The sequence below is a fragment of the Podarcis muralis genome, chromosome 13, assembly GCF_964188315.1.
Source record: "Podarcis muralis chromosome 13, rPodMur119.hap1.1, whole genome shotgun sequence".
Taxonomy (NCBI): domain Eukaryota; kingdom Metazoa; phylum Chordata; class Lepidosauria; order Squamata; family Lacertidae; genus Podarcis; species Podarcis muralis.
The window spans coordinates 7,905,854-8,047,500 of NC_135667.1; the positions used below are offsets into that span (position 1 = coordinate 7,905,854).

A 141,647-nucleotide genomic window follows, 5' to 3' on the forward strand; every position below is an offset into this window, starting at 1 on the left:
AGCTCGCCTGGCCCAGTCGGGGCTGAAGTGGATGAGTCCAGTTGGTGGCACTGGCGCAAGGGCGATGCTGACACTGGTACCCAGCTGGGAGAGCACCATTTCCCTCCCAACACTGCCTTAATGATTCCCTCTCTCTGAGTAGCACACACTAGAGATTCCATCACTTATGCTCACTCTGCAACCAGTTATGGAAGCCCTTTACTCTGCACAGCTGTTCACTGGTACCAGTGATGCAAAGCAGTTTGTCAGCCTGTGTGTTGGGCAAAGAACTGCCTTCCCACCCCAGACAGTAGAAGGACTCACAATTTCTGGTTGGAGAATGATGCTGAGCGCAACACTTCTCTCATAATAGCCAGTTCCTCTTCTCTCCCTGTATGCGAATTTGAACCATACCTGAGTAATGAAACCTGAGACTCTGCTATGGGAATAAGCAAGTTTTCGATGGCTTTTGTGGAACTCTATGGGACAATGAATGTGTCCTCCATCAACCCTCATTGCCTGCCATAGTCATGGGATATATTGTGTAGGTTTATGGATGGACGCTTCATTGCTTTGCTTCACTGTGTCTCGTGCACAAAAATACACAGCGGTGTCTGCAGCTGTCGGGGAATTCAGCTGAAGATACACTTCATTTCTGGAGGTGTCCCTGGTGACAGAAATCCGACTACTGAATGCTGGGTTATAATAGGTGGTTCCTCCAGCTGCAGAGCTCCGAATACCACCAATAAACTCCAGGCCTTTCCCTGGAGGCTGTTGGTTCCAGACCCAGTAATAATCACTGACTTGGAACCCAGAGATAGTGCAGGTCAGTTTGAAGGACTCTCCTGGTTTCACCACTCCTGGGCCAGACTCAATTAGCTGTGGACTGGAAAGGATGCCTGCAAAACAGAAAGGGCAAATGTTAGACTTCTCATATGACCTCACTTTGGGTTGAATTCAATATTTTCTGTTTTTACACTAAGTATAAATGCTCACCAGGTGAGGCGCTTAGGAAAATGAGCAAAAGGGACAAAGATCTCATATTTCCCCCCTTAATCACTCAGTCCTTTGTTTATTAGAAACAGGGTGTATGAGTCTCAGTCACGTCATCAAGCACCTTTGAATGGCACTCTTTAAAAAGGAGGAGTGTGCTTGGCATATTTGCATAATGGGAAGTCCGTCCAATTCTGTTCTGCATTTAAGGATCAGAAGCTAAAAGGAGGAACACTTGACAAGGTTGCCAGATGAATAAACCATAAACCTATACAATTCATCTTGACAAGATTGCCAGATTAATAAACTATAAAGTAGTAGTTTTAGTAGTGATATTTATATCCATCCTTTCCCCCATATTGGGACTCAAAGCAGCTTCCACAAAACAAATAAAATACAAAAAGCTAAAAAACTCAAAGCAGCTTCCACAGAACAAAGCAAAGCAAATAAAATGCAAAAAGCTAAAAACTTATATAAAAGATAATACATAAAAAGTCATCAAACTCTGATAGAACTAAGGCAGCATAAAAACAACGTAGGCATTTAGAAAACCACACATTGAAGTTAAACAAAATTCTGAAACTCTCAGATCTCATAGTTGCTTCCTGTAAAACAGTCCCTTTAACTACTACGCATTGACACTTCTTGATGTAAAATGGTCGACAAAATTGTCAGCAAATTAATATGCCATTAGATTCAAAGGAACTTATTAACCTATCTGAAAGGAGTAGACTCTAAGGGTAAAGGAAAAAAAAATATATGGTTGAAGCAGCACATCTCCTGTATGATGTAGGATTCTTTGGAGTGGTGATACCTGAAACTGAGTTTGCTCTGATGAAAGGGAGAAGTGTCTTTATTTATCATTCTCTATAGTAGCAAACTCAGGTGGCGGTGAGCCCTGTCATCCTTAAGGAGAAATAGGGCAATCCAAAAATGAGGTATTGGCCTGTATGTACTTGGGAGATTCTTTAGATAAGCAGAAGTGTGGACGTTTGTAAAATAATAATAATAATAAAGAACCAAAACATGGAGCTGTGAGGCTTGCATCTAGTATGTATGTTAGTGTGCGAGTTAGAAATTTATTTCTCCCCAGGAGAGGGCTCCCAATTCCTGAAAGGAGAATGACTGACTGTAGCACTTCATCATATCCTCCAAGTGTCCCAGTTTTCCAGGGACGGTCCCAAATTTACAGGCGCCATCCTGGTTTCTGATTTGATCCCAGAGTCTTCCGCTTTCCCTTTCTTCCTCCCCTCCACATTTCGGAGAACAATTAAGTGTAGTGTGTGTGTGCAGGTGCAAAAACAGAGTCCTGTTTAGATGGAAAATAAAATCCCTGGACCAAATGAAGTTAATGGTGAAGCGGCCATGCAAAGCCCATTTTGAATGAAAAAGTCACCAAGTGTCAGGGAGAAGTTTCCTTTTTTTAATTTTTTAAATTCAAAATTAAAACAAAACATATTATCCAGAAACATATCATCTTTATTCCCCCCCATTTTCCACCCCCCCACAAAACCCCCCCACCCCCACCCCCCGACTTCCCTCAGTTCCATTCTTCAATTTCTCTGAGAATGCTGATTTCTGCATGTTACAAAGTTGTATAGATACTCAAACTATTTCGCTGATTATTATCAATAAAAAGTTTGTGAATGTTTATTCAAAGCAGTGAAGCGGCCATGCAAAGCCCATTTTGAATGAAAAAGTCACCAAGTGTCAGGGAGAGGTTTCCCGACGTAGAATAAGATGTCTCCATCTGAGAAATGTTGGAGGGTGTGACTTCATTGCAGATCTTCTCCTGTTTTTGCCCTTGCTCCTCTTGGATACCCCCGTACTGAGTCACAAGTGTGGACAGTCACCATTCCGTTGTTTGATAGCAACACTGAATTCACTCCCTCAAGAGGCAGTGATGGCTAACAGTTTGCATGGCTGGGCTATCATCTGGCCAGATGTCAGACAGCAATGTTCAAGGCCATGTTAAGGGGGAATGTACACATTTTGTCTGGGACGAAGCAGGATCTGTTTTTCTCAGGCAAAGTGTTACTCAAGAAGTATCAGAAGGAAACACTTCCTCCGTTTTGTACAGGCCTCTGCTTCAGTCTGTCCCACTGTGCCTGTTGCACAGTAATACACAGCTGTGTCTGCAGCTGTCACAGTGCTCAGTCTCAGAAAGTACTTGGTTTGGGAAGAATCCACAGAGATGGTGATTCGGTTTTGGAATGATGCAGCGTAGTACGATCTTGCAGTCCACCCTCCCATCCATTCGAGCCCTTTCCCAGGGCTCTGTCGTACCCAGTGCCACCAGTAGCTGCTTGTCACAGAGCGCCCAGTGACCGTACAGGTCAGCTCGAGGGTCTCTCCTGGTCTCACTGTTCCTGGTTCAGATTCCTTCAATGTGACTTGGGAGAAAACACCTGATGAGATTTGAGGGGAGGGAAAGAAAAGGAAAACCAGCGTTAGGCAGTAGGCCCAGCCAGAACTTTAAGGCTATTCCTTGCGCAGTTTTATCACTGCTCGTTTAATCCAGAACACATGGGTCATGAGAATTGCTATACCGTTAAGTATCATATCTAATATTCAGAATAGTTCATTTGATAAGATGTGGAAGGGTTGGAGAATGTTTTAGGAGATACTTACCTGGGAGCAGGGCCAAGAGGAAGAGGGGGACAAAGGGCAGCATCATTGTTATTTTATTTTATCCTGAGAGGAGAAAAGTAATAATAGGAATGAAAACCAATAATGCTGGAATGGAGACAGCTTTTCTCCTCAGCTGCAATGAAACTAAATTACCAAGAAGCCTGTTATTTGAATTTGGGAGGCAGTGAGAGAATTTGCATAATGTAAAAAAGGCCAAGCATAATAAAAGCAGGAGACCATTTGAAGCCAATAGGTGTCAGCATTACTTCTTGTGTTGAGCACATTGAGTGGATGTCTATGTAAGCATACAACATAAATATCATATCATATATCCTCCAACATTATTCTGATGAAAATTGGGGTGTGTGTCTTTTGGTATGGTGCTGCCGTGTGAGTTAGTTGGCTTGCACGACAGTGTGACACCACTGCAAGCACAAGTGCCGGCTCATCCTTCTCCCCAAGCTCAGCGGAGCTGGAGGGGGGAAACTGGACATTCTGGGACAATCAGGAGCCGAGATGGCTTCTATTATTCCGTGATGCCCCGGGACACTTGAAGGGTATGGAATATAGTACTATGTGGAAAAGGATGGAACTGTGCAAAATGACACAAGACATCCATTAAGGAGTGGAGGAAAGCACAGACCAGATTGTGCTGCAACATCCACGAAGCCATAGCAATGGAACTGTTTCTTGATGTCCTTTGATCGTGATGGGCTGTAGGCTATGTTGGCCTCTAGAAGGGGACAAGTGTGCAGATCCATTTTGCACCCCTTCCAATAAAGAGCTGCAGTCCTTATGTGGAAGTCATTACACGTAAGGCCAGAGAACTTGTAGCTTTGAGGCTCCTTGCCTCCAAGAACCTCTTTTGTGAGACTTTGCAGGTGGTTGTTACCGGTAGTTTGGCGATTTGAGAGATTGTCGTTTGATTTGGAAAGGATTGTCTCTGCTGCCAGCTGCTTGACAAAGAGAATATAGTTGAGGGCTGGTCTGAGAGGTTATAAAAGCGATTTATTTCATGTGGTTTAATAAGCATAGGTGACACTGTCATCATAATTGTGCCTAAGAAGTGAGAGGCAATTAATTTTAATAAAATTTAAAGTGGGAGCATAATAGTAAATAATAATAAATTGATGCAACAAAAAACAGCATAAAATACAGTATAAAATATGAATAACAATAAATTCAGAATTCAAATATCAGTTTAGGGGGGAAATCCATCCAGTAAACATTAGATGATCATCAGGGCTAGCTGGCTAAGTTAGTCCTATTTGGGCCAGTGAAGAGACCAGGGGAGAATTACCCAGAGCGGGTAATCTTCATAAAAAGGGGAGGGGGAGGGAAGGAAAGGGAATAAAAATCAGGCTAAGTTCAAATTGGAAGCCATGTGGAATAGCTCTATCTTACAGGCCCTGTGGAAAGAAGTTAAATCCTGCAGGGTGCTGGTCTCATGGGACAGAGCATTCCAACAGGTCGGAGCCATCACTGAGAAGGCCCTGGCCCTGCTGGAGGATAATCTGACTTCCTTAGGGCCCGGGACCTCTAAACCAAGGTCCTCTGCGGGGCATACCATGAGAGGCGGTGCTGTAAATACGAGGGCCCTAAGCCACAAAGGGCTTTTGTGACATTAAATTAGGAGAATGAGAAAAACCAATGTGGATCTCATGTCTGTCTGTCTGTCTGTCTGTCTGTTTGTCTGTCTGTGTCTCTTCTCTTTGTACAGAATGAAAGAGACACAGCCAGGCCATGGAGTAACTTCAGGTGATGCTGTTTAAATAGAAGGGGCCCGGCTGAGAAATTTGCATATGTGGCATTGAGTTAAGAAGCAGAGGGGATAAAAACGGGATGCTCTTGCAGAGAGGACTACAAGTGGCAGTGTTTGTATTTCACGGTCAAATAGCATCCTCAGACTAATGATCCATCTAGTTTTGTCCTGTTTGTACTGATGGCTTATCCACACTTACCTTTCCTCTGTGCTTCCCAAGGCAGGGCCTGTACTTTGAGTTGGCTTCATAGGACTGCATCCTAAGACATCAGTTAAGAAAGTTTAGGGACGGGAAGTCCTCCAACCTCTTCTCCCTTCTGCAATTATCCCAAATTATTTGGACCCTTGCCTGATATTGGGCAATTTCTCTCCGCAGCCTCTACCCCCGATCTCCCTTTTATTGTATCACCCACTGTCCGAACAACATGACCAGTCCAACGAAGTTGATGTTGAAGAATCATTGCTTCACACTGGTGGTCTTTGCTTCTTCTAGTACACTGGCATTATTACCTGGCCCTTGACACCTGAAACTTGTGCTTGTGATTACAGAGTCTGTTCAACTGCTTTTAATTCTGAATTTTAAACTGTTGTAACCTGACATGGGCCCTACTCGTTAAGCCTAGATAATAAATGCAACAGCAACAATGTTGTGAATGCCAGTGGCCGGCAATCTCAGCTGGGGAAGTAGCACTCTTGGACTGCTTGCAGGCTTCTCACAGACATTTGGTTACGCACTGTGAGAATTCTCAGCTAGGTGGACCTTTGGCCTGATCCAGGAAAGCTCCTTTATTTAAACTGGGTAATGAAACCTAGGGCAGTAAAATGCAAATAGGAAAGTTTTTGATGGCTTTCATGGGATTCTATCTGGCAACCAATCTTCCCTCAACCCACCCTCAATGCCTGCCCTGGTACTGGATATATTACTAAGTTTCTGCATGGATGTTCATTGGTTTGGTTCGCTGTGGTCTCTTGCACAAAAATACACTGCTGTGTCTGCTGCCGTTGGGGAATTCATCTGAAGATACACTTCATTTCTGGAGGTGTCCCTAGAGATGCTGATTCGGCTGCTGAAAGCTGAATTGCAGTAAGTTCTTCCTCCATCTCTTTCTCTCTGAATGTTTCCCAACCATTCCAGACCTTTCCCTAGAGGTTGTCGCATCCAGCCCCAGTACGAGAGACTGACTTCGACACCTGAGACCCTGCAGGTCAGTTTAAAGGACTCTCTTGTCTTCACCGCTCCTGGGCCAGGCAGGGTCAGCTGTGGGCTGGAGCAGATTCCTGCCGGGGGGGGGGGATGTCAGAAAATTAAATTTATAATCTGCGTTCTTTTTGATGCGGGTTAAGCATTTTTGCTTTTACAGCAGGAGTAAATTCCCACCAGGTGAGATGCTATGGGTGAGATGCTATAGCACCATTGGAGAATGCTATTTAAAGAGGAACAACCCTGAATTTAAAAAGCAGAAGGACTAAAGGAGACACGCTTGTCAAGGCTGCCAGAGGAATATTCCAAGCTGAAAATCCTCACCTGGTGAAACAGCCAAGAGACCAAGAATAAGCAGCACAATAGATTTCATCTCTCCTCCTCACTTGCTCCTCTGCCTCCTCTTTTCTGTACAAAACAAAAGAGACTGAGGGTAAAAAATCAGACAATGCTATTTAAACCAGAAAAGCTTCCTTTGGAGATTTGCATGAAGGCCATTGGGTTCTGCATTTAGGAAGTGAATAAGATAAAAGGAAGCACTCCTGCTGAAGCACGGAGAATTCAACATGAAGCTGCCCCATCCCAAGTCAGACCATTGATCCTTCCAGATGTCTACTCTGTATCCTGGGTGTCAGGCAGGAAACTTTCCCAGCCTGATTGAAAATGCCAGTGATTGAGCCTGGGACCTTTTGCGTGGAAATCACATGCTCTGCCACTGCGCTGTAGCTCTTATTGACCCTTCAGCGTTCTCTCTATTGTTGCTCATGCCAGGCTGGGCTCCATGTCACCAACACCAACGCAGCCACCATTTAGGAATGGCCCAGTTCAAATACAGGGGGAGAAGGCATCCTGTTCAAAGTCCAAGAGGGATAGCAGATACTTTTGTCCCAAATTCTTTTGTCTGACAGATAGGAGAGCAGCTGCCAGCCAGTGTAGACTATACTGAACTAGACGGACTATTGGCCTGATTCAATATAATGCTCAGTGAGATGAGATTTTGGGCTCAACCACCATTAATGGGGCAATGAGATCTAGGCTGTGCAATGCACCTAAGCAAGTTTTCAATAGCTTTCATGGGATTCTCTGAGCAATAGATCTTCCCTCCACCCACCCTCATTGCTTGACCTAATGCTGGTGTGTTACTGATTTTTTGCATGGATGATTCATTGACTTGCTTCACTGTGTCTCCTACACAATAATATACTGCTGTGTCTGCAGCTGTTAGGGAATTCATCTGAAGATAGACTTCATTTTTGTTGGTGTCCCTAGAGATGGTGGTTCGGCTGCTGAAAGCTGAATTGCAGTAGCTGGTTCCTCCACCAGAAGTGGGCCGAATGTTACCCATCCATTCCAGATCTTTCCCTAGAGTTTCTCGGATCCAGCCCCAGTAATAACCACTCACTTGGGCACCAGAGACGGAGCAGGTCAGTTTGAAGGACTTGTCTGGCTTCACAATTCCAGGGCCAGATTGGGTCAGCTGAGGACTGCAGGAGATACCTGCAAAGGAGGGCAAATATTAGAACTCTAATATGGATTCTTTCTGGGTTGGGTTCCAGATTCTTGTTTTTACAGCTAGGATAAATACTCACCAGGTGAGACACTTAGGACAATGAGGAAAATTAGCAAAGATTGCATGTTTTTGTTTTTCTTTATTCACTCCTCTGTTTTTTATACAGAATGTAAGTGACTCAGCCGGCCCATGTCTCACCATTGGAGAGGACTATTTAAACAGAGCCATGCTGCTTGGCAGATTTGCATAAAGAGAACTCAGTCTAGTCCAGTCCTGTATTTAAGAAGCAGAGAGGTTTAAAGAAGGTCACAGTTGCTAAGGCTGCAAATTTAATATTCTATTGACACGGACAAACAGTCTTCTCAAAAAAATAAGGTAACTGTCATAACATATTTTAGGATACTCGATACATAAGAAGTGTATAGTGATGTACTTGAAAGTATGTCTGTCCCCTTTTTAAAAGGAATCAAAGCAGGTAGCAGTGAGTTTTGAGAAATATAAAATATTGAAGACACAGAGAAAGGAAAATTACAGAGTAATGCATCCCATTGACAGAATAGCAAATTTCCAAATTCACATTGAATGCCCAAAGACAGGATATTCTGTCCTTGTTGCTGCCTTTTGCTCCATATGTGAGAGGGGACACATTGATGCGCAGTGACAGTTGTGCTCAGAAGCCTGGATTGTTTTCTGTCAAAAGTTCTTGTGTCTGCCCCAGATGATGGGGGGGGGGGGGAGCTCTCCGGGAGTCAGCAACAGCATAAATATCAGGGGTGTACATGTGTATGAAAGAGAGTAGTGGGTAAGGGTGTTGGGCTTAGCTGAGGAGGAGGAGGAGGCCTCGCTGTGGCGTTGAACGAGGGACACCTGGGATTTAAAACAGAAGCAGGGCTGACTTCAGTAGATTTGGGATGTCGCACTCAAAGTGGAACAGTTTGTGTGTATGCCGATTTTTGTGTCTCTATGTCTGCATGAATGCACATTGAGCATGAGTAATGAATGGATTCTGGGGTGGGGCTCTGTAGATGAAAGGGTGGTGCCACGCTAAGGAAAATGTTCAATAGCTTACACAGAATGTTATGAGACAAAATAAGTTGGCCTCTGAAGAAAAGAGGTACAGCCGAGTAGACTTGCCCCGGACCTCAGAGGGTAAAGGTAAAAAGTAAAGGAGCCCTGGACCGTTAAATCCAGTCAAAGGCGAGTATGGGGTTGAGAGCTCATCTCCCTTTCAAGCCGAGGGAGCTGGCGTTTCCAGGTCATGTGGCCAGCATGACTAAATTGCTTCTGATGCAATGGAACATCGTGAGGGAAGCCAGAGTGCACGGAAACACTGTTTCCCTTCCCACCGCAGCAGTGCCTGTTTATCTACTTGCACTGGTGTGCTTTCGAACTGCCAGGTTGTCAGGAACTGGGACAGAGAAATGAGAGCTCACCCCGTCACGGGGATTTGAACCGTCGACCTTCTGGCTCAGTAGTTTAGACCACAGCGCCACCCACATCCCTTCTTCAGAGGGGTCAGCCTCCAGGGACCAGCTGCTTTTTGGTTTGAGTATATAACTTTCCTCTAACAAGACTCCCTCCAGGGGCCTCAGACAAGTCCTGCCCAGGCCTGAAAAAAAGTACTGTTAACTCATTCTCCCTCCCTGCCATGGTGGTGGGTATTTTGCTTGTGTTTGTCAACAATAATCTTCCATCCAGACCATGCAGATTATTTATTTGGAGTTCTGGTCGAAACGGAGAGCTGGCTGTGTCACTGTAGACATTCAAGTCAGAGTGTGGTTTTTGCTGGGGTGCTCCACCGCTTTGCCAAACTGTGATGCTTTTGCACAAAAGTACGTTGCAGTGTCTGCAACTGTCAGGGAGCTCAGCTGGAGGTAGACTTTATTTCTGGAGGTGTCCCTGGAGATGCTGGCTCGGCTGCTGAAAGTTGGGTTGTAATAGGCATTTCCTCCATTTATTGAGTGCTGAATGAAACCCAACCATTCCATCCTTTTCCCTGGAGGCTGCCGGTTCCAACTCCAGTAGTAACCACTGACTTGGACACCAGAGACAGTGCAGGTCAGTTGGAGGGACTCTCCGGGCTTAAGCTCAACTGGGCCAGACTGAGTCAGCTGTGTACTGGATAAGACACCTGCAGAAAGGGGGCAGAAATGTAGAGTTAAATCTGGCGTGCACTTTTTAATTAGTTTAATTTCTTTTTTAAAAAAAGATCTGATGCATAAATCCTCACCTGGTGAAACAGCCAAGAGATCAAGAATAACCAACACAATAGATTTCATCTCTCCTCCTCACTTGCTCCTCTGCCTCCTCTTTTCTGTACAAAACAAAAGGGAATGAGGGTGAAAAATCAGACAATGCTATTTAAACCAGAAAAGCTTCCTCTGGAGATTTGCATGAAGGCCATTGCATGCTGCATTTAGGAAGTGAATATGATAAAAGGAAGCACTCCTGCAGGGGTTGCCAAACTGGAAGGTCAAGCACCGAGAATTCAACCTGAAGCTGCCCCATCCCAAGTCAGACCATTGATCTATCTAGATGTCTACTCTCTATACTGGGTGTCAGGAAGGAATCTCTCCCAGCCTGATTGAAGATGCCAGGGATTAAACCTGGGACCTTCTGCACGCAAATCACATGCTTGGCCATTGAGCTATAGCTCTTATTTACCCTTCAGGCTTCTCTCTATTGTTGCTAATGCCAGGCCAGGCTCAACGTCAGCAACACCAACAGTGACACAGTCACCACTTAGGAATGGCCAGTCTCAAATACAGGGGGGAAAGGAATCCTGGACAAAGTCCAAGAGGGATAGCGGATACTTTTGTCCCAAATTCTTTTGTCTGACAGATAGGAGAGCAGCTGCCAGCCAGTGTAGACTATGCTGAACTAGACAGACTATTGGCCTGATTCAATATAATGCTCAGTGAGATGAATGGCCAATGAGAATGCTAAGTGAGATGAGATTTTGGCCTCATCCACCATTAATGGGGCAATGAGATCTGGGGCTGTGTAATGCACATAAGCAAGTTTTCGATAGCTTCCGTGGGATTCCCTGAGCAATAGATCTTCCCTCCAAGAATGCTACAAAAATGCCACCCAGAGCTCTGGTCAAAACAGGGGTCTAGTGGTGTCTGTAGAGGCATTCATGGTGGAATGTGTTTTTGAATGGATGCTCCATTGCTTTGCTTAACTGTGGCGCCCTTCCACAATAGTACATTGCTGTGTCTGCAGATGTCAGGGAGCTCAGCTGGAGATACACTTCATTTCTGGATGTGTCCCTGGAGATGCTGGCTCGGCTGCTGAAAGCTGGACTGTAGTACGAAGTTCCTCCAGATGCAGTGCTCCGAATGTGACCCAACCATTCCATCCTTTTTCCTGGAGGCTGTCGGATCCAGCCCCAGTAATAACCACTGACTTGGACACCCGAGACAGAGCAAATCAGTTTGACTGTGTCTCCAGGCTTCACTTCTCCTGTACCAGATTGGGTCAGTTGTGTACTGGATAAGATACCTGCAGAAAAGGGACAGGAATTACAGAGTTCTGAAATAAATGCTCTTTTGGTTGAAATAAGCTTTCTGTATTTTACCACAGGGATAAATACCCACCAGGTGAGATGCTCAGAAGAATGAGCCAAAAGGATCTCATATTTTTAATCACTCACTCCTCTGTCTTTTGTACAGATTGTATGAGGCCCATTCAGGTCACAGAGTACCACAGGACACTGCTATTTAAACAGGAAGGGTATGTCTGACCAATTTCCATAAAGGGAGGCCAGTTCAGTCCTGTCCTCTATTTAAGAAGAAGGACAGGCTAAAATAGGGCTGCCATATTTCAAAAGGTGGAAATCTGGACACAAAACTTGTTGCGGGGTCCAGGGGTCCTTTACCTATAATATGTCGCAGTGTGTGCAGCTATCAAGGACTTCAGCTGCAAGGAGAATGAATTGGTGGGTGTATCTGCAGAGATGGTGATTTGTCCTTGTAGAAATGAGGCATAGTTTGTGTGCCATCTGGACCTAGTCCAGTTTACCGCTCCCTTTCATTCCAGCCCTTTTCAAAAATGTTTCTGGACCCAGTGCAAATAAGGACCCAAAACAGAAAATTCAGTGACCGTACAGGTGAGGCTGAGGGCCTCTCTTGGAGACACTGTCCCAGATCCGAACTGGACAAGTTGGATATCAGACAAGGAACCTAGGTGGGAAAAGAGGGAGGATCAGAAGTAAGGAAGGTCTCAGTAAGACCTAGATGATGTGTAACACAGACATTACACACTTACCATGAGTAAGAATCCAAATAAAGGCATTCATCATCTTGGACGGTATGAAAGAAATATCAAAACATTAGAATTGTGTGGAGTATTTATTTGCATAACGTAGATTCATGCCTCAAGCAGGCTTAAGACAGACGCCAGGATCAACACTCCATTTCCTTTTCCGCTCAGTAGAAATGACAAATTGTAACAAGCTTGTGTGTTGGAGGCAGAGGCAAGACAAGAGGGAAACAAATGGTCATTATAGACTCACTTTACAAAGGCTGCTTCCAAAATTACTGCTCATTTATCACCAGCATTATTGGCAGCAATAATGTTTGTATATTGCCAGCAACACGCATAATGCTTCAATGTGTAAAGAAAATGCTTGAGTTTAGATGCTTCAACATTTGTGCATTTGTGAGTACTTTAATTTTTTTTTTTAAAAAAAGATCTATCCCAAAGAAAAAGGGAATTGAATATGCATTTTTTTGACCACTGTCCAAATTTGGATTAAAATAGGCCAACAAGGTTTGGGGTCAGGGATGGAGGAAACAAAGTGATTCTCCACCCCTCATTTTGTTGTGCAGGAAAGAACTCAGGGGTGGGGTCTACAGAGAGCAAGGACTCACCCATACAGCTGCAAATAAAATGTTTTAAGGGTGTTTTAAGTGCAATATACAATGTGACGATGGTGATGGTGAGCCTTAAGGAAAATTCAATGTATTTTTTTAAAGCTTTTAAAAAAGCATTTTTTGAGCGGTTTTTATATGTGTCTAGATTCCACCCAAGACTCAAGTGATTTCCTTGTATCTGAGCTTTCTCACAGAACCCTTTGCAAATATATTCAGTGACTGGCATGCACATGATTCAGTACACTATGACAAGCACTGCCTTTTTGGTGATGGTTGTCCATACCCTCCAACTTTTCACAGATGAAAGCAAAAATCAATCCCATTGTGTATATGTTGTGTATACACATGTGAATTTTGACCTGCTCTCTGTCTTGCATGCATTTTTCCACCTGGCCTGGGTGGGCAGGGCCCTGACTGACTCCAGCTACAAAAGCTGAGGCTGCTGAACAGACTCTTGGGTTAGGTTTGGGGTTTTTCTGTTGTTGTGTGGGTGGACGTTGTTGCTGTCATTGATATTAATTTATTGTATCTTTATTTTTAGGGACGCGGGTGGCGCTGTGGGTAAAAGCCTCAGTGCCTAGGGCTTGCCGATCGAAAGGGCGGCGGTTCGAATCCCCGTGGCGGGGTGCGCTCCCGTTGCTCGGTCCCAGCGCCTGCCAACCTAGCAGTTCGAAAGCACCCCCGGGTGCAAGTAGATAAATAGCGACCGCTTACTGGCGGGAAGGTAAACGGCGTTTCCGTGTGCTGCGCTGGCTTGCCAGATGCAGCTTTGTCACGCTGGCCACGTGACCTGGAAGTGTCTCCGGACAGCGCTGGCCCCTGGCCTCTTATGTGAGATGGGCGCACAACCCTAGAGTCTGTCAAGACTGGCCCGTACGGGCAGGGGTACCTTTACCTTTACCTCTATCTTTATTTTTAAATCTTACTATGATTTAATGTGGGAATTGTTCAGTCTGGTTATATATGTTTTGATATGCTTTCTTTACTGTTTATAACTATTTTTTTTAAAAAGTTTTTGTTAATACTTTTCAAATTTATACATTTCATTAATTTTACAATCATTTTAACATTACAAAGTTTGATGTCCTTCCCCCTGCTTCTGTGGTTCCTTAAATTTATTTTTTAATTTTGTCCCATTCTTCCTTTGCTGGGACTTCTGCTTCTTTCCATTTGGGGGCGAGTAGCATTCTTGCAGACATAAATTTCTATACAATTTAGGTAGTTCTGTCCCTATAATTCCCAAAAGGAAAAAAGAAGAAGAAGAAAAGTTATTTTGGGAATAACTATTTTTGTTATATTATGCAGTACAGTGATCACAATAGTCTGCTGAATCAGATCTTATCAGATGCACGAAAAATTCAGAGAGATAGTTTTCTTAACCAAGCCTCGATTCAGTGGATATGATCAGATTTCCGTAAGGCACAGCCACAGAGCAAAAAGAAACGCCCTTGAACCCGGGGGAATTAGTTGGTACACAACACAATCAAAGTTCAAATGAAAGTGTGGGTGAGTTTCTAGGGAGAGGAAACAGAATGAAGCACAGGCTTCCTGCTGAGAGTTAAATTTGGATTCAATGGAAGAGAAAGAAAGGGAGAAAAACAGGTGGCCAACTGGGACTGCCATCACCCAAAGGGAGAATCAGAAACGCAACAGAAAGACAGATGGAAATTCATCACCCAGTTCAGCTTGAACTGAGACTTTTGCCCTAGTCAAAAGTGCAGATCTGTGGTTTTCCTATCTCGGCTTCCAAATGGGTTTCTGTATGGGTGATTAGCACTGTGGTTGTTACTCCATCCACTATGACTGAAGCCTTGACAAAAACATCCCATCCTATGAGCTTGTGGGAGTGTGGAACCGACACTCTGTTCCTGGTGATATGGATGGTCCAGTCGATACCTGACCACTAGTGACAAACGCACCCCCCCATCTTTCTGTTTGCATTGGCAGAAACCCCTCCCCCCCATCCTCTCTCTTTCTCTAAATATTGTTTGCACCTTGGCACCTGGGAAAGGGCCAAAGGTGTTCTTTTTCAGAGCCAGGCATTCTGGGAGAAGAACAGAAAAGTTCAAAATCAAATGATCAACAATTCATTTTGTTTGCCACATCATCCTGGTTTGTTCTCCTCCATCCCATATGACATTTCCCTTCTAACTGTAACCCAGTGGCCCCTTATCTCTAAGGCATTGTCTGCACTATACTTCTTTGGGGATCACTTGTAGCCGAGTAAGATTGTCTTCCATGAACATGATCTTAACTGTGAGTCCGTAAGTAACTGTGGAGGCTAATTCTGGATCCACACGTCCTTCCACAGTGGTGTCAAGATGCTGTCAGCGGTTCCCGGCTGGTTGCCCAGGAAAGTATAAAGACAGTCCTTTTTTATTTCAAACCTTACAGAGAGAGGCTATAGAACCCAGCCTCTTGGATAATGAGTGAATCTCCAACCCCAGCCCACCCCGCCCGTCTCTCCCACTTCCTCATTCGTCGTCATCATCACCTCCTCTGTGGGTGCCGCTAAGTGCCCTCTGTGTTCAAGCTCTCATGTACAGGGGTTCATTTTGCTCTCTACATTTTTCTTGACGCTTTCAAGTGGTGGAAATCATGTCCACCTAGAAGGTACCTAAGGCATTGTCTGCACTGTACATTCAAAGCTGGGTCATGCAATTTTAAACAGTCGCAGTTTGCCCCAAAGAATCCTGGGAACTGTAGTATATTAAAGATGCTGAGAGTAGTCAGGAGACAACATTTCCCTCACAGAGCTACAATTCCTAGAGTGGTTTGACATCCATCCCTTTCCCCATGGAATGCTGGCAATTGTAGCTCCGTGAGGGGAATGGGGATCTCCTAACACTCAGCATAGTAAAAAGCTAAGACGAAATGGGGAACTCAACATTCCAAATTGAGGAGATGTTATGGAACCATGGTACCTGAACCAGGAAGTGTTCTGAAGCTAATGACAGGCGATTTTATTGAACTAGATATGTCAAATGTATACCATCAGTGTCATCTGTCAGTATTAATTCAAATGTTGGACCTCAACTCCTGGTGGCTGAAAAGTACTGCATCTTTTACAATGTACTTTAACAGTGTCTAGATGTCTCAGAGAGATGAATGGACAGACAGACAGAACACCAGGAGAATGCAAATGAATGTGCGCTCTCATATATAGAGAGGAAAGGGTCTCTGTATCTTTTGCACTATTCACTCCAACAATCACTTTGTGCATCATTTCCTCCAGCTTCTCCTCTCTGACCATACAACCTTGGTGACATTGACCAGGTTCCCCGATTGAGTGGGAGGAAGCAAAAGCAACACAGATTTGAAGCCAACAGTTAATTTAAGATATACAGGGAGAAGGAAGGGAAACAGGTGGCTGCACCAAAAAGGGCAACCAGAACCCAACACAAAGACAGATGGAAGTTCATCAACCAATTCACTCTGAATTGAGACCTCTAAACTTTGGCCCAGCCCACTGTGCAAACCTGCAGATTTCCCATCTTGGTTTTCGTATGGGTGCGTAGCACTGTGGCTCCCACCCCATCCACAGTCACTGAAGCCTTGACAAAAACCTACCGTCCAATGATCTTGTGGGAAATACTAAGTGTAAGCATGGGGTGCGCACTCTGTTCCTGTTGATACCGTATGCCTTCCAATTGTCCCCATTTTCCAGGGACAATCCTGCCTGGAATTACGAAAGCCATCCTGGTTTCTGATTTGACCCCAGGGTGCTTGTCCCGAGTGGTGAGGACAGCAAAGGACCATCCTGTTGCCTCTCCATGGCTACTGCTGCCGGCCTTCTCCCTTGGGCAGCTTGTAGTGGTTTCTGGAGAGCAGACGAAGAGGGACAGGCAGAGGACAAGGCTGCCCTGGGCAGGAAGAAAGGGGAAGCAGAGCGGAGTGCAAGGAGCCTTTAAAAAAATGTTTTGTGCCTGCACGCAGGGGCGGAGGAAGGGGGGTGCAATGGGGGGCAGTCCACCTGGGGTGTCACCACTGAGGGGTATGACAAAATGTTGGGCGGCGCTCACCATGGGGCCTGCAGTGCGCCCGGGCCACGCATCTCTCCTGGGAGTGACACAGTGGCTTGGGCGCCCACAGGCTCTACACTTCCCCAAACAGTCCGCCTGCCGCCTCCCCCTCAGTTATAGGGCGGCTGAGTAGGAGGAGGCAGGCAGACTCCTCAGAGGTCCTGTGGAGCGTCCTGCCCTGGCTGGCCCCGCCCTCACGGCAGCTGGCTCCGCCTCTAGCCGCAGGGCACGCACGCACGCCGCCCCAGCCGCCCAATCAGCTTGCTCTGCCGCTGCACGCACATCTAATCTTGCCCCTTTCTAAAATCCATTGATTGGTGTGTGTTTTTCTTTTTGTAAATCTACCAAAGAATAAAATAAAATCAGGATTAAGGGGTTTTCTCAAGATGGTGGAGGGTGTGTGTGTGTGTCCCATTGAGGTAGTGGTGGCAGGATTCGCCCTTCTTCTGATAGGAAATGCTCTCTGGACCTGACCAGAGAAGAATGGCAGATTAAGTTGATGGACTATGCCGAAACGACCGGAAGGATCAGAAATCAGGGAGACCAAAATTTTAATAAGGAAAGGGGGAAATTTAGAACTTACCATAAAAACCATTGTAAACAGTTAAAATCGTTAGTAGGATTGGAATAACACTTGTAGAGTAATGGTGAATTTGGGATATAATAGAGATGTAAAAGATCTAATTAGAATCATAGAATCATAGAGTTAGAAGAGACCACAAGGGCCAACCCCCTGCCAAGCAGGAAACACCATCAGAGCACTCCTGACATATGGTTGTCAAGCCTCTGCTTAAAGACCTCCAAAGAAGGAGACTCCACCACACTCCTTGGCAGCAAATTCCACTGTCAAACAGCTCTTACTGTCAGGAAGTTCTTCCTAATGTTTAGGTGGAATCTTCTTTCTTGTAGTTTGGATCCATTGCTCCGTGTCCGCTTCTCTGGAGCAGCAGAAAACAACCTTTCTCCCTCCTCTATATGACATCCTTTTATATATTTGAACATGGCTATCATATCACCCCTTAACCTCCTCTTCTCCAGGCTAAACATGCCCAGCTCCCTTAGCCGTTCCTCATAAGGCATCGTTTCCAGGCCTTTGACCATTTTGGTTGCCCTCCTCTGGACACGTTCCAGTTTGTCAGTGTCCTTCTTGAACTGTGGTGCCCAGAACTGGTGCCCAGAACTGATTATAAAAGATGCAGGAGGAAATGATTAATAATAGGACCCACAAAGGGGAGAAGGGAAGTGGAGGATATTCTTTGGAATCTTGTTTTTATGTTGTATGTTGGATATGTGATTGTAAAATTCTAATTTGAAAAACCAAATAAATAAAATTATCAAAAGGGGGGAAGAGGGGGGGGAATGAAATTCTCTCTGGGGGGCAGGAGTGGAATGTGGGCTTGAGGAGGGTTAGTTGTGGGGGATTGAGAAATGTCCTTATTTTCATCTAAGGAATCTTGGAGGGTGTGACGTGGTTGGCTACAATCAGGGCTGGTACCAGACTTCAGGAGACACCTGGCGCTGTCCAGCTGATATCTGCCTGTTGTCACTGAACCTACCCTACCCTTTGCCTTGGCAGAACCCGCTTCCTCCTTTCCCATGATGCCACCCCATTCCACCTCCCCTCGCCCACACTCTTACTTTAAAAAAAATAAAATGCAAATTTAAAATTTCAATGTTACTGGATAGCTCAGTTGGTTAAACAGTGGTGCTGATAACGCCAAGGTTGCAGGTTCGATCCCCATATGGGGACAGCTGCATATCCCTGCATTGGACGTGGGTGGTGCTGTGGTCTAAACCACTGAGCCTCTTGGGCTTGCTGATCAGAAGGTCAAAAGTTCAAATCCCTGCAGCGGGGTGAGCGCCCGTTGCTCTGTCCCTGCTCCTGCCAACCTAGCAGTTCGAAAGCACACCAGTGGCAGTAGACAAATAGGTACCACTGTGGCGGGAAGGTAAATGGGGTTTCCATGTGCTCTGGCTTCTGTCACGGTGTCCCATTGCACCAGAAGCAGTTTAGTCATGCTGACCACATGACTTGGAAAGCTGTCTGTGGACAAACGCTGGCTCCCTTGGCCTGAAAGCGAAATGAGGGCCACAACCCCATAGACACCTTTGACTGGACTTAACTGTCCAGGGGTCCTTTACCTTTTACCTGTAGGGAGTTGGACAAGATGATCCTCAGGGTCCCTTCCAACTGTGCAATTCTATGATTCTGTGATATGAATAAAATAAACAAACACATTCCAAGAAAGGAAGGGAAGCCAAGGTTCACTTCTGTGCATATATCTCCATTTACGAGGCATCACCCAGGTCACTTTAGGCAGGATTGGGACAGTGATTTACCAGGGAGAAGCATGAGAAAGCAGAGGAGTCTCAGGTAAATGGGAAGAGTTGGTGCATATGTGACAAAAGCTCCATTAGAGCTGACTTCCGTGGTTGGCAGTCATGTGCATGGTGGCCTTGGGACAGGCTGACATGGATAGGAGCTTCTACAAGGACTTTGGCATAGCTTCCAAGCAGCTGTGGGAATCGGGCAAATGGACTCACAATCTACCTGGACCTTTGTGGAAATACAGCGCCATAAACTATGCTTTTGTTATGAAATGCTGCCACCTGCTGGCACATCACAAGAAGGGCAGTACTTTGTTCAGGCATGATAGAAATAAAATGCAGTCATTCACGGCACTGGATAATGGGTCAAGCCTCTTAGGGAAATCACAAACTCTTGTCTACAGTGAACTCAAAACCCTTTCAGGTTTTTACTGAATTGTGCAGACACTCTCTCTCTCTCTCAAATGAATCTAATCTCCAGGTATTGTCAGATATCATATATCCCTGTCACATCTCTTTCCCTGGCTCTCAAGGCTTTGTTTTGATTTTGTTTTTTGTTAATCACATTGTCCTAGTCTGTTCTCATCCATCCAACATTGCATTCCCTTTTAAAGGTGGCCCAGTGATACCTTATATCTTAGGCCCCATCTGCACTATATATTTAAAGCTATATCATGCCACTTTAAACAGCTGTAGCTTTCCCTAAATAATTCTGGGAAATTTTCTGTTTTACAATTTAAAATACTCATTTAAACAGCCTTAAATATCAATGACTTCCCTTCTTCTCTTTCCATAGTTCCTTGAGCTCAAAAGCGAAACACAGGGCTTTCAGTGGCTGACGGTGGTATTGGTATGGAGGAAAATCACTGTGTGTAGTTCCCACAATGATACAGACCCTTACAAAAACCTCCCTGCTCTAGATCTTTGCCAGTGATATCTACTGAGCGACTGAGAGCAAGAGGAAGGGATGGGTCAAGGCAGAGATGTCTTTATTCCGCTTAAGTCCAAGGCACACAGGCAGGTACTTAGGAAGCTGAATGGGTCCATTGGTGCATCTAGCTTAGTATTGTCTACCCTAACCACCAGCAGCTGGCTCTCCAGAATTTCAGATAGGAGTCCTTTCCGAGTTCTACCTAGAGATGCTGGGACTTGAACCCGGGATCTTCCTCATGCAGAACACAACTTGTTTGAGGATTGGGGTGTCAGTACATTTCATTCCCATTTGTTGTTTGGAGTCAATAAAGAAAACAAAATGCTGAAAATATGTTTATTTCTGTATCTATGTGCTTCTACCATTGGGGATATTTATAGTTAAAGTCATACCTCGGGTTACAGATGCTTCAGGTTGTGTTTTTTCAGGTTATGGTCCCCCAAACCCCGAAAGTACCGGAATGGGTTACTTCCGGGTTTCGGCAGTATTGCATGCGCAGAAGCGCTTAATCATGCTTTGCGCATGCGCTGAAGTGCCAAATCGCAACCCGCACGTGCACAGACACGGGTTGCGAATGCTACAGGTTGCGAACGTGCATCCCGCACAGATCACATTCACAACTTGAGCGTCCACTCTATAATGCACAGATCAGGGTTTCCCAAACTTGGATCTCCAGCTGTTTTTTGGACTACGACTCCCACCATCCCTAGCTAGCAGGACAAATGGTCAGGGATGATGGGAACTGTGGTCCAAAACCAGCTGGAGAACCAAGGCTGGGAAACATTGGCATAGATAAAAAGTACGCCTGAATTTAGGAGAATGGATAGGTAGGATGAAAGTCAGTTGGGAAAATGGCTACCTTGGAGGACAGCCTTGTGTCTGCTATATGGCTTGGACGATATTTCTCATCATCTTCAGGTGGCACAAACATGTAGTCCAAATAGCTGAAGGGCATCTGGTTGGAGAAGGTTGAGCTACCACTACAGGACCATTCCCAAGAATTCTAGCCAAGGCATCCCATATTAACAAAATTGAGGTTTATTAAAGCAACAAAAGCAACCAACATTATTCCTTACAGAAGAAGCTCCCCTACATCTCATTAAAACAAAACAAATCAAGAATGCTATGCAGCAGAATGATAAATTGGGAAACATTGGAGGGGTGCAGCTGCTGGTAATCAAAACTTATATGTTTTAAACCTTGGGAAAACACTTAAGTAAAAAACGAAACAAAACCCAAACTATTCACCAGGGTTTGGCAAGCCCTGAAATTCCCTGGACCTTCAAAAGGACCTTCTTGTAGGTTGTGGGTTGGGAGGGAATCCACAGAATGTCACAGTCCAACTGCAAATGAGGGTTGTGGAAGCAGATGTGGGGACATGTTGGTACCTGCCCCACACCTGATATGTGGGTTGGGGGAAATGGCATGCACACATGATTGGCCTGATTAGGCCCATGGGCTGGAGTCTCCACATACTTACACCAACCCTGGGCAACTTCTCTTCTGACCTCATACTCTTCTTTCCATTATGGTGTGCTCTGGAGGGCTTCAAAGATCATCTGCAAGATGCTTTTTGAAATACGAGGGCTGTAATGGGATCCTCTGTCTTTCTGCCAGAAATGAACCATGTTTCTGGAAGATGGCTTCTGGTCTGTGGGCCTCTTCATCAGTTTGAGCTACAGAATATGCGTACACCCACCTGCCTAGCGCACAGCACCTCCTTCCATAGGAGGCTCAGCATCTCTGAACACTTCAGCCCCTTTTAACATGTCCTCTTTCTCAGGGCAATTGGCAGTGGTGAGTGCTTGCCTCTTCTTTTCTCTCCAGGCAGCTTTCTTTATGCCATGGCTTTGCAACCAAATGTGCATCCCATACTTTAGGTGTAATATCCTCTCCAGGACTGAGCCAATAATAGACATCCTCTTTTCAGAATCCCTGTGGGAACTGGAAGAGGCACACCTTCCCTGGGATCTCAAGATAGCTCCAGACTTCAGGCAAGATCTATCTTTAGGCCTCTGTCCCACCTTCTGATCTCTACTGTCTTCTTCAACTTGCACATTGTCACTGTCCCAGTCTCCTGCTCTCTGCCACTCACATACATTGCTGAACTGGGACTCGCCTTCTATTTGTGGGTAGCATTGCTTGCAGGGGGTCTCTGGCTGTGTCTGAGAAGCATCCTTAGGGACCAAGACAGAGATCCTCCCAGACTCTATTTCTAAACCCTCACCTTCGGTTTCCAAGTGAATCCAATCTGAAGGAGGGTCTGGCAAGTCACTGTTTGCATCCAAAGAAGATGCACACGAGTCTCCAGAGGCCTCGGATTCTCCTGAAACTTCAGAGCTCTCACTTGAAGCACTTCTACTTTCTTCAGCAGACTGGATGTCTTCCCGGTCCTGCAGAACCCGAGAGCTATTATTGGTGTTGAGAGATGGAGCAGGTGCCATGCCTGAACATACCTCATGGGAGTATTTGCTGGCCCGTCTGCTCCTTGGTTCTTGAGTATATGCCACTGCAGATGTCTTTTGCTGCCCCCTTGCACTGGCTCTATGTCCCTGGGCCTGTAAGGGCAGCCCTTGGCTTTCCTCTTCGGGCACCCCCAAACTGACCCTCCTCCTGTGTAACTGGCTGCTGAGTCTCTCCTGACGTTCTTTGGATGCCTTCTTGACCAGTTCAGCCACCATGTCTTCATAGGCAGTGTGTGAGGAGATGACAAGGCAAGGAAGGATGAAGGACCCCAAGGCTCTCTGGGCAATGTGGGTCCTGAGCAAGTGATCTCTTGCTACTTCAGAAGGCTTAAGGAGATTGTCCCCTGAGACTTCCTGCTTGGGGCAATCAATATCCATTTTGCCTTCCACCGAAGGCAAATCCAAATATCCCTGAGTTCCATTATTTACCGCAGTCCCACATTGGAAGGTCGTTGCACCCCTTGGGACCACCCCCTGTTGCTGCTGACACTTTTGATCTGCACCCATTACACATGGAAATTTGGCGTCTATTTGAAGAACTGCAGTATGGCACACACAGGGCGAAGCAGTAGCATGTGAGATATCTAGAGGCTGAGGTTTCCTCAGACCTCCTGGATGCTGGTTGTTCTGTACCATCCCCTGGAGGCTGGATTCGAGCTGCCACGAAATACTGCATTTATCCCCAATAAATCTTTCAATGCAAGTACATGGAATTGGCTCTTTGCTTTTGTCTAGAGACCTGAGCCCCCGGGATTCAGGAACTTGGCTGGATCTAGGGCTTGCATTGTGATCGCTGAGCAGTGTGGCACCAGGGAACAGAACTTTCTGTTCATGCTTCTCTGGCTCAAGAGGAATCTCCGAGTCCTGTTCTGGTGCCGTCTTCTGCATATGTACATGCAGAGTGGATTTCAGTACCGCCTTGTGCCTCAATGCCCTTCCTTTAAGATAGGAAGGTCTGCCCAGGCACTTCCCAGGTTTCATCTCCTGGCTGCCTCCTTTGCCTCCCCCCTCTGGGATCACCATAGAGGGATGGGCTTTTGGAGAAATTAAAGGAAGGGGCTTCTTCGTGGCCCCACAAATACTGATTTTCCCACCACGCTCTACCTGGAGCCGCAGTTCCGTCCGGAAGACTGGTGTCTTCTTCCGCAGGCCTGATTTCATTTTGGCTTGGGATTGGTCTCCAAGTCCTCCTGTCAGTTTATAGCCCCTGTGGTATCTGGGCTGCAGATGAAGCAAGAATGCCTGTGGGAATTCTTGGATTCGTTTCAGAAAGCCCCACCTGAAGGTCACAGCTTGCCTTCTGGAGTGCGCTTCCCCATGTTGCTTAGTGTCTTGAGATGGCTTCCTACTACACCCAGCCTCTTCAGCCTCAGGAGCTATCACCGGAGACCTCTCACCAGCAACTCTAACGCCTTCTTCTCCCTGCAGACTCTCTGTAGCTGTGACTGGTGGGTGCTCACCAGGCACACCCTCTTCTGCTTGGGGACTTTCCCTTTCTGCAGTTCCTTCCTCTTTGGATGATGGGCACTCAGACAGAGTGCTCTTCTTTGCTGCAATCTCTGAGCTCTGGTCCCTTTCATCTGTGGCCTCTCGGCTTTCACCAGCAACTGCTTTCTTCTCTGGTGTTGGTGGGCTCCCAGGATCTATGCTTGTTTTCTCTCTATTTTGTGGATTTTCACCCATAAGGCCAATTTCATCATCTTCTTGGGAGCTTCCTGTAGTTGTGACCAAGGGAATCTCATAAATAATTTCCTCTTCTGCTTGTGGGGCCTCTCCATCCTCTGCAACATCAATTTGGATCTCAGGAGCGACATCCATTTCCTCTGATGCTTGTGAGCTCCTGGAAGTCACACTCTCACTCTCCAGATCCTGTGGGCTTTCTCCAGCAATGGTCACCTCCTCCCCTGTGACCTGTGAAACCTGACTAGCCTGTTGTTCAGCAACTCTTGCATCTTCAGTGGCTTCTAGACTCCCAATAGCAATGGCCACTTCTTCATCCTCTTTTGAGCTCTCTGGGCTAGTGGCTACTTGTGTGTTCTCATAAGTGAGGTTCTGTTCCTCTGTGTTACATGGACTTCTCTCACCAGATACAGTGTCTGCAGCTTGTGGTATCTCACTAGCAGCATCTTCTGTGGCTTCCAGTCCGATGAACCTTGCTTCTTCTGTGGCTTGTGAGCTTTCACTGGTAGATAGTTCTTCTTTAACTACGTGTGGGCTCTTTGTATTAAATACCAGTTCCTCAACTCTTTGTGGGGTCTCCCCCGTATAATTTGCTTCCTCTGTGCCCTGCAGAATCTCCAAATAAATATTATCTGCAGCCTCAGGTCCCAAAATGTTCAGGGCATCCGTGGCCTGTGGGCTGTTATTAACTTCCTTCATGACATCTAGTGGCTCATTTATCACAGAATCTTCTGCTGACATTTGTGGTCTCTCACCAGTGGTGTCCTTTGAAGAGTATAGGCTTATCTCAGTAGGAACTCCATTCTCAATTTCCTGTGGGATTCCATCAATGGTGCTCATTTTCTTGTCGCTCTGTGTTTTCTTGGTACTAACGTCAACTTGCTCTACAGCCTGTTGCTCTTCCGAATAGAGAACCTTTTCATCTTCCGCAAAGAGATTATCACCAGTGGCACTTCCTTCTTTTTCAGTGTCTGGATCCATACTAATGATTTCCTTGGTGACCTGTGGACAAACAGGAGGAAGGGACTTAGGAGGAGATGGGCAAAATGCTCTCATGGATTTCTGCACAACTCGTGATAAGCCCCAATCGTGAAAGATTTTCTTATGTTTGGTATAGGATTCTACTTGGTCCTGAGCCTCATCTTGAGAGGTTGCACAGTCAATCATTTGGTCATCTGCTGGTGCCATTGCCACCGAATGCTCCTTGTAGATGTTAATTTCTGGTTTCTCTTTAGCCTCACTTCCATCCAGGGAAACATTCATTGAGTCTATTCCTGTGAAACTTTCATCCATGTGTGGCCAGGCTGCAGAGTTTGCATATATCGTATTCAAGATTTCACTCTGTTGACTAGGTATATGCTCTGGATACTCGTGCCTGATGTTCAGCTCCCCCTTATCCACTGCTTCACCCTCCACCAAGGGCAGAAATGAGCTTCTGGACTTCACTTGGCTGTAAAGAGGGGCAAACTTCTGGAAAGGGTCATCAGGTGTGACCTTGAAGCTTCCCATGGGCTGGAGATCAGTTTCTGTGGACCTTCTCCTGAGGCTAGGGTGATCTGTAGAGGCAGCTGATGATTCAGAAAAAGCTGCTTCAGGGACTTCTCCTGCCTCCGTTTCCTGGTGTGGGCTGACCATTTGCTGTGCCCTGTAAGCCTTGGGTCCATGTGTGAAGATGTTCTCACCCACAAACGTCGCCTGCCTTGCCTCTGCCAGCTCTTCTCTGGCTACTGGGATGGGGGAGGAGAATCTGCCCAGAGAGTCACAGCTTTTATTTTGGTACTCTGTATTTTGTAGTTCCAAGGGACCTGTCCCAAATGCAGGGTTGAAAATCTTGATAGATTCCAGAATCCTCTTAGGCAGCTTCCATTGTCGCTGTAGCATCATCCTTTGAATGTGGAATTCCAGCTGACTGTAGGTGCTTTGGGGAAGGAACGATGGTTTCTGTAGCAGAATGTAGACATGGGCTTCAGCCCTTTGGAGACTGGGCAGTGGGGGAGCCTGTGACTTGAAGCCATGCAAGGATTTCTGAATAAGACTAGGCAAGCCCCATTCATGCTGTAGCTTCTTTTTTCTAATGTGGAGTTCTAAGGCTTGCCTTTCTTGCTCCAAGAGGAATGGTGTCTTTGCTTCTGAAAACATGAAGGTGGTTGCTGTTCTGGGAATGGAAGGCTGCAGTGGTGACATGTGCCTTGTTCCACCCAGACCCTTCATGCACGAGAGAGACAGCAAATGGTCATCTTGCATGGCCGACTCAACCTGGTCCATGCTTTCTGTCCAATCAGATGGCTGGATGTCGTTGTGTGGCTCCAGAAGCCCATGACTATGGAGGGTCTTGGGGAGAAACTGACTCAGTGAACTTGACATGCATTGCCAAGTATGTCTGGCCAAGGTTGGGGAAATGTCTGGACCTTTTTCATCCAAGTGGAGCATCTTATGCTCTGTAGTTTCAGACTGAAGTGTGGGGTACACCAAAGGCTGACTTGTCATTGTCCTCCTCCCTATCCTAGTTCCATCCTGTTTCCCTGCAACAGCCACAATCTCTGGGGAAAGCAGCCTGAGGGACTCAAGGACCCTTTGGGGTAAGCGCCATCGGTGAAGCGTAATTCTTTTCAGCAGATTCTGCTCTAGTTCTTGGATGATGGCATCACTGAAGAAGGAGAGCTCATCCAGAAGAACATTCACTTCCACGTGCTGCAATGTCCGGTGCTGCTGTGATTGGGGGACAACTGGGAAAACAGAATGGAGAGATCTCTGGACAAGGCTTGGCAACCCCCAAGCATGCTGCAACCTCTTTTTTCTCACGTGCCATTCCAGATCCTCCCGAGTCCTCTGCTCAATGAATGGGATCTCTGCTGAGGTGAAGTCAAATATGGTATCCTTTCTGGGCACGGTGGAAAAGGGCACCTGAATGGTGTCCTCCTTGTACAGATAGGATAAAGGTTTTCTGTAGAGTGTGGACAATCCTTGCCTGTGAGCCAAACCTTTGCTTGCAATGTTGAGTTTGATATGAACGGTGATGTCTTTCTCTGCGAATGGAACCTCATGGGATTGAGGCTGCTGGGCTTTCAAACCAAGTGGGGCAACTTTAGGAGGGTCATGTTCCTTGACTTGGTGGCCAGCTGACTGAGGCAAATGAATCACGGGGTCAACAAGCTCCAGTGAGATTTCAAGAGTCTCTTGGTCCACGGGTCTTTTCAGCACTTGATGCTGGTTGCACTGTGCCTTTGGCATCCCAGAGAAATTTGGTGCTTTTCCCAATGGAAGGTTCCCCAGAATCCTCTTCCCCTTGTGGGATGCAGACATCTCCTGACTGCCTTTGGGCTCCTTTGTTAGTGGAGTGGAGTGGTGGAGGGACTCCATGACTTGCTTGGGAACGCCCCGCCCCTGCTCTACGACCTTACCCTTGATGTGGCCCTCCAGGTGCCTCTGGGTCTCCAAGGTGGCAAAAGGCAAGGAGTTCCTAGGGGATACCCTCACTTCCCCTCCCGAGTACAATTTGGAGGAAGCATGGGGTGCTGTTGTTGGTGTAGGCAGGTGGAACTTTTGCAAAGACTCTTGTATCAGTTTGGGCTGGCCCCATGGGTGTTGAGCCCTCTTTCTGATGACATGGGATTCCAAACACTGCTCCTCATTGGCAGGAAGAAAAGGTGTCCTTGCGTGGACAAACTCAGTGGCGTGATGCGACCAAGATGGGGGAGCTAGCAACTCAGGAGAACTGGGTATTATATTGCTCAGGGGTTGAATGTACAGTGTAGGGGGGCCCCATAGGAACTGAATGCCTTTATACTTAACATTCATATCCACACAATCTGCCTTCCCCCGGAGACTTGGCCTTGGCCTGCTGAGTCGCTGAGGGTAACTGCTGTGCGATAGGGTCAGCTTGGGCAAGGGGGCTTTCTTCTCCTCTGGGACAATTATTCTCTGGGAATTCTCTATTAGCTTGTGTCTGGCCTTAAATGACTTCTTACCAGTTGTAGTCTGGGGGTTTGCTTCGGAAGGAGGGGGAGATTTGAGGGCTGTTTCCCTGGTTGTGGATTCCCAGTGTAGAACGTGCCAGTGAACCTTCCCTTCTCTCTCACCCTTGACGACGCCTCGGCCTTTTTTCCTGTGTGCAGATGATGCTATATTTGTGGTGAGGTGAGAGGCCCGCTTCATGTGCTTGAGGGCCTCTTGGACTTGCCTTGGCAGCCCACAACGCCGCATGCAAATCATCTTTTTCATGTGTTGCTCCAGTGTCCTGCTCTTTGCCACACTCATGAAAGGAAGAAGCCGAGGCCTCATCAACACAGTAGCCTCCTTCTTTGTGGGGCGCAGGAAAGTGGAATCCATACCAAGAGGCAAAAAAGCCTTGAATGACCTGAGGACGACTGATGGAAGACCCAGTTTGTGTTGAACTCTTTTCATGACCAAATGCTGCTCCAAGGTCCTTGGAGCCTTAGCCATAAAGGGAGTCTCTGCGGTAGCGAATTCAACCCTAGGAGACTTGATATTTGCTTGTGAGACCACAGGTAAGAAAGTGGGGAAATGTCTTGCTGCTTTAGGGTAGAATCTCATGCCCTGGTAGTTCTCCTTTTCACACGAAGAGGATGATTCATTTTTCCTCTGCCGCAAAGGAATGTGGTTCTTCTTGCTGAAATTGGATAACTCTGGCAGTTCAGTAGAGGGGCTGTGATCTGCCCAGCTATTGAAAGACAGCACAGAAGATGTGCTAGAAGAGGAGTAGAAGTGGTCCCTCATTTCCCAATTTCTGTCATCAGAGCTGTCATAACGTTCATTCATAGTGAACATGGAATGGTTGTTGAGATGGCTGGGACTCATGCCATACTTCCTGAAAATGGAAACAGCTTGCTGAACAGAATGGAGTGGCTTATCCTTCTGCCTCTTGCCTTTGGGAAGAACTTGCTCCTTCCTGGATGAAGGAGTTGTTTCTGGGCCCAATTCTGGATGGTGACAGTTTGGGGCAGGTTCACTGTTGCTCCATGGGGAAATGATGTCATCTCTTTGAAACCCAGGGTTTAATCCATGGACACGCATCACTTCCTCAGCCTCCATGGCTGCCCTGTCACATAAGGCACAGGCTATATTGTCACATAGCAATCTGCGGATGGAGGCACAGCGACTGCCTATATTTTGTGGTTCTCTCTCCTGGTGGTTGGTACCTGTAAGCCAAATGAAGGCACTGGTGAGCTTTTCTCCACCTCCAGGTTGGTATGGAGCCCATTGACTCTCATATTTTGTCAGGAACTGGCCAGATGAGGAGCCCGCCGGGGAAGACAGGGAAGATGAGGACTTAGAGCCCGGGTCCTGGTGGTGGGACAGTGGGGAAGGGTTGAGTTGGGTGGTGCTGGATGTCTTGCCTGCTGCCAAGCAATGAGTAATATAGAACCAGAAGAGTAGGACCTAGCTCCCACATTGCAGTCACCGTCTGTTGGTGAGGGCTCCAGAGTGAGAGTGTAGAGGGGAAAGGTGGGGCCAGAGCTAAGTTTCCTGCAACTTCTCAAGCTGAAGGAATTAAGCAGGGAAGAGTTCACTGTGTTACTTTTTGTGAATAAAAAGCCAGTTGCATCCCAAGCGTCCAGCCTCTTCTTGACCTGTGGGGGCCTGACACTTCCCTGTCAGACCTCATGACATATTTATATATTTATTAGATGTGTTAGAATACTTATATACCAATTTGTGGGCCTAAGAGGCACTGACTTTATTTCAGAACAGCAGTGAATCTGTGGCCTTCCAAATGTAGCTGGACTGCAGTGCCCATCAGCCCTAGCAAGCACGTCCAATGGGCAGGGATTATATGGGCATTGTAAGCCAACTTCTAGATTGCATTGCATTGACTAACTCAACTCAACTCTAAGTATTTTTATGAGATGCTCCTCTGCTAGTTCTCCTGTGTGTATTCTCTCTCCTCCTATAATTTTAAGTTTCAAATATGTTTTCTTTTGTTTTTTAAAAGATTTTGGATCTGGGTTTTAATATCTTGAACTTATCTTATTGAATGAACCCAACCAACCAACAAATGTGTGTATGTACACTTTCATGGATGCTCTGAAAGACCATGTGAATGATCAAATGTCAACATTGAGCTTGGCTCTTAAAAATAATAATAAATCACCGGGATGAGCTGATTCCTGTCTCAATGGCTTGCCTTCTTCTTTTCCAACAGCTGCTTGGAGATGGCTTCTGTGTTCCACATGTTCCTTCTAGGAAGAGAGGAGGCAGCGAAGTTATTCAAAGGGAAGAACAACCAATTGGAAATACCACCTTACTAAACAGGGTACTATGCCATCAGGCAGAATGAGGCATGTTCCAAGTTCCATCCCTGGTATCTCTAAATAGGACTGGGGAAAATCCCAGTCTGAATCCCTGGAGAGCTGCCACTGGTCTGCTTTGACAGTTCTAAACTGGATGGACCAACAGTCTGGATTTGTATAAGGCTACTTCCTGCATTCCTGTCTCCTGGTGGCCAAAGCATGCAATACTGTCAGGTCATTTTTGACTCCTCCCATCTCACTTAGAAGTTCATTCAATGTCGAAGTTTGTGTCAATGCAAGACTCAAATGGCCCGTTAAAATGCCATTTTCATTATGACCATGGCATCACATTGCTGCTTTCTGCCCATTGAAGGCCCCTAAAACATGGAACCCCATCCCCATGAATGCTCATTAAGTAGTTTCTGTCATTCTCTCAGCCTTGCCTTTTGACAGTTAAGATGTGTGTGATTTCTGTGAGATCATCTGTATTGTCATATAATTGTTTTATTTTGGATTTTGATGTTATTTGATTATATGGCTGTGACCTGCTCTGGGAAGCTTTGTGCTGAAGGAAAAGTAGGAAATCTCTTGAATAAATTTGTAAGTACATATTGCTGTTGTAAGCTGAGAAAACCAAATGTGGTGGGGGTGAGTCAACTTGTCTGTACTCTCACATTATTGTTTTATTTTGGATTTTGATGCTATATGGCTGTAACCTGCCTTGGGAAGGTTTCTGCTGAAGGATGGGTAGGAGATCTCTTAAATAAATGAGGAAGTAAATATTGCTGTTGGGAACTGAAAACCCCCCCAATGTGAGTCAACTTCAGACATGAACAAAGGTGTCACTGAAACTCACCATCGGTGTGCCGGTCTCAGAGCGGAACCGACTGCCCAGCTGTTGCTCCAAAAAGTGGGGATTCTCAGTGATCTCAGGTTCCACTGAAAAGGACAAGATGCTTCTCCATGCTTGGCCAACTCTCTTGCACCACACAAAGGAGCCACATAGGATCATTTGGAAGAGGCTGATGAACAGAGCCAGGACTAGAGTAGTGTACAAGTTGAAGTAGCAGTCCAAAGGGGAAAAGCGATTGATAAGGGAAATCAGTCCCATCTTTGTGAATGCAGTCTTTGCACCCAAGAGATGGTATGTATCCCCCAGGCAGTGGCAGTTAGCAGTGTTTTAAAGCAATGTTCCAAAGAACAACATAAAGAACCAACAAAAGAACCTTGGGAACACCCTGGGTTCTCTCCAGTCATGGATGCCGCTGCCGCCTGCTTGGACTTAATTGCATTCCATCAGAGCAGTGGGCAAACAGGTTCCAGCAGTCTTATGATCAGTGCAAATTTGCCAGTCAAAATGCACACGTGATGATTCCATGTTGCCTCCCCTGCTTTTGCTATGAACCTGAAATTAGCAATGAACCAGATCAAGCCAATACATTCAATTCTCGATGGAGCAGTCAAACTGAACACTGCATACGGCTTGGTGCTTGTGAGTTCAAATGGAATTCAGCCCACCACAGGATCCTCTGTATGCTTCCTATATTCACATTCCCAGTGGATGGAATCTGATAGTCTGGCACAGAATTTACCACCCTATTAATCTCAGCTTTCATTTTCAAAGTTGTAGCTTTTCTGGATAGCAATAGAAGCTTTAAAATAATGGATGGGTGGTGGTAACCCACTGATAGCCCAAACCTAGTCTCTCCTTCCATGCTCTCTCCTCAGTGTGGTGTAGTGGTTAGAGTGTCAGACCAGGATTGAAATTCCAACTCACCTATGAAGCTCACTGGGTGACCTTGAGTTAATACTTGCCTCTCAGCCTAATCTGCCTCATATGGTTGCTGTGGGGATTAAATGAGGAGGGAGAAAACCATTTATGCCACTTTGATGCCCATGGGGAAGAAGGTGGGATGAAAATGCCATAAATAAAATAATTAATTGATTAAATAAATAATAAATAAATAAAACCATTAGCCTCCAATAAACCTTGCATCAAAATGTTCATCTGGAGCCTTCCAAAGGGAAATAGGAGTGTGAAGATGGTTTCTTAGGGTTTCAGGAACCTGTGGTCCTCCAGATATTGTTGGACAACAGCTCCCATAATCTCTGGCCATTGAATATGGTGGTTGCTGGGGCTGCTAGGAATTTGTAATTACAGTGGTATCTCGGGTTACAAACACCTCAGGTTACAAACACTTTGGGTTACAGACTCCGCTAACCCGGAAGTAGTACCTTGGGTTAAGAACTTTACCTCAGGATGAGAACAGAAATTGCACGCCAGTGGCATGGTGGCAGCAGGAGGCCCCATTAGCTAAAGTGGTACCTCAGGTTACGAACGGTTACAGGTTAAGAACGGACCTCCGGAACGAATTAAGTTCATAACCAGAGGTACCACTGTATGACAGTTATTACCTGCGCTTGAAGCTTTCAGGTTAGTTTACAGAAACCAGTCAGCTTTGAATGTCCTGTATAGCTCTAGAGGTATTCCTAATTTACACACATATTTGTAGCCCTGTATCTGGTGCTGAGGGATGCGGGTGGCGCTGTGGGTTAAACCACAGAGCCTAGGACTTGCTGATCTGAAGGTCGGTGGTTCGAATCCCCGCAACGGAGTGAGCGCCCGTTGCTTGGTCCCTTCTCCTGCCAACCTAGCAGTTCGAACGCATGTCAAAGTGCAAGTAGATCAATAGGTACCACTCCGGGGAGAAGGTAAACGGCGTTTCCGTGCGCTGCTCTGGTTCACCAGAAGCGGCTTAGTCATGCTGGCCACATGACCCGGAAGCTGTACGCCGGCTCCCTCGGCCAATAAAGTGAGATGAGCGCCGCAACCCCAGAGTCGGTCACGACTGGACCTAATGGTCAGGGGTCCCTTTACCTTTTTTATCTGGTGCTGAACTTGTACTTCCTCAACCAATAAGTGAGCTGAAACACAGATGTCCTTTGAAATCCACCCTTTTCTGATTTTTGTGATGCTTTTCTTCAAACCCAAAAGTTTACACTTAAAGTTGGGGAAATGGCATACTAAGAAAACACAAAATTTACAGATTCAGCTCTCTCTACTGCAGAGCTGTTCATATTACATGACAAGATTCTAGAGCCCAGCAATGTCAGATTCCAGGCCCACATTCAGCCTGAGTCAGCTGTGTATAGACTTCCATGGGATTGGGATCTCTAAGAATCTATACTGGGACTGCTGCTTTTTCACTTATTCATAAATGTCCTGGAGTTAGCAGTGAACAGTGAGGTGGCCAGTTTTGTGTATCATGCCAAATTATTTAGGGTTATAAGCAAATCAAAAGGATCTCCCCCAACTGGATGGTGGTGAAAGGCACTAGCAGAGGCTAGTGTCTTTAAGAAATATGGTTTATGTTACACACATTCCATGGAGGGAGTGCAGAACATTATGCTTCAAAAGTGTCTCTCATTGCTCCTTTCAAGGTTGTGTTGAGAGTAGCAGTCAGTCATGGATTCTGGTCTCTCAGCGCAACCTCCTCCAACCAGAACTGCACGGAATTCTGCCTACTTCCTCCTTTTTGTTCCCAGAACACCTTTAGATTTCAAAAGGGCAAGTTTTCCTTTGACATCACGCACCCCCCACCATCTTGGCAACCTGCCAATTCTTCTGTCTCTTTCCACTGCTTGTGGCGGTGGGGGGGGGGGAGTGCTTTTGCATTGCTAATGACTCTTAATGACTCAGTACTTGGATCTCCATTGTTCCTTTATGTCTCTGCATTTAGCCAGGCCACTTTGCATAAACTAATCCAGGAATTTCTTGTCTGGCACAATTCTGCAGCTTGTATTTTCCCTTCATATCCTAAATACCATCTTAATACTACTTTTTATTAATTTCTACCATTCTCTAGCAGACTCTGGTACCCTAGATCTATGGCAGTATTATCTAAGGTAAGGTAAAGGTACCCCTGCCCATACGGGCCAGTCTTGACAGAATCTAGGGTTGTGCGCCCATCTCACTCTATAGGCCGGGGGCCAGCGCTGTCCGCAGACACTTCCGGGTCACATAGCCAGCGTGACAGCTGCATCTGGTGAGCCAGCGCAGCACACGGAACGCCGTTTACCTTCCCGCCAGTAAGCGGTCCCTATTTATCTACTTGCACCCGGGGGTGCTTTCGAACTGCTAGGTTGGCAGGCGCTGGGACCGAGCGACAGGAGCGCACCCCGCCGCGGGGATTTGAACCGCCGACCTTTCGATCGGCAAGTCCTAGGCGCTGAGGCTTTTACCCACAGCGCCACCCGCGTCCTGGCAGTATTATCTATCCTCAAACAAAATGGGCTACAATTTAAATTTCATGCAAAGGAACAGTACTAAGATCCCAAACACCAAGAGATCTTTAAGTTTAATAAGCTATACATGAATTGCACAAACTACACCTGATTGAAAAGTATGTTCCAGAGTGGCTTCAAGGACTTTTGGATCATCTGTCAATTTTACCACTATTCATGAACTCAAATGACTTCTTGTGCATTATTTCCATGGGTCACAGAACACTAGTTGAGCCAAACCAGCACATCGTGGTTATTTCTGTGTGTCCCCCACCCCCTGCTAAGAAAAAGCATAGATGAAACCTACCCCTGAGCACATTGTGATCTTAATAGGGATTTAAGACAAGAGATAACATTTTCTTTTTTAGCTTGAGGGCCTAGTGGGCAATCTTCTGGGGTCCACATGCCTGTGGTGGGTAGGACAATGGATACAACTCTTATATTTGTACAATAGGCTGCAATCATACAAGTCTCATAAAAGCCAGGGGTACCTCTCTCCATCCAGCCTACAAAGAGGTATCAGTACAGTTCAATGGCACATTCCAACCAGGCAATGAACAAATGAACAAAAACCAGCTAAGAAGGTGAAGTAGGACCAGGGATTTGTGTGGCCATTTGTGTGGCCTGTGAAGATTCCCAAGGGCCAGATCACCTCTCAATGGGTTTGTGCCACTAATAACTCTGCACCAGAGTACTAATAACTTCTTGTGAACCAATGAAGGTGAACACCAGGACCAGCAGGCACATGGGCCAGCCCCAGTAGAAGATGGGTGACCACCCAGCTTAGACTTGAATGGAGTGAATATGCAGTTGCTCCCCTAGAGCTGCCTACAGTAGTTACCTTACAGTAGAGTGGTCATCTAAGGCAGGATTGGGGAACCTTTTTCATCACAATGGCTACATTCCCTTCTGGGGGACTATTAGTATTTGTACTGTATTTGTTAGAAAATGTATTTTACAAAGAATAAATTGTACTGGGGAAAAGAAAACCAGACAAAAACACTTAAGGGGTGTGTGAAGCAGGGCCGGTGAGGGGCATGTGTGTGACCTGGTGAGGGTTGCAAGTGCCAGATAGAGGGTCTTAGCAGACTGCATTTGTCTCCATTCCCCACCCATCTTCTAAGGTGGCTATTATATTTAAGTGCTGCAAACCCCCCAACACAGTGCTGCTAACATAGAGATTTATTGACAAAAACGTATTACATTACAAAACAATTTAAGAATGCTTCATACACGGTAAAAAAAGGTAAGTGATAGGTTTGCTGAGCCTTCAGCATCTAGACAACCATCAGTGGAAGGTGGAGCCTTGTGCTCTTTTCCCATCACCACCATTTGATATTCATGGTGCTGCGTTTTAAAAAATCCTTGTCATCAAGGTATCCTACACACTCCACCAGAGCAGCTTATCATTTTCTCTTGGCCTCTTTGTCAAGGGGACTAGATCTTGCACGTTGCTGATGCTCAGTTTTCAATCCTTAGTGCACACCTTGCCACTCACTCAACTGCTGCTCCATCTTTGCTGCTTGTCCCGGTGCTTTCTGGACTTTTTAAATTTCTGCTTGACCTGCTGCTTGAACTCGGGTCCTTGCTGCTTGACCTGTTTCTTGACCGGCTGCTCAATCTCGGATTTCTACTGCTTGAACTTGGGTCCTTGCTTCTTCCCCGGCTTCTTGACCTGCTGCTTGAATTTCGGCCCTTGCTGCTTCCCCGGCTTCTTGACCAGCTGCTGAATCTTACATTTCTGCTACTTGCCCTGCTCCTTGTCCGGCTGCTTGATCTTGGTTCCCTACTGCTTGACCTGCTTCTCGATCCACTGCTTGATTTTTTATCCCTGCTGCTTGCTCTGAGCTTTGACATTATGCTCTGCTTCCAGCTCCTGAAACTTATTCTCCCTTTTCTGGGTTTAGATTCATGATCCCATCGGACTGATCCCCTTTCTTTTTTCTCAGGGAGCCTTGTTTCACCAGCACCCCCACTCTGCTTCCTCTTGTACAACACGCTTTGAGTCATCTTCCTTTCACTTTTCTTCCTAAATTTGGACTGGGCCAAATCCTTTCTCTCTCTCTGACTTTCTCCAGGGTGGTTTCCCATGCCGCTTGTTGCATGGCCAATGCCGGCGCCTCGTTTCTTTGACTTCCCTTCTGAAATGACCCCCGGCCTTTCAGTATTCTGCATCCAGATATTCATCCCATCCCTCAGATGCATTTTTCTCTCCAGGATTTTACCAAGTATAGACAGTTTCCCATCTGTTTTCACAGTGTGTTTTGAAGATATGCCACCTACAGAGTGAGGGTGGGAGCCTTTTTGCACCGGCTGCTTGTCCATCCCATGTTCTAACCTGGGGGCCTCTTCCCCTCTTGTTGTCTTAGCTACCTGTTTGCTTTCATGTTTGGTTGATAACTCTTTTTCTCCAATAGTTTCTTTATGGGATGCCTTTCCTCTCCCACCCAAAATTTCTTCACCATTTCTGTCTCTTACTTCTCCCTCTCCATCTCTTATTTCTCCTTCTCCATCTCTTACTTCTCCTTCTCCTTCTCTTACTTCTCCTTCTCCTTCTCTTACTTCTCCTTCTCCATCTCTTACTTCTCCTTCTCTTACTTCTCCTTCTCCATCTCTTACTTCTCCTTCTCTTTCACCTCCTCCATCTCTTACTTCTTCTGCTTCTCCTCTTTCTTCCTCCTCATCCTTCCTCCCAGCTCCTTGGTGTTCCCCACCTCCAGGATCTATTGTGGATGCTTCTCCACCAGCCTTTCCTTCTCCTTCCCTGTCATCCCCCAAGATCTCTGTCTGTTCAAAATCACGATTTTCCTCCCAGAAGGCCACTCTTTTGTGGGATACAGAGAGTGGCCTGGAGAGATCCAGAGCTTCAGTCATTTCATCTGCAACTGACTGAGGTGCACGGAGGTGTTCAAATTGTTCAGAAACTGCTTGCCTTGCCACATCAAACACCTTTGTTTTGCTTAGGCTGGCCCTTTCATCTGAGGTCTCTGAGGAAGGCACAACATCCTCTGGAGAAACTTGGGGTGCTCCTGCTGTCAGAGAATCTGCATATCTCAGGCTTCTGGGCTCTACCATGGGCATCTCCTCTGCATCTTCACTACTGACTCCTTCCTCCTTTCTCACACACGAGCTCTCCTTGCCTATTTCTTCGCCACCATCCCAGTCTCCGACTCTCTCCAGTTCACATTCTGTGCTGTACTCAGAAGATGAATAGGCACCACCTTCCTCCCTTTCTTTCCCCATATTATCACTTGTCTGTAGCAGGGAACCATCTGTGGGCTGCATTTGGAATTCAACTTCTGTGTTTGCAGAATCTTGATTTTGAGATAAAGGTGACACCTGCTGGTTGGATTGTTCTTGATCTTGGGAGTCTTCACTTGAGGTCTCCCTATTCTCAGAGACTTGGATACCTTGGTGCTCCATGGGGTCCTCACTTTTGGGGGTGGGTGGGGGAGGTTTCAGGTTACAGCAAGGGGATTCAGAGGACCACCCTTTTAGCTGTCCGGGTGCTTGGCCCCCTTTGTCACTGCTGGTGGCTGTATCTTCAATAATTTGGTTGGTTATTTGCTTCCTTTCCTCACTGTCACAGCTTTGTTTGTCCCATTCTGCCTGGTGCTGTTGATCTGCCTGGCTATAATGCACAGGGTCCACCACATGCTCATGGAAACATTGAGAGTCAAGGGTATGGGGTGGCGGTGTGGTGGGATCCAAGGCTTGCTGGGAGACAAGAGTGTTGTACTGTTGAGTGTCATCTGCCTTCAAAGGCCCAAAATATGCCTGGGAAAATTCATGTTCTGAGAGTGAAGCATCCTTCATACATTCACCTAAGGATGAACCAGAGACTTGGGATTCAATATTATGTGATATCTGAGAAGTGGCATCTGCCTCTGCCTCTTGTGAGAGGGAAGGATCTTTATTATCTCCTGAGGATGAAGAATGGATCTGGAGTTCGGTATTCAATGATGGCTGAGAAGAGGAGTCAGCCTTGCCTTCCTTTGAGAGGGAAGTATTCTTATCTCTGTCTCCTGAGGATGAATCAGAGTCCTGGCATTCAATATTAGCTGATGTCTGAACAGAAAAATCCACCTCGGCTTCCTTTGAAATGGAAGAATCTTTTCTACTTTCTCCTGGGAATGAAACAGAGTCCTGGGGCCCATTATTCTCTGATATCTGAGAAAAGGACCCTGCCTCTGTCTCCTTTCCATTTTCCTGGGAATTTTCTTGCTGCTCTTGCCTCCACCTTTGCTCTGCAACTAATTGTAATGATGAAGCTGAGCCTTTTGTGGATGTTGATGAATGACATGAGCAGGGACAGTTGAATATCTCACAAGACTCCTCTGCCTTGCCAGGAATTTGTGGATACTGTGCAGCATGATGTAGATTCAGTGTAACTATCTGCAGTGCACTCACTTGCGGTGCTTCTCTTTCACCCTCTGAGCTGCTGCTTGTCCCTTGGATTACTGTGAAATGCTGAACTTTTGTAAGAGGATAGAGAGATCCACTATCCTTTTCGGCATCTGGCCAGGAAACCATCCTATGCTGTATTTTCCAAAACAGCTCTGAGCTGTATGTGGGTTGATCTTCTGACCCTGAGCTGGCTTCCTTTTCTGCTCCTGTTTGAAAAGGAGTGTTTGGCACTTGGAGGGTCTGAGCACCAGAATAAGTCAAAGGCTCCTCCTTCTCCATTTCATCAGCTTCTGGGATAAAGTCCCTTGTTGACTTCTGAGCCAGGTTAGGGAGGTGCCACTGGTGCTCTATGTTGAGGTTCTTGGTGTGTTTTTCCAGGTGTTCTTTTGATCTTGAGTGTAAGAAATGTGAGTGCTGGGAAGAAACAGGAACCTCTGTTGTCGTAGGCCATTCCTTGGCACCAGCTCTCCATTCATCAATAAAGTTATTTTGTCTCCTTCCAGCAGTGCTCACTCCCACTGAAGTTTGGGGGCTCTCCTGTGGCTCCAAGGGGGGTGGAGCAAATGCACGCACCGATTTCTGAATAATGGCTGGCAAGCCCCACTGATGCTGGATCTTCTTGTGCTGGATGTGGACTTCCAGAACATCTTGAGCACCATCAGCGAGGAAAGGCAACTCTGCCACACAGTCTATAAAATGGGTAATAGATGAGGTTCTTGCCAGAAGTCTCTCCTCCTCATTCTCCCCCAGAAGTTGGGTGTGAGAGTCTTGATAAAATGTAGAGTTGTGGGGATGAGTTTGAGGCCTGATTTCCTCAAACTGATGTGACACAGGAGGTAGAAATGCTCTAAGCATATTTTGAGCATGTTTTGGAAGCCCCCATCTATGCTTTGCAGTCATGCTCCTAACATGAGCATCTAGACACTCTGTTGTGTCTGGACTGAGGAATGAGAGAGTCGGAGTAATAATGTATACTTCCCCTCTGTCCCATGAAACTCCGTTGGCTATATTCTCTCCTTCCATGTATGGTGGGTGCTTCTCTGATTCAATGAGAAATGGAGCAAAAGCATGCAGGGATTTCAACACAGAGGAAGGTAAGCCCCATGCATGATGGAGTTTCTTGTGCTGAATGTGTGATTCCAGAAGGTTCTGGGCCTCATCCGTGAGGAAAGGAAGAGTCACCTCAGGCAATAAGAAAGTAGTCGCTTGAGCCAATACAGGTGTAGCTGCTGCCTTTTGAACATAATTGAGCTTCCTCTCCAGTTTCTCTACTGCCATTTTTCTTACCTTGGCATCTTCTAGAAAGTCTTCCTTGTCATCTTCTGAATGGGAATCAGCTTCAGGCTCTTGGGAGAATTTGCGATGAAAAGGTGTTAGAGACCTTGCTTCACCCAACTCAGATTGGGAAAATGCTCTGGGATTCCGAAATGCCCTCAGTGATTGTGAAACCTGTTCTGGAAGGTGCCACCTATGGTGTGTAGTCATACGCCTCACATGGGCATCCAGGTTCTCCTGTAACTCTTGGCTGAGGAACGTGAGACTCCTTGAAATAATATTGGCTTCTTCTTTCTCCCATGGGTATCTCATGGTCATGCTTTGCCTGTGTTTCTCTGTCTCAAGATGAAATGGAGCAAAGGCATGCAAGGACTTCAGCACATTGGAGGGTAGGCCCCAAACATGGTGGAGTTTCTTGCGCAGGATGTGAAATTCAAGAAATTCCCAGGTCTCATTGGTTAAGAAACCAAGTTTCACTCCAGGCCACAAGAAAGCAGTTACATTCAAGTTCATAGTTGAGTCTGCTCCCTGTTTCAATTGGTTGAAGACCTCCATATTCCTTATTGTCCTTCTTTTGACCATGGAGTCTTTCATGTCTTCATTGTCACCTTCTGTTTCAGAGTAATCTCTAGCCACCTGGGAGGATTTGTAGTGAGAAGGAGAAAAATCCTGTGCATTCTCCAATTCCAATCCTAAAGCATGTCTGGGATGTAGAAATACTCCCAGTGATTGCTGAACCCGCATTGGAAGGCCCCATCTGTGCTTAGCCACCCTCCTCCTCTCATGAGCTTCCAGGCGATCTTTTGTGTCTGGACTTGGGAAGAAGGGATCCCAGACAATCTCTTTCACTTCTACCTTATCCCCTTGGCGTGCCTTAGTCATTCTCTTGCCTAAGCTTTCCACATGCGTCTGAGACCCATGGAGAAATGGGGCAAAGGCATGCATGGACTTCAGCACAGAGGAGGGTAGCCCCCATGTGTGCTGGAGTTTCTTCTGTCGGATATGGAATTCCAGAAGATCTTGCGCTTCATCTGTGAGGAAAGCAAGCTTTGCCCCAGGCCATAAGAAAGTAGTTTCTTCAAAGTTCACAGTTGTGGTTGCTCCCTGCTTTCCTTGTGGAAAGCCCCATCCTTTCTCTCCTGTTCTTCTGTTGCCCATTTCCTCCTCCACCAAGTCTTCCTTGTCCTCTTCTGAATGGGAATCAGCTTCAGGCTCTTGGGGAAATTTGCCATGAAAAGGTGTTAGAGACCTTGCTTCACCCAACTCACATTGGGGAAAGGGTCTGAGATGCCGAAATGCCCTCAGTGATTGTGAAACCTGTTCTGGAAGTTGCCACCTATGGTGTGTAGTCATACGCCTCACATGGGCATCCAGGTTCTCCTGTAAGTCTTGGCTGAGGAACGTGAGACTCCTTGAAATAATATGGGCTTCTTCTTTCTCCCATGGGTATCTCATGGTCATGCTTTGCTTGTGTTTCTCTGTCTCAAGGTGAAATGGAGCAAAGCCATGCAAGGACTTCAGCACATTGGAGGGTAGGCCCCAAGCATGGTGGAGTTTCTTGCGCAGGATGTGAAATTCAAGAAATTCCCAGGTCTCATTGGTTAAGAAACCAAGTTTGACTCCAGGCCACAGGAAAGCAGTTACATTCAAGTTCATAGATGAGTCTGCTCCCTGTTTCAATTGGTTGAAGACCTCTATTTTCTCTGTTGTCCTTCTCTTGACTTTGAATTCTTTCATTTCTTCATTGTCACCTTCTGTTTCAGAGGAATCTCTAGCCACCTGGGAGGATTTGTAGTGAGGAGAAAAATACTGTTCATTCTCCGATTCCAATCCTAAAGCATGTCTGGGATGTAGAAATACTCCCAGTGATTGCTGAACCCGCATTGGAAGGCCCCATCTGTGCTTAGCCACCCTCCTCCTCTCATGAGCTTCCAGGCGATCTTTGGTGTCTGGACTTGGGAAGAAGAGATCCCAAACAATCTCTTTCACTTCTACCTTATCCCATTGGTTTGCCTTAGTCATTCTCTTGCCTAAGCTTTCCACATGCGTCTGAGACCCATGGAGAAATGGGGCAAAGGCATGCATGGACTTCAACACAGAGGAGGGTAGGCCCCATGTGTGCTGGAGTTTCTTCTGTCGGATATGGAATTCCAGAAGATCTTGTGCTTCATCTGTGAGGAAGGCAAGCTTTGCCCCAGGCCATAAGAAAGTAGTTTCTTCAAAGTTCACAGCTGTGGTTGCTCCCTGCTTTCCTTGAGGGAAGCCCCATCCCTTCCCTGCTGTCCTTCTGTTGCCCATTTCCTCCTTCACCAAGTCCTCATTGTCATCTTCAGTCTGGGAATCAGCTGTAGGCACTTGGAAGAATTTGCCTAGGGAAGGCTGCACATTATCCTGACGAGATCCGAAAGGTTGTCTGGGAAGCAGAAATCCTCCCAGTGATTGCTGAACCCGCTTTGGAAGGCCCCATCTGTGCTGTACCACCCTCTTCCTCATGTGAGCTTCCAGGTGCTCTTTTGTGTTGGGACTCAGGAAGGAGAGACTTGGGATAACAACTTGTACCTCCATCCAATTGCATTGCGTTGCCGTTGTCATGTTCCTTCTTGTGTGTTGCATCTGCTTCTGTATCTCAAGGGGGTATGGGCCAAAGGCCTTCAATGACTTCAACACAGAGGATGGTAGGCCCCATGCATGCTGGATCTTCTTATGCTGGATGTGGAATTCCAACAGGTCCTGGGTGACCCTTGTGAGAAAATTTAGGTTCACCTCAAGGCTTGATAAAGCAGTTACTTTAAAGTTTGATTGTACAGTTACTCCCTCCTTCCCTTGGGGAAAAACCCATCCCTTTCCTGCTGCTCTTCTTCTGTTGTCCATTTCCTCCTCCACCAAGACTTCATTTTCATCTTCAGTCTGGGAATCAACAGTATGCTCTTGGAGAAATTTGCCATGAAAAGGTGTTAGAGACCTTGCTTCACCCAACTCAGATTGGGAAAATGCTCTGGGATTCCGAAATGCCCTCAGTGATTGTGAAACCTGTTCTGGAAGTTGCCACCTATGGTGTGTAGTCATACGCCTCACATGGGCATCCAGGTTCTCCTGTAACTCTTGGCTGAGGAACGTGAGACTCCTTGAAATAATAGGGGCTTCTTCTATCTCCCATGGGTATCTCATGGTCATGCTTTGCTTGTGTTTCTCTGTCTCAAGGTGAAATGGAGCAAAGGCATGCAGGGACTTCAGCACATTGGAGGGTAGGCCCCAAGTATGGTGGAGTTTTTTGCGCAGGATGTGAAATTCGAGAATTTCACAGGTCTCATTGTTTAAGAAACCAAGTTTCACTCCAGGCGATAAGAAAGCAGTTACATTCAAGTTCATAGTTGAGTCTGCTCCCTGTTTCAATTGGTTGAAGACCTCCATTTTCTCTGTTGTCCTTCTCTTGACTTTGAATTCTTTCATGTCTTCATTGTCACCTTCTGTTTCAGAGGAATCTCTAGCCACCTGGGAGGATTTGTAGTGAGGAGAAAAATACTGTGCATTCTCCAATTCCAATCCTAAAGCATGTCTGGGATGTAGAAATACTCCGAGTGATTGCTGAACCCTCATCGGAAGGCCCCATCTGTGCTTAACCACCCTCCTCCTCTCATGAGCTTCCAGGCGATCTATGGTGTCTGGACTTGGGAAGAAGAGATCCCAGACAATCTCTTTCACTTCTACCTTAACCCATTGGTTTGCCTTAGTCATTCTCTTGTCTAAGCTTTGCTCATGCGGGCAAAGCTTAGACAAGAGAAATGGGGCAAAGGCATGCATGGACTTCAACACAGAGGAGGGTAGGCCCCATGTGTGCTGGAGTTTCTTCTGTCGGATATGGAATTCCAGAAGATCTTGTGCTTCATCTGTGAGGAAGGCTAGCTTTGCCCCAGGCCATAAGAAAGTAGTTTCTTCAAAGTTCACAGCTGTGGTTGCTCCCTGCTTTCCTTGAGGGAAGCCCCATCCCTTCCCTGCTGTCCTTCTGTTGCCCATTTCCTCCTTCACCAAGTCTTCCTTGTCATCTTCAGTTTGGGAATCAGCTGTAGGGACTTGGAAGAATTTGCTGGGGTAAGGCCGCACATTGTCCTGCCCTGATCCGAAAGGTTGTCTGTGACGGAGAAGTCCTCCCAGTGATTGCTGAACCCGTTTTGGAAGGCCCCACCTGTGCTGTATCACCCTCTTCCTCATGTGAGCTTCCAGGTGCTCTTTTGTGTTGGGACTCAGGAAGGAGAGACTTGGGATAATTACTTGTACCTGCATCCCATTGCATTGGATTGCCGTCGTCATGTTCCTTCCTGTGTGTTGCATCTGTATCTCAAGGGGGTATGGGCCAAAGGCCTTCAATGACCTCAACACAGAGGATGGTAGGCCCCATGCATGCTGGATCTTCTTATGCTGGATGTGGAATTCCAACAGGTCCTGGGTGACCCTTGTGAGAAAATTTAGGTTCACCTCAAGGCTTAAGAAAGCAGTTACTTTAAAGTTTGATGGCACAGTTCCTGCCCTCTCTTGCTTTCCTTTTACCCTTCTCTTGGCTTCTTCTGATGAGTGTTCATTGTCATCGTCAGTCTGGGAACCATTAGTATGCCCTTGGGAAGATTTGTATTGACGAGATAACGGATCCAGTTCAGATTGAGGAAGTGATCTGGGCCGTTGAAATGCCCTCAGTGATTCCTGTACCCGCTTTGGTATTTCCCATCTGTGCTTTGTGGTTATATTCCTCACGTGAGCCTCTAGTCTCTCCTTCATATCCGAGCTGATGAAAGCAAGATTACTGATTATCGTTCTCACTTCTACCCAATCCCAGGGGTGAATATTTGTTATGTTTTCTCCCCGATGATTCTCTGGATCAGGGGGAAATAGGGCAAAGGCACATAAGGACTTCAGGACAGTGGAGGGAAGACCCCACATGTGCTGGATTTTCTTCTTTCCAATGTGGAATTCCAGAAGATTCCAAGCTTCCTCTGTGAGCAAAGGTGGCTTCATCTCAGATGATTCAAACGTAGTCAGTTCCACACCTGTGCCTGTGGTTGCCACTCCATGTCCTTGGTGGATAGTAGCTTTTGGATGACCCCTGGCTCCTGCTTTGGGTGTGAGTTGCTTCAAAGGCTCTCTTCCCTCAGAAAGAGTAGGGATTTCATCTTGCTCGTAGGACTTACGATGATCTTCTTTGAAATGGGACGCAAGTTGAGTGGGAGCAATTGCCCTCAGAGAATCCTGAATCAGTTTGGGAAGTCCCCACTGGTGCTCCATGGCCCAGCTCCTCACGTGGGCTTCTATGCCATTCTTGACATCTGGACTTACAACACGCAGGGCCTTTTGAGGGGGGATGGTCTCTAACACAGATTGTGGTACATGGGCAGTCGCTTTCTCTTGATATCCCAGTTTCTCAACAGTGACATGTGTTGATGCGCCTGCTTTTTTACTCCTCTGTAGCTCAGGTGGAAGAGGGACAAAGGCATGCAAAGATTTCTGCACTAGAGATGGCAGCCCCCACTCATGCTGGAGTCTTTTGCGCTGTATGTGAAGTTCCAAAAGATCGCAGGCTTCCTTTGTAAGAAATGTTGGCACTGGCTCCTGAAATACTTCCGTCAATTGGAATTTAGCCTCCATATTTTTTTTCTTGAGATGGTCTTCCAAAAGATTCATATTTGAAGCAGGGGTCACTGATTTCCCTGAAGAGGGTTTGTGTGCAGTGTCTGCAAACATCGGCTGTGGGGATCTAGTCATAAGCAACTCCCTTGCTTCATTCTGGAATATTGGGGGTTCCAGCTCCTGGACCCTAATCTTCACTTGGCTGATTTGGGATGAGGAACATCTTTCCTGGAACACTGTAGCCAAAGGTTCCAAGTGCATGCTGGGCAACTCCCCCAAGAAAGTGAAATGTTCCCTTGTTGAAGATGAGGTGACAACATTTGGAATATCTCTCAACTGCATCTCCCTGTGCTTCTTGGCCAAGTGGTGGTTCATCTTGTCCAAACTATGGGGCTTCAGCATAGAAAGAACTTGAGCTGACTGTGGGGAGGCAGGCATCAACCCAAATGTTTTTCTGTTGCTTACTTCTTGGTGTACAGTACTCAATCCTGGGTGCTTGTATGTTATCCAATAGCAAGGGCAGTAGAAGTAGCGGTCTTCCACTGCTGCCCTGGTTATGGCATCTTTCCCATTCAAGATTTCACTCTGTTGACTAGGTTGGTGCTCTGGAAACTCATGCCTGATGTTCAGCTCCCCCTTATCCACTGCTTCACCCTCCACCAAGGGCAGAAATGTGCTTCTGGGCTTCACTTGGCTATAAAGAGGGGCAAACTTCTGGAGGGAGTCTTCAAGTGTGATCTTGAAGCTTCCCATGGGTTGGAGATCAGATTCTGTGGACCTTCTCCTGAGGCTAGGGTGATCTGTAGAGGCAGCTGATGATTCAGAAAAAGCTCCCTCAGGGACTTCTCCTGCCTCCATATCCTGGTGTGGGCTGACCATTTGCTGTGCCCTGTAAGCCTTGGGTCCATGTGTGAAGATGTTCTCACCCACAAATGTTGCCTGCCTTGCCTCTACCAGCTCTTCTCTGGCTACTGGGATGGGAGAGGAGAATCTGCCCAGAGAGTCACAGCTTTTATTTTGGTACTCTGTAATTTGTGGTTCCAAGGGACCTGTCCCAAACGCAGGGCGGAAAAGCTTGATAGATTCCAAAACCCTCTTAGGCAACTTCCATTGTCTCTGTAGCTTCATCCTTTGAATGTGGAAATCCAACTGACTGTAGGTGCTTTGGGGAAGGAATGACGGTTTCTGTAGTAGAATGTAGACATGGGCTTTCGCCCTTTGGAGACTTGGCAGTGGGGGAGCCTGTGATTTGAAGCCATGCAAGGATTTCTGAATAAGACTAGGCAAGCCCCATTCATGTTGTAGCTTCTTTTTTCTAATGTGCAGTTCCAGATTCTCTCTGACCTGAGCATAGAGAAACTCTGTCCGCACTTCTAAGAACTCAACAGCAACTTCTCTAGCTCTAGGAAACGTGGGCAGCAGTTTGGGCTTCATTGCACTCATGGCCAAGGTTGGGGAAACGTCCGGCCATTTTTCATCCAAGTGGAATATCTTATTCTCTGTTGCTTCAGACTGAAGTGTGGGGTACATCAAAAGCTGACTTGGCATTGTCCTCCTCCCTATCCTAGTTCCATCCTGTTTCCCTGCAACAGTCACCATCTCTGGGGAAAGTAGCCTGAGGGACTCAAGGACCCTTGGGGGTAAGTGCCATCGGTGAAGCATGATTCTTTTCAGCAGATTCTGCTCTAGTTCTTGGATGATGGCATCGCTAAGGAAGGAGAGCTCAGCCAGAAGAACACTCACCTCCATGTGCTGCAATGTCCGGTGCTGATGCAATTGGGGGACAACGGGGAAAACAGAATGGAGAGATCTCTGGACAAGACTTGGCAACCCCCAATCATGCTGCAACCTCTTTTTTCTCACGTGCCATTCCAGATCCTCCCAAGTCCCCTGCTCAATGAATGGGATCTCTTGTATCAGTGTGGGCTCGTCCCATGGGTGCTGCACCTTCTTTTTAAGCACATGGGAATCCAAAGACTGCTCCTCATTAGCAGGAAGAAAACTTGTCCTTGCTTGGACAAATGCAGCAGTGTGCTGCGACCGAAGTAGCATCTCATGTCTGGCCTCAAAGGACTTCTTCTCAGTTATAGTCTGGGGGGTTGCTTTGGAAGGAGGGGGAGATTTGAGGGCTGTTTCTCTGGCTGTGGATTCCAAATGTAGAACATGCCTATGAAGTTTCCCTTCCCTCTCACCCTTGACGACTCCTCCTCGGCCTCCTTTCCTGTGTGCAGATGATGCTATATCTGTGGTGAGGGGATAATCTAGCTTCATATGCTTGAGGGCCTCTTGGACTTGCTTTGGCAACACCCGGCATTGCATGTGAATCATCTTTTTCATGTGTTTCTCTAGTGTCCTCCTCTTTGCCCCACTCATGAAAGGAAGAAGCCGAGGCCTCATCAACACAGTATGCTCCCTCTTTGGACGGTACGGGCAAGTGAAATCCATACCAAGAGGCAAAAAGGCCCTGAGTGACCTGAGGACGACTGATGGAAGACCCAATTTGTGTTGAATACTTTTCACAACCAAATGCCACTCCAAGGTCTTTCTCACAGTCTTAGCTACAAAGGGAGTGTCCTCAGTAGCAAATTCAACCCTAGGAGATTTGATATTTGCTTGGGAGATCACAGGTAAAGAACTGGGGAAATGCCTTGTTCCTTTATGGTGGAATCTCATGCCCTGGTGGTTCTTCCTCTCACTCAGAGAGGACCCTTCATTTTTCTTATGCCTCAAAGGCATGTGGCTCTTCTTGCTGAAATTTGATAGCTCGGACAGGTCAGAAGAGGGACTGTAATCTTCCCAACTATTGTAAGACAGCTCTGATGATGTGCTAGAAGAGAGGCAAAAGGGATCGCTCATTTCCCCACTGCTGTCCTCAGAGCTGTCATAACATTTATTTATACTAAACATGGAATGGCTGTCAGAACAGGTGGGACTTATGTCATTCTCCCTGGAGATGGGAACATCTTGCTGAGCATAATGGAGTGGTTTCTCCTTCTGCCTCTTGCCTTTGGGAATGTGTTGCTCCTTTCTGGATGAAGGGGTTATTTCTGGGCCCAATTCTGGATGGCCACAGTTTGTGGCAGGTTTACTGCTGCTCCATGGAAAAATTGTGTCATCTCTTTGAGCAGAAATGGCTGGTAGGCTGGAGCTCCCCACATAAGAGGCAATGGGAAGTGATGGCATTTGCAAAGCAGAAAGCCCAGGTTTTGATCCATAGACACGCAGCACTTCCTCAGCCTCCTTGGCTGCCCTGTCACATATGGCGCAGGTCACGTTGTCACATAGCAATCTGCGTATGGAGGAATGGCAACTGCCTCCATTTTGTGGGTCTGTCTCCTGGTGTTTGGTACCTGTAAGACAAATGAAGGCACTGGTGACCTTTCCTTCACCTCCAGGATGGTATGGAGCCAATTGGTATAGAGACAATTATATTTTGTCAGGAGCTGGCTGGATGAGGAGGAGTGGCAGGCACTGGAGGAGGAAGAGGAGTGTGGGGGGAGCATACCACCCACGTGTGCCACGCCCCTGCGGGCAGTATGTCCTGCCCCCAGGACATGGCCTGCCCTGCCCTGCCTGCTCTCCACCCCCCGGTGTCAGAGCATGAAGCTCCGCCACTGGTGGCAAGAGCCTCTTGCCCAGAAGCTCCCCAGGGAAGACAGAGAAGACGAGGACTTAGACCCTGGGTCCTGGTGGTGGGAGGTGCTAGAAGTAGGAGGGTGGAGTGATCAAGGGAGGGAGCGGGTCAGAGGAAGAAGGCCCTTCCATAATTTCTGCCCCAAAATGGAAGGAAGTACACAGACATGGCAAAACATGGAGTACACAGACATGGCAAAACTTACCAGAAGAACAAGAAACCAAGAAGAAAGACTTTTTAAAATGGAGTGGGGGGGGAATTATTGACTATCTGAAGACACATTGTAAACAAATCAAAACATTAGTAGGACTGATTTAAGCACGTGCAGTAAGAGAAAGCTAGGGAGAACATAAGGGGAAATTAGTAAATAGATATGAATTGGATATGCAGTAATAAAAATAAAAAGGAGGGGAAGGAAGTCAAAGGGAAAGTACATTGGATTTGTAAAGTGTTTGTTTTTGTTCCTGTTGAAAATATTTGTGAAATGTGAAGAGGAAATTTAAACTTAGAAATAAAGCACATTCCAAACCAAAATGAGAAAGAGGGGAGGCGAGAAGGGATGGAGGGTACACTGACCATTCCACAGCAGGACAATTCCAGTCTTGCTGGTTCTCCTCCTCTCACACCCCCTCTTGGAGTGTCCTACATGTTGTCAAGCAATGGGTCTGGCAGAAGCAGAGGAGGAGCTCACTGCCACATTGCAGTCCCCATCTGTTGGGAAGAGCTGTAGAGGGGAAAGGCAGATCCGAAGCTCAGTTTCCTGCAACTTCTCAAGCTGAAAGAGTTGAGCAGGGAAGACTTCACTTGCTACATTCTGTGAATAAAAAGCCAGTTGCATTCCAAGCGTCCTGTCTATTTTTGACCTGCAGGGGCCTGATACTTCCCTGTCAGCACTCATGGCACATTTATATATTTATTAGAAGTATTAGAAAACATATATACCAATTTGGAGACCCAAGAGGCACTGATTTTATTTCAGAGCAGCAGTGGTGAACCTGTGGCCTTCCAAATGTTGTTGGACTCCAGTGCCCATCAACCCTAGCAAGCATGTCCAATGGTCAGGGGTAATGGGCATTGAAAGCCAACTTCTAGATTGCATTTACTAACTCAACTCTAAGTACTTTTGTTAGGCGATCCTCTACAAGTTCTCCTGGGTGTATTTCAGTTTTAAATAAGGCTGTTGTTGTTTAAGATTTTTAATTTGGTTTGTATTATCTTGCAGTTGTCTTATTAAAGAAACCCAAGCAACAAATGACAAGGGTGTGTATGTACACTTTCATAGATGTTAAGAAAAGACCATGTGAATTATCAAATGTCAGCAGTAGTTTTTACGCTCTCTCTCTCTCTCTCTCTCTCTCTCTCTCTCTCTCTCTCTCTCATCACCAGGATGAGCTGGTTCCTGTCTCAATGGCTTACCTTCTTCTTTTCCAACAGCTGCTTGGAGATGACTTCTGTGTTCCACGTGTTCCTTCTAGGAAGAGAGGAGGCAGCAAAGTTATTCAAAAGGAAGAACAACCAGTTGGAAACACCTTACCAAACAGGGAACAGATCCATCAGGCAGATTGAGGCATGTTCCAAGTGTCATCAGGGTATCTCTAAGTAGGACCAGGAAAAATCCCTGTCTGAACCCCTGGAGAGCTGCCACTGGTCTGCTTCGACTATACTAAGCTGGATGGACCAACAGTCTGGATCTGTATAAGGCTACTTCCTCCTGGTGGCCAAAGCATGCAATACTCTCAGGTCATTTTTGACTCCTCCCATCTCACTTAGAAGTTCATTCAATATCAATGTTTAACAGAGACTGTTAAAATGCCATTTTCATTATGATCATGGCACCACACTTCTGCTTTCTTCCCTAAAGCATGAAAATCCATCCCCATGAATTATCATTTTCTCATTTTCTGCGCCATATCTGTGAGATCACCTGTATTGTCATATAATTGTTTTATTTTGGATTTTGCTAATATTTGATTTGAGGTAGTGGAGGACAGAGGTGCCTGGCGTGCTCTGGTCCATGGGGTCACGAAGAGTCGGACACGACTAAATGACTAAACAACAACAAATATTTGATTAGGCAGTGGAAGACAGGAGTGCCTGGCATGCTCTGGTCCATGGGGTCACGAAGAGTCGGACACGACTAAACGACTAAACAACAAATTATTTGATTACATGGCTGTAACCTGCCCTGACTTTGCACTGAAGGAAAGGTAGGAAATCTCTTAAATAAATTTGTAAGTACATATTGCTGTTGTAAGTTGAGAAAACCAAATGTGGTGGGGGGGGGGCTGAGTCAAATTCAGACATGAACAAAGGGGATACTGAAACTCACCATCGGTGTGCCAGTCTCAGCGGGGAACCAACTGCCCAGCTGTTCCTCCAGGGAGTGGGGATTCTCAGTGACTTCAGGTTCAACTGAAAAGGACAAGATGCTTCTCTATGCTTGGTCAAGTCTCTTGTACTATGCAAAGGTGCTACATTGGATCATTTGGAAGAGGCTGATGAATAGAGCCAGGGCTAGAGTAGTGTACAAGTTGAAGTAGCAGTCCAAAAGGGGAAAGTGATTGATGAGGGAAATCAGCTCCATCTTTGTGAAACTGACCTGAATGCAGTCTTTGCACCCAAGAGATGGTATGTATCCCCCAGGCAGTGGCAGTTAGCAGTGGTTTAGAGCAGCATTCCAAAGAATATCACAAAGAACTAACAAAAGAACCTTGGGAACACCCTGGGTTTTCTCCAGCCATGGATGCTGCTGCTGCCTCCTTCTTCACTGTCCTTCAGAACATGCTTTTTTTCTTTGTTATTCTGGAAGCCACAGTCATACACCTCCATACAAAAACACATGAGTCTATGGTTTTTTGGTTTTTTTAAGAACTAGATAGACACTACCAGAGAGATGAACAATGTTTGCATCTAAAGTTAGTTCTACTCAGAGTAGACCCACTGAAATCAATAAACCTAAGTTAGTCATATCCATTAATATCAACAGCTCTGCGTGGATTAGTATTGGACACAACCCAAAAACTTGTAATCTTAGCTTAACATTTATTTACTCAGGATAGGAAAGACTGTGTGTAGTGCAGTTGCATACTGTATATTGTAAAATGCTGTGGTAAATAAAGGTAAAGGAACCCCTGACTGTTAGGTCCAGTCTTGGACAACTCTGGGGTTGCAGCGTTCATCTCGTTTTACTGGCTGAGGGAGCTGGCATACAGCTTCTAGGTCATGTAGCCAGCCTGACTAAGCCGCTTCTGGCAAACCAGAGCAATGCACGGAAATGCCGTGCATGAAATTACACGGGTAATAATAATAATTCTATTTATCTAATATCTTCATTCTGGGATATGTGAGCAGTGTGACTCTCTTGCAGGATAATGTACTCAAACATTATGTGAATGGAGCAGACAAATTTGAGAAGCTGCCTTCAATGTGTGTGGAGTGGAATGACCAAGATGATCTGGAAACCAAGCCTTATGAGGAATGGTTGAGGGAGCTGAGTATGCTTAGCCTGGAAAAGAACAGACTAGGAGGATATATGATAGCTGTCTGCACTTATATAAAGGGCTCCCATATGGAAGATTATTTTATTATTATTTCTTGAATTTATATACCACCCTATACACAGAGGTCTCAGGGTGGTTCACAGAATAAAATCAAAACATAAAACTACAAAATACATAATCAAAATAAAACCAGCCCAACCCCCCCAAAACACCACATTTTAAATGGGCATAAAATGGGGCATGCTTGTTTTCTCCTGCTCTGGAGGGTAGGACTTGAACCAATGGTGTCAAGTTATAAGAAAGGAGATTACAATTAAACCTTAGGAAGAATTTTCTGACAGTAAGGGCAGTTTGACTGTGAAATGACTCCCTCGGAAGGTGGCAAACTCTCCTTCCTTGGAGGTTTTTAAGCAGAGGTTGGATGGCCATCTGTCTTGGATGCTTTAGCTGAGATTCCTGTATTGCAGAGGAATGGACTTCTAGTGGACTTCCAACTCTACAATTCTAGGATTCTAACATGACAGCTAAAGTGCAGTCAAATGTCTACTCAAACAAAAAGCTTCATTGTGTTCCAGAAGAGTTACCCCAAGAAATTGTGAAGGGAACTGCAACATAGTTCTTAACTTTATCTCCTCATTAGCTGTTCTTTGCTGTTCAGCTCAGGCCTCAGCAAAATAATGTAACATTTTGGGGAAAAAATACAACCCAACAAACCAGCGCTGGAGGCCAAGATGGAGAAGATCTCCACAGCCACCATATATTTCCCCTTAGTGCTCAGGTAGGTTGGAACAAACGACAACCAAACACTGCAAAACATCAACATGCTGAAGGTGATGAACTTGGCTTCATTAAAAGTGTCTGGCAGCTTCCTAGCCAGGAATGCCACAGTGAAGCTGATGATGGCTAGAAGTCCCATGTAGCCCAGGACAAGATAAAACATGGTGACAGAGCCTTCATTACATTTTGATATGATCTCTTGAGTCAGTGACTGCGTGTCCAAATCTGGAAAGGAAGGAGTGGTAGACAACCAAATGGCACAAATACCAACTTGAATGTGGGAGCAGGAAAACACAATGGCGTTGGTCAATCTTTTTCCTACCCACTTCCTCATGCTGGACCCTGGCCTGGTGGCCATGAAAGCAACAACCACTGTCATGGTTTTGGCCAACACACAAGAAACAGCCACTGAGAAAATGATGCCAAAAGTGGGTTGTCTGAGAAGGCAGGTCACTTTCCCAGGTTGGCCAAGGAAGAGCAAAGAAGAGAGGAAGCAGAGCAGAAGGGATATGAGGAGAGCATAGGTGAGGTCCCTATTGTTGGCTTTGACTATGGGGGTATCTCTGTGCTTAATAAAAGTTATTAGTGCCAAAGCTGTGATCAGGGAAAAAGAAACAGTAACTGACGTTAAACTGATCCCTAAAGGTTCTTCATAAGAAAGATAGCAGATTGTTTTGGGGATGCAGTGATCTTGGTTGTTGCTTGGATACTGATAATCTGGGCAGTTCACACAGTTAATCATGTCTGGAAAAAGAAGAAGAAGAAAGGCTCATTTCAATAGAAATTCACATCTGATGAAGAGTACATTTTGGCTTCTGAGTTTGTTACTATAGGTACCGTATTTATCACTGCTATTTTACTGTATTTTATTGTAGTGTTCTGATGTAATGGTTTCTTCTTTTTGCATGGTTGTTTTACTGATTCTGGGTTGTCAGCTACCCTATGTTCCAGAAGAGAGGAATGGTGGAATACAAAAATATTTAAGACATAAATAAAATAAACTTTATTTGTGGAAGCAAGATGGAAGCTGCTGCTCACATACATTATCATCTAACTGCTGCTTGTATATATAAGATTGCTATATTCCCGTTGAGCTCTTTTCATTTGGGGGCTTTTCTTTGATTTTTTAATAAAAAGAGCCCAACTTGCCATACGTCCGGGTCTTCCGATTAAGGTTGTGTGCAGTGTTGTCTGCTGAACACCTTCGTTATGTTTTGAAGGTTCCTGCAGAAGACTGCTTACATTATGAGTAGTGCCTTCCAGAAGCCTTTGGTCTACACTTCCCATCAGTCTGGCTAGAATAGCCAATGTTAGGAATGATTGGAGCCTAGCATTCCTGTGCTTATTACATATCTTGCCCGTGAATTAAGTTGTCTATTACCCCATGTCTCGTTTCTTCATTATTGCTGCAGGGGCAAATGATTATTTGCTGCTTGAACGAAAATTAAGTGAGGGGATAATTGCAATACATCACCTACCCTTCTGGTTTGAAATCTTCCCTTCTGGACATGGAACACAATCATAGCAGCAAAATTTATCCTTTTCCCTCTTTTTCTTCTGATAACCAGGGCGGCAAGAGTTACTACACACAGAAAGGGGTGGCACCTTTCAGTACACAGCATTGGAGTTTAGGGTAGAAGAAAGAAGAAATGTTTTGTTGCACATAAGCTGACGTACAAAATAAGTAAATAAGCAAACTGTTGACATGGAATAATGAACTTAAATGGAACATTACACATTCATGCATACACCCGCCCATCTCCTGCTAATGCTTTCCAGAATATATTGTTTTTGCCATCTATTGCTTGGCTGACATAGGGGCATAGGAAGTTGCTAAATACTGAGTCAAACCCTTGGTTCCTCCAGCTTTGTATTGTTCACAGTGACAGGCAACAGCTCTCCAAGATTTCAGACAGGGACATCTCCTGGCCCTACCTGGAATTGCAAGCAATTTAAACTGGGACCTGCATGCAAAGCAGATTCTCTATTACCAAACTATGGCTAGGGATGCAATAAGGCAGTCATTTCCATTCCTTTCTATCCTATCTCACAATCGGAACTATTTCCATTCCACTGCAGTTTGGTTTCCACAAAACACCATGTTATTTGTCACACTGTCCACTATTTAATGTAATTCACATAATTATTGACGCTAGTTACGAATTTAACATAAGTAAACACTTTTAATTCCACACCATTAATTTCAGTGCAAGGCACACACAATCTAAATGGAGTGGGGCAGAAGTAATCAATCACATATTGCTTCCGAGTAGAAAACAAAACAAAACAAATATTATAAAAGCCTGGATTATTTTCCATTTGGATGTAGGATAAATTAGTCCAGATTGGTTATTTCCACTTCTGTTTTAATTTTCATCAGTATTTTCTTACAACTCTAGCTGAGGGCCCTTCTCCAAAATGTGGGTACCAGAGAAGTTATTTTAATAACTTAATCCAGTGTCTCATTCCATAGGAAGAGGGGTGTCTATTGGTGTCTCGTTTTCTTTTGTAAAAAAAAACAAAAAAAACTGGTTCAAAATCCCCTATCAAAGTTTATTTTTATAGAGGATATTATTTTTTATTTCACTTGAACAGAATATTGCACATTTCCCACTGTTAGGCACTTTAAGGTTACAGCTCTCTTTGTTTTTCTTAATGCAATAGGTGGTATTGTCTTTATTATAGAGACAGATCATTCATCGTCAACTGATACAGAAGAGAGAATTCTTAGGTCTTAAATCAATATCCTAGCACCCATACTTGGTTAAATACACTGGGCCACACAATTAAATCATCATCAAGGATTAGTTCTTCTCCTTCAGGAGCTCTGGGCTCCACACTTCCGACTTTAACTCTCTGGAAGGAGTTGTTTGGGAAAGTGGCTATGCTCATGATGTCAAATCCACCTTCCATTTCTCTTTTGTCATTAAAGGACACTGTTTCTTGAGCTGAGTTGTTGAATGTTATGTCTTGAAGAATCAGGTGGAGCTAGTTGAAAGAGAAAAAGAAACAAGGGGAGAGCAAAATAATAGACACGTATCGCTGGAAATTCATGACATTGAATTCATGAGTTCATGAAAATTCCCAATGAATTGAATGGGTCTGGATAGGCGTGCCTAAACAAAATTGTTTTAAGCAGGTGCCATAGTTAGCAAAGTGATGGTACCTGCCAAATGTTATGTTATGTCCTGATAGGGTCTCACTTCTTTTACAACCGCAGTTTCCCAGTGAAAAGCAAGAGATGCCCTACATACAGTGCATTGAAGTAACCTAATCTTGAAGTAACCAATGCCTGAACAATTGTGGTGAAGCTCTCCTGGTCTAGGCACAGTCTTAGCTGATGCACCAGTTACAGCTGGTAAAAGGTGCTTCTACCCACTGAGGTATCTGGGTCTCCAGAGACAAAGCTGGATCCAGACACTCATCACCTCTGCCTGCATACCTGCTCATTCGGGGGGATTGTAAACCCATCAAGGGCAGGCAATCGACCAATTTCCCATAGAGGGTAGCCTAGGGCTGCCAGATGCCGGCACAGACATCACTTAAAAGGGCAGTGCGTTTGGAGAAGGGAAGAGAGCCATTCGCAGCCACGCCTACATTGGGGAAGTGCTGGGGCGTGGGCGGGGCAGTGTGGGGCTCTCCTCTTCTCTTATGCTCGCTCTGTGCATCATGTTTTTCATAGCAAATCATTCTAGAACTTCATTTTTCTTGGAGCTTTTGCCCACCACAAAAAAACTCAACAAGCGTAACAAAATAACCACCTTAACAACTTTTCTGTCTGGATTTTCAATTTTGGAAATATGGAAACTGGTAGCCACTCACCCACATTGCATCCTTCTTATGTTATTTTCCCATCCCACCACAGGGCTCTCATGACCTCTCCTTATCCATGTCATGGAGAAATAAAGTTCAGTGTCATCAGCATACTGATAGCATCTTGCCTCCAATCTCAATACCATTGAGGATAAAACAGTGCCCCATGCCAACCCCCAGCTTAAATGCCTGGGCCCCACAAAACACTCATGCAATTCTACTCTCTAGATAGGACCAGTAACCAAATGCCCCCAGTTCCCATTCCATGTAGCTGGCCCTGGTCAATGGTATCAAAAGCTGCAGAAAGCTCAAGCAACAGGAGCAAAGTCACATTCCCCTTGTCCCGTCTTCCATAAAGGTCACCCAACAGGATAACTCAGTTTGGCAAACACCTTCTCTTGTCATGCAGCAAGACCTAGCCTGAAAATGAAGCTATTTTTTTCAGTGAGGGATGCTCAAAAGTTACGGCTTCCCTTCTCCAAGCCCCAAGAAAAGGAGAAAATGTGAACCCACAAATTTCCATCAATGTCTTGGTGTGTCTAACATAATTTTACCATTAGGAAAAAGGCATATTGTATTAGCTTTTTCATGGCAAGTAAAAACACAATTATATAGTGTAGACATTACCTGCCATGGGTGGTTTGCAACTCTTTCAGCCTCCACAGCTGCTCTGAGTTTGGGTGTAGATGAGTCCATGGCATGCAGTGCATGTGCAGCAGCATAGACAGCATTATAGATGCTATAGCTGTGACCAGTCATGCACATTTCAAAAAGAGGCGCAGGAAGGCTCTCCAGTCTTGCCTCTCCAGTACATGGTTCATTGACCTCTTTTGGACAATGAAATGAGCAGTCAAAGACTTGCTCCCATATATCCTTGATAAAACCATCTCCTTCTGCCCAGCAAGGCTCTATAGTCTGAAGGAATGTCTTGAATGCTGGTGGTTCATGTGAATGAATTGTGAATGAAATAGCCCCTTGGAACACTTGCAGATCTGAGCCTCTTTGAAGGCTAGTTAATGCAAAATCTATCTGGGCTGTCAGAATCCACACCTTTTCGTGAGATGTGTCATTATTACGTTCAGGATTTCCCAGAAGAATAAAATAGCTCAGCCACATAATGGACAGTGTTTCTCCATAGAGAACAAATGTGTTGACTTTGTTAAATGTGAAAGGTTTATAAATACTCTGGACCTGGTTGTTAATTTCAAACATATCATTTAACCGGGCTTGTTGTGTAATCCTTTCTGTGAAAGCTGAACAGATTCCATGCTGGGAAAGCAATGGCTCCAGGGTCTGCAAGAAACGCTCTCCACTCTCATCGTTGACAGTGAAGAACCCAACCCATGTCCATCTGAAATGCTGAAGTAAGCGGACAATCCCAATGTACTGGCGGGCTTCGTTGGGGACCATATTGTAGAAGGAGTGGGACTGCATTGCATAACTCTCCTCTGGGGCAAATGAGCCATAAGTGAGCTGAAATAAAATGTAGCGATTTAAGAGATTTTTTTAGGAGGAATGCCTGAATGAATCTGCATATGAGGGCTTTCAGTCTGGGCAATGAGTATTTTTCCAGCTAAACCTGATATGAATTCAGAAAACCTGAATTTTAAAGACGTATTTTGTCTGAATTTTCTCAGCCTGTGAAAATGTAATATTTTTGAACTAGTCATTGGAAAGATATCTGGTAGAAATTATTGACTGTATATTACCCAGATATGTATTTTAATATGTAAATATATTTATAATAACTGATTTTATGCATACTTTGGTTTTTTATCAACTAACTTTTTAAATCATTAAATCTAATGTATATTTTATATAAACTGCATTGAGATATTTATGAGTAAGCATACAAACTGCATTAAATAAATATATGAATTTCATTACATAAATAAATATATTTTCCCATCCTGTTCTCTTCCTTGGGCTAAGTCCCATTTCACTTTTGAATATCAGGCAAATTAAGTGTAGCTTTCCTGCCTTTCTGAACAACAAAAACCACTTCCAGAATAGCATGAAGCGATTGCAATTTCCGTAAATCCCCATGCACAGAGCTTACCTGTGGAATCTTATAGCTATCCAAGATATCTGCCATGCGGTATGAGATATCAGAGCCAAGCCCCCCTATGATGGTCATGAGGTTTTTCTGTCTGCCACATTTGTAGTTGGGCACAAATTTCTGTGATTTGAAGAGCAGGTCCAGAGTGGTGCGGTAAGTTCTCTGAGCATCGTAGTAGCTGTCACTGATGTGGAACCCCAATGTAGCATTGGGCAAGATTCTGGGATTTTCATTAATTTCTTTCACAGCAAATGCCAAGGCGAGGACATGCTGGTAGAATTTTATTATCACACTGCGAACAGAGAGACCTGCTTATTTGGAAGCAGATGTTGCAAGCTTGGCTAACATTGGCTTTAAATAAGACAATCTATTTTTGAAACAAACTCCTACAAGCATCACGACTAGGGAAGGGCAAACTTACTTTATTTGCACTATCTGAAACAATATGCAAAGCAAAATGCTGCTAAAATTCACACCTCTCTGAATTTTGCAATGTAATATATAGGTAAAGGTAAAGGGACCCCGACCATTAGGTCCAGTCATGACCGACTCTGGGGTTGCGGCGCTCATCTCGCTTTATTGGCCGAGGGAGGCGGCATACAGCTTCCGGGTCATGTGGCCAGCATGACTAAGCCGCTTCTGGCAAACCAGAGCAGCGCACGGAAACGCCGTTTACCTTCCCCCCGGAGCGGTACCTGTTTATCTGCTTGCACTTTGACGTGCTTTCGAACTGCTAGGTAGGCAGGAGCAGGGACCGAACAACAGGAGCTCACCCCGTCATGGGGATTTGAACCACCGACCTTCTGATTGGCAAGTCCTAGGCTCTGTGGTGTAACATATTACATAATGTAATATGTAAAAACACGCATTTACTAGGATAAGATGTGCATAGAAATAAGGCTTATGCACAGTCCTCCCAGTCCATCCCATGGCTTCAGTCTGCCCCCACAATCAACCTGACCTCACCTGCCTTAGATCCAGTCCACCTGCCCTCTTAACAACTGTAGGCTTTCTGCAATGGTTTAGTTGATAATCAACTCATAAGGATGGATGAAGCTGTTAATTTTGGTTTCTCTCAGTTTCTCCTTCTTCTAGTTTTAACACATTTCTCCACATTTTCACATCTGTCTGCAATGGGTTGTTTTTTTTAAGCCATCAAGACAATTCATCAGCATTTTGATGCAAATTTATCCAAATGTACAAAATTTGCTATGCAATTTCCCTGAACGCACACATTTTACAAACCAATTTCCCCTAACACAATATATTTTTATGCCGTTTTCATTAGCATGTGTATTTTAATGCATATTTTGGCCTACTGTATGCATAATCAGAATTGCCTGAAACCCTGGAAAGCTACTGCTGGTCCTTGTAGACAATACTGAGGTAGATGGACCAGTGGTTTACTTAGACAGCTTCCTACGCAACTGTTAACTACTAGCTTCTTCTTCACACATGCACACAGCATGAGAAAGAGATGTGATGATGTGGACACTCCACACCAAAATTCTCTTTCCTTGCATTACAAATGCTGAGGTTTCAAAGCTCACATGACGCAGGAAGGAGGGGATCCTTACAGTGGGACATCAGATTTCAGCTCTTGTGAAGGGTGTACCTTGAAGGAAACTGGGGTGAAAACGTAAATGATCTGAGAGGAAATCCCACCGATGAGGAGGTCTCCTGATTGGTACCACTCATGGGGAACAGGGAGGGGATCAGTTGGACGGCACTTCATAGCATTTGCTTTGCACGCTAGAGGAGGTAGCAGAAGCAGCAGCACTAACCACACCATCTGATGGCAAACCAGAGCAGGTCCTTCTTTGCCCATCTACAATGCCATTGTTGGCATCAGAAAGTTTGAAAAAGCTATAGTCAGCCAAGATCCTTAATTAAATATATAAATATATCTAAGTGTATCAGCCTTATCTTTAAAATCAGTTAGGCTAGCAAAACATGCCTTGAATGTGCCAGTAAATGTCCATTGATTTCAAGCCAGAAATATACAAGGAAAGAGGGAGATTATCAAAGCCCAAACTGACCAAACCTCATGTGCCTCTCGCCCCCGGTCATAATGGCACACAGTGAGGTTGGTTATAAGTAAATAACTTTCACACTTGTTTCCTGGTTGCTTTTCTAGAAGCTTCTCCTTTGAACAGGGAGTGCATTTAAGATAATTTCAGGGGAAGATAATTACTTCTGTAGGGTTTCGTCTCAGAGGATCTCCCTCAGTACAAACAGTTTTTTCCAGATCTGATCACTGCTCCATGTGGGAGTTAGGGCAAAAACTACATGTGATGTTAACCATGTAGTTTGCTACTGGTGCAAGCCATCTTTCACTAATAGCCAGTGCACTGTTGACTGATGTACCATTAGGGTATGTGTGTTGGGATAAGGAGCTTTATCCCTTTGCCCCCAATTGGCCAAATAATCTATGTTAAAGACACTACATTTTAATGTACATAAAATGTGTGTTTGAATGCATTGTATTTAAAGTGCTTGTAATGAGAAGTTTACATTAGGCAGGAGCTTTTATTATAGTGAATACAGGAAAGCAGCTATGGTCAGCAGACAGCTGAAACCTGAGAAGTCAGATTCTCTGTGTTGTTGGAAGCCAGAAGAGAGATTGCCAGCCCAGCATCTTGCGAGGAGCTCCCAGCATATTGCAGTCTCTCTCTGGGATCAGAGGGAGGTTCCTGAACTTTATAAAAGTAATTAAAGGACTGAACCTTATTGCCTGCTGCTTGATTGCAAGGTGTTACTTTGTTCTTAGCAATGTTTGTATGTAGATAGTTTTAAGACTGTTCTGTAGTAAAGCACTGAAACTTATTCTTGGGATGGAAAGCTCATTTATAGCTAAACAAGGTCCAGATCAGGGATTCAGCTAAATACCTTTAACAACCTGTGATTGGCGGTTGTTTGTGGCTGGTGTGCAAATGATGGGTAACTTTGGTGAGTTGTAAGATTGGCAGTGGTGGTTAGTTGGGTGAGTGGTATTTGGCAACCCCCCCCCCAATAGCTCAACAACTCTGGGCAATCCCCCCATAAAAAAGCTGAATAACTCTGGGCAATCTCCCCACATTTCCTTAATTTTGAGTCCCCCAAAATAGGGGTCGTCTTATACACAAGGGGGCATTTCATACACGGAAAAATACGGTAAATATAAAAGTTCCCTCTGCCATCATTTCACCTATTCAAGCCAGTTTCTACCACACTAAGGTTTTTGATGGGTGATATATTGCTGTGGTAATGCAGGAAGCTTCTTACACAGTAATAGACAGCTGTGTCATCGGGTTTCATGTTATTCATCTGCAGTTCCAACTTGCATGAAGGGTTCCTTGAGACAGTGAAGCATCCTTTCACCATGGGGGCATAAAACTGCTTGCTCCCGTCAGTGTATATTAAGGCAATCCATTCCAGTCCCTTCCTGGGAGCCCGCCTCACCCAGTGCAGGGGAAGCTGTGGAAGGTGAACCCAGAGCCCTGGCAGGAAATGTTAAGGGTCTCTCTGGGACTTTTTACACTCCCTCCTGGACTCAAACCCTGGGTCTTCCATCAATACCTTAACCACTACTCCACACTTGCTACTCCACACTTGCTATTGCACCATATCAGGATGAAAAAATACCTTTGAAGATGACTGCAAGAATAACAAACTATAGCCACCATGTCCATTTCACTTCCCATAAGTTTTGACAGACTGTCTGGAAAGTGGTCCCAGGCAAGCAGGGCTGTGTAGTTGCGGTGAATACAGCAGATTTAAACAGGAAGTTGCCTATGTATTTTAAATGTCTGTGCATAAAAGCGGCTTACAAGCCCCCTTCAGAAATTCAGATATGGAGGAGAGGGAGACGTCTTTGTGTATTGGCCCAACCCCTGGTATTTTAACTGCCACTAAAGCTGTCTGAAGGAAGAGCTGTAGGAACTGTCCTCCTGGCCTGGGTGTTGTCACCTGCTCGGCCTCTAAGTCTGATCTAGGGGAAAAGATTGCTGCAGGGAGGCATTCCTCTTTATCAAGGGCAAGACAACCAGAACCATGTCTGAGGAGTTGCTCTTCTGCTAGACAGGCAGAATCTGCAAAGACAAAACTATCTAACAGTGTGTTAGCTTCAGGCTTGTAACTTGAAATTAGCTTCTCCCTCCCTCCTCCCTCCCAATTCTTTTCCCCTTGTATGGCTAACAGTAATTAAGCTATCTCTGTCCAGATAGGGGTGCAGCTGGGCCATCTGGAGATGACAGGAGCTGTAATCCAAAATATCTGAAAGGCACCAGGTTGGGAAAATCTGGTCTGGATTGTGCCTACTCAGAATAGACACAGTGATGTTAACAAGGGTGATTAACTTACTTCTATAAATTTCATTGGGCACAGTCGGCTGCAACCCATTTAAATGACCAAACTGGCATTTCTGATCTTCCCAGAGAGTACATCCTTACATTTCTGAATAACCTCCAAGGAAAACAAGATCAGCAGCAATTTCATCATGATATTGAAGAGATGGCCCAGATAGAAAGGGCATACCAGGAAGGTCATAGGTGGTTTCTGCGACGTGAGCGAAAACCACCTAACAGCTTCTTGATCGCTGCCAGCGGTCGCCAATCATACTCCCACTTGTTGCGACAAGGGCAGCTGTCTATTGGCTGCCACAGCGGCAAACAGGAGGGCTAATGGCAGCGATCAGGCAGCTGCGACGTGTGTGGTTGTCTGCTGCGTTCCGGTGGGTGAGAGATTTTTGGGATTCCCCGCCCCCAAACAATCAAGCGGCCAATGCTGAAAACTGCTCACCCGCTGGAATGAAGCGCAAGCCTGAGATTCTAAGCAGCAATTGTAAGCAACACAAGCGGCTGTGTGCTGCATTCTGGTGAGTGAGCAATTTCCGGCATTCCCCTCCACAACAATCAAGCGGCCAATCACCACTTACAATCTCGGGCTCGTGGCAAAAAACCATTCCAGCGTCCCCCCTCAGCACTACCAGTGTATAAGACGAGCCTAAATCTTGAACCTCATTTTTGGGTCAAAAAAGCTCGTCTTATACACGGGAAAATACGGTATCTCCTCCCACTGAGAATATCAGGGGCACTAAGTCCCATCAGGACTGTGGTGGGGGCACAGGGATGAGGTGCTGTCAGTTTTGATTCCATCACATTGCAGAACTACAGGTTTGTGCATTTAAAATAGATCAAAGTGTTCTGCTGCCCTAGTGCAACATATCCACTTTAAAATAAACCTGTACTGTTGGCTGTTAGGAAAGTGATAAGGAAATGAATTGAAAAGTGTGGGATCAACTAATTTTTAATGTGTAGTTATATAAGCACCATGCAAGCAAGCCAGGGCTGGGTACGGAATGATCTGTTAATTTTCCCAATCTTAAATTCAGTTATTTGCATTTCTGCAGTAATTTGTAAATATCTTTTTTTCTTAAAAACTCGTGAAAGTTCACCAGAATTTTAGTGCAAAATTCTCCTAATAAAAATTTCTGCTAATAAATTTGTGTGTACACATTTTGGTAAGTAATTTTGTGCGCATTATCTTCAGTGGCCTTTCCATTTTTATACACATTTCTGCAAACCTATGCGTTTTTCTGGACATTCGTTGGAGAACTGCATCAAAAGTAGGATAAATTTCTGAATTTTAGGGGATGTCTGTGTTTTAGTTCTCACATTGCTTTGGAAAGTGTGGATTTGCTATCTTTGCATTTAAATGGGAACTGAGTCAAATTTCTTATCCATCCCAAAACAGGATGAATTCTCATGATTTTATAACTTCCGCACAAACTAATCAGAGCGAATGCTCAGTGAAGACCAGATACAATCTAACCTCCATGGAAGCTTGGTTTGGGGTAAGTGAATCAGGAACAAAACTCAATAAGAATAAAATCTAGAGGGGCCTTTCAAACCTCCAGAGTCCTCCTCACCAGTGTCTTATTGCAACTTGCACTGGCAATTCCAAACTACACAGCAAACCTTGTATCTAGTGTGTGTCATAAAACTGGAACTGGGCAGTGCTGATAATCTTCTCATAATTTTCATAATTATGGAAATGTGTTTCAATAAATGATCGAACATAGCACTTCATCCTATCCCCCTGTCAAGCCAATGGCTTCACTTTAGGGTATTATTTTCCTGTTGGCGTTTGCTCGCCTTGGAAATCTGGGACCTGTCACCTACTTGTAGTCTCTTTGAGGAGCATAACAATCTTGTGGCCAGATTCAAGTAGAGACAAACATGTTTTCTATCTAAAAGGATTCTGGCACAGTGACTTTGCTAAGTTATCTCCCCCTGCAGCTATCCAAATTACTGTCATTTGTTCTCCTGCCCAAAACCCTAGTGGTGTTTCAGAAAATGACAACATTTAGTAAAAGCACTAGCTCTATAAGTAGATATAGAAAACAAGCAAGCCTCCTCAAAACAAAAAAAATTCCTTCCAGTAGCACCTTAAAGACCAACTAAGTTAGTTCTTGGTATGAGCTTTCATGTGCATGCACACTTCTTCAGATAGCAAGCCTCCTGTCACTGATGAGTGACAAGATGCAGGTAAGGTTCTGCCAGTTTGAGCTGCGATGTGTGGTGCCATTTTGTAGAGCAAACTTCAGAGTCTGTATTGGTTGTCTCTACTAGCCTGCTGAGGCAGGCACTCGAATTCTGCTGATGCTAAAGATAAGTGTGTTGTTTTCCTTTATTGGCAGAGTCAGGCACCACCCAAAGTAAGGCATTAATGTAAGGCTGGATGCTGGAGCAAGAGAATGCTAGAGAGGGTGTTTGCTGTAAAGATGGTGGGTCTACATGTGTTGTTGCTGCTGCTTCAGCCTCTCAAACAATGTAAAGCAGATACAAGAAAGTGCCACATGAATGATCCCCTCCCTGTTCCACATGAGTGGTACCAGCCCGGGAGCCTCATCATTGGTGGGATAACTTCTCACATCTCTTACCATTTCCATGAACTACTCTTCAATATACTTCCTAATCATGAGCTGTTCGAGGTTCCAAAGTAAGAATTCACCTCCCCCCTTAATCTGCTTCATCGGAGCTTGTTGCTCATACAAGTGATAGGATTTGATCTGATTTTGCTTTTACTTTTATATACCATCTTCCTATGGTACAAGCTGGGAAAAAACAAAATATAGAAGGAAAGTCGCACACCTCATAACAATCTGATCCAAAACAAATTAGTGATAGAAAAGATCACTTTAAAGTAAAGTTATATCAAATAAAGTAATATTCAACGATCCATACGGAATATGATAGTACATAATAAAACAAACTTTCCAAATATCAGTAAATAATAGTTTCATAGAAATCCACTCTCAATAAATACAATAAATCATTACAAAACCTGTTATCAATTTTTTTAAAAAAGAAATGCACAAAATACTGCAATAAAAAGATCAGCTTTGGGTACATGGTCATGTATGTATGTATTTCTTCTTTTTAGGCTCCTTAGAGAGAGAGAGGAAAAGCAATGTATTACAATGATGTGTGCTTCAAACAACGGCTTCTTCAGAACTATATCCAGTGCTATTTTTCCTAGTAAAAGAGGTGCCAGAACTCACATTGAACACCTACCTAAGAGGTGCTGGAACTGAGTTCTGGTTGAAAAAATGTCCCCAGGATTAAATTTCTGAAGGAAACTCCTGGACTGGAAAGCTTAGGACTCACTGTTGGTTCAAGGCAGGAAAACCTTTGTCAGTGTTATGATGCTTTACATATGTTATTTTGTCTGTAAAGGAAGAGTTTTACTATCTCAGGAACAGCAGTAACAGGGTACTTTCAGTAGCTATGCGGTATCATCATAATCACCATGACTGATGTCCCAGAGGCAAGCAATTTGGTTATAGACAGGATGGAGCAGAATTGTTCTAAAGAGTTTGGCTGCCTTAAGTGCTTCTTTGCTGAAAGAGCACTCAATCTCTCTCTGCAGTGTGGTGCTAAAATTCTACCAGCACATCCTGGCCTTGGTGTTTGCCGTAAATGAGATCAACGAGAATCCCAGCATCTTGCCCAATGTCACCCTTGGGTTCCACATCTATGACAGCTACTACGACACAAGGATGACTTATCGGACCACTATGGGTCTGCTCTTCAAATTCAGAAGATTTGTCCCCAGTTACAAATGCAACACCCAGAAAAACCTCATAGCTGTCATTGGGGGACTTGGTTCTGATGTCTCCTTCCATATGGCAGAACTCTTAAGCCTATACAAGTATCCACAGGTAGGATTTATCCATGGATGAAGGGGGGGTAGTCACTAAGTTCATTCTTCTCCTGGAATGCTGAGAGTAATTTTGAGGGTCAGAATAAGCAAAGGAATGGATGAGAGAAAATCAAAATCTTCCCTAATGCTTAAGTTCCCCTGAAGCTTAGTGGTGCCATTTCCCAAGTGTGTAGCAGCTGCAATATCCTTAAAAAAAAGAAAGAAAAAGAAAGAAATGGAAATGAACTGTGACTTCATTTTAAAATGAACTATGACTTCATTTTAAATGAGAGGTGCTAGTCTTCAGAACACCTCCTTTACCAGTTACTAAATGTCACATTTCCCAAGTCTACATTTCAGAGACCTTTAATACAATTTTGGCCTGCTCCCAAAATTGTGAAGGAGTTTTTCCACAGCTCTGATAAATATTCCTGTTTTGCACAGGGTGACAGGCTCAGATGCTCCTCTTAAAATATTTCTGTTTTTCCCTTCAGCTCACATACGGTTCATTCACCTCAGAGCAGAGTCATACAACACAGTTGCCTTCCTTTTACCACATGGTCCCAAGTGAAGCGAACCAGTACATTGGGATCATTAGCTTGCTGAAGCATTTTGGTTGGACCTGGATTGGGCTCTTTGCTGTGGACAATGACAGTGGAGAACATTTCACACAGGTCCTGGAGCCATTGCTTTTTCAGAATGGAATCTGTTCAGCCTTCACACAAATGATTCCAAAACAAAACAATGCACTGAATCTCAATGCAGTTAACATATTAGCCTCTCTTATTTATCTAGCTTTCTCAGAGAGCAAAGCCACTACCTTTGTCATCTATGGAGATTCTACGACCATTCTATGGGTGAATACATATGTGCTCATAGGAGTTCCTAGCTACAATGAAAGAACATCACTTGGAAAGGTGTGGGTTATGACAGCCCAGCTGGATTTTACATTAACAGGCCTTCAGAATGGATGGGATTTTCAATTGTTTGAAGGTGCCCTGTCCTTTACAATTCACTCTGACGAGATTCAAGGATTCAAGGAATTTCTTCAGATCGCAAAACCTGGCTGGAATCAAGAAGATGGCTTTCTCAAGGACTTCTGGGAGCAAGCATTTGACTGTTCATTTCCAGACCCCCAGAATCTGATAGAGGTTGATGGAACTTGTACTGGAGAGGAGAGGTTGGAGAATCTTCCTGCATCTATATTTGAAATGTATATGACTGGCCACAGCTACAGTATCTATAATGCCGTCTATGCTGTGGCACATGCTTTGCATGCCATAGGGTCCTCTAGATACAAACACAGTCCAATAATGAGTGGCAAAAGTCTTCAAGATCTCCAGCCCTGGAAGGTAGTGTATTCATAATGAAATAATCTCATTTACATAAAGAGAATATAAAAAATAATGCATCTTCCAACTTTATTCAATAATAATAATAATAATAATAATAATAATAATAATAATAATAATAATAATTACTATTATTCAAATTAAACTATAACAACCATGGCATACTGGTTCTCTTGCCTTAAATATAAACTACATTTTTAGGCAGATTTTTTGTAGGATGAAACTACATAAGCAATGTTGTCAACAAATTTTTAAAGTATATTTACTCCAATAGGTTTTGATCCCATTCCTAACCACCCTTGCTCTTTTTTCCACTAGCTGCACCCATTTCTTGAAGGCATTTTGTTTAATAACTCAGTTGGAGAAGCAATCTTTTTTCAAGATAACAGGGAGAGGAGAGGTGGATTTGACATAATGAACATGGTCACTTTCCCAAACAAATCCTTCCAGAGAGTCAAAGTTGGAAGGGTGGATGCCAAGTTTCAGGAAGGAAAAGAGTTCATCATTGATACAGACATGATTGTGTGGCACAGGAGTTTTAAACAGGTTTGGATTCTTGATAAGCTTCCCGTTTATGCCTTCTGCCATGTTGGTTGGAGATACAAAATGATTCTTGTCTCCCAAAGGATTGGTGTTCGTAACATAGATCAGATGGATAATGAATGTCAATATGTACTGGAACGTCCCTTAGGAAAATGTTGTCTAAATTTACAGCTTCTTCTGAGAAAGAATTCATCTTTGCTGTTGTTGTAGTTGGGAGGTTATCAATCTTTGGTAACCAAGCCACAGTTATACATTATGACCACAATTAGACCACTTTAATCAAAATGCCCCCCCCCCCTCAAATTCCTAAGAACTGAAGTTTGTTAAGGGTGCTGAGAGTTGTTAGGAGAACCTTATTACACTATTCTCAGAAGTGTGGTTCTAAACAATAGACTGCAAAAATAATGCATTATAGTGGTACCTCAGGTTAAAAACCTAATTCATTCTGGAGGTCCGTTCTTAACCTGAAACTGTTCTTAACCTGAGGTACCACTTTAGCTAACGGGACCTCCCACTGCTACTGCAACGCCGGAGCACAATTTCTGTTCTCATCCTAAAGTAAACTTCTTAACCCAAGGTACTATTTCTGGGTTAGTGGAGTCTGTAACCTGAAGTGTCTGTAACCCGAGGTACCACTGTATATGCTCAGGACTGTTTGGCACATTGTGGCATGCTTATATTGCATGTACCCTGTTCTGAATTCTTCCACGTTTATCATGTGCTTACGGAGTAAACAGAGAGATTGTCAATTTCTCCCATTCTACTAATCATTTATTCCCCTTTATGGGCAGGTGATGCCTGTCTCTGTGTGCAGTGACTCCTGCCGTCCTGGTTATCAGAAGAAAAAGAAGGAAGCAGTGAAGTTTTGCTGCTACAGTTGCGCCCTGTGTCCAGAAGGAAAGATTTCCACCCAGAAGGGTAGGTCTCAATGTCTTTGTCTTCTGGATGCTTTCAGTTAATATGTTTGGTTATGAGAGGGAATTAATCAAGTTTTGGTGGCACCATAGGTTCAGATTCTACACAGAGAGTAAGGGCAGCTTAGTCCATTTTGAGTAGGCCACAAACCTCAGTACTGTCCAAGTTACTCCCTCTTGTTAACCTATTTTACCCAATGAGGATTTGTTTATTTATTAATTTCACTTTCTTTCATTCTTCTTTTCATTTATTTTATGTTCTCAAAGAGGTTTCCATAAAAAAACCTATGAACAGAAACTCACAAAGACCAGATGAAAAGGCAGCTGCAATCAAATAAAACAAATGATAGCCTTCAACAGTGTGATGATGTACCTATCTGTGCCTCCAAGGGGAGAGAGCACCAAAACTGGGGTACCACCACTAACAAAGCCCTGTGCAAGGACCTCACACATACTACTCAGTTTGACCTCACACAGCCCTCCCCACTGATCTCAGGGCTCAGGCTGGTTGATACGGGGAAAATGGTTCCGAAAAGAAATTGCTTACTGTAGGGACAAGGCAGAAATGGTTCCAAGCACAGTGTTTGCATGCTGAAAGATGTCTCCCGCCCCTAGTTGCACAGGAGATATCTCTACATATACCTGCCACAGTCTCTTATGTCACCTGAAAATTGGAATTTCCATAGTAGTAACATACACAGTAACTGATTAGGTGTTATGCCAATGTCACACACTGTACAAAATCATAAAATAATATGACAAATAGTAGTGAAATTTTTGTATTATTTTATTTTGTTGACTAGTTCTTTATTTTAAAAATAAATACTGTGTTATAGTACAGGCGGAAAGGGCAGAACGGGAGCAGACTGTGGGGTGGAAGGGGGCAGGGCACGCTTATGTACACTCTGCCAACGTGTGCAGGGGTGGTGAATGGAAATGGTGCGAAATGGTTGCTGCATGTATTTAATGTAAACCATTTGGAATTTTTTTTAAAAAAAATAAGTGGACTACACATTTCATGTGCAAAATTAGCATTGTGATGATTGCTCTTTATTGTTACAGACATGGATGACTGTTCCAAATGCCCAGGTGATCAGTATGCAAGCAAGGACAGAGATCAGTGCATCCCCAAACTGACAGTCTTTATGTCTTATGAAGAACCCCTAGGGATCAGTTTAGCCTTGGTTGCTATTTCTTTTTCCTTCATCACAGTCGTGGTGTTAGGAACTTTTATTAAGCACAAAGACACTCCCATAGTCAAAGCCAACAACCGGGACATCACCTACACTCTCCTGGTCTCCCTTCTGCTCTGCTTCCTCTCATCTTTACTTTTTATAGGAAGACCTCAGAAGTTGACTTGTTACCTCCGACAAACTTCCTTTGGAATCATCTTCTCTGTAGCAGTTTCATGTGTATTGGCAAAAACCATCACTGTGGTTGTAGCTTTCATGGCCACCAAACCAGGGTCCAGCATGAGGAGGTGGGTGGGGAAAATATTGGCCAACTGCATTGTCCTTTTCTGCTCTTGGATTCAAGCAGGCATCTGTGTAGTGTGGCTAGCCACTTCTCCCCCATTCCCCAATTTGGACATGCAGTCAGTACCTACACAGATCATATTGGAATGTAATGAAGGGTCTGTCACCATGTTTTATCTTGTTCTGAGCTACATGGGGCTTCTGGCCATCATCAGCTTCACTGTGGCTTTCCTGGCAAGGAAGTTGCCAGACAGTTTCAATGAAACCAAGTTTATCACCTTCAGCATGTTGGTGTTTTGCAGTGTTTGGTTGTCATTTGTTCCAACCTACCTGAGCACCAAGGGGAAATATATGGTGGCTGTGGAAATCTTCTCCATCTTGGCCTCCACTGCTGGGTTATTGGGCTGCATCTTTGCCCCTATATGCTTCATCATTGTCCTGAGACCTGACTTGAACAACAGAAAGCAACTAATAAGGAAAAAGCTCAGCTTTTAATCAACTCCATCTGATATCATAGAATTAAAGAATATTACATTCCTGTTTTGTGTATATGTTATGTGAGCAGAGTTTGTGGCCTACTCAGGCTGGGACTCAGCTTTCAATATATGTCTATTAAATTATTTGTATTTATGTGTTACATTAACAAATAGAACCAGAATATGATATATTCACATGAATAAAAATGAAGAAATAAACCTTTAAAACTTTCATGGGATGTTATTTCATACAGCATAATTATTTACTCAAATAGGGAAGAAAGTACATTAAACTGAGATTTGACAAAAGAAGAAAGAATTGGAACAATCTGCAGCTAAGAAATATTAGAAATATGAGCAAGCCAGGGCTGAACTGGCTGAACCTTGCTGGTACCTTTCCAGGGAAAATCAGAGGCTCACTATGTCAGGTTCCTATTGGAAGACCGGACAAATGCTAGAACATTAGCAGTGGCAAAGTTTTTATTGGTGGTTGCAAGAACAAATGATCCCTATATTCTGAACAAAATGCTTGTTTAACCTGGAGGTAGGCTGTATGAATTGTGTATTGTGTACTGCTTTGTAATGATTTGCTGGGTCTCTGAACCGTAATAAAGATTGATGATGAATATTACTTGGCAAATTGAGATCCTTCAGATCTATGTTAACAATCCAACTGATACAAATGAAATTGAATTATGGTAAAGAAACAACTTTTGAATTTGCCAGGGATATTCAATGACTGGGGAAATGATCATCATATAAGCTGCGGAAGGAGAAAGAGATATTTTAGTTGCAAGAAGAAATGCTGTAATAAGAGATAAGTGTGCATAGTATGTTTATATTAGTAAAAATAATATGCAAAAATGCATTATATTACAGAATACTGCTTGCAAAAATGTGTTCATTAGTCAAAACTGCATATCAAAATTTATGTATTAGGAGAAATTTGCACTAAAATGCTGGTTAATTTTCATAAGGATTTTTCCTTTTTTAAAAATCTGCATATTGCTGGGGAAATGTGGTGAACTGATTTTAAGATTGTAAAAATGAGAAACAGAGACCAGCAAAATTAAAAGATCCATCCACCCATAATATAGGCCTTAATTTTAAGTATTTTAGGGACAAGAGGATCTAGGAAAGAGAATAACTGGAGAACAGGCAACTGAAAAGAGGCGGTTGGAGGATGGATGGTGGCTAACGGATTGAGGTTGAATCCTGACAAGACAGAAGTACTGTTCTTGGGGGACAAGGGGCGGGTGGGTGTGGGGGACTCTCTGGTCCTAAATGGGGCAACTGTGCCCCTGAAGGAGCAGATGCGCAGCCTGGGAGTAATTTTGGACTCACAGCTGTCCATGGAGGTGCAGGTTAATTCTGTGTCCAGGACAGCTGTCTATCAGCTCCATCTGGTAAACAGGCTGAGACTCTACCTGCCCACGGACTGTCTCACCAGAGTGGTGCACGCTCTAGTTATCTCCCATTTGGACTACTGCAATGCACTCTACGTGGTGCTACCTTTGAAGGTGACCCGGAAACTACAACTAATCCAGAATGTTGCAGCCAGACTGGTAGCAGTCGCCAAGACCACACAACACGAGTCTTGAAAGATCTACAAAGGCTCCCAGTACGTTTCCGAGCACCATTTAAAGCCCCAAATGGCCTCAGCCCAGTGTACCTGAAGGAGCGTCTCCACCCCCGTCGCTCTGCCCAGACAGTGAAATCCAGTGCCGAGGGCCTTCTGGCGGTTCCCTAACTGCGAGAAGCCAAGTTACAGGGAACCAGGCAGAGGGCCGTTTCGGTAGTAGTGCCCACCCTTTGGAATGCCCTCCCATCAGATGTCAAAGAGATAAACAACTATCTGACGTTTAGAAGACATCTGAAGGCAGCCCTGTTTAGGGAAGTTTTTAATGACTGATGTTTTATTGTATTTTTAATCTTTGTTGGAAGCCGCCCAGAGTGGCTGGGGAAACCCAGCCAGATGGGCGGGGTATTAATAATAATAATAATAATAATAATAATAATAATAATAATAATATAAGCAAAAACTACTAATGACTCATGCAAATGAGCCAGATCTGTCACCACTGAAGCAGAGCCAATTTTTCTTTTTTAAAGTTTATCATTTTCTTAATAAACATAGTAATAAAAAGGAAACTCCTTCTCACCCCCAACCCAAGCACAGTTGCAATCCCATTCAAATACAAATATATCTCCTTCAGATGATTTGTTTTATTTATTAAATTTGCACACCACTCTTCATCTGTAGATCTCAACATAAAATACAAAATAAAATACAAAATACATGACAAAAGTAAGAACAAAAACAGAAAAACAATAAACCCTTTACTCATCCCTTCCCATTTCCATCTGTTACTGAAAATTGCTGGTGGTCTATAGCCATGTTCAGTGTAGTTGCATAGGACATGAACTAAGCAATGTTGTCTAAAACTCGTCTGGTTTTTTTGTCTGTTGTTTCTTCAGTCTCAAACTTAATCAGTTTCCCCCCATTAACATCAAGTCCCACACCTTCATAAGTCATGTTTCAACCAAACTTCCTTGTTGACATTTGTTCCCTACAGGGACAGCTGTTAACCATCTGCTACTTAGTTCACCACAAGCAGCAGAGAAGAGTGGGAGCTGGGAGCAAAACCCCCTAAACAGGGTGGTTGTGTTGGGGAAAAACCTGATGAACTAATTATTCCCCACTGGAATTGACAAAATCACTATAATTTGTTCACATAACCCAAACGCCAAAGGCTTTCTAGAAAGCAATAGAAAACTATCAATGCAGAAGTCCGAAAGTGAACATAAATAAACCCATTTGCCATGGACAGCTGGGAGTATGGGCAAGAAGCTGACAGGGCTCTGTCAATTCCATTTCGGTCCTCATTTTCTATGTTATCTGCCAAACTTAAAATTGAGAGCACTGGCAACTTCCATTAATACTCATAGCATGCATTTGTTGACACTAAAAGCAAGACTGATACATTTCTCTTAAGAGGTGTATTGGCAAAGTCAAGCATCATACTGTTTATACTGTTTTAAGTCAGCCAGCTGGTATGAATGGGCAAGGTAGAGAGTGGGTCTAGAGATGAGCTTTGCTGCTAGGATGCTGCTGCTGATGTTCTTCTTTCTGCTATCTGTCAAGGTGTGCAAAGTCAATACTATGAAGTGCCCCATTAGTAATCCCCTCCCTGTTCCTCATGAGTGGTACCAGCCAGGGGACTTTCTCATTGGTGGGATGGCTTCTCAGATCACTTACCCTGCCAGTGAAGCTTCCTTCACAGAACATCCTTCTGGGAGGCTATTTGATGTTCCAGAGTAAGAAACCATTCCCTCTCCCCATGCATATTCTGAACTTTGCAAGAACAAAGACAAATAATTTTTTGTATGAGTGATGGCATGCTCAAAGAAAGTTCATGTAGGCTTATCCTACCCTATCACTTTCTGAGAACTGTGCGCATTATTAACCCCACAGTAAATATGGGGTTTATTCTCACATAATAAGAACTCCTTTTGTTTTAGAGTATAACATCAGGTTGGGGAGAAAGACGACATTTTCTTTAATTGGATCAAATGTATCTGGAGGTACACATCTGCAAATTCATTGTAGTGCATTCACAGGGATTTTTTTAATTTAAAAAATTATGTTAGCGCTAATTAAATTAATATAAGTCCCAATTTTTGTGGGCTAGCTGGAAAGCAAGTTGAAAATGGATGTACACTTAATTCGGCCGGATTCAGAATAGAGCTCCAACTATTTAAGGAGCAATCCTATGCACAAGAGGCTGGTGTAAAGCAAAATGATGTAAATTAAGCCTGCATAAAGTTATGTTATATCCAAACCCCATTCAGTGGCTGGGCTGCTGCTCTGTCTAAGCCTGACAGAAGGAAAACAAGACTTAAAAATAGTATTCTATGTCAGAAATGATATTAGGATCCAGCACAAGCCTCTCATTTTTCATCCAGCCTCTGGAATGCCCCCTTTTGGAGATTTATACTGGCTTCTACTCAGCTGGCTGAGCCAGAACCAGAGAGTTATTCAAATGTGTATTCAGCTGAGCTGGGACAAAGCTGGGAATCAGCTGGCTGACACTAACACCTACTGCATCCTAAATCGCTCATGCCTGCGGATCTTGCCATAGGATTGCTGGCTTAAGTTTCATGGGGCAGAATGCACCTTGATTTATACATGGAGTGGTGGCAAGAAATAACTGTGGGTATGTGGGTATATCTCATTTTACATGCTGCTATTCCAGTGCTTCATTAATTATCTTTGGGCTGAAGAGGAAGTATTTATTAGCACAGAAACACCGGTTAGAAATAACAGGATTTCCAGAAGGAAGCCAAATGAGTCCGTTGCAGCAAAAGCAATAAAGGAGTTTAACCCTACACAGAGTTGGCCCATTGAAAATAATGGGCATCACTTAGATAAATTTATTCAGTGGCTCTATTCTGCATTGAACTTAACACAAGGAGTTTTGTAGCACCCTTAAAGACTAACATGTTTATTATGACATAATAAACTTCATCAGATGTATGAAGTGTTATTTTGGTTGCAGGTACTGTGTATGTACACATGATGAGGGTAACATGAGGGCAGAAGGATATGAGAAACAGAAAAATACAGAGGCTGATGATAAGGTTACCAACAGTGAACTTGTTGATAAAACACAGGCTGGCATTAGAATATGTGTTTTCTATATTTTTCTCCAGTCCGCAAAATTCAGTCTGCAAGTGAAAGCACTCAACTATGTAATGAAATGGAATTGCACAGTTTCTTGTTGCAGTTCACCTTTGATATTCCAGAACAACTGCATGAATGTCAGTTACAGAACAACATTGGGGGCTAATGTCCTGTCCCTCAGTTTTGGAGGTTGTCATTTGTGATGTCAGAATGGTGTACGTTAATTCTTTTGTGCAGAGAAATAGTAGGACCGGTTAGAGACAGAAGTTACCGCTTCAACAATTTAATGCATTGTAGAACTCTTTCCTGAAATAATAATAAGAAATTGTTTCTATTTATAGAATGGTAACAAAATTTTACCAGCACATTCTTGCCTTGGCATTTGCTGTGAATGAGGTCAATAAAACCCCCGAGATCTTGCCCAATGTCACTTTCGGGTTCCACATCTATGATAGCTACTATGATGCGAGGATGACCTGTCATACTACTCTGGAACTTCTCTTCAAATCACATAGATTTGTCCCCAATTACAAATGTGGTTCCCAGAAAAACCTCATAGCCATCATTGGTGGACTTGGCTCTGATACCTCCTTCCATATAGCAGACATTATAGGATTATACAAGATTCCACAGGTAGGACTATTGCACTGGGAAGCAGACATGTTTCATTTCATCATTCTGTGAGGAATTTATTTCAAAATGAGAGAGAGGGAGAGAGAGAACTAATAGAAACCCTCCCATAAATTTCATAACACCTTGCCCAAATATCCCCCCAAATCCTACAAATTCCTTCATGTAGTTGTTTCTTTGTAAGAGTCTGCCGAATTGTTCCGTCCAATATCTGTCCTTTTTTTCTTTTTCTTTTTAGCTCACATACGGCTCATTTTCCCCTCAGGAGATTCATAGCACTCAGATCACTTCCTTCTACTGCATGGTCCCTAATGAAACCCACCAATATGTGGGGATCATCCAGTTACTTAAGTATTTTGGTTGGATGTGGGTTGGTCTCTTTGCTTTTGATAACACCAGTGGAGAGCATTTCTTGCAGACCCTGGAACTTATGCTTTCACAAAATGGAATCTGTTCGGCCTTCACGAAAAGAATCCCACAACAACCCTATTTGGATGACTTGGATGAAATTAACGATATAGCCTCAAGTATATATTTACCTTTCAGTGACAAAAAAGTCAGTGTGTTTATCATCTATGGAGAATCTTTGACAATTGCATGGCTGAGAACTGTAATCTTTTTAAGAGATCCTGGAAACAAAGAAAATAAATCTTTTAGAAAGGTGTGGATCATGACAACCCAATTGGATTTACTATCTCCAGGACATCAAAGGGGGTGGGATTTTGAACTGTTCCAAGGTGCCATTTCCTTTACAGTTCACTCAAATGATATTTTACAGTTCAGGGAATTTCTTGAGGTTGTAAAACCTTATTGGACTGATGGAGATGGCTTCCTTAAAGAATTCTGGGAGCAAGCATTTGACTGTATATACCCAAATCTGAGAGGGTCAGTGCCATTTGATGGAATGTGTACTGGGGAGGAGAAGGTTGAATATCTTATTAGACCTATTTTTGAAACACATATGGCAGGCCATAGCTACAGTATCTATAATGGTGTTTATGCGGTGGCTCATGCTTTGAATGCCATTTATTCATCTAGATCCAGCCAGAAAGCAATGTTGGGGAGTGCAGTTCACCTTCATCATATACAGCCTTGGCAGGTAGAGTTTCCACTACAAATATTCTTACTTCAATAAAAAGTTTCTGAGGCAAATGTGTACAGAGCAATGGATACGATTCTTATTATTGTGCAGTAGACAATGTTCCGGCCACGCAACTGTCAAAGGTGTTCTTGCATATGCAAACAATCTCTCTCCATTCTGACAAGCAAGAGGCATTATCCCAGTTCCAAGACATGTTCTGGCCAAGAAAAAGCACCTAAGGAAGGCTGATGATGGGATAAGGCAGAAGTTTTCATCCTGAACTGTCTTCATTCAGTGCTGTTTCCATTCTGCTGCAGTTTAGTTTCCAACAAATACTGTTATTTTTCTCATTCTCTGCTATTTGATGTAATTTAGAAAATCACTTATACAATTCACATTAGTTTAGAATTTAAGTAAAAGAATGGCACATTCCCCCCTCCCCCCACTATTCATGTCAGTGCAAAATAAATGGAATGTAATTTGGGGGGGAATATTATCCATTGTGTATCACTTGCTGAAAGCAAGAACATATACCAGTTAATATTAACTGAATTGATTTCCATTCCAGAAAGGGGATAAATAAGAGGACAATTTCCGCTTCTGTTTTCTTTTTGTTGTTGTTGGAATTCTGACATCTCTAATGAAGTCACAGTGCAGGGCCAATGAGGGATGATCATGAGAGTGTAGTCTTAGGAGAATGCTGAAGACCATAGAGAGGGCTGCATTTGGACTCTGCACCTGAGGTTCCTCATCCCTGAGCTAAATGATATTAGTAAAGCCACATGAAATATCCAATACAATTTCATCTTCCATTCCTTCCCTCTCTTTTTACTTTATTTATTTCTACTTCTCTTCCAAACAGCTCCATCCATTTCTTCAAGGAATTTCATTTAACAACTCAGCTGGAGAAACGGTGTCCTTTAATGACAAAAGGGAAGTGGGTGGCAGATTTGACATCATGAACCTGGTCACTTTTCCAAACATGTCATTCGAGAGATTGAAAATCGGAAGGGTGGGCCCCAGTGATTCCGAAGGGAAAGAATTCACTATAAATGAGAGTATGGTTGTGTGGCACAGAGGATTTAACCAGGTAACCACAGAGGTCCTTTGAATTTCTCATTTCCTTTGCTGCCTAGCATTATCTAAACTCCCAAATAAAGTCAGTGTTGCACAACTCTAAAAATAAAATAAAAACACTAGTTGTAACAGCAAAGCCCAAAACTGCAATTCTAAAAATAATATTACAAGTTCAATATGGGTGAAATGAAGTTAATAATATATGCTGCACCTTGTTTTAATATGAAATAGATTCTGGGTGATTGAGATAAGTTTTCTTTGTGGGTCAGCTCTTTTTCTGTATGCGATACTACTGGGGTGAGTAGTAAGGTTTTTTATTTGGAGATCAATAAGTGAATTTTTAATATATCAATCAATCTCTCATTGTAACTCCATTCATTATTATGGCTAGGTACTCCCCATTTCTTTGTGTAACGAGCACTGCCAGTCTGGCAATCAGAAGAAAAGGAAGGAAGGGGAAAAATTTTGCTGTTACGATTGTGTTCCATGCCCAGAAGGGAAGATTTCCAACAAGACAGGTATGCTTCTATAGTACTCCAGTTTTTCCATCAAAAGAGAGTTATGTGAGTTATGTAAGATGACTTGTCTATTCCTGGAGAGGCCTTCCTTTTATAGCAGCTTTCTCTGAATGTTCAGAGCATTCACTTTCACATTCATATATCTACACACTTGACACATGCAAGCAGAAATCAGCATGAACTACAACTTGCATATGGAGTGGGGAACAGTTTGTGACACTTGCATTGAACTGTTATTTCTTCTATTTTTCAGACATGGGTGACTGTTTCAAATGTGCAGAAGAACAATTTCCAAATGAAGGGAAAAATGGATGCATCTCCAAAACTACAAGCTTTCTCTCTTACGACGAACCATTAGGGATCAGTTTAGCCTCAGTTGCTGTTTCCTTTTTCCTGATCACAGCCTTGGTGTTAGGAATCTTTGTTAAGCACAAAGATACCCCCATTGTCAAAGCCAACAACAGGAACCTCACCTACACTCTCCTTGTCTCCCTCCTGCTCTGCTTCCTCTCTTCGTTGTTATTCCTCGGACAACCTGGAAAAGTGACCTGCTTTCTTCGCCAAACAACTTTTGGAATCATCTTCTCAGTGGCTGTTTCTTGTGTGTTGGCAAAGACCACCATTGTTTCTCTGGCATTTCTAGCTACAAAGCCTGGGTCTAGGATGAAGAAATGGGTGACGAAAAGACTGACCAACTCCATTGTCCTTTCCTGCTCTCTTATTCAAGCAGGTATTTGTGCTGTGTGGTTGGCAACCTCTCCCCCATACCCTGATTTAGACATACACTCGGTAACAGAAGAGATCATTCTGCAATGTAATGAAGGGTCAGTTGCCATGTTTTATACTGTCTTGGGTTACATGGGACTCTTGGCCATTGCCAGCTTCACTGTGGCATTCCTAGCTCGCAAGTTACCAGATAGTTTTAATGAAGCCAAGTTCATTACCTTCAGCATGATGGTCTTTTGCAGTGTATGGTTGTCTTTTGTTCCAACCTACCTGAGTTCAAGAGGAAAGGACATGGTGGCTGTGGAGATTTTCTCCATCTTGGCCTCCAGTGCTGGGTTATTGGTTTGCATTTTTTCTCCTAAATGCTACATCATAGTACTGAGGCCTGAGCTGAACAACAGGGAGCAACTAAGAAAGCGAAATAATTAAAGAATATGTCTCTCCCCACATCCCCATTATTTTGACAGGGTTGGTGCTTTAGGAGAAAAGGGGTTGGAGAACCTGAGATCTATAATTTATAGCAGTCTCAAAGTTAATTAGAGAAAGAGGATTTTGTGACCTTATGCCCTGAGTTTTTTTGGGGGGTGGGGTGGGGGGATAAAGATGAACATTCAGGTCAGGTTGCCAGGAATGTCTCAGTCTCCCAGCATATAAAGCGGCTTTTTCAGAGCATCAGAGGTTAATACCTTATTCACTCTATTTTTCCAAAGTATGTACACACACACACACACACACACACACACACACAGTGTTACCTCTAGTTACAAACTTAATTCATTCTGGAGATCCGTTCTTAACCTGAAACTGTTCTTAACTAGAGGCGTGCTTTCGCTAATGGGGCCTCTTGCCACTGCTGCGCCGCCAGCACACGATTTCCGTTCTCATCCTGGGGTAAAGTTCTCAACTCGAAGTAGCTCTTCCAGGTTAGCGGAGTTTGTAACCTGAAGCGTTTGTAACCTGAGGCATTTGTAACTCGAGGTACCACTGTATATATAATTGGATTTCAGATTTATGGCTTTAGAGTTTGACAGGACGTGGCCTTCTCTTTTCTTCTCTTAATCTTCTTTTCACCAGGATAAACATACCAGACTCCCTCAACCATTTCTTAAAAGGGTGTTTTCCAGACCCTTATCATCATGGCCACCCACCTCCCCAGCTTGTCAGTATATTTCTGAAACTGTGGTGCCCAAAGCTGGACACAGTAGTCCAGGTGTGGTCTGATCAAGGCATAATTGAGCTGACCAAGGCTGATGCTTACAAAAGAATTCTCAAAATAATGATCACCCTCAAACCTGATAACAGTTACAGAAATTACTTGGTGTGCCCAAATATTTTTATTCATTTTATTTATATAGCCCTTCACCCAAAGACCACAGGATATTTTTCAACATAACAAATAACAACTCAAGACCTTAAGAACGTAAGAACACGTGAAGATCCTGCTGGATCAGGCCATGGTCATCTAATCCAACAGCCTGTTCTCAAATAACTGACCAGATGCTTGTGGGAAATCCACAAGCAGGATTCAAAGCACAAGAATTCTCTCCCCTCCTGGTTTTCAGAAATGTAATGCCCCCAACTGTGTACAAGCCTTATGTGGAGCCAGGGCTATACATTTCAAAGCACATAATTGCAGGATAGCAAGCATCCTGGCTCCATAATATTAAGGTATAGTTATCTATAGTGGAAATAGTATGGTGTTTGTTCATATGTGTACTTGTTTTCCTCATTCAAAAAGAGAAATAAAGTTTATTTTATCTACCTACCTACCTACCTACCTACCTCTCTCTCATCTATCTATATGTAACACAGAAAAGTGTGTATTTGCTTCCCCTACTACTGAGAATAAGAAATATGTTTCTTGATGCAAAGCAATGAAAGTTTAACGACATTCCTATACAATCCTTGCTCAGTTTCTCTTCCCTGCTAATTTCTTGCACAGAGCCCATACTAAGTACAAGCTAAATATGAGCTAGTTATGTAATACGTATATAGATATAGAGATCATCTGCATCCTAATATGATCACCCCAGAGCAAACATGTCTGAAATGATTCTTTGAGAATCAATTATCTCTCCCCAGCCTGTCTACTGCAATTCTGGGCTGCATCAATAGGAGTATAGCATCTAGATCAAGGGAAGTAATAGTGCCACTGTATTCTGCTCTGGTCAGACCTCACCTGGAGTACTGTGTCCAGTTCTGGGCACCACAGTTCAAGAAGGACACTGACAAACTGGAACGTGTCCAGAGGAGGGCAACCAAAATGGTCAAAGGCCTGGAAACGATGCCTTATGAGGAACGGCTAAGGGAGCTGGGCATGTTTAGCCTGGAGAAGAGGAGGTTAAGGGGTGATATGATAGCCATGTTCAAATATATAAAAGGATGTCATATAGAGGAGGGAGAAAGGTTGTTTTCTGCTGCTCCAGAGAAGCGGACACGGAGCAATGGATCCAAACTACAAGAAAGAAGATTCCACCTAAACATTAGGAAGAACTTCCTGACAGTAAGAGCTGTTCGACAGTGGAATTTGCTGCCAAGGAGTGTGGTGGAGTCTCCTTCTTTGGAGGTCTTTAAGCAGAGGCTTGACAACCATATGTCAGGAGTGCTCTGATGGTGTTTCCTGCTTGGCAGGGGGTTGGACTCGATGGCCCTTGTGGTCTATTCCAACTCTATGATTCTATGATTCTACTTATTGAGATACTTATAGTATTTTCAAATTTGTTTCTACTTGTGATTAAACGAATAAGCACTTCATCTTTTATCAGTTCCATTACAGTAGTAACAATTCAAACTCTCTTGTGGTATTATAAAGAATTGCCATATTTCAAAAAAGTGAAAATCTGGACACTTTGCTCTTTTGGGGGGCAAAATTGTCGCCCAAAGTTGTTGAGTTCTCAAAAATAAAAGGAAAGGAAAAAGGAAATTCACCAAAATCTACACTCACAACATCAACATGGGTTGCCATACAACTGGATTTCAGCAATTTCCATCTGGACACCTTTATGTGAGCCAAATTCCAGCTATGTCTCTTGGATGTATGGCAGCCCTGTTTTATACAACTTATACTATTTGTTCTGCATGTGTTAAAACAACGAGGACTTTCCTCCAACTGTGAATATCAGGGGTTCTATCAAGACTGTGGTGGGGGCACAGGGTACTGTCAGTATTATCTGGGATTTATTCCACCACATAGCAGAACTTCAGGTTTTGCATTTCAGGTGGATTAAAGTGTTCTGCTGCCCTAGTGCAACCAAGCCACAAAATGCAGACTGTTTTCTATTAGGAAAGTAATGCGGGGAGGGAACTGAAAAGTATGGGATGAACTCTTTCTTAACAGGTAGATGTAAATGCACCCTGCAAGCAAATCAGAGTTAGGAACAGAATGATCTTTTCCCAACCTTAAATTCAGATCTTCACAGATTCACCAGCATTTTAGTGCAAATTTCTCCTAATAAATACATTTTTTTGTGCAGTTTTGAATAATGTACACATTTTGGCCAGCAATTTCCCATGATATAATGCATTCATAGAATAATAAAATTGAAGAGTTGGAAGGTACACAGAGGATCGTTTAGTCTCACCCCATATAATACAGGAATATGCAGCTGTCTCATGTGGGGATTGAACCTGCAACCTTAGCATTATCAATCAGCACCGCACTCTAACCAACTGAGCCATCCCTTTGAATTTCTGTGGGTTATTTTCAATACTGTTTTCATTTTTAGAAACGTTTCTGCTAATATGTATATTTTAGGGGCTTTTGTTGGAGAACTGCATCAAAATGAGGATAATTCCATCAACTTTAAGGGAAGCCTGTGTTTTGGTTCTCCTATTGCTTCAGAAAGAGTGGATTTCATATATTTGTGTTCAAATAAGAACTGCGTCAAATTTCTCATCCATTCCAAATCAGAATGAATGCTCATTATTGTATAATTTCCACACAGACTAATCAGAATGAATGTTCAGTGAAGACCAGATACAATCTAACCTCCCTGCAAGCTTGGTGCAGGTGAATCACGAACAATATTCAATAAGAAGGATATATGGGGGGGGGGGAAGGGGGCTTTCAAGCCTCCACAGTCTTGTTACAGCTTTCTCATAAACTAGTAACAGTTGTTTGTTTAACATCAAGAATACAAAAACAATTCCAAACTACATGGCAAGAGCTGTATCTAGTGTGGGACAAAAAACTGGGATTGGACAGCGGTCATTATTTCAGCACTGATGCTCTGAGCTTCTTCACAATTATGGAAATGTCTGGATTCACTTTACGGTATGAATTTGCCCTTCCTGGAAGTCTGGGACGCATCAGCTATTTGTTGTCTCCTTGAGGAGCATAACATTCTCGTTGCCAGGTTCAAGTAGAGAACAAATATGTTTGCTACCTGAAGTGCTTCTGGCACAGTGACTTTGCAGAGGGAAGTTATCTCCCTCTGCAGCTATCCAAATTACTGTCATTAGTTCACCTGCCCAAAGCTCCAGTGGTGTTTCAGAAAAGAACAACATTTAGTAAAAGTTACCTATCTCCCCCTGCAGGTGTCCAAATTACTGTCATTAGTTCACCTGCCCAAAGCTCCAGTGGTGTTTCAGAAAATAACAACATTTAGTAAAAGCACTGTCTCCATAAGTAGATATAGAAAACAAGCAAGTCTCCTGTCACTGATGAGTGACAAGATGCAGGTAAGGTTCTGCCAGTTTGAGCTGCAATGTGTGTTGTCATTTTGTAGAACAGACTTCAGTATTGATTCTGTATTGGTTGTCTCTACTAGCCTGCTGAGGCATGCACTCAAATTCTGCTGACGCTAAAGATAAGTGTGTTGTTTTCCTTTATTGGCAGAGTCAGGCACCACCCAAAGTAAGGCATTGATGTAAGGCTGGATGCTGGAGCAAGAGAATGCTAGAGAGGAAGTTTGCTATGAAGATGGTGGGTCTACATGTGTTGTTGCTGCTGCTTCAGCTTCCCAAACAATGTAAAGCAGATACCAGAAAGTGCCACATGAATGATCCCCTCCCTGTTCCACAAGAGTGGTACCAGCCCAGGAGCCTCATCATTGGTGGGATAACTTCTCACATCTCTTACCATTTCCATGACATACTCTTCAATATACTTCCTTCTCATGAGTTGTTTGAGGTTCCAAAGTAAGCATTCCCTCCCCCCTTAATCTGCTTCATCTGATCTTGGCTAGATCACACACTCAACCAGTTGCTCATACAAATAATAGGATATAATTTCATATTCATTTTACTTTTAGATACCATATTTTTACATTGCTATACACAGGGTGGTTGACATGCTGGAAGAACAACAAAATATACAAGAAAGATCGCACATCTTATAAAAATCTGATCCAATACAATTTAGGGATAATAGAAAAGGTCACTATCAAACAAAGTAAAGTTCAGTTATCCATTAGAATATAGTAGTATAGAATAAAAGAAACTTTCAAAATGTCAGTAAATAATAGTTAAACAGAATTTCACTCTCAATAAATATACAGTGGTACCTCTGGTTATATACTTAATTCGTGCCGGAGGTCCGTTCTTAACCTGAAACTGTTCTTAACCTGAAGCACCACTTTAGCTAATGGGGCTGTTGCTGTGCCGCCGCTGCGCAATTTCTGTTCTCATCTTGAAGCAAAGTTCTTAACCTGAGGTAATATTTCTGGGTTAGCAGAGTCTGTAACCTGAAGCGCCTGTAACCCGAGGTACCACTGTAATACTATTTTCAATGAAAAATAAGAGAAATACACGAAATAATGCAATACATTTAAAAAATGTAATAATTGACTTTCTAAGAGAATGGGGGAGGTGGTCATGGTGAGATTAGACACCTTTTTTCCTAGAAAAATAGTGCTGCGTGAATCAGATGAAACTTGGTCAGCTGCCTGTAGAGATTGACATAAATGGTAGATTTGAACAGTGAATAACAGGGAGATCATGCCTATTATTTCCTGAGGAGTACCTACAAGCCACCTGTTGTACAACCTTTGATACCATGGCAAATCTTCCCAGTAAGGGAAGCTTCTTAGAGAGGGAGGAAAATCAATATGTTATAATGATGTGTGCTTCAAACAACAGCTTCTTCAGAAAAAGAACTAATATTTGTTTAAAATGATCTATCTGTCTTGGTGCATCATTTCCATTGCTGCTCCAAGTCCTGTTCTATTTTTCTGGATTTGTTAACCAGCCTCATATCACCAACATACTTAAATCTAATTAGTGCATGAAATAAGTCTAATTCATGCACTAATATCATAGAATAAGCTGTTCTTCAAGGCTTTGCTCACCCTGGAACAAAGCAGGTAATCAAGATTTTGTTCCCCTTCAGTCTACCTGAGAAACTCCATGTGTGAAAAGGTTTGAGCTGGTTAGTATGTGGCTTTCACTACCCAGTCTTGAGTTTCTATACCAATAATTGAGGAACTTGCACCACTTTGTAACTAAATTTTGCCACAATTGTTGTCCCGATGGCAAGCAATTTGGTTATAGACAGGAAAGAGCAGAATTATTCTAAACTGTTTTGCTGCTGGAACCAGGCAAAGGACCTTCTTGGTATTGGTGCCCACCCTGGTGTGCAGCCTGGGAGTCATTTTGGACTCACAGCTGTCCATGGAGACACAGGTTAATTCTGTATCCAGGTCAGCTATCTACCAGCTCCATCTGGTACACAGGCTGAGACTCTACCTGCCCACAGACTGTCTCGCCAGAGTGGTGCATGCTCTAGTTATCTCCCACTTGGACTACTGCAACATGCTCTATGTGGGGCTACCTTTGAAGGTGACCTGGAAACTGCAATTAATCCCAAATGCGGCAGCGAGACTGATGACTGGGAGTGGCCGCTGAGACCACATAACACTGGTCCTGAAAGACCCACATTGGCTCTGCATATGTTTCTGAGCACAATTCCAAGTGTTGATGCTGAACTTTAAAGTCCTAAATGGCCTCAGCCCAGTGTACCTGAAGGAGCGCCTCCACCCCCATTGCTCAGCCCTGAGGTCCAGCTCTGAGGGCCTTCTGGCGGTTCCCTCACTGTGAGAAGTGAGGTTACAGGGAACCAGGCAGAGGGCCTTCTCAGTAGTGGCTCCCGCCCTGTGGAATGCCCTCCTATCAGATGTCAAGAAAATAAACAACTATCTGACTTTTAGAAGACATCTGAAGGCAGTCCTGTTTAGGGAAGTTTTTACTGTTTTTAAAATATTCTATTGTTAGTCAGAAAGAGTGGCTGGGGAAACCTAGCCAAAAAGGTGGGGTATAAATTATTATTATTATTATTATTATTATTATTATTATTATTATTATTATTTTGCTGAAAGAGCATTCGAACTCTCTCTGCAGTGTGGTGCTAAAATTCTACCAGCACATCCTGGCCTTGGTGTTTGCCGTAAATGAGATCAACGAGAATCCCAGCATCTTGCCCAATGTCACCCTTGGGTTCCACATCTATGACAGCTACTATGACGCAAGGATGACTTATCAGACCACTATGGACCTGCTCTTCAAATTCAGAAGATTTGTCCCCAATTACAAATGCAACAACCAGAAAAACCTCATAGCTGTCATTGGGGGACTTGGTTCTGATGTCTCCTTCCATATGGCAGAACTCTTAAGCCTATACAAGTATCCACAGGTAGGATTTATCCATGGATGAAGGGGGGATAGTCACTAAGTTCATTCTTCTCCTGGAATGCTGAGAGTAATTTTGAGGGTCAGAATAAGCAGAGGAATGGCTGTGAGAAATCCAAAAACTTACCTAATGCTGAAGTCCCCCTGAAGTTTAGTGGTGCCGTTTCCCAAGTGTGCAGCAGCTGCAATATCCTCTTTTTAAAGAAGGAAAGGAAATGAACTGTGACTTCATTTTTAAAGATGCTAGTCCTCAGACCCTCTCATATACCAGTTAATAAATAATACATCCCCGCAGGCTACATTTCAGCAATCTTTCAGGGAGTTTTGGCCTGCTCCCAAAATTTATCTTATCACCTACAACAGTCTTCTTAAGGAGCTTTTCCATTGCCTTGATAAACATTCCTGTTTTGCACAGGTCGACAGGCTCAGATGCGCCTCTTAAAATATTTGCATTTCCCCCATCAGTTCACTTATGGTTCATTCACCTCTGGGCACACAAGACAATTGCCTTCCTTTTACCGGATGGTCCCAAGTGAAGCAAACCAGTACATTGGGATCATTAACTTGCTGAAGCATTTTGGATGGACCTGGATTGGGCTCTTTGCTGTGGACGATGACAGTGGAGAACAATTCCTACAGACCCTGGAGCCATTGCTTTCTCAGAATGGAATCTGTTCAGCCTTCACACAAAGGATCACCAACCAACATGATTTAACGAATTTCAGTGCATTTTACGTATCAGCATCTATTATTTATCCAGCGTTCTCAGAGAGCAAAGTCAGTATCTTTGTCATCTATGGAGATTCTATGACCATTCTATGGGTGAATGCATATGTGCTCCTAGGATTTCCTAGCTACAATGAGGGTACCTCACTTGGAAAGGTGTGGGTTATGACAGCCCAGCTGGATTTTACCTTAACAGGCGTTCAGAACGTATGGGATTTTCAATTGTTTGAAGGGGCCCTGTCCTTCACAATTCACTCTGCTGAGATTCAAGGATTCAAGGATTTTCTTCAGATCGTAAAACCTGGCTGGAATCAAGAAGATGGCTTTCTCAAGGACTTCTGGGAGCAAGCATTTAACTGTTTATTTCCAGACCCCCAGGAGCTGATAGAGGTTGGTGAAACTTGTACTGGAGAGGAGAGGTTGGAGAATCTTCCTGCATCTATATTTGAAATGCACATGACTGGTCACAGCTACAGTATCTATAATGCCGTCTATGCTGTGGCACATGCTTTGCATGCCATACAGTCATCTAGATACAAACACAGTCCAATAATGAGTGGCAAAAGTCTTCAAGATCTCCAGCCTTGGAAGGTAGTGTATTCATAATGAAATAATCTCATTTTCATGAAGCGAATAGAACAAAATCATGCACGTTCCAATTTTATTCTTTAAAACAACAATAATATTAATACCATATCTTAAGTTCCCAGGGTGGGTTACCACAATAAAGCAAAAAAACAGTTTAAAACAAGTTACAATAACCAACATAAGGTGGGTCTTAAAAATATACCCCTCAGAGAACTTTCTTTATGTATGCTACAACAGCAGCAAGAATACTTATTGCAAAGTATTGGAAGACACAAGATTTACCCACTTTGGAAGAATGGCAGATGAAGGTGATGGATTACATGGAATTGGCGGAAATGACTGGCAGAATCCGAGATCAGGGAGAAGAGTCGGTAGAAGAAGACTGGAAGAAATTTAAAGATTATTTACAGAAATATTGTAAAATTAATGAATGTTAGAATGATGTTGGATTGAAATTAAGTGGTTTCTAGCTGTAATGGTATAACAGAGCATGAAAAAAATGGTTTTTTACAAGTAAAAATTTAATGATGTAACAACTTAAGATTAAAGATCTGGGTAGAATAAAGAGGGAAAGAAACTGCTAAGTTAATAAATTGAACTGGAATACAAAAAAGGGAGGTATGAGGAGGTCTGGGAAACAAGTTAATGAAAAATAATGTGATGAAAAGATTGATTGTTTTTAACTATTTTTATTTTGTATTTTGTATTTTTTCTTTTTCTATTTTGTAATGTAAAACCCTAATAATTTTTTAATAATATATATCTATATCTATATCTATATCTATATCTATATCTATATCTATATCTATATCTATATCTATATCTATATCTATATCTATATCTATATCTATATCTATATCTATATCTATATCTATATCTATATCTATACACACCCCTCAGGTGTCAGGGTAAAGAGGTGCGTCTTTTCGTCAGAAGCTATGTATGTCCCCCAGGTGTATCTCTGTGGAGAGGGAGTTCCACAGCTTAGGGGCTGCCACAGAAAATGCCCTCTCCTGGGCCGCAAACCCCCCTCAAGTGTCTGAGAGGAGAGGAACTAGCAAGATGGCCTCCTCTGCTGATCTTAGCAGTAGGGAAGGAGGCGGTAATTCAGATATGTCTGACTTGGGTCATTTAGGACTTTAAACATTCGTGTTTAACTAGCAACCAGTAACGCTGCTGTAAAACAGGTTATATTAGTGTCTGGTAGGAAAGGAACGAATAAGAGGCAATCATCTGCTGATCTCAGCAACCAAGAGGGTCCGTAGGCAGTATTTCAGATATTTGGGAATATTTAAACTCACATGACACTTTAAATGCATATGTGAGCACCTTGAATTGGGGCCAGAGATGAACTGGCAACCAGTATGGGTGTTGTAAAATAGGTTATGTTAGATCTAAATGGAACCCCAGCCACTAATTTGACTGCTGCATTTTGAAGAAATAACTATTTCTAAGTCATTTTCAAAAAGGGACGCGGGTGGCGCTGTGGGTTAAACCACAGAGCCTAGGACATCTATAACAAAAAACCTGCATTCATATTTTACATTTTTATTTTATTTTTGCATTTATAGCACACCTTTTTGTCAAAGGAACACAAGGTAATGCACCCAGTTGGTCCCTGGCCCCTCAGGTTGAATCCTGGTCTCCCAAGGTATTAGTCTGACACTCTATGGACAATACTATATTGGTTCTCTTGCCTTAACTATAACCTATTACAAAATTGTTGTAAGATGAAACTACATAAGCAATGTAATCAAGGAAAAATTTCAGCATATTGACTCCAGTAGGTTTTGATCCCATTCCTAACCACCCTTCTTCTTCTTCAACTAGCTGAACCCATTACTTGAAGGCATTTTGTTTAATAACTCAGTTGGAGAAGCAATCTTTTTTCAAGATAACAGGGAGAGGAGAGGTGGATTTGACATCACGAACATGGTCACTTTCCCAAACAAATCCTTCCAGAGAGTCAAAGTTGGAAGGGTGGATGCCAAGTTTCAGGAAGGAAAAGAGTTCATCATTAATACAGACATAATTGTGTGGCACCGGAGATTTAACCAGGTTTGGATTCCTGATATGCTTTCAGTTTATGCCTTCTGCCATATTGGTTGGAGATACAAAAATATTCTTGTCTCCCAAAGGACTGGTGTTTGAACATAGATCAGATGCAAGATTACTGTCAATATGTACTGTACTGAAATGTCCTCTAGATGGGAAACATTCTTAAGAAAATGTCTAAATAAACAGCTTCTGTTTATTTATTAACAGAGGAAAGAAACCATCTTTGCTGTTGTTGTTGGGAGGTTTTCACCATTGGTAACCAAGCCACATTTACACCTTACATTTAAAGCACAATTCGACCACTTTAATCAAAATGGCTTCCACCTCAAAATCTTAAGTATTGAAGTTTGTTAAGGATGATACTGAGAGTTGTTAGGAGACCCTTATTTTCCCTACTGAGCTACAATTCCCAGAGTTCCCTTGGAAGAGGGATTGGTTATCAAACTATTCTAAGAAGTGTGGTTCTAAACAATAGACTTCAAAAATAATGCATTATATGCTCAGGACTGTTTTGGCACATTGTGGCATGCTTATATTGCATGTACCCTGTTCTGAATTCTTCCATGTTCATCATGTGCTTACAGAGTAAACAGAGAGATTGTCAATTTCTCCCATTCTACTAATCTTTTCTTCCCCTTTATGGGCAGGTGATGCCTGTCTCTGTGTGCAGTGACTCCTGCCATCCTGGTTATCAGAAGAAAAAGAAGGAAGGAGTGAAGTTTTGCTGCTACAGTTGCGCCCTGTGTCCAGAAGGAAAGATTTCCACCCAGAAGGGTAGGTCTCTCTAGATGCTTTCAGTCCATACATTTGATTACGAGTGAAAATAACCTTTTTTCAGGGGGGCGGGAGCATTTTTTTTTTTAAAAAAAGTTTAGACAATTTTTTTTATTGCACTTTCTGTTATTCTTCTTTTTGTGGTTTTTAAAAGTGTCCTCAGAAAGGTTTCCATCAATAAAATTATTACAAAAAACTGACTAGAACCTATTCAAATTAAACAAATTATAGCCTCCCAACCTATGATTATTTCCTATATGCTGCTCAGTGTGACCACACAACCCTCCCCATGGATCTCGGAGCTCAGGCTGGTTGATATGGGGAGAATCATTCTGAAAAATGACTTGATGTTGGGACAATAGAGGGAGTAGCTCCAAGTATAGTGTCTGAATGCTGGGTGAGAGAGACTTGCCTGGCAGATAGTGGATTGTTTGGATTATTATTTTATGTTGACTTGTTCTTCATGTTTGTTGAAGGCCTTTTTAGTATTTATTTTAAAAAATAAATGCTGTTTAATAGTATTATTTGTAAAACATTTGAGGCATTGTTTCAAAATTAAGTTGTTTGCAGATTTCATATGCAATTTTAGCACTGTTACGATCATTTTTTCTTGCTTCAGACATGGATGACTGTTCCAAATGCCCAGGTGATCAGTATGCAAGCAAGGACAGAGATCGGTGCATCCCAAAACTGACAATCTTTCTGTCTTATGAGGACTCCCTAGGGATCAGTTTAGCCTTGGTTGCTATTTCTTTTTCCCTCACCACAGTCGTGGTGTTAGGAACTTTTATTAAACACAAAGACACTCCCATAGTCAAAGCCAACAACCGGGACATCACCTACACTCTCCTGGTCTCCCTCCTGCTCTGCTTCCTCTCATCTTTACTTTTTATAGGAAGACCTCAGAAGCTGACTTGCTGTCTCCGACAAACTTCCTTTGGAATCATCTTCTCTGTAGCAGTTTCATGTGTTTTGGCAAAAACCATCACTGTGGTTGTAGCTTTCATGGCCACCAAACCGGGGTCCAGCATGAGGAGGTGGGTGGGGAAAACATTGGCCAACTCCATTGTCCTTTTCTGCTCTTGGATTCAAGCAGGCATCTGTGTAGTGTGGCTAGCCACTTCTCCCCCATTCCCCAATTTGGACATGCAGTCAGTACCTGCACAGATCATATCGGAATGTAATGAAGGGTCTGTCACCATGTTTTATCTTGTTCTGGGCTACCTTGGACTTCTGGCCATCATCAGCTTCACTGTGGCTTTCCTGGCAAGGAAGTTGCCAGACAGTTTCAATGAAGCCAAATTCATCACCTTCAGCATGTTGGTGTTTTGCAGTGTTTGGTTGTCATTTGTTCCAACCTACCTGAGCACCAAGGGGAAATACATGGTGGCTGTGGAGATCTTCTCCATCTTAGCTTCCAGTGCTGGGCTATTGGGCTGCATCTTTGCTCCTAAATGCTTCATCATTGTGCTGAGGCCTGACTTGAACAATCGGGAACATCTAATGAGAAAAAAGGATTGGTGACTTTTTCTCCCTCACACTGTCATTGCAATTCGAGACCCCCCCCCCCAGCACCCCCAAAAAACGAAACACAGTGACACAGGATTTTAGTTTAAGTTATTTTGCAAAATTTAGGCCACAGCTTTATTGAATACAAAATGTGAGTGGTATTGGCTTAGTGGTTGGCACCATCCAAACTATATCAGACTCACACCCACTTTCGTGAGGAATCCGATAAAGGTTGAACATGGCCAGAGGGAGCACCGCAGAGGGTCCTCACTGGCACTCACCCCTGGTGTCCCCACAGGGCCCTGGTATGGCCCTAGCCCCCTCCACAAGGGTTAGCCCCCAGGCCAACCTCTAGATCCCTTTAACGGAATACCCTTGAGCTTGGAGGAGCAGGTGATGGCCACACCTCCCCTCCCCACCACTGCTGATCCAATGCTTAACTGCCAAACCTTACATTGTTGTGACGGTTGCTATGGTGGTAGGCAAAAACCCTGCCAATTTGCCAGATGGAAAAATTCCTGCCAGGTCCCCCTTACAAAACAAGTGACCAACGAAGCCCATAGCAGGGCCTGACTTACCTAAACAAAGGGTGGGTGGGTGATCTGCTGCGCGAAGGTAAACAACATGCAAGGCTTAAATATTGCTTCACAGTCACCCCCCAAGCCAAGCGATTGGCTTTAGGGTCCAAGTGACTGCGGAATGACCAACAGGAGTGGAGCAGGGTATAGCCCTGCCCACCCTGGGAGGTGAGGGGTGCTTAGACAAGGTGCTCCTTTTGATTTACCAATTGATTTACATTGGTAGTATGAGTATTGGAGATATTTAGTCAACTAAACTCTCCAGAAAATTATTTTGCTACTCCTATTCTGTTGCTAACTCCCGTCTGCAGCTAACTGCTGACAACACCTGTCTGCTAACTTAGCATCTTGTCTGCAAACATAGCGGCATAGCTCAAACTTTTAACAATCTGCTCCTGAATGTTCTCATTGTTGAAGAGCGGGGTTTGGAATATAGAGCCTTACACTCGCTAAGCGTGTGTGTGATTGCTCTTGGGGGGGGGGGAGTGCCTCTAGAAAAACTAGACTTTGGATAGGAGATGGATGGGGAGGTGTTGTTAGGTGAGAGGTGTTCTGGAAAGGAAAAGGAGAACAAAGATAAAAGCATTTTGGAAGATTACAAACAACCACGAAGAGAACAAATTATACAATATCCATAAATCCCCTTTTAACTTCCCTCCTCCTCTTTTGTGGGTCCTTATGTTAACTTTTTCTCCTGAATCTTCTCTGTTAATCCAATTCTATCAAATCTTCAAAAAAAAAAAAAAAAAAAAACCATAGTCCAGCTTTTAACTACAACTATCAATGATTTGACATGTCCATCTTTCTTTTACTGTTCTAATAATTTATACATTTTAAAAGTAATTTATTCTAATTTTCTAACAGTTCCTTTTCAAATTTAGAGGTTGCATTAAAAAAACCTTTCTGTCCATCTTAAATATATTATTAAGTTGATGGCATTGTAAGCAATCAGTTAAAAATCCTCTTATATCTTCAAACCCCTTTAATTTCAATTCATGAACTATTTCCATTAATACTTCTTTATAAGATACTCAGTCATTTCTCATATTCATATATTTCTTTCAGATATTGTCTCCAGTGTGGAAAGCCACCATGGTGTTTTTTTGTTCTAATATATATATATATATATATATATATATATATATATATATATATATATTCTCCATACGTCATTCACTGCTTTCCTTACTACATGGTTCAAAAAAGCTTTATGGACTTTCACCTTCTTATACCACAGATTTACGTGCCAGCCAAATCTGTTATCATGACCTTCAAGGTGTAAAACATCAGTATTTTTTTAAAAAATAGTATCCATTCCTTTAGCTAGCATAAACAGCGTGCCTTATGTTTACTTACTACCAGAGTAAGTTCTCCAAACAAAGTAACACCATTCTAAAAATATCTGTCGGCCTTCTCTTTAACTCCTCTCTCAATATAAGTCCTGTGGCTCAGAGACTCAAAGAAAGAAATACGAGAAGAAGAAAAAATAAATCTACCCCAATGTTCAGCTTCTTCTTTTAGCTTAAATCCAAATGGATAGAAATAAAAATAAATAAATAAATAAATAAGCAAGTTCCAAATCTTGAGAGAGAAAATGAAAAAAAGAGAGGGAAAGATAAAAATAAGGAAGGAGGCCACTGGAGTTACAAAATAAAGAAAAATGAAAACATCATAATCTCCAGCTTCGTCTTAAAGTCTACTCCACCACAGCACAGAAGCAATCCAAGTCATTATATAACTAGAGAGGAAAGGGCAGGCAGAAATGGAAAATAAGTGTATATATAACAAAAGAGGACCAAAGAGTCTTAATCCATCATATTAGCCAAGTCCAAACTAAGTTTCCAAATAAATAAATAAATAAATCCCAAAGTATATAAGGTGCAGGTTTTAAGTAAATCCTTAGAAGATCAGGTCAAATCAGTTAATCACATATAAAAATTTCATCATATAGAAAAAAATATTATTCCAGTCAGGAGAAGCAGTCGTCAGGAAGATCCCTTCAGAATCAAAATAGTCGAATAAGGGGATAGATAAAAATAAAAATAAAGAAGGAGGATAAGCCCAGCAAAGCCAGTGCAATTTATCAAAGTCTTTATAAAAATAAAGAAGGAGGATAAGCCCAGCAAAGCCAGTGCAATTTATCAAAGTATATTCTAATTCTTGTATTCACAAAGAGATCAATAAACTCTAGTTCATCTCATCAGACCAATTGCATTTGTAGAAGCTGATTATTAGTAGGTAGAAATAAATAAAAATCATTTAATTACTTCCAGCCTGGGCTCAGTTAGTTGAGCCAAAACAGAGCCAGGCCAAAGAAATTACAGTTGTGTGTTTTGGGGTGAACCAGGGTTGGGGACATCTCTGAAAAGTGTTATTTTGGGGTGCTGGCTCCTATGCTCTTATGGCCATACAGAAGGCTGTGGGGAAACAAAATGTGTTTATTCAGAGCAAAGGCACCAAGAGGAAGGGCACACAGGGTACATGATACCCCCAAATTAATATTTTGGTCATTCAACGATCTGGGGCCACACAAAGGACTGGGGGTAATTGCACACTGTGAGACAAAAAAATAGAAAGGACACAATGCACCCTTAAAATATGGTTCAGTCCAGTGTGGTGTAGTGGTTAAGAGTGGTGGACTCGTAATTTGGTGAACCGGGTTCGCTTCCCTGCTCCTCCACATGCAGCTGCTGGGTGACCTTGGGCTAGTCACACTTCTCTGAAGTCTCTCAGCCCCACTCACCTCACAGAGTGTTTGATGTGGGGGAGGAAGGGAAAGGAGATTGTTAGCCGCTTTGAGACTCCTTCGGGTAGTGATAAAGCGGGATATCAAATCCAAACTCTTCTTCTACCTCACAATAATAGTTTTTTTGGGAATCCTATAGTAATCGTAAAGGAGGCAGGATTTCTATTGATACAAAGGTGTGCCACCTGCCACTTTTTAGCTTAACAAATTGAATATCCTATATTTTTTCCTATTTTGTCATAGTATGGTAGAAAGCTTATGCCATTCAAATATAATTAGAATGTTAAAAATGCTATTGTTGAACACTGTTCCCTCCTGGAGTTCAGTTCCTGTGGGAATCTCTTTGCTGCCTGCTACTTGTGCCACAAGGAACAGTGGAGACCTATTATCAGATCTGGAAAAGGAACTAACATATTTACAATAGGGAGGGTAGGGGAAGGAATGCTAATCGGGAGCCAAATGCTAAAGCACTGATTATTGACCACTGGGATCATGGAAACCCTCATGACTTCTTCACCTGCCCAAAGGAAAGTAGAAAACAATTGACAAGTAAGTCTGAAAATGATTATAAATACTCCCTCTGTGCCATGTGCAGCTGAGAGTGGGGACAAGAAGTAGGCAGGGCTCTATCATTTTTGTTTCAGAAGTGAAACCTCTTTATCCCAGCTTTATTCCGGTTTACATCAGCCAGACCTGAAATTTGAAAATATCTGCTAGTAGTAAAGTCATTCATTTGTATCTCAATCAAATCCATGGCTGATCTATTTCTCTTAGGACAGGTATTGCCATAATTAGCTACAAACCAATGTAGTCTGTTATATCTGGCAGTGTCTGCTGATGAACAGAGCAGAGCCTCACTCTAGAGGGAAGCTTTGCCGATGGGATGCTTTGCCTTCTGATTCTCCTACCTTTGCTGACTGCTATGGTGTCCAAAGTCGATACTCTGGAGTGTCCCACAGCTGATCCCCACCCTGTCCCACATGAGTGGTTCCAGAAAGGAGCTCTCTTCATTGGTGGAATTGCTTCTCAGATAGTTTATCATCCACATGAATTTTCCTTCGAGGAAGATCCTTACCAGAATCTGTTTGATGTTCCAGAGTAAGGAATTGCTTCTTTTGCTCTGCATCTTCTAAAACTGTTTAGATCACACACACACAAAAATATTTTTTTATAACAGAATGCCCCCCTCCAAAAAAGTGTAGGCTTAGCCAACCATATTCACACTGTGTGTCTTTTGCACTGCCCCCCCCCATTCACTTTTCTATAGTGAGAACTGTTTCCATTTTTGAATGTGACAAGAGTTTTGGGAGACAGATTGCATTTTTATCTATTTAAACCAAATTTCCATGTAGGCAGATGCATGTAACTTTTCTGTGGTACACCTAAAGAGGAAAGACTGGGGTAAAGGGTGAATCAATTTAAAATTTTCAAAGTCAGTCCTATCACACTTAAGGAAAAAAATACTTCCATGAGAAGTATTCTCTTTTTAGCTAAGATGTGAATGCTAAAGTTGGTTAGGTATAGATGGTTTATGTACTATTTTTCAATGCTAACAACCAGGAAATGAAAATGAGATTAAAACAAAGCCACTTTGTTGATCAGCAAGCAAACTGCTTGAAGTTGGGCTTTCATTGCTGTATTCACAGTAGAGCCCCAATGGTCAGATACTGCATTTTCCTCTATTTTATTGCAGTTTTTTGTTGCATCATTCTATCAGGATAAATTTCTTATGTTCTTGGATTTTTTTAATAGCTTGTGCACTATGTTCTTTTAATGTATCAACTTGAAAGTATATTTGTCAACTAAGGTTGCACAAAAAGTCTGCTCTTAATATAAATATTACTCCAACTTGCTTGTCAATTGTAACACTAAAAGGTCTTGAAGCAACTCAGAATGTGTTCAATATTTAACATATTTTATATTCTATACACACATAAGATCATAACACATTTAGGAAAGCAAGATTACAATTAACATCAGTCACTACTTCCCAAAAGTCAGATATATTGATTTATTCCCAGAAGACAAAAAAGCAGTCTCAACCTTTCACCCTGATCAACCTCGGCAAAAATTCCCATCTTGAAAATAAGCAAGTATCCCACTTCTCTCCTAAATGTAAAAGATTTGCTCTTTTCTGCTCCTTAATTTTGTTCGTGGTATCTTTTGGTCTTGTTCCTTCAAAGCTCTACCTTGTATTCTGGATACGGACTCATTGTTAAAACTGTGTTTATGGAAGACAATCTTACTCGGCTACGAGTGATCTCCAAAGAAGAAGAAGATTGATATGGAGAACAGAAATACTGTCATCCTGTTGTATGATAAATCACACTTTTACTTATTATTTTTAACATTTATTTAATTTGTAAATCACTTTCTCTTGCCCACGGCATCCCAAAGCAACTTACAGACAAACACACAGATAACACCTGCACACAGTTACATGAAAACCAAGAGGAGAAATACATTAACAACATCCCACCCACTTCTACAAGGCCACAGATAGTTAAAGGCCAAAGGCATAGCTATAGAGGAAAGTTTTTGCCTGGTGCCTAGAAATATAGCTCATTTACTTGAGATGAATAATATTTTTATTAGTCACTAATACAGTTAGTGTAATGCAAAATACAGTTTATTACAATCTGAGATGCAAATCACCAATATTGTGATATAATAGTACCAATTATCCTTGATAGACAAAGGGATGACTAAATTCTTCCTCTATATGCAGAATGGTGACAAAATTCTACCAGCACATCCTCGCCTTGGCATTTGCTGTGAACGAAATCAACGAGAATCCTAAGATCCTACCTAATGTCACACTTGGATTCCACATCTATGACAGCTACTATGATGCAAGGATGACTTATCATACCACTTTGGAGGTGCTCTTCAAATCACATAGATTTGTCCCCAATTACCAGTGTGACAGACAGAAAAACCTCATGGCTATCATTGGCGGACTTGGCTCTGATACCTCTAACCTCATGGCAGATATTATAGGTTTCTATAAGGTTCCGCAGGTAGGAATTCTCTCTGTATTTTTGAGTTTGTGTGTGAGAGTGAGTTAGGCTCTTCTTTCTCATGTCAAACTTGATTTTGTAGTTCAAAAGGAGTGAATTCACAAAAGCAGCGTTATTCCAGTTAACATCAGCCTAATACCTAATCTAAGGTATTTTATTTATTCTTCCATTAGAACTTAATGTTGATTTTTTTTTACTTTTTTTTAACTTTTAATTGTCCATGGCCTCTTTGAGTTGTTGGGATATTTTAATCCAGCCTTTAAAAAATAGTGTTGCCTTTAGATTTTTTTCTTTTTAAATTGGTTTCGAAGAATGTTGTTGTTTAAATATTGTAAGTCACTTTGAATTATCTTGATAAGAAAGCAACCAATAAATAGTAGTAGTAATAATATGTTCTATGTTGGGAAATTCCACCAGAAGTGTTATCTTTAACTCTAGGCACCCAAAGATGGATTAAAGAAATAATGCTTGTATAATCGGGAGCATAAAGTCACTCCTAACTTTTCCTTGCAATATCTGTCCATTTTCTTTCAGCTCACATATGGCTCATTTGCCCCACAAGAGAATCATATTACTCAAGGTCCATCCTTTTTACCCCTCGTCCCAAATGAAACCCAGCAGTATATGGGAATTATCCGGTTACTCCAATATTTCAAATGGACATGGGTTGGGCTTCTTCTAGTTGATAATAGCAGTGGTGAACATTTCTTGCAGACGCTGGAGCCATTATTTTATCAGTATGCGATCTGCTCAGCATTCACAGAAAGAATACCACAAATAGCCCACTGGGATAGCTTGGAGGAACTTGGTAATATAGCCACAAAAGTTTATGTACATTACACAAATAAAATAGTGACTACCTTTATTATATATGGAGAATCATTGACTATACCATGGCTGAGAACTATTATATTTATACGAGACATTGGAAACAAGGAGAACACATCACTCAGAAAGGTGTGGATTACGACAACCCAGATAGATTTCATATTAACTGGCCATCAAAAGGGCTGGGGTCTCCAGATGTTTCAAGGTGCAATTTCATTTACAATCCACTCCAAAGAGATTGTGGGGTTTAGAGAATTTTTTCAGACCATAAAGCCTTATGGGCCACAGACAGACGGTTTTCTGAAGGACTTTTGGGAGGAAGCTTTTGACTGTGTACTTCTTAACCCCAATGTGGCAATGGATGTTGACCAAACATGTACCGGGGAGGAGAGTCTGGAGAGTCTTTCGGGGCCACACTTTGAGCTCCTCATGACTGGCCACAGTTATAGTATCTATAATGGTGTTTATGCTGTGGCTCATTCTTTGCATGTTATGGGCTTGTCTCGATCCAAGCAGAGAGCCAATGAGAAAGGTTTCAATACTGATCTTCAAGATGTTCAGCCTTGGCAGGTAATGTCCCTACAATGAAGCATTTTTATTTCAATAAATTAGTAGAAGGTGAGACTATATTCAGCTTTCTCCTGCAACAATCTCTGAGGAAAAGGAGTTGGGCATCTTATTGGTAGAAAGCATTTTATATTTTTATGTTTCTTTAAGCATCAGAAGTATGAATATACAAAGCAGGATGAATTCCCATAATCCCTGACATTTAGTCATGCTGAATGCATGGTGAGAATTGTAGTCCAACAACATTAGAAGTCACTATCTGACATTAGATGAACTCTCCAATTTATTTACATGGCACATTCTTTTATTTATTCCTTCTATCTCAGCTCCATCACTTTCTTCCCAAGATTTCATTTAACAACTCAGCTGGGGAAACCATTTCCTTTAATGACAAATGGGAAATGGGAGGCGGCTTTGACATCATAAACATGGTCATATCTCCAAATAACTCTTTCCAGAGGGTGAAAGTTGGTTGGATTGAGCCAGATGTTCCTGAAGGAAAAGAACTCATCATTCATGAAGATACAATTGTTTGGCACAGTGGTTTCAACCAGGTATGGATTCTAGCATGGCTGGATGAAGACATGAGCAGAAGGCAATATCAATGTCAATGGCATTATAGCCTAGGGCTGCCTTGCTGCTTGTCTGGGCAGTATTCTGCTTGATCATGCCAAGAGAAAATGATGCAGCACTGGCTCCAAGTCCCCAGGGACTACAATTCTCACCATGCATTCAGCACTTGTCTTGCCAATCACTGGAATTGATTGAAACAAAGATAACATTCTTCATAATACATTCATTTTTATAGTCAACACTCTACCTAACAGTGAAAGTTTCATTCTGTCCCAAATTTGTAAATTTCTTTTCATATCTTCCCAGGTATTTAACTAATTATCATTATACAGATTTATATTATTTAACCATACACCTAGATAATTGACCTTCCTTTCAACCTTTAGACCTGACACATTTGTAATTTATTGTTACTCTCATCATTCATATCTTTTTTTTACCAAGAGTTTGGTTTTGTGTTTATTAATCTTAAGACCTGCTACATCTCCACATTTTTTTATCTCTTGTAATATTTATGGGATGGACTCTGTTGCTTCTTCTACAGATATCACCACGTTGTCTGCGAAAGCTTTTAGTTTACATTGTCTCTGTCCCACTCTTATACCTTTAATTTCTTGATTCCATCCTATTCTTTGTGTAAATACTTCCAAAACTAATATAAACAACAAGGGTGACAACGGGCAGCCTTGTCTCATTCCTTTAGTTATTTTGCAATTCTCAGCCAGGACATTTTGCCCATGCTCCCTTCCCACCTCCTTGCAGAATCGGGTCACTCAGGATGAGCGATCCCTGTCATCCACCATAGCCTACAGCAGACCTGGAAGTCCCTAAACCATGAATGAAATCTTTGACTCAGCCCTGATCACAGAGATAACTGTATATCATTGCCTTGAAAAAGAATTCTGTGGTTCATATTGAATTATTTTTTTTCATTTTATTTCTTTCCTTTTGGTTTCTCCAGTGATTAGTATGTGTGTGGGCATTGCCATTCAAATGGAGCATTGGGGGGGTTACTTGCCCCCCATATTTTATTCAAATTGGCACCCCTGATTTATATTATCAGCGGTATTTTCCTGAATGCCCAATAGAGTGTCACTATGTCCTTAAAATATCTGAGGTTTAGACCAAGATTGACAACTGAAGTATCTCTCTATCTAACTACCGTATTTTAATTTCCCTTTGTAACACCTTTCATGGTTATTGATAGGTGATGCCCATTTCTTTGTGCAATGACTACTGCCACCCTGGTAACCAGAAAAAAAGGAAGGAAGGGGAGAAATTTTGCTGCTATGATTGTACTCCATGTCCAGAGAGGAAGATTTCCAATCAGCTGGGTAGGTTATGTAGCACCCCAATGTTTCCATTACACAGGGCAAATTGAAAGAGTTGTGTCAGATGACTATTTAAAAGTAAAAAAAACCTGTCTATATAAATAGCAACATTTCTCCACCCTTTCTGAACATTTGAAAGCAATATTCCATTCACTGGAGCAGAAAGTCTGCAAATTCTCTATAATTCGAGTGGAAAGCAAAAAGTGTTCCCCATTGCAATCATGACACCCTATATAGCATGGCATATAGTCCCCTGTTATGCACCATTTCAGAATGAATATGTGAATTTTTAAGAAATAAAAAATAATGCTTACGAAAATTCTTACTTAATTTCATATTTCAATGCATACAAGTATAATGCAACAGAAAACTGGGTGCAATTTACATACATAGGGACCCCACCAGAGTGTGTTAAGGCTGCTAAAGTGTCATCAAATGGACAAGCTTTTGTGTGTGCAGGTTGTTTTTTTTTAGTTTTTGCAAATGTTTATGACATCCACAGATATGGCTACTCTTTCTAAAAGGACCAAGACTGACAAATTTCAGAATGATAGTGGCAGTGGTCTTTCTGAAAGGGCAGATTTTCCCATTCTGGAATGGATACAGGAGGGGGTTTAAAAAACACAGCATAGATCCTCAAGAAAGACTGGGGTGGATGAGAGCAGCAAGAAAAGTGTGGAGTGAGGTTCTCCTTCCTCCACACAGATTTCTCGGTAGATAACCTCTTCTCATTGATAGAAAGTAGGCATGTCTGAGGTCGGGAGTGGGAGTCTTGTTAGAATAAATCTGTGGCAGGCCCCTGGAGCCCCCACTCTCTTTCCCCTCCACAGACCCTCCAAGTTTCCCTATTTTCCAGGGACAGTCCCAGATTTACAGAAACCATCCTGGTTTCTGATTTGTTCCTGGAATGTCTCACTTTTGCTTAGGGTGTCCCTATAGAGGGTATAGGGTTATGTGAGCCCTGAGCCAAGGAGATAAGTAACTGTACAACCTTTAGAAGACATCTAAAGACAGCCCAGTATAGGGAAGGTTGTTTTTTGTTTTAAAAAAAGTTTAATGTTTTATCATGTTTTTATATATGTTGAAAGCCTACATATATGGCTGAGGCAACCCAGTCAGATGGGTGGTATTGAAATATTATTATTATTATGGAATAGGATGTCCCTATTTTCATCGGAGAAATGATTTAAGACATTGAAGAGTCACTGAGCTGCCTCAAGATGTCTTCTTAACAGCATAATGGAATTTAGGAATGTGAGTACTTCACCTGAATCACATCATTTGACTTGTGATTTAGGAAGTACACAGAGCTTATGCACACTCCAAATAAATAATAATAATAATAATAATAATAATAATAATAATAATATTTCCCCAGCCACTCTGGGCGGCTTCCAACTGAATATTAAAAACAGTACAGCATCAAACATTAAAAACTTCCCTAAAGAGGGCTGCCTTCAGATGACTTTTAAAAGTAAAATAGTTGTTTATTGCTTTGACATCTGCTGGGAGGGCGTTCCACAGGGCAGGCACCACTACCGAGAAGGCCCTCTGCCTGGTTCCCTGTAACCTTACTTCTCGCAATGAGGGAACTGCCAGAAGGCCCTCGGCGCTGGATCTCAGTGTCCGGGCTGAACGATGGGGGTGGAGACGCTCCTTCAGGTATACTGGGCCGAGGCCGTTTAGGGCTTTAAAGGTCAGCACCAACACTTTGAATTGTGCTCGGAAACGTACTGGGAGCCAATGCAGATCTCTCAGAACCGGTGTTATGTGGTCCCGGCGGCCACTCCCAGTCACCAGTCTAGCAGAATTGAGACAATATGAACATTGGTTTTCAAATTACTACTGTCACACTCGAAACCATCAAGCAGAGGTTATACATGTTATAACTGATATATAATAGGTAGAGTGGAGAACAGTTCATAGGCAACAAATACTGATATGAGAAATTTCCAATTTTTTTAAAGATATGGATGACTGTTTCACATGCCCAGAAGATCAATTTCCAAGTAAGGAGAAAGATGAATGTTTGCCTAAAGTTATAACCTTTCTTTCTTATAAAGAACCTTTAGGAATCACTTTAGCCTTCACTGCTGTTTTCCTTTCCATTCATTCAGTCTTGGTGTTAACAATTTTCATTAAGCACAGGGATACACCCATTGTCAAAGCCAACAACCGAGGCCTCACCTATATCCTCCTCATTTCCCTCCTGCTCTGCTTCCTATCTTCCTTCCTATTTCTTCGCAAACCTGGGAAAGTGACCTGCCTTCTCCGACAAACAGTGTTTGGTATCATCTTCTCAGTGGCTGTTTCTTGTGTATTGGCCAAAACCACCACTGTAGTGATAGCTTTCATGGCCACAAAACCAGGATCCAGCATGAGGAAGTGGATGGGGAAAAGACAGGGACAGTCTGTTGTCCTTTCCTGCTCACTTATTCAAGCAAGTATTTGTACCTTGTGGTTGGCAACCTCTCCGCCATTCCCTGATTTAGACATGCACTCAGTAACTGGAGAAATCATTGTGCAATGTAATGAAGGGTCAGTTGCCATGTTTTATTGTGTCTTGGGTTATATGGGCTTGTTGGCCATTTCCAGCTTCACTGTGGCATTCCTAGCACGCAAGTTACCAGATAGTTTTAATGAAGCCAAGTTCATTACATTCAGCATGTTGGTCTTTTGCAGTGTGTGGTTGTCCTTTGTTCCAACCTACCTGAGTACAAGAGGGAAAGACATGGTAGCTGTGGAGATCTTCTCCATCTTAGCTTCCAGTGCTGGGTTACTGGGTTGCATTTTTGCCCCTAAGTGCTACATCATTTTGTTCAGGCCCCAGCTGAACAACAGAGAACAACTAATAAGAAAAAAAGTTTAAAGAATCAGACTTTTATTCTTCTACTATATTGCTATGTTGGCAAAGTAAATTTGTTTATTGTAGCATTATTTTTAGTTTAATTAGCAGGTGAGGGGCCTGCCTCAAAAACATCCTACTAAAAGCATGTTGTCAGAAACTAACTTCTGCACAATGGATAAGCTCTCTCTTTTTACACTGACCGTTGCCAGGATCCCTGCAAAATGGTTTGCACGAATTGCTCTAAATTCTCAGAGTGATGTTCTCATTATTATTTATTGTACTGCTTTTATTTTATGGCTTTCATTTATTTATCTCTGAAGCTGATCTCATTTGTACTATATGTTTAAAGCTGTATCATAGCACTTTAAATATTCACAGTTTCTCCCAAAGAATCCTTGCCGCTGCATTTTTTAAGGATGCTGAGAGATGTTAAGAGATACTTATTCACAGAGCTAGGATTTCCAGAGTGAGTTAACAACTAGTCCCTCTTCCCAGGGAACTCTTAGCTTCCAGTGCTGGGCTGTTGCTTTTCATCTTTTCAACTAAATGCTACATCATTTAGTTTACACCTACGGGACCGCCTCTCCTGGTATGTCCCACAGAGGAACTTACGGTCTTCAAATAAAAACATCTTGAAGGTCCCAGGCCACAGAGAGGTTAGGCTGGCCTCAACTAGAGCCAGAGCTTTTTCGGCTGCGGCTCCAACCTGGTGGAACGCTTTGTCACAAGAGACAAGGGCCCTACAGGACTTGACATCTTTTCGCAGGGCCTGTAAGACAGAGCTGTTCCACCAGGCCTTTGGTCAGGGCGCAGCCTGACTCCCTCCTTTGGCAATCTTTACAAAACTTTAGTTTATGGTTGCCATCAATTTGTATTTTAATTAACTTTTATAATGTCTTTATAATGTTGCACTGTTTTAGTGTTGTTAGCCGCCCTGAGCCCGGCTTCGGCTGGGGAGGGCGGGATATAAATAAAATTTATTATTATTATTATTATTATTATTATTATTATTATTATTATTATCATCATCATCATCATCATTGTCATTACTCTTCCTTGTATTATTTTGGGGTGGGTGGGAATACAGACCCTACATCCTCCTTTTTCTTCTATAAATGTGTATAGTTACTGGTTTTATCCTGCAAATATAACATGTGTCTTGACTATTTACTGCCAAGTCCATTTGAATGAAACAGGTAAATATACTGCCGGAGATCTTTTGATAGTATTTTTTATTAATTTTCAATTATAATCCTATAACTGCCTAATTATAACAATACTAATTTATAATACAAATACCAATATCAATCATTTAACCAAATTATATAATTTACATAATGTGCCCCCCCTGTGCTGGATTTGATGATTTGATTATTTTCTTTGTTTCTGCATTCCAAGATCTTTTTGATTCAATCACATTCCAGTCATAATAACAATCCCTTATACAATAAGGTTACCAGACGTCCCCGTTTCCCAGTGACAGTCCCCAGATTTACAAATCTATTTAGTAGGAAGTTGAAAAGTTTCCCCGGATTCATTGAAAAAAATCTGGCAACCTTATTATACAACAGCTGCAATATTTGTAACTTCTATTCGTCTTGACACATTAATTTTTTTATAAAATTACAAGTGAGGATCTCAGACTACATCCTTTTTCTTCCTGTGTGTGACATTTATTCTGTCTGTGGTGTTTCTTCCTGTCCTTGTAAAATGTAAGTTCTATCTTTTCCTGGTTGTTGCTATAATCCGTCATGCCTTGAGCGGAGCTGATATTCCATTGTTGTTCCAGAGATTTCTCCCTCATTCAGTCCCATGCTTAGTTGTTTTGCAACTTTAACAAAGGCTGCAAAAGTCACTGTATCCCAGTAAACAATCTGTTTCTGCAATTTTCCCTCTCAGTCTAGGAAGAAGAGTGATCTGTCATACTGCCAATGCCTCAGTAATGAACCTTATCCGTTCCTTGGCAAATTTCCAGATTCCTTTCATCCCTCTGTTCAGCTGAGGATAAATGGGCAGTTGTAATTACAGTGGTACTTCGAATTACAAATGCCTCAGGTTACAAACGCTTCAGATTACAAACTCCGCTAACCTGGAAGAGTTACCTCGAGTTGAGAACTTTGCCCCAGGATAAGAATGGAAATCATGTGCCAGCAGTGCAGTGGCAGCAAGAGGCCCCATTAGCAAAAGCACACCTCTAGTTAAGAACAGTTTCAGGTTAAGAACGGACCTCCGGAACGAATTAAGTTTGTAACTAGAGGTACCACAGTAAATTGAATTCCAAGTCCTTTTAGTGTTGTTCAGTTCACTCCATAGATAATAGTAAAGGAACAAAGAAAAAGAAAGAGTGGAAGTAGTGGTGGTGTGCAGGACATGATGGAGACCAGGAAGAATAAAGAAACAACATGGACAAAATAAATAAATAAATACAAATATAAAACAAATATCACACACAGGAATTATAAAGGATACAGAACTCCTCTTGCAGAAATAAAAATTATTAAATGTGTTAATACAAATGGAAGTCAAAAATTCTACTGCTGCTGCTAAGTGACTAAGATCAAGACGGAATGTAATTAAATTAAATAAGAATTTGGAAGCAGGATGAAATAAAATCATCTTATCTTGAAATCTAGCACGCAGGAGACCAAATGTATAAATGGCTTTTTAATTGACATATATTTGAATTTGAATTGTATTTTGGTATTAAAAGAATGTGGTTTATATTGGATTTTAGCAATTGAAAATTAATAAAAAATTTTATAAAAAAGGAGTAAAATGCAGAGGGGATTTATAAGTGAGATGCTAGCTATAATGTAATTTCATTCTTTATCAATATTCCTGTGAGATCATAGACAGCAATCCAATAATGAAGCAAAAATTAATAACCAGCTATTTAAGAGCAAGAGCTCAAGGAAGGTTTATTTAAACTAAATAAAATGACACAATAGACACCAGAGCAAAGACTTCTTGGGTCACCATTTACATTTCTCTAATATCCATGGCAGGGGCTTATCAGAGATTAACATTCCTTTGGTCACTGCAAAGATTCTACATTAATTTATACATCTATTGTCCATTTAACAACTCCAGGTTTTGTCTTCTTGGACAACTTGTATCTGTCTTTTCCACCTTGTGCTCCCCATTTCCAACTCAGTGGCTGATGAAGCAGCAGGGTCACTAAAAGCATATGCTCTCTATATGTATGTATGTATGTATGTATGTATGTATGTATGTATGTATGTATAAAAACTTCTATGAAGTTAGTTACAAAGTGTCATTGAACAGATTCCTTCCTCTTGTTTGTGAGTTATTGCTCCCTATGAGAATCTCATAACCACCTGCCACTTTTTATTCCATAAGGACCAAATGATTCTTGGCTTCAGATCTGGGAGAAACACACAAATGAGATCTTTGGTATTAAAAGTGCCACACAAATCTAAAGAACTAATTATCTTTGCCTGCAGGTATCCAAATCACTATAATTTGTTCACCTGTCCCAAAGCTCCCAAGCTTTCCTTGACAACAGGAGAAAATGATCAAGAAACAACTCTGGAAGTGGCTCTAAATAAACCTGTTTGCCATGGAGAACAAAAGTAAGGGCAAGAGGCAGGCAGGGCTCTGTCAGTTTCCTTTAGGATATTTCCCATTTTCCCCCTCCCCTTCTCAACCAGACTTGGAATTAAAATGTTGACAATCTCTGCTAGTACTCAAAGCCTTGTTGATCCTGTACTGAAAGACTGATATAGATAGCAGTTTATTGGCAGAGCTAGGCACCATTAAATGTACAGTCTTCAAGTCAGGAAGCTCCTATGAACTGTTATAGGAGAGCATATGTCCAGTGAAAAGCTTTGCTACCCGGATGTTGTGGCTGTTGTTGTTCCTACTTCTGCTACCTCCCAAGATGTGCAAAGTAGATATCAAGTGCTCCATGAACAATCCCATCCCTGTTCAGCATGAGTGGTGCCAAGCAGAAGCCCTTGTCATTGGTGGGATTGTTTCTCAGTTCACTTACCCTTTGCAGGAAATTTTCTTCATGGAACACCCTTCTCAAAAACTGTTTGAGGTTCCAGAGTAAGGAATTTCCCCCTCCCTACTATGTTCCTAAATGGGTTTGTATGAGAGACAGGATGTTCAAAGGAAGTTCCCTTTATCTGCCTCCATCCCAGTCACCTGCTGAGTCTTGTGTATGTTGTTAACTCTACAGTAAATGTGGACTTTTTGCTCAAATGATGAAGGGTATTTTTCTTTGGAATGTCACATGGTGATGCAGAGGGCAATTTTTCCCCCTCCTCAAATTTGCATGTGGGAGATTTATGCGACAACTGTATGATACACTCTACCCAGCATTGTGAGCTTGTTCAGTCAGTCAATAAGGGATGTTGAGTGGATGTAGCCTGGAAATAAAAACCTCCAGTTATTGGCAGTAGTGAAATCAACAGGAGGGGCTCAGTTACCTTGTTTGCTCACCTGTCACCTGGTGCAGGAATATAGTACCGTATTTTTCGCTCTATAAGACACACTTTTCCCCTCCTAAAAAGTAAGGGGAAATGTGTGTGTGTGTTATGGAGCGAATGAAGGCTGCGCTGCTCTCCTGGCTTTGTTTTGCTGGAGAGGCGCTGCACAGCTTTCCCTCTCTGCGCAGCGCCCCTTCAGCGAAGCGGGAGGAGAAACGGAGCCCCTTCCATTTCTCCTCCCGCTTTGCTGGAGAGCCGCTGAGCAGAGAGGGAGAGAATATTTTTTTTCTTGTTCTCCTCCTCTAAAACTAGGTGCGTCTTATGGTCGGGTGCGTCTTATAGAGCGGAAAATTCGGTACGTGTTTTACAATAGCAAAACTTTAAAAACAAACAAAAAATTATAATTCTGGCAGTATTTGAAATAGGATGATTTTAATTTCCCCTGAAAAGAGGTAGGATGAAACACAATTGCATTCTGATCAGTGCCTTACAAACGACGATGACCAAACGCTTTCATGACACATCACCTGAATATAATAAGGGTTTCAATGTAGAGTGCAATCTTAACTTTCAACCCATAATACTGGAGTGGGTTAGGGTAAGGCACAGGTGACATGTCCCTGGGCTGTGCTAGAGAGGAGGATTCCAGACATCTGCTCTGCTCAACATTGCGGAAAGATAATGCTGGGATTTCTCCCACCAGCTGTAGCCCAGAGGAAAACCCTCAAACAAGGGGCTTGTCCACACTTACCATTTGACCAACTCTTTCCAGGCACAGATCCATGCTTTAAACTTCTGTGTCTGAATGCTCCCTTTCTTTGATTCAGAACTTTCCCCATGAAAAACTACTCTTTAAAGCAATCTGCAGAAAACCTGAATTGCCCTTTGCTGCTCTTTAAAGAAAGCTTTAAAGAACAGGCTTTCAGGGGGAAAGCTCTGGGTTAAAGTTCTTGTGCCTAGAAAGAGCATGGCAAAAGGTGTCCCAATAGATTTTGTGATGGGGCAGGGATGGAATGTGGTACCCAGCAACCTTAGCCTAACCTTAGTATGTGACTGCTTTTGAAATTTCTGCTCTACATAGAGATGCCGGGGATTGAATCTGGGAACTCCTATAGATAAGGCAGATGCTCTTTTTAGAATCTGGGATGAAGGGGGAAATTCAGAAACAGTAGTAATGAACACAGGCTTTTCTTGTTTATGATCTAAATATTTGAGGCAAAAGAAACCCCATTGGCATTGTGATGTTCCAAAAAATTGCTTTCTGTACTATTGAATTTTCTCCTCTAATAGTAAGCTATCTCTCTATTTTCAGTATGGTGACAAAATTCTACCAACATGTCCTTGCCATGGCATTTGCTGTGAGGGAGATCAACGGGAACCCAAAGGTCCTGCCCAACATCACTTTGGGATTCCACATCTATGACAGCTACTTTGATGCAAGAGCAACCTATAAAAGCACTCTCAGCCTTCTCTTCAAATCCCACAGGCTTGTCCTCAATTACAACTGCAACACCCAGAAAAAACTTATAGCCACCATTGGTGGACTTAGCTCTGATACCTCTTCTCTTATGGCAGAAATTTTAGGCTTCTACAAGATCCCACAGGTAAGAGTTATGTATTGGAGAGGAGGAATTGATGCAAACAAGACTCTTATTGTGTCATTCTGTGAGTAATGTTTTAGTACAAAAAGAGAGAGGAAGACAATAAAACAAAAATCCCAAAAATGTTACTTCAGAAAAAAATCCATGAGAAAAGCCTTTGACTGGACCTGTCACCAAGCCTCTAAATTGTTTCAACATTTTTTTACATACACATGCACAAAAATACACATCTCCCAATGTTTCTCTACAATGTGTGTTTTCTTTCAGGTCACCTATGGTTCATTTGCCCCACAGGAATTTCAGACAGCTCAGGTCGCTTCCTTCTACAGTATTGTCCCTAATGACGCCCTTCAGTACACAGGGATTGTCCGATTACTTCTGTATTTTGAATGGACATGGGTTGGGCTCTTTACTGTTGATAATAATAGTGGAGAACATTTCCTGAAGACCCTGGAGCCATTGTTTTTCCAGAATGGAATCTGTTCAGCCTTCACAAAAGTAATCCCACAAATAACCTACTTGGATGACTTGGATAGAGTTATTGATATTGCCTCAAATATTTATGACTATTTCAGGGATAACAAGGTCAGTGCATTTATCCTGTATGGAGAATCTTTGACAATTGCATGGCTGAGAACTATTATATTTCTACGAGATCCTGGCAATAAGGAAAATAAATCATTTAAAAAATTGTGGATTCTGACAACTCAGATTGATTTAATTTCACCGGCCATTCAAAGGGGCTGGGATTTTCAGTTTTTCCAAGGTACCATTTCCTTCACGATTCACTCCAAGGGTGTTTTAGGATTCAAGGACTTTCTTGAGATCATAAAACCTTCCTGGACCAAAGGAGATGGTTTTCTCAAAGACTTCTGGGAGCAAGCATTTGACTGCATGTTTCCAAATCCCCAAGAGCTGTTGGAAGCTGATGGGATGTGTAGTGGGGAGGAGAGTCTGGAGAGCCTCCCTGTGCCTCTTTTTGAAATGGACATGACTGGCCACAGCTACAGTATCTATAATGGTCTTTATGCTGTGGCTCACGCTTTGCATGCCATGTACTCATCTAAATCCCATAACAGAGCAGTGGCTAAGGGTAACACTATTGAACATTTAGATCTACAGCCGTGGCAGGTAATGTTGGCATTACAAAATCATTTTTATTTTTACTTTGTAAACTGACAGATTAGTATGATATCAAGTTTCATCTGGGTTTCTCTTCTATGTACAACAGATAAAGTTGAGCTGTACACCTTAATAATTGAAAACCCCCCATTTTCTATGTCACTCTAGTTCAGTGTTCATACCAGGTCTATGATACATAAAATATATAAATGACAGTAGTAAGGAAAGGTGAAATCTCCAGTCTCATGGTATTTCCCTCTATTTTTCAACTCCCATCATTTCTTTTTTCTATCAATTAGCTCCACCCATTTCTTCAAAGAATTTCATTTAACAACTCAGCTGGAGAAACTGTGTCCTTTAATGAAAAAAGGGAAAGAATAGGTGGATTTGACATCATGAATATAGCCATATTTCCAAACAAGTCCTTCAAGAGAGTAAAAATTGGATGGTTAGATCCTGAGGCTCCTGAAGGAAAGGAATTGACCATTAATAAAGGTATAATCATGTGGCACAGAGGCTTTAACCAGGTATCGATATTAACAAAACTAAAATAAACTCACTGTTACTGTTAACCATCATTTTCAAAAACAAGGTGCAACAAATTTCTATTCGAATTTTGAAAAGTCCACCTTTTCTGTAGAGGGGAAAATTTACCATGCATTGATTAAATGTGAAATTGGCTCTAAAAGATAGAGATAATATTTTTTTCATTTGTCACTACCTGACCCTTTTTGTTTCAATGGGGTATGTTGCTCAACTGTGTGGTCCTCAACTTATTTATTTCCAGGTCAGCAATTGAAAGCTCTTCCTTATTTTTTCCAAACTTAACTCCTTTCATGTACTGAATAGGTTGTCCCACTCTCTATGTGCAATGAACACTGCCAACCTGGCAATCAGAAGAGAAGGAAGGAAGGGGGAAAATTTTGCTGCTATGATTGTGTTCCATGCCCAGGAGGGAAGTTCTCTGACAAGAAGGGTAGGTTACAAAGTACTTCAGGTTCCCCATCATGCAGAGTTAATAGACATTATTTAGTCACATTGTCTTTTGCAAGTGATAACTTATGATACATGAGAGATATATGTTTGGCTAGCTAGTCATTAAGAATGCACATTCATTGTTTGTCTTAAAACCATTACTGTTTAATGAATCGATATAAATGGGAATTTAAATGGATGAACACAAAACAAATATAAAGCGTTCATTAACTGCTTCATTTTTACTTGCTTATAAAGAGAAGCTACAGGCAGAAAAATAACTAGTGTATTTAAAGCAAAATAAAGCAGGTTTTCCATTGCAATATTAGGAACTGATACAATTTCAGTGGTTGGAACCCAAAATGAATGAAATTTCATAATATATATAAAAAAATGGTTGCATAGAATGTTACAGAACATTTGCGTGGCCAGGGAGGTGCAGGAGGGCAGCTGCTCCCATAAATCAAGTAATAAAAATACTTAACTAACAGACCAGTTGCATCACAGATAATTCGGTTCTGCCCCCTAACATAAAGCCTGCTCCCCTAAAATAAATCCCAACTACCCCCGTGTTTCAGAGTATTATGAGAGAGGGAGAAAAAACAGTTGTACATATGCTTAAAATATATTGAAAAAAGAAGAATGTAAGTTTAGTTTGATTAAAGGCAAGCATTGTAAACACAGCAACCAAATGTTGATAGTAAGCTTTGGCACAATGGAAGGAATATTTAAGTTGGTTTCATAAAATCTTTGGCACAAACGGAAGTGAGCATGAACAACAAATTCCACGAGAGATGCTGAACAGTCTATGTTACCTATGATCTGACATTGAAAAGAAACTCATTTCTGTGTTTCAGATATGGATGAATGTTTGCAATGCCCAGAGGAGAAATTTCCAAGCATGGACCAAAATGAATGCAGACCCAAAACTACAAGCTTTCTATCTTACAAAGACCCTTTAGGAATCAGTTTAGCCTCAGTTGCTGTTTCCTTTTCACTGATCACAGCCATAATGTTAGGAATCTTTATTAAGCACAAAGACACATCAATTGTCAAAGCCAATAACCGGGCCCTCACCTATGCTCTCCTGGTCTCTCTCCTGCTCTGCTTCTTATCTTCTTTGCTATTCTTGGGAAAACCTGGGGAAGTGACCTGCCTTCTCCGACAACCTGCTTTTGGCATCATCTTCTCTGTTGCTGTTTCATGTGTGTTGGCAAAAACCATCCTTGTTTCCCTAGCATTCATGGCCACAAAGCCAGGGTCAAGAATGAAGAAATGGGTGGGTAAAAAAATGTCCAGCTCTATAATCCTTTCCTGCTCTCTCATTCAAGCAAGCATTTGTATTGCGTGGTTAGCAAGCTCTCCTTCCTTCCCTGATTTAGACATGCACTCTGTAACAGAAGAAATCATTCTGCAGTGTAACGAAGGCTCAGTGACCATGTTTTACTGTGTCCTGGGCTACATGGGCCTCCTGGCCACTGTCAGCTTCCTTGTGGCATTCCTAGCCCGCAAATTACCAGACAGTTTTAATGAAGCCAAGTTCATTACCTTTAGCATGCTGGCATTTTGCAGTGTGTGGGTGTCCTTTTTCCCATCTTACCTGAGCTCAAAAGGCAAAGAAATGGTGGCTGTGGAGATCTTCTCCATCTTGGCCTCCAGTGCTGGGTTACTGGGTTGCATCTTTTTCCCTAAGTGCTACATCATTGTGCTGAGGCCTGAGCTGAACAACCGGGAGCACTTAATTAGGAAAAAGAACCAGCCTGGTTTATAATTACGGTGTAGCATAAGCTTTTAGGGCCATAGGGGGGAGGGTTAGGGTTGGCAAAACTCTTTCAGAGTCCCTTTTTTAGACACTTCCTAGTGTTTGTGGTGGCAAAAACTGTCTTAGATGATTGGGGGTGCTTTTTTGTTATTTAAAAAAGTATTTATATACCACTAAATGTTCAAAAGGGACGCAGGTGGCGCTGTGGGTAAAACCTCAGCGCCTAGGACTTGCCGATCGTATGGTCGGCGGTTCGAATCCCCGCGGCGGGGTGAGCTCCCATTGCTCGGTCCCTGCTCCTGCCAGCCTAGCAGTTCAAAAGCACCCTTAAGTGCAAGTAGATAAATAGGTACCGCTTTATAGCGGGAAGGTAAAACGGCGTTTCCGTGTGCTGAGCTGGTGCAGGCTCGCCAGAACAGCTTCGTCACGCTGGCCACGTGACCCGGAAGTGTCCTCGGACAGCGCTGGCCCCCGGCCTCTTAAGCGAGATGGGCGCGCAACCCCAGAGTCGGTCACGACTAGCCCATACGGGCAGGGGTACCTTTACCTTTACCTTAAATGTTCAAAAAGATCTCTTAAACAACGTATAACAGAAAAATTATCAACTATATAATTAAAACAAAGATACAACATGAAACCAGTAAAACAGTAGTATAAAAGCACATTAAAAGGAGGGGAGGGGCACTCAAATAAATAAAAATAAAGACAGGATCCAACATGAAGCAACTGATCAATGCTCTTCCATAAAGGACATTGAATAATACAAGGGCAGTAATGTGAAATGGCTATATTTAAGTGACTGCCTGATCATATTTTGTAGGGTGTAGTAGAGCACATAAAATTTCCCCATATAATCTAATGAAGCAATCGTATGAACAAGGAGTTATACCAGGTCCATAATAATTATAATAATAAAATATATTTCTACCCCACCCATCTGGTTGGGTTCCCCCTGCCACTTTGGGCAGCTCTCCACAGAACATTAAAAACAGGCTAAAACATCAAACGTTAAAAACTTCCCTAAACAGGGCTGCCTTCAGATGTCTTCTAAAAGCTGGATAGTTGTTTATTTCCTTGACATATGATGGGAGGGCATTCCACAGGGCGTGTACCACTACCAAGAAGGCCCTCTGCCTGGTTCCAAACTTTGTTCGGCATAAAACAGGACCTGCTTAAAATGTTTTGTTTTGTTTTAATAAAAACACATAACAAACTTGTGTATCGACACAGAAACATGACCCATTAAGCAACATTTTAAAAGTTGGTGTATATGTGTTGCTAGGTTGCCAGATCTCAAGGCCAAAGTGAATGGGCTTAGGATCCAGCCCAAGTCCTTCCTCTCTGGTTCCACCTCTGGTTTTTGGGGGACATACCAACCGTTCTTCCCAATGCAAGCTTCTCTACATAGCTTTTTAAAATGCAATGCATACAAACATTACATTTTATGCATATTAAACTTTTAGTTTTAACACAGTAACCTCAACACGTATGTAATTTTTGTGCATCAACGTGGTCACAGCATTCTGCATCAGCTGCAGCTTCGGGACCAAGCCCAATGGAAGTCCCACATATACCACATTCTAGGGTTGCCATATTTCATGAAATGGGGGGGGGGGGTTGCCCTGAAAGCTTTTTAGAAGACCATCTCAAACCCGTGAAGCTTACTGTTTGGAAATTTGCCCCCAAAAGGCAAAGACTGTCCAAACTACCTTGGGCTGGGCTAGGCAGACTCAGAGAATCTTGAATCTATGCTGGATTCAAAGCTAAGGTGGAGGCTTGGGATTTGGGTAGAAACCTAATGACGTAGCATGAGCCCATTCATTTAATGCTCATCCTGTATATACTTGTAAATACAAAATGATATATCACATCCACACACACACCCCAGCCTCTGATGACTTTCATGGTAAGGCAACCAAACCAAACATAGATGCTGGCGCATGAAATATCTTATCATGTGAAATTAGGGTGCACATAACAATATGATCCAGAAATTCCTTATGTTATACTGAGGGCAAAGCAAAAATAGGCCTGAGGTACAGCTGCCAGCTATAGCCTGAAAAAAGGTTATTGAGGAAATATAGAACTCATGTTTCATAAGCTAAAGGTTCCCTCTCATTTGTTCCTATGTCATAGCTCTCTCTCTATTTTTCACTGGGATCATTGTGAACGCATCTTCTGTCTATTTTCCAATGAGGGAGTAAAGGAGTGGAAAAACATGTTTACTGATGCCAGACTTTGCACAAGTAATTATTCCTGCAATTACCTCAAATAATTGATTCTCCATGACAACTTCAAGCAGTTTCCCCCACCCAATCTGAATCTGGTTATATACCTTGAATTTGTGCTAACATCTGATCAAATCAGTGCAGAGCTGTTTCCCTCAAGGCTTGTTAACTGACATGTTAAAGAAAAGTCATATATTTATGAAGCTTGTTGGCGGAGTTGGCAGCCTTGTAATGCTGCTTGTTTGAGTTATACTGATGCCAGTTATAAGGAAGCTAATGACCATCTCGAGAGATGGCTGCATTGGTGATGGTGTTGCTGCTTTTGTTATCACACATGGTGTGCAAGGCAAATACCATTACATGTCCTAGAAGTGATGCCCTCCCAGTGCCTCATGAGTGGTATCAACCTGAAGGTCTCATCATTGGTGGGATTACTTCTCAGATCCTTTTTCTTTCCTACAAAGTGTCCTTCCAGGTCCACCCTTCTGAGGAACAAGGCTTTGATGTTCCAATGTAAGAGACTCCTCCCTGCCTCCTGGTGTCTTGTGAGCTTGGAAACCTATGGATTTTAGTATAGGAATTACAATACGATCCAGAAATATGCATACACACTCCACTTAAGATTTGGAAGGTGGCAAACAGCTGGTCACCATATCTATGGTGGTGCACATTACAATATGATCCAGAAATTCCTTATGCATAAATGTTAAGGACTATGCATGCTGTTAGCTGATTAAACTTACATTTTACCAAAGTGGATAAATTTAGAGAGAAACTGGATGGAACACGTCAAACTGAAATGGATTTGCAATTTACTGCTTTCTCCATCTCCTTTCCTTGTTTGCAGCCACTGTGGTAGTTTTTCTTCTTTAATATAATGATGGCCAAAGCTCATTGCATTTATGCTGGAGAATAGTTCTATGATAAAATATTTCGCACTCACCATAGAATTTAGTTGTGAAAGAGCTTATGATTTTCTTTGCAGAATGGTGACAAAGTTCTATCAGCATGTCCTGGCCTTGGTGTTTGCTATAAAAACGATAAATGAGAATCCCAAAGTCTTGCCCAATGCCACACTTGGGTTCCACATCTACGACAGTTACTACATTGAGAGGATGGTGTATCGTACCATTCTGGACCTGCTTTTCAAATCACATACATTTCTCCCCAACTATGCATGTGGCACGCAGAAAAACCTAATAGCCATTATTGGGGGCCTTGCCTCTGATATCTCCTTTCATATGGCTGACATATTAAGTCTCTACAAGATCCCACAGGTAAGATCCTTGCACAAGGAACTGGGTTATTCACAAAATCCAACATGCAATTCAATATTTTATTGAAGCAGGAGATTGAAAAACACATTTTAACCAGAGCTGGAAATATAGATTGGTCTTTTGCCTCACCAAATTTTGATTCCATCTCTAAAGTAGCTGTGCATTCCTTTTTAGCTCACATATGGTTCATTTGCTCCAGAGCAAAGTGTCACAACACAGGCCCGTTCCTTTTATAGCATGGTTGCAAGTGAGACCCACCAATATACAGGGATCATCTGGTTACTGCAGCATTTCAGATGGACCTGGATTGGGCTTCTTGCTGTGGATGATGAAAGCGGAGACCATTTCTTGCAGACCCTGGAGCCATTGCTTTCTCAAAGTGGAATATGCACAGCTTTTTCAGAAAGAATCCCAAACCAAGGCAATTTCCACGGGTTTGAAGATCTTAACGATCAGGCCCAAAATATTTACAAGCCTTTCATGGATATGAAAGCGAGAACATTTATTATATATGGTGAAACAATGACTGTAATGTGGCTGATCACTTTAATTGTTGTAGTTGCTCCTGAATATAAGGAAAACACTTCAGTTGGAAAGGTGTGGGTCATGACAGCCCAGATTGATTTTTCCGTAACTGGTCTCATAAGAGGTTGGGATTTTGAAATATTTGAAGGCACAATTTCCTTTGCAATTCACTCCGAAGAACCTTTAGGGTTCCAGACATATCTTCAGAATGCAAGGCTTCATTGTTCACAAGGAAATGGTTTCCTCAAGGACTTCTGGGAGCAAGCATTCAACTGTTCATTTCCAAATCCTGAAGTAGCAGCAAAAGTTGATAGAATATGTACTGGAGAGGAGAAGCTGGAGAGACTTCCAGGGGCTGTTTTTGAAATGCGCATGACTGGCCACAGCTATGGTATCTACAATGCTGTCTATTCTGTGGCTCATGCATTGCATGCCTTGCACTCATCTAGATTCAATCAGATGAGAGGTAAAAAAAATCAACTTCAAGATCTCCAACCTTGGCAGGTAATGTCTCCAAAATGAAATGGGTTTATTGGCAGGTAATTTCTCCACCATGAAATTGCTTTTTTTTTATTTTTATAAACCGCTTTCGCATTGTTGTTTTCATAGTCAGGCAGAACATCTATCTATCTTCTATATATCATCTCTCTATATATATCTATCATCTATCTATCAGGAAACTAAAATATTACCTTAAAGATTTCAGAAGAAAACGGTACAAAGGAGGTCAAGTACCGAGGGCACATTTAAAGCAGCAAAGCTAACAAGAGATTAATATATTAGCATAAGTATAGAACACGTATTCTGCTGTTGCTGGCAATCCTTGCAATGGTGGTTCATGATAGGCAGCAGCTGTGGAAGCTCAGGCTCAATGACCTAGGAGACAGGCAATATGGTCTCAGGCCTCTTCAGCAGCCACACCTTTTGCAGATGCTCCAGATGTCCCTATATTCCAGGCAGAGTTCCACATTTACAGAAGCCGTCCCGGTTTCTGATTTGATCCCAGAATGTCCAGCTTTTCCTTAAAGGTAAAGGTACCCCTGCCCATACTAGCCAGTCTTGCCAGGCTCTAGGGTTGTGCGCTCATCTCACTCTATAGGCCGGGAGCCAGCGCTGTCAGCAGACACTTCCAGGTCACGTGGCCAGCGTGACAAGCTGCATCTGGCAAGCCAGCGCAGCACACGGAACACCGTTTACCTTCCTGCTATAAAGCGGTACCTATTTATCTACTTGCACTTTTTAAGGGTGCTTTCGAACTGCTAGGTGGGCAGGAGCTGGGACCGAAAGACGGGAGCTCACCCCGTCGCGGGGATTCGAACCGCTGACCTTCTGATTGGCAAATCCTAGGCACTGCGGTTTTACCCACAGCGCCACCCGCGTCCTAAGCTTTTCCTTAGGATGTCCCTATTTTCATTGGAGAAATGTTGGAGGTATGCTTTTGTAGCTGGAGTCAATTGGGGTGCTGCCATCCAAGGCCAGGTGGGAAAAGGTCTGAAAAGACAAGGAGCAGGTCTTCCATGGTTTTATTTTAGCTCTGATCGTTCTGAGGCTGTTCTTTGCTGATGTCTCCTGTTTTCTTTGCCGCATCACTTTTGTTTTAGGACAAATTGTAAAGTTGTTTTTCTTTTCAGCTTACGGATATCATAGAAAGGGTGTGACAGTTAAATAACTGATGGGTACAAATAACAGTAGGTAGTACTCATTGACAAAGTTTGTGATTTCTGTTTTCCACTTAGATGTTTGATGGGGCAGAGAAAGAGATAGGAGAAAGAGAATCTATACATTTTCAGTACTCTACACCAGCAAATTGATTGCATCTTCATCAAAAAAAATTGGATAGTCTACACAAAATTATTATTTTATTATTATTATATTAAGTATATACTTTTTAAACTTTTTCTCTGTTAACTAGCTCCACCCATTTCTTCAAGACATTTCATTTAACAACTCAGCTGGAGAACTGGTAACTTTTAATGACAAGAGGGAAATGGGAGCTGGATTTGACATCATGAACATGGTCATGTTCCCCAACAACTCTTTTGTTCAAGTGAAGGTTGGAAGGGTGGATCCCAAAGAAGGACACAAATTCCTCATCAGTGATGATAGGATTGTATGGCATAGGCGGTTTAACCAGGTATGGATTCCAGGGCATTCTCATGGGCTATTTCATTATTAGGGCAGATGATCTGAGGATCAGAAACGTACCTTACACAGCAAATTGTCATGGGCAATTAGGTTCTGTTTATGTTACATCACCAGTTGGCCATCATGTTTCTATGAAGCACTCAGTATAAATGGCCATCCATATTATCTGATCTTCAACCTCTCATCAGTCAAGCAATTGACTGCACACATACTGTTTTAATTTAAGTGGGGGACCCCCCCCCCCAAACCCTAGGAATGAAGAAATGCTAGAATTTTGTTTAATTGGGAAATGGATGAAAGTAAGAGCAAACCTGTTCTCATGACAAAAGGTGTTGATGGGTCATTAGAAAGGAATCCTTTGGTCTGGGGAGTCAGATGTTACCAAGTCGATGCGGTGTTTGTTTGGGCGGACAGGAATAGGAGTTTTAAAGCAAGGGTAGCTGGGCAGATGAAGAGGAAGAAGAGTGGAGATCAATGTTTGGGGGAGGCTGGGTGCAAGCCTTGCTGCTGAGATGCCTTGGACTTCAAAGCTGCACTGCTGTGGGGTACAAGTCCCTCTGAAAATGACCATGCTGTAAGATTTGGACTCCCTGCATGCAGACTGAAGGTGTGAGTAAGTGAATAAGCCATATTTCTTAAAGCCATGGCATATCTTCAATTCTTCATATCTTCAATTCTCCAAAGGAACACAGACCCTGATTGAGTGCCTGGGCCCCCATGGGCTCTTGCCACTACTCCACAGAGAGCGGGGCAGGAACCCAATTTTTGTAACAATACTGTTTGGCATGCTCAGTGAAAGAGTGGCAGGTGGTTGCCTGCACTGTGCTCTCTGTTCTTCAATGTCAAATCATTGTATTTCAATTTACAGTTAGCTGGTTTTTAAATTATCATTCCTGCTCCCCCTCATTCCTTTTCTATGGATAGGTGCTTCCCCTTTCTGTGTGTACTCATTCTTGCCATGCAGGCAATCAGAAAAAAGCGAAGGAAGGGGAACAGTTCTGTTGCTTTGATTGTGGTCCATGCCCGGAAGGGAAGATTTCAGATCAAGAGGGTAAGTGGCATGATGCACAATGTATTCCAGCTTTGAGTGTTAAAGTGAAAACTTCAATTGGTCCAAAATGCAGAAGCCAGATTAGGTGCTGGGGTTTCGTTTTGACCTTGTATGTCAGGGACTGGGTGGACGAGGAAGAGAAGTGGACACCAACCTCCCAAAAGCCCCCAAGGAAGGCAGAAGAAGAAGAAGAAGAAGAAGAAGAAGAAGAAGAAGAAGAAGAAGAAGAAGAAGAAGACGACGACTCTGGATCTTGGTGGTGGGGCACTGGGGAGCAGTCTGGGGAAGGGACAAGAAATGGGAGGTTTAAGCGATCAAGAAGGAGCCCCTTCCAGGACAGAGCTAACAAAAATGGATGGTGATTCGAGTGCAAAGTGAAGTAAGATTACATTTCATTTATATGCCCATGTGGTGTTCTTAATGTTTTATACCTCCCTGGGATCTCTGGGTAAAAGGCATGAGTGCGCGCACACACATACACACACACTATGATTTTATGATTTCAGCATTATGAGCTAGTTCCAAACTAAAAGACAGTTGTGACCATTGGCTCCAATTGATACATGCGTTTTCAGTAAAATGGTAACTCCTCTTTTTTTCAGATATGGATGACTGTTTCGAATGCCCAGAAAAACAATATCCTGGCAAGGAAAAAGATAAATGCATTCCCAAGTCAATAAGTTTTCTGTCCTATGAAGAGCCTTTAGGGATCAGTTTAACTTTGGTTACTCTTTCTTTCTCCTTAATTACAGCTATGGTGATTGGAATTTTTATTAAGCACAAAGATACCCCCATAGTCAAAGCCAACAACCGGGACCTCACCTACATTCTCCTTCTTTCCCTCCTGCTCTGCTTCCTCTGCTCTTTTCCGTTCATTGGGGAGCCTCAGAAGATGTCCTGCCTTTTCCGACAATCCTCTTTTGGAATCATCTTTTCAGTGGCTGTCTCTTGCGTCTTGGCCAAAACCATCACTGTGGTTTTGGCTTTCATGGCCACCAAGCCAGGCTCCAACATGAGGAAGTGGGTGGGGAAAAGGGTGACCAACTCCACTGTGGTTTCCTCCTTCCTCATTCAAGCTGCCATTTGTGCCACGTGGCTGGCAAGGTCTCCTCCATTTCCAGATTTGGACATGCATTCGTTGCCAGAAGAAATTGTAGCAGAATGCAATGAAGGCTCTGTCCTCATGTTTTATCTTGTCTTGGGCTACCTTGGACTTCTGGCTACCATCAGCTTCATTGTGGCTTTCCTGGCAAGGAAGCTGCCGGACACATTCAATGAAGCCAAGTTCATCACCTTCAGCATGTTGATGTTCTGCAGTGTTTGGTTGTCCTTTGTTCCAACGTACTTGAGCACCAAAGGGAAATACATGGTGGCTGTGGAGATATTTTCCATCTTGGCCTCCACTGCTGGCTTACTTAGCTGCATCTTTTCCCCAAAATGTTACATTATTCTGCTGAGGCCTGAGCTGAACAGCAGGGAGCAGCTAATAAGGAGAAGAACAAGTTAACTCTAACTAGATCTTATTATATCACTTGGATTAGAAACAGAGGGCACAGTCCAGAAACTGGGTTGGAATACTATCTAATAATAATAATAATAATAATAATAATAATAATAATAATAATAATAATAATATCTTTATTGTCATTACCCCCTCTCGGGGACAACGAAATTACTTGACTGCCCCATAAAAACCCTAATTAAAACAATACAGTATAGTACAGCAAGGAAGATTAGATGACTTTCAAAGTCCAGGCTTTCCATTCAGGGCCGAGATCGCTCTTGAGAAGAAGCTGTTCTTAAGACGGCTCGTCAATCCAATGTATTCTACTCACCTCAAAGAAAGGGGGGGTATGAGGCAGTATTCTGCATCAATGGAGAACAGATAATAAAACCAGTGAATGTGTATTAACTTCTTATTCTTTTTTTCTAATTACTTTTTATGTATTTAACTTTTATTATTCAGGACAATGCTCTATTGTAGTTAAATCATCAGATGATGAGATCAAATAATGTAATTTCCTTGCTTGAAATTTTGCTTTGCTTTTCTAATGTTCTGTCATTTACTGGTAGGCAACAGAATTGTGGGTGAAATTATGTTTCCAAAGGGACAGGTAGTTGTTGAGATAGTAATCATCTCACATCATGAATTATGTTCGATTTCCTCTTGACATGTGGCCCTGAAATTCTGGATCCTCCCCCAAACTGATGCCAATATTAGCACTAGTTTTGTCCCATTGTGTGCCATTAACCTAGTGTTTTGTGCAGCCCCACAAACTGAGAAACTCCAAATAAATAATTTGTTTCCCTTCTCTTAATGTCTTTATTCAATCTGGTGCAGTTAAGTTTATTTAGAGAGCAGCCAGGGCTTCAGATTCACTCCTTCTCACTGTGTCTCTTTGCACAGTAATAAACAGCTCTGCATTCAGGTTTCAGGCTGCTCATTTGCAGATATACTATGTTTAACGGGTTTTTCTTGAAGATGGAAAAGCACCTTTTCACCGAGTCATCATAATATTGTGAGATTCCACCACAATCTCTTGCAGTCCATTCTTGTCCCTTCCCTGGAGCATGTCGTACCCAATCCATGTAGTAGCTGCTGAGGGTGAACCCAGAGGTTCGACAGAAGAGGCAGAGAGACTCTCCAGGCCTTTTGACATCTCCTCCAGACTCCAGCAGCTGGATGTCTGCTTGGATACCTGAAAAGAATGAATGTTTTTAAGAGATATGCTTCATATAACTCTGTGAATGGTACTCTCCCCTGTATTTGAAAAAAATACCTTTGAAGGTTGCTAAAATGGTCAAAGGCCTGGAAACGATGCCTTATGAGGAACGGCTAAGGGAGCTGGGCATGTTTAGCCTGGAGAAGAGGAGGTTAAGGGGTGATATGATAGCCATGTTCAAATATATAAAAGGATGTCACATAGAGGAGGGAGAAAGGTTGTTTTCTGCTGCTCCAGAGAAGCAGACACGGAGCAATGGATCCAAACTACAAGAAAGAAGATTCCACCTAAACATTAGGAAGAACTTCCTGACAGAGCTGTTCGACAGTGGAATTTGCTGCCAAGGAGTGTGGTGGAGTCTCCTTCTTTAGAGGTCTTTAAGCAGAGGCTTGACAACCATATGTCAGGAGTGCTCTGATGGTGTTTCCTGCTTGGCAGGGGGTTGGACTCGATGGCCCTTGTGGTCTCTTCCAACTCTATGATTCTATGATTCTATGATTCTAAAGTGAACACAAATGGAAACTAAAGCATCATTTCTTTCCTTGTCTGTGGGTGGGGGAGGTTAAGTGGAAATGTGTTGGGCAAACAGGGTGTGTCTCCTGATGTGGCTGGTGCAGGGAGATGTGACCACTGATATAAAGAGGAAACAGCCTTCAAATTTACATACAGCTCAGCATAAAGGGGCAAAGCAGCCCTTGAGTAACCCTTATCTCTTTATGCATACACACTCCACTTAAGATTTGGGAGGTGGCAAACAGCTGGTCACCATATCTATGGTGGTGCACATAACAATATGATCTAGAAATTCCTTATGTTATACTGAAGGCAAAGCAAAAATAGGCCTGAGGTATAGCTGCCAGCTACAGCCTGAAAAAAGGTGTACTGAGGAAAGAGAGAACTCGTGTTTCATAAGCTAAAGGTTCCCTCTCATTTGTTCCTATGTCTTAGCTCTCCTGTTATTTTTCATTGAGATCATTGTGAACCCATCTTCTATCTGTTTTCCCATGAGGGAGTAAAAGAGTGGAGAAACATGTTTACTGGTGCCATACAGAGACCAGACTTTGCACAAGTAATTACTCCTGCAATTACCTCAAATAATTGATTCTCCACGACAACTTCAAGCAGTTTTTCCAAATCTGAATGTGGTTATATATCTTGAATTTGTGCTAATCATCCAATCAGATCAGTGCAGAGCTGTTTCCCTCAAGGCTTGTTAACTGACATGTTAAAGAAAATTCATATATTTATGAAGCTTATTGGTGGAGTTGGCAGTTTTGTAATGCTGCTTGTTTGACTTAAATTGATGCCAGTTATAAGGAAGCTGATGACTATCTGGAGAGATGGCTGCATTGGTGATGGTGTTGCTGCTTTTGTTATCGCACATGGTGTGCAAGGCAAATACCATTACATGTCCGAGAAGTGATGCCCTCCCAGTGCCTCATGAGTGGTATCAACCCGAAGGTCTCATCATTGGTGGGATTACGTCTCAGATCCTTTTTCTTTCCTACAAAGTGTCCTTCCAGGTCCACCCTTCTGAGGAACAAGGCTTTGATGTTCCAATGTAAGAGACTCCTCCCTGCCTCCTGGTGTCATGTGAGCTTGGAAACCTATGAATTAAAATTCTGAAAGAGCATAAATGGTGTTCTTGTTTATGACTGGCTCCCTTCATAAGATCATGGGGAGATCATGTTCCTGGTCACAACTAGAGCAGTTACAAGGACCATCTACTCCAGTATCCTGTACCCATAACAGCCAAACAGATGCCTGAGTGTCTAAGTAAAATGAAGGCTATGGTGGACGCTCCTTGGTTAGAAGTTTTTAACCAGAGGTTGGGTGGCCATTAGTTAGGAATTATTTAGTTGAGATTCCTGCATTGCAGGGGGTGGAGTAGATGTCCCTTGGTGCCCCTTCCAAGTACAACACTGATGAAAAGGCAAATACGTATAATGAGATTTTTTAGAAGAAGCAAATTAAGCAATGCTTAGGTTTAAAACAGTGTTAGATGTGGCTGTCAGGACTTTGGCCAAAATTAGAATAAAGAAAAGTTGTCAAACAAGCAGTGCTGTTAAAAAGAAGTGGGTATTATAGGATGTTCTCCGGTTGCTTAGCAGAGTGCTTTTGGTTTAATCTTCTAACTGGGCAATCAACTCAGCTTGGTAAGGGACAGTTATTAAGGACTATGCAGGCTGTTAGCTGAGACTAACCTAGATTTTACCAGAGTGGAACATTCAAAGTAAAAAAATTAATTGAGGGAAAAACTGGATGGAACACACGTCAAACTGAAATGGATACTGATTTCTCCATCTCCTTCCCTTGTTTTCAGCCACTGTGATTGATTTTCTTCTTTAATATAATGATGGCCAAAGCTCATTGCATTTGTGCCCCGGTCTAGTGCTGTGATAAAATATTTCGCACTCACCATAGAATTTAGTTGTGAAAGAGCTTATGATTTTCTTTGCAGAATGGTGACAAAGTTCTATCAGCATGTCCTGGCCTTGGTGTTTGCCATAAAAACGATAAATGAGAATCCCAGGGTCTTGCCCAATGCCACACTTGGATTCCACATCTATGACAGTTACTACATTGAGAGGATGACTTATCGTACCATTCTGGACCTGCTCTTCAAATCACATACATTTCTCCCCAACTATGCATGTGGCACGCAGAAAAACCTAATAGCCATTATTGGGGGCCTTGCCTCTGATATCTCCTTTCATATGGCCGACATCTTAAGTCTCTACAAGATCCCACAGGTAAGATCCTTGCACAAGGAACAGGGTTGTAAATATAGATTGGTACTTTGATTCCATAAAACAGGAACTCACAGAATGGTTTGGCTTAAAACATCTCTAAAGTAGCTGTGCATTCCCTTTTAGCTCACATATGGTTCATTTGCTCCAGAGCAAAGTGTCACAACACAGACCCGTTCCTTTTATAGCATGGTTGCAAGTGAGACCCACCAATATACAGGGATCATCTGGTTACTGGAGCATTTCAGATGGAACTGGATTGGGCTCCTTGCTGTGGATGATGAAAGCGGAGACCATTTCTTGCAGACCCTGGAGCCATTGCTTTCTCAAAATGGAATATGCACAGCTTTTTCAGAAAGAATCCCAAACCAAGGCAATTTCCATGGCCTTGAAGTTCTTAATGATCAGGCCCAAAATATTTACAAGCCTTTCATGGATACGAAAGCGAGAACATTTATTATATATGGGGAAACAATGACTGTAATGTGGCTGATCACTTTAATGTTTTTTGTTGTTCCTGAATATAAGGAAAACACTTCAGTTGCAAAGGTGTGGATCATGACAGCCCAGATTGATTTTTCAGTAACTGGCATCATAAGGGGTTGGGATTTTGAAATGTTTGAAGGCACAATTTCCTTTGCAATTCACTCAGAAGAACCTTTAGGGTTCCAGACATATCTTCAGAATGTAGATCTTCATTGGTCACAAGAAAATGGTTTCCTCAAGGAGTTCTGGGAGCAAACATTCAACTGTTCATTTCCAAATCCTGAAGTAACAGCAAAAGTTGATAGAATATGTACTGGAGAGGAGAAGCTTGAGAGACTTCCAGGGGCTGTTTTTGAAATGCGCATGACTGGCCACAGCTATGGTATCTACAATGCTGTCTATTCTGTGGCTCATGCATTGCATGCCTTGCACTCATCTACATTCAATAAGAGAGAAATGATGAGGGGTAAGAGAATTAAACTTCAAGACCTCCAGCCTTGGCAGGTAATGTCTCCAAAATGGAATGGGTTTATCGCCAGGAAATGTCTCCATTATGGAATTGATTATATATATATATATATATATATATATGTGTGTGTGTGTGTGTGTGTGTGTGTGTGTGTGTGTGTATGTATATATACCACTTTGGCATTGTTGTTTTCATAGTCAAGCAGAATAACTAACTCTATCATCTATCTATCTATCTATCTATCTATCTATCTATCTATCTATCATCATCTATCTATCTATCTATCTATCTATCTATCTATCTATCTATCTATCTATCTATCATCTATCTATCTATCTATCATCTATCTATCTATCATCTATCTATCTATCTATCTATCTATCTATCTATCTATCTATCTATCTATCATCTATCTATCATCTATCTATCTATCTATCTATCTATCTATCTATCATCTATCATCTATCTATCTATCATCTATCTATCCATCTATCATCTATCATCTATCTATCTATCATCTATCTATCTATCTATCTATCTATCTATCTATCTATCTATCTATATCTATCTATCTATATCTATCTATCTATCATCTAATTTCCAGGCCTGAAGGCAAGACAATTTTTGTCTCCCCAGTTGTGTTGCTACTACAAAGACAATGAAGGTGGTATATTTATTACTATCACTAATTATTGTTATGAATTTCATTTCCATATTACTTTATATTTAAGAAAGGAATCTACAAAACGTTCAAACATCAAAAAGCAATCCAGAACAAAACGTTCGTGGGGAAAATATAAAGTATACATTCAAAGCAACACATTAACAAGAAACTAGAATATTACCCTAAAGATTTCAGAAGAAAACAGTACAAAGGTCAAGTACAGAGTGCACATTGAAAGCAGCAAAGTTAATGAGAATAAAATATTAGCATAACATAGGAGATGTATGCTGCTGTTGCTGCCACTCTTTGCAATGGTGGTTTATGTTCTGCAGCAGTTGTGGTTTCTGTTTTGCACTTAGATATTTGATGGCGCAGAGAAAGAAAGAGGAGGAAGAGAATCTATACATTTTCTATACTCTACACCTGCAAATTTATTGCATCTTCATCAAAAATATGTGGACAGTCTCTACTATAATAAATATGTACTTTTTTCATTTTCTCTGTTAACTAGCTCCACCCATTTCTTCAAGACATTTCATTTAACAACTCAGCTGGAGAACTGGTAACTTTTAATAACAAGAGGGAAATGGGAGCTGGATTTGACATCATGAACATGGTCATGTTCCCCAATACCTCTTTTGTTCAAGTGAAGGTTGGAAGGGTGGATGCCAAAGAAGGACACAAATTCCTCATCAGTGATGATAGGATTGTATGGCATAGGCGGTTTAACCAGGTGTGAATTCCAGGGCATTCTCTTGGGCTATATCGTTATCAGGGCAGAAGATCTGAGGGTCAGAAACCTACCTTACACAGCAAATTGCCATGGGCAATTAGGCACTGTTTATGTCAGATTTTTTTTAAAAATCACAATGTCCATTTGAGGTGCTGAATATCTCTGCTCTTCCCATCAATTGAAAGCAGTTATATGTTTACTGTAGAGTGCTAAATATTGTCTAGGCCTTAATCAATTTTGGCCAGTTATCATTACTTCATGGTTCAAACCTGGACTATACATTGCCAGTTGGCCATCACGTTTCTATGACGCACTGAGTAGAAATAGTCATCCTTTTTACAGTGGTGCCCCGCAAGACGAATGCGTCGCAAGACGGAAAACCCGCTAGACAAAAGGGTTTTCCATTTTGGAGGTGCTTCGCAAAACGAATTTCCTATGGGCTTGCTTCACAAGCCGAAAATATCTTGCGAGTTCCTGCAGGGTTTTTTTTCCTCCCCCCCCCCTTTTCCCCAAGCCGTTAAGCCGCTTATCAGCTGATCCGCTAAGCCGCTAAGCCGCTTAACAGCTGATCCGCTAAGCCATTAAGCCGCTTAACAGCTGATCCGCTAAGCCGCTAATAGTGCTAATCCGCTAAGCCGCTAATGGGCTTGCTTCGCAAGACGAAAAAACCGCAAGATGAAGAGAATCACGGAACGGATTCTTTTCGTCTTGCGAGGCACCACTGTATCTGGTCTTCCACTTCTCATCAGTCAAGCAATTGACTGCACACATACTGTTTTAATTTAAGTGGGGGACCCCCCTAAACCCTAGGATTGAAGAAATGCTAGAATTTTGTTTAATTGGGATATGGATGAAAGTACAAGCTGCAGAACTGTGCCAGACAGGGAATCCTTGGGCTGGCTTAGTGAAGAGCCAACCACTTAACATGACAAAAGGTGTTGACAGGTCATTAGAAATGAATCCTTTGGCCTGGGGAGTCAGATGTTACCAAGGTGATGCGGTGTTTGTTTGAGGAGACAGTTTTCAAGCAAGGGTAGCTGGGCAGATGAAGCAAGGAGAAGAGCTGAGATCCATGTCTGGGAAAAGCTGGTTGCAGGTCTTGCTGCAGAGATGTTTTGTACTTCAAAGCTGCACTGCTGTGGGGTACAAGTCCCTCTGAAAATGACCATGCTGTAAGATTTGGACTCCCTGCATGCAGACTGAAGGTGTGAATAGGTGAATAAACCATATTTCTTAAAGCCATGGCAGTTTCTGCCATATCTTCCGTTCTCCAAAGGAACACAGACCCTGAGTGAGTGCTTGGGACCCCATGGACTCTTGCCACTACTCCACAGAGAGAGGGGCAGGAACCCAATTTTTGTAACAATGCATGCTCAGTGAAAGACTGGCAGATGGTTGCCTGCACTGTGCTATTTGTTCTTCAATGTCAAATCATTGTATTTCAATTTACAGTTAGCTGGTTTTTAAATTATCATTTCTGCTCCCCCTCATTCCTTTTCTATGGATAGGTGCTTCCCCTTTCTGTGTGTACTCATTCTTGCCATGCTGGCAATCAGAAAAAAGCGAAGGAAGGGGAAAGGTTCTGTTGCTTTGATTGTGGTCCATGCCCGGAAGGGAAGATTTCAGATCAAGAGGGTAAGTGGCATGATGCACAATGTACTCCAGCTTTGAGTGTTAAAGTGAAAACTTCAATTGGTCCAAAATGCAGAAGCCAGATTAGGCGCTGGGGTTTCATTTTGACCTTGTATGTCAGAGACTGGATGGGCAAGGAAGAGCAGTGGGTACCCCCAGCCCAAGAGCCCCCCAAGGAAGGCATAGAAGAAGAGGAAGAAGACTTAGACCCTGGATCCTGGTGGTGGGGCACTGGGGAGCAGTCTAGGGAAGGGACAAGCTGGGAGATCCTAGAAATGGGAGGTTTAAGCAATCAAGGGGGGGGGGGGGGTAAAAAGAAGGAGCCCCTTCCAGGACAGAGCTAACAAAAATGGAGGTTGATTCGAGTGTAAAGTGATGCACACTGGAAAAAATATTACATTTCATTTATATGCCCATGTGGTATTCCTAATGTTTTATACCTCCCTGGGATCTTTGGGTAAAAGGCGCACGCGCGTATACACACACACACACACACACACGCACATAGAGTATGATTTTTATGCTTTGAGTAATATGAGCTAGTTCCAAACTAAAAGGCAGTTGTGACCATTGGCTCCAATTGATACATGCCTTTTCAGTAAAACGGTAACTCCTCTTTTTTTTCCAGATATGGATGACTGTTTCGAATGCCCAGAAAAACAATATCCTGGCAAGGAAAAAGATAAATGCATTCCCAAGTCAATAAGTTTTCTGTCCTATGAAGAGCCTTTAGGGATCAGTTTAACTTTGGTTACTCTTTCTTTCTCCTTAATTACAGCTATGGTGATTGGAATTTTTATTAAGTACAAAGATACCCCCATAGTCAAAGCCAACAACCGGGACCTCACCTACATTCTCCTTCTTTCCCTCCTGCTCTGCTTCCTCTGCTCTTTTCCGTTCATTGGGCAGCCTCAGAAGATGTCCTGCCTTTTCCGACAATCCTCTTTTGGAATCATCTTTTCAGTGGCTGTCTCTTGTGTCTTGGCCAAAACCATCACTGTGGTTTTGGCTTTCATGGCCACCAAGCCAGGCTCCAACATGAGGAAGTGGGTGGGGAAAAGGGTGACCAACTCCACTGTGGTTTCCTCCTTCCTCATTCAAGCAGCCATTTGTGCCACGTGGCTGGCAAGGTCTCCTCCATTTCCGGATTTGGACATGCATTCGTTGCCAGAAGAAATTGTAGCAGAATGCAATGAAGGCTCTGTCCTCATGTTCTATCTTGTCTTGGGCTACCTTGGACTTCTGGCTACCATCAGCTTCATTGTGGCTTTCCTGGCAAGGAAGCTGCCGGACACATTCAATGAAGCCAAGTTCATCACCTTCAGCATGTTGATGTTCTGCAGTGTTTGGTTGTCATTTGTTCCAACATACTTGAGCACCAAAGGGAAATACATGGTGGCTGTGGAGATATTTTCCATCTTGGCCTCCACTGCTGGCTTACTTGGCTGCATCTTTTCCCCCAAATGTTACATTATTCTGCTGAGGCCTGAGCTGAACAGTAGGGAGCAGCTAATAAGGAGAAGAACCAGATAACTCTAACTAGATCTTATTATATCACTTGGATTAGAAACAGAGGGCACAGTCCAGAAACTGGGTTGGAATACTATCTATGCCAATCCAATCTATTCTGCTCACCTCAAAAAAGGAGGGGATATGAGGCGGTATTCTGTATCAACGTAAACAGATAATAAAACCAGTCCTTATATACAGTGGTACCTTGGTTTACAACCATAATCCGTTCTGGAGGTCCGGTTGTAAACCAAAATAGTTTGTAACCCAAGGCGCGCTTTCGCCAATGGGGCCTCCCCCCCAAAATTGGTTGTAATAATAAAAAAAAATGGTTGTAATCCTAAAAAAGGGACACACACGTCTGGGTTTGACATGGTTATAATCCAAAACAGTTGTAATCCAAAGCAATTGCAAACCAAAGTCCCACTGTAATTCTCTCCCCCCCCCCTAAGTACTTTTGATGTATTTAACTTTTATAATTTAGGACAATGCTCCATTGTAGCTACATTATCAGATGATGAGATCATATAATGGAATTCCTGTATTTGAAATTTCTGTTTTGCTTTTCTAATGTTCTGTCATTTACTGGTAGACAACAGAATTCAGGGTGAAATTAAGCTACCCACCAAAGGGACAGGTAGCTGTTGAGATGGTGATCATCGCACATCATGAATTATGTTAGGTTTCCTCTTGTCAATACAGTAAGCTTCATTAATATGTGGCCCTGACATTCTGGATCCTACCCCCCAAAATGATGCCAAAGTTTAGTGCTAGTTTAGTGACATTTTGTGCTGTGAGCCTTGTGTTTCGTGCACCCCCCCCCCAAACTGAGAAACTGACACAGCAAATTGGGGTCAAAAGTTAATGCCAAAAAATCTTCTTTGTGCTTAATTCTGCAGAGATCATGTGTGGTTTGAGCAGTTTTCTTGAGTTAATTTTCTGCTATGGTCCAATGCAGTAAATGCTGCTGTTGCTGTGGATGAGTTATCTGCAGTAGGGTCAGCAGAGTGGGACAGCAGTGCTTGCCTGATCTCCTCTCACCGCAGCTTATTGGGAAAGACAAGGCAGTGATAAGGTCAGTGCAGTGCACTAGTGGTAGCACCAGATGGGTTCTGTCAGTGTGTTAGTACTATGCCAATATCATTGCTTTCCTCACCCCTCTCACTGCTCCAACCTGTAGACCATTATGAATTATCTGCTACATACACAAATGGCACGTTGTTGCTTGTCCATTGTGATCCCCTGTGGTTGCTGGATATTATTAGGTACTGTCTGGGGATAGGGGGCTTATAGGTAGACAAAATAGTGGAAAGGGAAATATATATGTGTGTAAGAGAGAAAGAGAGAGGACTGATAGGCATAGGAAAGAGGGCCTTTTCTGTGGTGACTCCACACCTCTGGAACTCTCTACCTGGGAAGGGGATTGATCATGGGGGTTAGAAGGGCAATGCAAGTTTGGTGGGTAGCAAGGATGTCTGTAACAAAAAAATCATTAAGTCATGAGAACATTGGTTGAGCATCATGTACTAATTTTTTGGGGGACAAATTCTTGGTTTTAGTCTTAGCCTTTTTTATTCTTTAAGATGTTTGGCAGGATTTCCAAATAAAGCATTTGTTTCCCTTCTTTTAATGTCTTCATTCAGTCTGGTGCAGTTAACTCAATTTAGAGAGCTGCTATGGGCAAAGGGAAGTTTTTGTTAGGGTTCAGATTCACTTCCTCTCACTGTGTCTCTTGCACAGTAATAAACAGCTGTGTCCTCAAGTTTCAGGCTGTTCATTTGCAGATATACCATGTTTGCAGAGTTGTCCTTGGAGATGGTGAAGCGCCCTCTCACTGTGTCAGCATAATATTGTGAACTTCCATCACAATCCCTTGCAATCCATTCTAGTCCCTTCCCTGGAGCCTGTCGTACCCAATCCATGCAGTAGCTGCTGAGGGTGAACCCAGAGGTTCGACAGGAGAGGCGGAGAGACTCTCCGGGCCTTTTGACATCTCCTCCAGACTCAACAAGCTGGATGTCTGCTTGGACACCTGAAAAGAAAGAATGTTTGTAAGAGTTCTGCTTAATATAACTCTGTGAATGGTACTCTCCCCTGTATTTGAAAAAATACCTTTGAAGGCTGCTAAAGTGAACACAAATGGAAACCAAAGCATCATTTCTTTCCTTGTCTGTGGGTGGGGGAGGTTAAGTGGAAATGTGTTCGGCAAACAGGGTGTGTGTCCTGATGTGGCTGGTGCAGTGAGATGAGACCTCTGATATAAAGTGGAAACAGCCTTCAAATTTACATACAGCTCAGCATAAAGGGGCAAAACAGCCCTTGAGTAACCATTATCTCTTTATGCAAACACACTCCACTTAAGATTTGGGAAGTGGCAAACCGTTGGTCACCATATCTATGGATAAGAACCAGGATGAGAATTATGGACACAAACTATGGGCCAGGGAGAAAATCTAAATCTAAATAAATTATAGCTGCTCAGCCATGGAATAAATGATTGTGGAATCTGCTCTCTGTAACTTATGGATAGCCAGTAGAAGCAATTTAAGTTTTCACATCCTTAAAGATGGACTGTCCCTACCAGTAGGCAGAGTTTGGCAGCTGTAGTGGGAAAGGGATCAGCAGCAGAGTTTGGGAGACTGGAGGTTCCCTGCACCCCTTGAGCTTGCCCCATCCCCTCACGGATGGTAGGAGATGCTGTCCTTTGGCCCATGTTTATTCAGTTGCCAGTTGATTTCTGAGCATGGAATGGAGGGAGGCCATTTTGAAATTAATTTTTTTTAAAATTTATGTCAGATATTTTGATATTCCAATACAGTGGTACCTCAGCTTACAAACTTAATCCACTCTTGAAGCCTGTTCTTAAACCAAATCCATTCTTAAACCGAGTTGTGCTTTCCCTAATGAGGCCTCCCGCTGCTCCTGCCCTTCCCCCGTTCAGCTTCCATTCATAGGTCGAGGTAAAGTTCGCAAACTACTTCTGGTTTTGCGGATTTTGTAAACTGAATTGTTCGTAAACAGGAGGTACCACTGTACAGTCAAACCTCGATTCCTGAATGCCAAAAAACCCATAAGTAAATGTTCCAGTGTTTGAATGTTTTTCAGAAGCCAAACGTCCAATGCATCTTCTGCTGAGTGCAGAAATCTCTTGCAACCAATTGGAATCCACAATTCGGTAGTCAAACATTTTTAAAGTCGAACTGGCTTCTGGAACGGATTACGTTCAGCAACAGAGGTTTGACTGTATACTGCAAAGGTGTTCCAGCTCTCCCCGAAATATCTAAGTCATGAAGCTCAATGGGTGACCTTTGGTGAGTCATCATCTCTCAGCGTAATGTGCCATTTCCTATGTATACCACCTTGAGCTATTTGGAAGAAAAGGTGGTATATAAAGGTAAAAAATGCATAAATAAAAGGTAAACAATTCTGTCAAAATATTTTGATATTCAAAAGGTGTCCCAACTCTCCATAAAATTCTGTCCCTTCCTTTCTCTCTCTCTTGGAATCTAAGAAGGCATCTTAGTAACTTGCTTAGTTAGTAAGTAACTTAGTGTATTCTACCTACCTTTCACCCAACATTATGTATATTTCTATCCATTTTAATCAGCAGGCTTGGGGTTAAGGAACCCACCCCCCCATGTTTGGAGCCACACATTGGATTTTTTTTTTGGGGGGGGGGGACAGACCCCCCCCCCCACAGAAGTTCAAAATACATGGCAATTATAAAGTCTAGTCTGGCTTTTAGAAAGCTGGATAACACTGCCTCAGCTTTCATTGGAAACGTTTTGTGGGAAAGGCTCTAGAGGATAAAGAGTCTTCCGTGAAGAGGTTTCAACCAAACGGCTGAGAAAATAATCAGCATTGCAGCTGAAACCACAAAACCACCATGTTATCCACCTCCTAGGCAATGGAATCATATTTACAACTCTGCTGCCCTCTTGCGAAAGACAAGGGGAGGAAGTTTTATGAAGAGATGCAACTAATGCAAACGACTGCAGCTTGAGCATTGCTAGAGCAATTCACTGTTACAAATCCTTGTACTATCTGGACCAGGTGATTTGCCCTTCACCGATACTGGTTCATAAACATTGATGGTAAGGACCAGCCAATTTTCTTCTGCTTCTTCCCCCCACCTCTATTTCTAAGGTTACATGTGATGGGGGCTTTGGAGTTCCTGGATCCAACATGACCAAACTGTGGGAGGCAGTGGAAAACAGGAGTGCCTGGCGTGCTCTGGTCCGTGGGGTCACGAAGAGTCGGACATGACTAAATGACTAAACAAGAACAGATCCCACATGCCACTGCTTCAAGATGAACCCTTTGCACCATTATCGCCACACTCCTTTTGCTCATGTTTTGGCTATGCCCAAATTACACCATCATCCTTTCATAGACAGTCCATGTTGCAAGGACTTCCCCACCTCCCACTCACTCAGTATTTTACAATATTTAGAAATCTCTGGCTTAATACAGAATCCAAAGGTATTGGGTGGCTCTGCTGGTTCCCTTTGGCTAAGCAGAATGCAGCTTAAAGGTAAAGGTAAAGGTCCAGTCATGGATGACTCTGGGGTTGCGCACTCATCTCGCCCTATAGGCCGAGGGAGCAGGTGTTTGTCTGCAGACAACTTCCGGGTCATGTGGCCAGCATGACTAAGCCGCTTCTGGCAAACCAGAGCAGTGCACGGAAATGCCGTTTACCTTCCCACCGAAGCGGTACTTATTTATCTACTTGCACTTTGATGTGCTTTTGAACTGCTAGGTGGGCAGGAGCAGGGACCGAGCAATGGGAGCTCACCCCATCGCGGGGATTCGAGCTGCTGACCTTCTGATCAGTAAGCCCTAGGCTCTGTGGTTTAGACCACAGTGCAACCCGTGTCCCTTGAATATAGCTTATGTTAGAGCATTTTCTGAGAAATGGTGCCAATATGCAGGGCTTTTTTTCCAGCTGCATCTCGCCGGAAATCAGTTCTGGTACCTCTCAGGTGGGTGCCATTGCCATTATGAGAATGCACCTCTGTTTCTGGAAAATAGCACTGCCAATGAGCATTGGGGGGGGGGGGACAACAGTTCCCAGAACTCTCCAGGGAAAGTAAAGCAAGGCTTTTAGCCTGGTGGCAGTAGTAATAAAAGTTAAAGGGGACCCCTGACCATTAGGCCCAGTCGTGACCGACTCTGGGGTTGCAGCCGGCGTACAGCTTCTGGGTCATGTGGCCAGCATGACTAAGCCGCTTCTGGTGAACCAGAGCAGCGCACAGAAACGCCGTTTACCTTTCCACCGGAGCGGTACCTATTTACCTACTTGCACTTTGATGTGCTTTCAAACTACTAGGTTGGCAGGAGCAGGGAAAGAGGAACGGGAGCTCACCCTGTCACGGGGATTCGAACCACCGACCTTCTGATCGGCAAGTCCTAGGCTCTGTGCTTTAACCCACAGCGCCACCCAGTAGATGGCGGCAGTAGTAATACAGCTGTTATAAAAATCAGACAGGCACCCACAAATCTGAAACCCAGATGATCTAAGAACTATCCCTTGCTTTAAGAGTGGTTTTGGAACAATCTCAATTGTGATCTTGTGGAGAATACCACACAGTCCTTATCTCATATTTCCCACTATACCCAACTTGAGCTTTCCAATGTTGTTTTTCCTCCAATATAACTAAAAAATTTAAGCGTGTCAGCACTAACAGTTCTCTGCTATGTATATCTAATTAGAATTAAGGCCAACTGAATTAAACAGAATTTACTCCTAGGTAGGTGAGGACAGGCCTTTTGCTTTTGGGGGTCAGGACTTCTCCACTTGCTGGGAAATAGTCCCTCAAAATTAGTTTCCTCTTTTTGTACACTGCCCCCATTTGCCATGTCTCACTGTGTCTCTTCGAGCACAATAATAGAAAGCTGTGTCTGCAGCTGTCAATGAGTTCAGCTGGAGGGAGAACTCATTCTTGGAGGTTTCTGAAGAAATGGTTGCACGGCTTTGAAAGGAAGGGTCATATCCCTTGCTCCCACCATGGGGGTAAACCCATGCAATCCATTCTAGACCTTTCCCAGGAGGCTGCCGAATCCAATGCCAGTCATAGCCAGATGTAGCAATGGAGAAACCTGTTACTTTACAGACCA

The 141,647-nt window shown here is 42.9% G+C and overlaps 9 protein-coding genes and 1 gene segment (V, D, J or C); 7 read left to right on the plus strand and 3 right to left on the minus strand.

The window, feature by feature from the left end:
- Window positions 1–36,372: 36,372 nt before the first annotated feature.
- Window positions 36,373–48,568, minus strand: LOC144325216 (uncharacterized). Its single transcript, XM_077917814.1, has 2 exons — window positions 44,761–48,568; window positions 36,373–43,626 (listed from the first exon to the last, which is right to left on the minus strand). The coding sequence occupies exons 1-2, from the start codon at window positions 48,547–48,549 to the stop codon at window positions 36,409–36,411; spliced, it is 11,007 nt and encodes a 3,668-aa protein (XP_077773940.1). The 5' UTR covers window positions 48,550–48,568; the 3' UTR covers window positions 36,373–36,408.
- A 5,403-nt stretch (window positions 48,569–53,971) lies between these two features.
- On the minus strand, window positions 53,972–63,358 carry LOC114583605 (vomeronasal type-2 receptor 26-like). The gene is made up of 6 exons (XM_077917815.1): window positions 63,260–63,358; window positions 62,035–62,141; window positions 59,996–60,287; window positions 56,884–57,111; window positions 55,602–55,728; window positions 53,972–54,867 (listed from the first exon to the last, which is right to left on the minus strand). The coding sequence occupies exons 1-6, from the start codon at window positions 63,356–63,358 to the stop codon at window positions 53,972–53,974; spliced, it is 1,749 nt and encodes a 582-aa protein (XP_077773941.1).
- Window positions 63,359–68,736: 5,378 nt separating this feature from the next.
- LOC114608009 (vomeronasal type-2 receptor 26-like) lies at window positions 68,737–72,958 on the plus strand. Its single transcript, XM_028751758.2, has 4 exons — window positions 68,737–69,531; window positions 69,850–70,077; window positions 70,866–70,992; window positions 72,051–72,958. The coding sequence occupies exons 1-4, from the start codon at window positions 68,737–68,739 to the stop codon at window positions 72,956–72,958; spliced, it is 2,058 nt and encodes a 685-aa protein (XP_028607591.2).
- A 3,087-nt stretch (window positions 72,959–76,045) lies between these two features.
- LOC114583603 (vomeronasal type-2 receptor 26-like) lies at window positions 76,046–82,084 on the plus strand. Its single transcript, XM_028704895.2, has 5 exons — window positions 76,046–76,257; window positions 77,965–78,256; window positions 80,197–80,424; window positions 80,803–80,929; window positions 81,183–82,084. The coding sequence occupies exons 1-5, from the start codon at window positions 76,046–76,048 to the stop codon at window positions 82,082–82,084; spliced, it is 1,761 nt and encodes a 586-aa protein (XP_028560728.2).
- A 7,716-nt stretch (window positions 82,085–89,800) lies between these two features.
- LOC114583602 (vomeronasal type-2 receptor 26-like) lies at window positions 89,801–94,948 on the plus strand. Its single transcript, XM_028704894.2, has 4 exons — window positions 89,801–90,595; window positions 92,423–92,650; window positions 93,298–93,424; window positions 94,044–94,948. The coding sequence occupies exons 1-4, from the start codon at window positions 89,801–89,803 to the stop codon at window positions 94,946–94,948; spliced, it is 2,055 nt and encodes a 684-aa protein (XP_028560727.2).
- A 6,038-nt stretch (window positions 94,949–100,986) lies between these two features.
- On the plus strand, window positions 100,987–107,445 carry LOC114583601 (vomeronasal type-2 receptor 26-like). Its single transcript, XM_077917816.1, has 5 exons — window positions 100,987–101,277; window positions 101,812–102,675; window positions 102,999–103,226; window positions 104,453–104,579; window positions 106,544–107,445. Exons 1-5 carry the CDS (start codon window positions 100,987–100,989, stop codon window positions 107,443–107,445), a joined length of 2,412 nt encoding a protein of 803 aa, XP_077773942.1.
- Window positions 107,446–111,325: 3,880 nt separating this feature from the next.
- LOC114583600 (vomeronasal type-2 receptor 26-like) lies at window positions 111,326–117,347 on the plus strand. The gene is made up of 5 exons (XM_077917817.1): window positions 111,326–111,495; window positions 113,191–113,482; window positions 113,747–114,610; window positions 114,901–115,096; window positions 116,434–117,347. The coding sequence occupies exons 1-5, from the start codon at window positions 111,326–111,328 to the stop codon at window positions 117,345–117,347; spliced, it is 2,436 nt and encodes an 811-aa protein (XP_077773943.1).
- A 3,205-nt stretch (window positions 117,348–120,552) lies between these two features.
- On the plus strand, window positions 120,553–126,071 carry LOC114582684 (vomeronasal type-2 receptor 26-like). Its single transcript, XM_077917818.1, has 4 exons — window positions 120,553–120,843; window positions 123,281–123,502; window positions 124,438–124,564; window positions 125,167–126,071. Exons 1-4 carry the CDS (start codon window positions 120,553–120,555, stop codon window positions 126,069–126,071), a joined length of 1,545 nt encoding a protein of 514 aa, XP_077773944.1.
- Window positions 126,072–129,749: 3,678 nt separating this feature from the next.
- Window positions 129,750–136,378, plus strand: LOC144325058 (vomeronasal type-2 receptor 26-like). The gene is made up of 4 exons (XM_077916919.1): window positions 129,750–130,040; window positions 132,168–132,389; window positions 133,898–134,024; window positions 134,650–136,378. Exons 1-4 carry the CDS (start codon window positions 129,750–129,752, stop codon window positions 135,552–135,554), a joined length of 1,545 nt encoding a protein of 514 aa, XP_077773045.1. The 3' UTR covers window positions 135,555–136,378.
- An 849-nt stretch (window positions 136,379–137,227) lies between these two features.
- Window positions 137,228–138,243, minus strand: LOC144325217 (Ig heavy chain V region 914-like). The segment is given in 2 exon segments: window positions 137,228–137,562; window positions 138,213–138,243. Coding segments are annotated over 2 exon segments (366 nt in total).
- Between the last annotated feature and the right edge of the window lie 3,404 nt (window positions 138,244–141,647).

What these genes read in the sequence shown, in the direction of transcription:
- LOC144325216 (XM_077917814.1), bottom strand. Translation starts at nt 48,549, where the DNA reads ATGAAAAAGATGATTCACATGCAATGCCGGGTGTTGCCAAAGCAAGTC. An exon ending in GGTGGGGCCTTCCAAAACGG is followed by an intron (nt 43,627 to 44,760) that starts GTTCAGCAATCA and finishes CTTCCAGAACAG; the next exon opens with GTTTCACAATCACTGAGGGC.
- LOC114583605 (XM_077917815.1), bottom strand. Translation starts at nt 63,358, where the DNA reads ATGGTGAAAGGATGCTTCACTGTCTCAAGGAACCCTTCATGCAAGTTG. An exon ending in ATAGCTATAAGATTCCACAG is followed by an intron (nt 57,112 to 59,995) that starts GTAAGCTCTGTG and finishes TCTTTCAACTAG; the next exon opens with CTCCACCTGATTCTTCAAGA. An exon ending in GGCCCAGTGTATTTAACCAA is followed by an intron (nt 55,729 to 56,883) that starts GTATGGGTGCTA and finishes GTGTACTGAAAG; the next exon opens with GTGCCACCCCTTTCTGTGTG.
- LOC114608009 (XM_028751758.2), top strand. Translation starts at nt 68,737, where the DNA reads ATGGTCCCAAGTGAAGCGAACCAGTACATTGGGATCATTAGCTTGCTG. An exon ending in AAGATCTCCAGCCCTGGAAG is followed by an intron (nt 69,532 to 69,849) that starts GTAGTGTATTCA and finishes TTTTTCCACTAG; the next exon opens with CTGCACCCATTTCTTGAAGG. An exon ending in GGCACAGGAGTTTTAAACAG is followed by an intron (nt 70,078 to 70,865) that starts GTTTGGATTCTT and finishes CTTTATGGGCAG; the next exon opens with GTGATGCCTGTCTCTGTGTG.
- LOC114583603 (XM_028704895.2), top strand. Translation starts at nt 76,046, where the DNA reads ATGCTGCTGCTGATGTTCTTCTTTCTGCTATCTGTCAAGGTGTGCAAA. An exon ending in GGCACAGAGGATTTAACCAG is followed by an intron (nt 80,425 to 80,802) that starts GTAACCACAGAG and finishes TATTATGGCTAG; the next exon opens with GTACTCCCCATTTCTTTGTG. An exon ending in GAAGATTTCCAACAAGACAG is followed by an intron (nt 80,930 to 81,182) that starts GTATGCTTCTAT and finishes TCTATTTTTCAG; the next exon opens with ACATGGGTGACTGTTTCAAA.
- LOC114583602 (XM_028704894.2), top strand. Translation starts at nt 89,801, where the DNA reads ATGGTCCCAAGTGAAGCAAACCAGTACATTGGGATCATTAACTTGCTG. An exon ending in AAGATCTCCAGCCTTGGAAG is followed by an intron (nt 90,596 to 92,422) that starts GTAGTGTATTCA and finishes TTCTTCAACTAG; the next exon opens with CTGAACCCATTACTTGAAGG. An exon ending in AAAGATTTCCACCCAGAAGG is followed by an intron (nt 93,425 to 94,043) that starts GTAGGTCTCTCT and finishes TTCTTGCTTCAG; the next exon opens with ACATGGATGACTGTTCCAAA.
- LOC114583601 (XM_077917816.1), top strand. Translation starts at nt 100,987, where the DNA reads ATGGTGACAAAATTCTACCAGCACATCCTCGCCTTGGCATTTGCTGTG. An exon ending in GGCACAGTGGTTTCAACCAG is followed by an intron (nt 103,227 to 104,452) that starts GTATGGATTCTA and finishes GGTTATTGATAG; the next exon opens with GTGATGCCCATTTCTTTGTG. An exon ending in GAAGATTTCCAATCAGCTGG is followed by an intron (nt 104,580 to 106,543) that starts GTAGGTTATGTA and finishes ATTTTTTTAAAG; the next exon opens with ATATGGATGACTGTTTCACA.
- LOC114583600 (XM_077917817.1), top strand. Translation starts at nt 111,326, where the DNA reads ATGTGCAAAGTAGATATCAAGTGCTCCATGAACAATCCCATCCCTGTT. An exon ending in GCTTCTACAAGATCCCACAG is followed by an intron (nt 113,483 to 113,746) that starts GTAAGAGTTATG and finishes GTTTTCTTTCAG; the next exon opens with GTCACCTATGGTTCATTTGC. An exon ending in TAGATCTACAGCCGTGGCAG is followed by an intron (nt 114,611 to 114,900) that starts GTAATGTTGGCA and finishes TCTATCAATTAG; the next exon opens with CTCCACCCATTTCTTCAAAG.
- LOC114582684 (XM_077917818.1), top strand. Translation starts at nt 120,553, where the DNA reads ATGGTGACAAAGTTCTATCAGCATGTCCTGGCCTTGGTGTTTGCTATA. An exon ending in GTCTCTACAAGATCCCACAG is followed by an intron (nt 120,844 to 123,280) that starts GTAAGATCCTTG and finishes TCTGTTAACTAG; the next exon opens with CTCCACCCATTTCTTCAAGA. An exon ending in GGCATAGGCGGTTTAACCAG is followed by an intron (nt 123,503 to 124,437) that starts GTATGGATTCCA and finishes TTCTATGGATAG; the next exon opens with GTGCTTCCCCTTTCTGTGTG.
- LOC144325058 (XM_077916919.1), top strand. Translation starts at nt 129,750, where the DNA reads ATGGTGACAAAGTTCTATCAGCATGTCCTGGCCTTGGTGTTTGCCATA. An exon ending in GGCATAGGCGGTTTAACCAG is followed by an intron (nt 132,390 to 133,897) that starts GTGTGAATTCCA and finishes TTCTATGGATAG; the next exon opens with GTGCTTCCCCTTTCTGTGTG. An exon ending in GAAGATTTCAGATCAAGAGG is followed by an intron (nt 134,025 to 134,649) that starts GTAAGTGGCATG and finishes TTTTTTTTCCAG; the next exon opens with ATATGGATGACTGTTTCGAA.